Source organism: Eleutherodactylus coqui, chromosome 3 (assembly GCF_035609145.1).
Source record: "Eleutherodactylus coqui strain aEleCoq1 chromosome 3, aEleCoq1.hap1, whole genome shotgun sequence".
In the NCBI taxonomy this organism is placed as follows: Eukaryota; Metazoa; Chordata; class Amphibia; order Anura; family Eleutherodactylidae; genus Eleutherodactylus; species Eleutherodactylus coqui.
In genome coordinates this window covers 247,720,251-247,864,217 of record NC_089839.1, presented here as the reverse complement: position 1 = coordinate 247,864,217, position 143,967 = coordinate 247,720,251, and the positions used below count along the sequence as shown (strand labels likewise).

General features: G+C 43.8%; 1 protein-coding gene across 2 annotated transcripts; it reads left to right on the top strand.

The window, feature by feature from the left end:
* The first annotated feature begins 26,662 nt into the window (after positions 1-26,662).
* Positions 26,663-118,440, top strand: CDC14A (cell division cycle 14A). 2 transcript variants are annotated; one of them, XM_066597222.1, is made up of 16 exons: positions 26,663-26,820; positions 30,561-30,651; positions 41,362-41,437; positions 70,687-70,779; positions 74,977-75,056; positions 78,200-78,266; positions 80,899-80,961; positions 83,941-84,028; positions 88,232-88,462; positions 92,299-92,437; positions 94,114-94,273; positions 105,752-105,861; positions 106,110-106,157; positions 107,487-107,615; positions 111,186-111,465; positions 117,110-118,440. In XM_066597222.1, exons 1-16 carry the CDS (start codon positions 26,778-26,780, stop codon positions 117,137-117,139), a joined length of 1,728 nt encoding a protein of 575 aa, XP_066453319.1. In that variant the 5' UTR covers positions 26,663-26,777; the 3' UTR covers positions 117,140-118,440. The 2 variants fall into 2 exon arrangements, with proteins under 2 accessions (XP_066453319.1, XP_066453320.1); XM_066597223.1 differs by lacking the exon at positions 111,186-111,465.
* Positions 118,441-143,967: the final 25,527 nt, after the last annotated feature.

Genomic DNA, 143,967 nt, shown 5'->3' with positions numbered 1-143,967 from the left:
ATTTCCCTTTTGGGATAGACAGATGCTTATCCCAGGCAGCTTGAATTAATTTATTGTTGATTTTCCAATTACGTCAGCTGGAAGTTTGTTCCAAGCCTCTACTACACTTTCAGTTCCTGACATTACTTCTGATCTTCAGATTGTGCTCCTTTTGTTCTAGTATTTAGCTTCCTAATAAGAGCACTTCCTTATTGAACCTTATTCATACCTTTAACATATTTACAAATTTATATTCTCTCCCCCCCCCCCCCCCCCCCTCCCCTCACCACTCCCTTCTCTCCTCCAGGTTATACAAAATAAGTTATTTAAGTCTTTCTTGCTCTTGAGAACTTCCACTGTTTACGTAGCTCATCTTTGGTCGTGTTCTATTTTATCAATGTCTTTCTAAGGTCTCCAGAACTGGAAACCAGATTCCAGATGTGGTCTCACCAGAGCTCTATAGTGTGGGATCACAATCCCTCTCTTTCTACTAGTTATACCTCCGTGCTATGCAGCTGAGCATCCTACTTGCTTTCTTTGCTGCCTGACTGCATTGTGGACTTATTTTGAAGCTGGCAGAAATAAGAACCTCTAAAGATCGTTCACTTCTGAAGTCCAGGCTAAAACAGAACAGTCGATACGATGCTCGGTCCAAGTGCGTTATTTTACATTTGGGAACCTCTAACTGCAGTTTCCATTATTTGACCATTTATCCAGTAAGACTAAATCATTTTCCATTTTCAAGACCCCACCAGGAGTATCAATCCTATTGCAGAGCTGAGGGTCATCCGTAAACAGACAGACCTTACCTGTTAAACCTTCTCCTGTCTCACATACAAACATAGAAAAAACATTTCTTGTGGTCACCATTTATAAGTCATCTCTGTTCAGAATACACTTGATTATCTGTCTTTTAACCCCTTAAGCACATGGCTTATTTTGGGCTTAAGGACGCAACAATTTTTGGCGGATTTTCAGCTCCATTTTTCAAAAGCCATAACTTTTTTCATTTTTTTGTCGACACAGCTGTATGAGGGCTTGATTTTTGCGTGGCGAACTGTAGTTTTTATTTGTGCCATTTTTGCGTACATAGACTATATTGTAAAACTTTTTTTTTTCTTTTATAATGCATAAATTAATTCTGCCATAGATTTTTTTTTTTCACAGCATTAACTATGCAGCATAAATGACCCAATACATTTTTTTCAGTGGGTCAGTATGATTACGATGATGCCAATTTTTTTTTATTTACGTTTTTCACTTTTCTGCAATAAAAACACTTTTTTGAATGCAGCCATTTTTCGAAAAAAAAAATAAAATTCCAAAGTCCTATAACTTTTTTTACTTGTATGGAGCTCTGTGAGGGCTTATTTTTTGCAAGACACGCTGTAGTTTTTATTGGTACCATTTTGGGGTACATCCGGCTTCTTTGATCACTTTTATTGTGGGTTTTTTTTTGGGATGTAAAATGCTAAAAATTAGAATTTTGCCCCAGTTTTTTTTCGTGTTTTTTACGCTTTTTGCCATGCAGGATAAAAAGCATATTCACCTTATTGTACACGTCGTTTTGGACATGATGATGCCAAATGTGGGATTTTATTTTCTTTTAAATTTTTTTATGCTAATATGAGAAGCACAAAAAAGGGTGCTTGTTTTTTGACATTTTTTTTTCTGCACATTATTTATTTTATTTTTTTTTGACGCAATTTGTGTCCCTGTGGGGCAATTGCATTATAGCGCTGATGATCGCTATGATAAGGCATTGCAGGACTTCTCTCCTGCAATGCCTTATTGCTTGTTACAGCGATCATAGGCACCAGCAATGCAGGACGCCGGTATCTGGCTTTACTGTTGCCATGGCAACCGCTCGGGCTCTCCGCAATTATATCGCAAAAGTCCGATAACATCAGAGGGAGCGCTCTCCCTCTGTGAGCCCTTCACACGCCGAGATCTACATAGATCACGGCAGGGAAGGAGTTAACAGCTGGGGTCGCTGCTCTGATGCACCCTCGCTATTGCAGCAGGAGGCTGGCTATCAGTGACAGCTGACAGCTGGATGTAAGTGTACACCCTGTTGCGGGAAGTACCCCGCTGCTGTAAACTTACGCCCTGGAGTGGGAAGCCCAATTTTCAAAAATGTATGTATAAGCGGTTTATAGGGGAATTGTATCAAAGGCTTTGCTTAAATCCAGGTGAAATCCACTGCACCCCCCCACCCCCCCCTTCATCCAACACCCTTGCACACAATGCAGTTTTTTAAGCTAAAACCTTCAGTGAATTCGAAAGGAAAGGAATATAGAGGACGGACTTGGGGCCTGCTCTCATCACATCCGGCCACCCGTTTTTTTTTGTTTTTTTTTAAAGAGATCATTAATGGATCCATTGCTTTTCAATAGGGCTTCCATGACGCTTTACACGTTTTTGTCAGGATTCAGTTTTTCAACAGAACAGACAAAAGGGGACGGTTTATCTGTTCTGTTGAACAACAGGAACCTAACTGATCAGTTTTTCTTTATGCAAGTCAGGCAGTAGGATGATAAAGCATATCCTGTTGCACCATTCACTTTTAAGTCTATTTTACTTTCAAGGGTGCTTTCACAGACTGCAGGAACACTGTGCAGAGGAAAATGTTTTTATTTTATGCAGACTTTATTTGCAGAATTATATCTCCTGTATGTTAGAAGTGTTAAAGCAGCAGAAATGCAGTCCTAAGCTCTCGCTCATGACCTGAAGGTTGCAAGTTTAATTCCCGCATGGTTCAGGTAGCCGGCTCAAGGTTGACTCAGTCTTCCATCCTTCCGAGGTCGGTAAAATGAGTACCCAGCTTGGAGGGGGGTAATAAATACTTTGGGGACGTACATCTTTTGATGTATTATAGTTATTGTGTGTGAGAAAACTTTAGATGCGCCCTGGCATGGATTAGGGAAAGTCCTGGCCATACCATGAATCAAATCTGTTCTCCATGTCAATAATACAGGTAATAGCTTCTAGAGAATGTATGTCACTTGCATGACTGTGACATCACACCCACACACCGAAGCTGAGCACACCCTGCAAGTAACCATCTTCTACTACATAAATATTTTGGGGGTTTTCTGAGTGTGCTGACACCCATGTGATGTTTTCTTTTGGTTTGTTGTTGGATGACACTAAATGCAGAGACAGACCGTACATATTTAGTTAGTCTATTCTGGAATTCGAAAACAACATTACAATGCTAGGGACTGACTTCACTGAACACAGCAGGGCTATTTTAACACTTCAGTGGACCCACTGCAAAGGTTTTGAGTCAGCCCCTCTCTTGAACATTGCTCATTTTTTCCAATGTCTCCAAAGTCAATTAAACATTCTAAAAACTTTCTTTTTTCTATTTAGAAGCAATTTTTATATACATTAATGGGAAAGTTTTGACTCACAGGCCATGTGTTCTCTTGTGCCACTTGTTCATTTTTCTTCTCTATATGACCCTGGCCACCATGCCAACTCTTTCCTGTCATAACTTGTCTCTTTACAGTTTGCTGCCTAGACATCTTTAGCTGCTTACTTTTACAGCACCCTCTCCATCTAGTACTCCTATCATCTACACACAGTGCTGCCCTAAATTCGATACCAGTTGCTACCGCATTACTTTACCTGCTATGATGCAAAGTGTCCATAAATACTGTACTTTAGATAAATAAATGAAATAAATGATAGGGCCACACAGATTGTAACCCAAAAACCATAGTGCCATATAAGTAATGTTCCAAACATAAGGTACGGCCCAAGACCATAATTGCACTCTAAATTGTGCCCCAACAGATATAGTACCCCACATGGTAATAGTGCCTAAGTGATGCTCTGTACAGAAAAAGTGCCCTACTTTGTGTTTAGGGGGCAAATGGGACACACTGACACTAAATGTTGCGGAGTTCCATTTACATGGATAGATATTACTACCAACAATAATGATTTTTATGTACACTAAGGCCGGCTTAACTTGGGCAAGAAAATCACGTGAGATTTGTGCGTTGCGAGATGCACAAATATGAACCTTAGTCTTTTGACTGGTGTCATACACCTAAATGATTTTTATTTTTTTTTATTCCCCGCTTGGCACAGCGATGCATGAATCAAATCGTGGCATGTCCTATCTAGTGTGTGCTCTGGCCTCGCACCACCCACTGTTTTCAATGGGACTAATGGCAGCATCGCACCATATAGTGCACATGATGCGATGTCTCCCATTGCTGGTTCCCTGCATCCCCAAAGAGATGTGAGACTGTTTTCACATGAAAACGCCTCGGGGATTTCACATGGATGGTGAGTGCAATATGGGGGTAGGGTTCACAGCCTGATATGGCGCTCACCGGTGTGAAGTTAGCTTATGGCTGTACTTTTGAACTTCAGGATCGGCCTCTAGATACACCTCAAGCATAGGCTATCTGCTCGAACCTAACTTTAACTGGTTCACCAACACAGTCTTGCGTTCCAGCCAATGGACGGGCAGAGCTTGTTGAGGACCATGATGGTGATTCTTCTGGGACAGCTGGGTGACAAGCTGCCTCTCCTCGTAAGCAGGACGTACCCACAAAGTGCACTCACAACGGACCTGTAGGGTGCTTCAGTCTTCTCTGTCGAGAGAGCATGAGACCACACTTCCCCTCTCAACAACATCATGCGCCACATTCACTCCTGCAAGGGGACACATATAGGACCAATGACATGACCGCGCTGTCCAGGCATTTGTTCCTGCTCATCCAATCGACTCGCTAAACACTCGAACAAAGAAATGTTACAGTAAAACAATAAAACTTATTTTTTAACATTTTCTCACTGGGTGGCACAACCTCCCTGCTAATACATCTCACCGGGGTCCCCAATATGATCACAACTATGTAGAGTGACTACTTCCCCCATGATATATAGCAAATAAGCCTTCAGTAATGCATGCTGCGTTCACATGCTACAGTTCGGGGGCACTTTGCTACAATTTTTATTTATCCAAAACCGGGACTGAATCTGGAAAGAACGCGGACGACACTTTTCTTTATAGTTTTCTTATATTTAAGATCCACTCCTGTTTTTTCTATTCCGCTGTGTGAACAAGACCGACTAATAGTTTGTTTGGGTGACAGACCTCAGCCGGTTTGACGGGAGACTTTTTTTCTCCCACTCACTAATGTCATGAGTCATGTACCATCTTCAGCTTCATTGGTTTCCTCCTACAGTCAAATAGTTTGTCCCAAGCTTTTCCACCTCAACCGTATCCAGGGAAGCTATCCGCCACTCCCTGCTTTGGTTTGTGGTCTGCATATCTTATACTTGGTGCTGGATAGCTGCAATGCAGCTAATTAACCCTTCAACAACCCAGATATCACCTGTAGCATAAATACACTCAAGTGCATTTGAGTTGACTGAAAAGCAGAATAAGGGTTAATGGTTCCAGGTCCTATTCTGGAGTGTCTTAGACTACCTTTAAGTACTCTTATAAGTGGGTAGAGTGGCATGTTTTATCTGTATATCACTATGGCAATGTACATAATGTCCTAACTACAAGCAAGGCACTATAGAATCCCTAGCCCAGTCCCTTGTGTTTGTATTTCCTGGTTGTCTACAAGGTTAGATTACAATATATGGCCAATTTTTTATACGGATCTGTGATGTTTGAGTAGTGATCACCAATACGCCTTGTTTTTTATATGATGAAAGTAGAATAGTAGGAGTCCAATTCAAATATCCTTATAGATAAAAAGGTATGTGTACCCTCCAAAAAGACTGTGCGCCCTCAAAAGTATGTATGTATGTATGTGCCACCCTGTAAGCATGCCCCCCCCCCTCCAGAACAGTGTGCACTCTCCTTGAAAAATATGTACCATGAACAAGTTTACACACACCCAAAAGTATGTCTCCCCCCTACCCAGAAAAGTGTTTACCCGCAATAAAAAAAAAAATGCGGGTATGTAAAAGTGCAAATTGACCATGGCCCAGAGTAAGGCAAAGTACTTCCAGGTTCTGACAAAGTCTTTACAGAAAACAGTAGGGCAGATTTTACAAATTTGGTGCAAATCCACAGCATGTATATGACGTATGAGCATAGCGTACACACGATCGGATTTCTATTGCGCAATCCGCGATGGTCACTCATGCGGACGATCTGCAGTATTCTGCATGCATTAAAAGAATAAAACATTCGTAAGGGCTTGTTTTTAAAGGAGTGAGCAAGCGTCTATTACTACTATTTTAGAGTGCATATGATTTTTTTTTATTTGGTCTTTTAAAAGATTTTGGCCCTATGTATTTTTTTCTGATGGCGTTCACCGTGTAGGATAAATAATGCAATATTTTAATCCCTTAATGAAGCAGCACTTTTTTCATTTTTGTTTTTTCCTCACCACTTTCAAAAATTTGTAACACTTTTATTTATTTATTGATGTTGCTGTCTGAGGGCTTGTTTTTTGCAGGCGAATTGTATTTTCAATGGTACTATTGAATCTACCGTATGATGTGCTGAAAAGCATTAAAAGTTTTCTAAGGCCCCCTGTCCACGAGCGTTGCGAAGTTCTGCAGCAAATCTCCGCCACGGGAGCCGCCACCCAAGAGCAGGAGACGGCAGACGATTCTTCGCGGTCAGCCTATCTGACAGATAGGCTGACCACGGAGAATCGCGGCAATTCGCAGTATGCTGCAAATTGCTGGCTGCGAGCGGAGAATCGCAATGATTCTCTGCTCGTGGACACGGGGCCGGCGCTTTCCATAGCAACGCTATGGAAAGCTTCAGACGCCGTGATTCGCCGGCGATTTACCGCCGGCGAAATCACGCCCATGGACAGGGGGCCTAAATTGAGTGAAATGAAAAAAGAAAAGCAATCCCATCATCTTTGGTACAGGTCTTGCTTTTATGGCATACACACTGCATCAAAGATGACATGATAGCGGTATTCTATGACTAAGTACGATTATGACAATACCAAATTTATCTAGTTCTTTTTAGTTCTACTACTTTTGAAAAATAACATATCTTTTTTTTTTCCATTAACATAGTTGTGTTGGGGCTCGGTTTTTGTGGGATGTCCTGTAGTTTCTATTGTTACAATTTTGCAGTATATACGACTTTTTGATCCCTTTTTTTTTCGATTTTTTTTTTTTTTTTTTTTTTTTTTTCTTGGAGATGGGGTGACTAAAAAGTGTAATTTTGGATTTGTGTCTTTTTTTTTTTTTCAAGACAATGCTCACCGTGCTGGATGAGTAATGCATTACTTAGATAGACCAGACTTTTATGGATGCAGCGATAAAAAATAAGTCTTTGTTATTTTTGTTTGACTTTTTTTATTATAAATACAGGGAAAGTTTTTTTGTTTTTTTTTCAAAACCTGTTATTACCTTTAATTTGTTTTCAAATTATCAATAAAACTTTTTTAAACCCAGTCCTCATAGGGGACTTGAACTTGCAATAGTTTGATCTCTCATACAGTATAATACAGTACCATAGTATTGCATTATACTGCATTTTGACAGGCAGTCTATCAAGCCATGCCGCAGGCAATCAGCCATGGCAGCCCTAGACGCTTTCGTAAGGCCCCAGGCTGCCATGAAAAGTGAACGACACCTCACAATCTCAACGTGGGGGGGACCATTTCGGAACCCCAAATACCGATTGGGTACTTGAAGGGTTAAAAGCTGCAATGAGTATTTTTTTTCATATGGATCACCGGTTTGTGTGTAAAACCGTCTGTGTGAGTAGTCTTATTGGCTATTACGAGGTTGTGTGTTGGAATACACAAATAACTTACGCCCCTGAATATGCAACTGTCTAAATGGGCGCTTATATGGCAGCTCATTAAAAAAATTTCTGTATGTATATATAAGACCTCAGATCCAATAGTTTGAGAGCGCGGTTCTTGGATGCGGCCCTTCCCATATCCCGCTATGTCATCTCTTGTTCTTGTCACTTGTTGAGGTCTCATTGATGTTAGCTGTGTTCTTCAAGATTCACTCAGCTTTGAAATTAGGACTGCAAGGCTTTGAAAGCTGCCAATACCTTCTAGACTGTTAGTAACATATATTAGATGGAACTACTATATAGCCCATCAGCTATGGATGACCTGAAAATACAAAATGTCTGTATTTACAGTAAAGGAACGTCCCAGTCACATGACTAATGATTTTGGAGATACAATACCGGCTTTAAATTTCCCTTCTGATGAACTTAGTAAATAATGTAATGTATTAAAAAATTTTGCTTCCATAAAGAAAAATGCAAATATTTTAATATAGGAGCAGGCCAAGTTCATGCTAATAACACAGGAACTGCTGCAGCCACACTTAGATATTGGGTATATATTGACGGCCTTGATTCTCCATTACGAGGCTCCATGCACATGCAGACTCTACATGTGTTGCCATATAATGCGTACAGCAACATATTACATTGGGGGAATATCATCTTCATACCTGATCACGCATGCCATGACTTGCTTTGTGGTGGATCAATATGGAATGCAACACAAATAACCCTGTATATGCCCCCATATGAAATCCTAGTCCTACTGAAGTACAGTAGGGGGCCGTAAAGTCCTATGAATGTCGTATTACAGATCCAACCAACTTATTGACCATTTAATACATGTGTTCAACATTAATTACCGGTTCATTAACATTCTTTATCACACATTTGTGGACATTCATAAAATAGCCTGGAAGACAACACGGCCATACGAAAGGCCAGAGAATCAGTGCATCCACGTTACATGTTTGATATTATGCATAAGAAGACTTATCGTGAGCAGGGGCATAACTATAGAGGGTGCAGGGGATGCTGTTGCATCCGGGCCCAGGAGCCTTAGGGGCCCCATAAGGCCTCTCTTCTCCATATAGGGAGCCCAGTACTATGAATAAAGCATTATCGTTGGGGGCCCTGTTACAGGTTTTGCATTGGGGCCCAGAAGCTTCAAGTTATGCCTCTGTGCAGCATGGTTTAGGTATGGGTACGGGTACAGATACAGATAGAGGCAGGGCCCGAGCTTACCTTTTGCATCAGGGCCCCTGAGCTTTTAGTTACGCCCCTGATCATGAGGTTTCATCCTTTGAATCCAAATGTGCTTAATTGTACTTGGTGGGGACCACTGACGCAATTACTGTGTCATGGCACAATGATGTCACTGCCAACAATCACATGACAAGTGAGTATGTCTCTTAATGGAAAGACCTGTAGGTAAGATTACACCTGTATAGGTATGATCACAGGTTCTAAATGGCTTCTTTATGTATGTATTCGCGGCTTGCTCGCAATTGAATTGCGGACGGGCCGTGGATACCACTGGAAAGCAGGTGTTTAAAACTCCACTACGCACGCGCAGCGGTCAGCACTTCCAAACACATACGCCTTGAAGAAAAAGAAGATTCGCACAGGAGCCGGACAGGTATCGCAGTGTCCTCGGCTGCGGGCAGGGTCAGGTCCGCCCGTGGCATGAGGCTCTACAGTACAAGCCATGTGGAGGAGATTTCAGAAATTGTCTTTACATGGGGCGGATTATTTCTGCACCGAATCTGCAGTGTTATTCTTGATTTGTAGCATGACTGCCATGGTTATATTGCAAATTTCAACCCTTGAAATACAGGGGTTAAAACCTGGAGCAGATCTGCCTCTAAAATCGGCACGATTTGGGTACGGATTTGGCCACTATGGATTTGCAGAACATTTGTTGCAGTTTTTCTGTTGCGGAATGCTCACAGCCAATACGCCACGTGTGAAGGTAGCCCAAGGCCAGTTTCACACTGGTGACAAAATCGCCCAATTTCCGGTGATGCAATAGCACAAGAAGACTCATGTTTGTGAAGCCCATGCTTTTCAATGGTTTCCTTCACATTGCCAATGTTTTAACTGATACGATGTTGTGAGAAAAAAAATTGCGACATGCTCCATCTTTCTGCAATGTGCTATTTTTTATTTCCCATGTTTCCCTATGGAGCCTCCTTTATTGCATTGCAAAGCATGAACTTGTGATTTCCGTACGATGCGATACCGAGCCGATACACGGTCGTCTGAATCCACCCTCAGGCTGCATTCAGACGAACGTATATCGGCTCGGTTTTCACGCCGAGCCGATATACGTTGTCCTCGTGTGCAGGGGGGGCAGGATGGAAGAGCCAGGAGCGGGAACTGAGCTCCTGCCCCCTCTCTGCCTCCTCTCCGCCCCTCTGCACTATTTGCAATGTGGAGAGGCGGGCCGGGGCGGGGCTAATTCTCTGAACTTAGCCCCGCCTCTCCCCATTGCAAATAGTACAGAGGGGCGGAGAGGGGGCGGGAGCTCAGTTCCTGCTCCTGGCTCTTCCATCCTCCCCCCCCCCCCCCCGCGCACACGAGGACAACGTATATCGGCTCGGCGTGAAAACCGAGCCGATATACGTTAGTCTGAATGCAGCCTCAGAGTGATGGGATCTTTTAACGTCTCTTATCAAATAGTGGAAAGAGCAATTCTTAAATCCTCAATTTTATCCTTTGTCATCTGATTGACATGTCAGGTGATCCTATTGTTGGGCTAGAACTATCAAAGTGATAACGACCACTTATCCGTGAGTATGTGTGTGAGTGCTTCTTATGCTCCGCGCCTGATCACATGATGGTGACGTCATCGCAGGTGCTAAAGCATAAAACATGCAAAGCCTGACAACAGCTCACAGGACCTTTGATGTCACTGCTATTTAATCAGTCACCTGGGCTCCGCCCCTGATCACAGGACGCTGACAATGTCTGTGACACGCGTATGCATCATAGCTGTGTGTGTGTGACATGCACATGTAACAGAGCTGTGTGTGTGACGCGTGCATGTAGCAGAGCTGTGCATTGTGCCACCAGAAGCGCTGGTGCTATAATTTCCAAATAATTACTAGTTGTATTACATCGGTTACTATGATTTCTATCAGTTTCATCGAATTAACACACAATTTGTAAACTAATACCGTAGCTGTGCTTGCCCATAGTCCCAAAAGAAATCCGATTTTGATTTATTATACTTTTTGAATCTATTTTAACTCCTGGTAGGTGCATTTACTTATGTCCCATGTGTTGCTAAATTACTCTTGGTGCATTGCATTTTATTAATTTCATTGGATTAAACATAATCCTTCACAAAGTAAAGTTGTACTTTAGGAACACATTTGTAGAGCGCATGGCCATTAATACCACTGGGCAGGAGGTGCAACCACCCAGGCTACCAACCAGCTAAGAAGGACAGGTGCACAGAAGCCTGATTTTACTGTCATTAGTTGTTCACACTCCTCCCCTGTCTCCTCCTCTCTAGTTCATCCTGCTTTGAAGTGCCCAAGAGCAGGAGATAGGAGAGAATGACTGAAGATACAGAGGCTGCCATGTGCTGGATTGGGGCACTGAGGAGATATAGTGGGGGCCCGGTGAAATGGAATACAGAGAAGGCATTATGCTGGGGGCACAAAGGGGTTATTATTGTGGGGGGGGGGGGCACAAAAGGGGCTTATCACTTAAGGAGCACAAAGGTTTATTACTGTGTTGAGGCACAATATGGAAACAATATAGGGGGATTATTACTGCATGGTAGCACTATTACTTTGTGAGGCACAAATACTGTATTGGAAGACACAAAAAGATGGAGTAACAGTAGGATGGGGAGTTTCTGTGCAGAGATGAGTCATGGCTGGAAGAAGTCTTTGGTATTAGTGTATCTTGACACCATCGGAAGCTAGAGGTTTGATAGGGAGAACGCCCCTCACACCCCCAGCTCTCGATTGGCAGAGCATTCCTAGGTCCTGGAAGGTGCACAGGTCTGTGATGCGCTCTCCCTGTGTGTTCCCCAGCGCAGTTGTTTAATGTACCCGGACATGCGCTGGTGTGTGATTTCCCTGTGCAGCAGGAGTGTGCTCCCTGCTGTCGGCCGCGCTGTAAAGGGGGGTTGTGCGTACGGCGTGCTGTAGGACCCACTGTCCTGCATGACAATGCGCTGCTGGTGTTTATTCAGCTGGCGCAGTGCGTGCCTCTGCTCCCGGCCAGGGTATGATCAGGGGCTATGGTTACGCCGCCTGCAATGTTTAACTCACATCCGGCCGCCAGGGCTGGGTGCCAGCCTTCTAGGGGACGCGCTGATAAAACTTCTTCATGCCGCTGCCGGCTCCCTGCTTCCCAGCACGCTGTGCCCTTCTCCACCGAGGGGGGTGCCGCTGACAGCACCCAACACACTTTCCGCTGGGGGACTGTGCCTGGGTGGCGGACGCTGTAGCCGACATCCATAGTGGGCTGCCAGGACCTGCACTCCTGCCACCTCTGCAGCCAATCACGCACAGGGGGCGTCACCTCCCTGTCAATCTTGACTCCACCAGAACTTGCTGGTGGCGTCAAGATACACTAATACCAAAGTCTTTGTCACAGTCTGGGCCAGATAGAGTAGAAAAGGGGAAGCATAAATCAGATGTTGTGAGTAACTGAGTGTAAGGGCAAGATCACAGCTTAAGAAAAATTGCATTAGCATTAGCAATTAATTGGTTGCTTTATAGTGGTTTCCGAGCACAGCAGTTCTGTTGCAGTTATTATGTGTTTTTTAAGTATTGGTACAGGTAAGAAAACATGGTGAAGACAGTGTGTAGTTTGTATTTGTTGTTGTTAGTGGCTTCTCCCAATAGTGTTCTTATGCATACAAACTTCAACCAATAGGGTATGTAACATTTTTGCAAACCACAAAAGCAAAAAAGCCACAAAAACAAGGAAACTGCCCATGTATAACAGGCCAGATACGTGTTGCATCTGAGTTTCTAGTAAAGTAAAGTAAGAATGCTTTCAAAAATAGAAGTGTTAATAGTTTAATTTTGTCAATTAACAAAATGCAAACTGAATGAGCAAAAGGGAAAGCTAAATCAACTTTCTATTTGGTGCAACCACCCTTTGCCTTTAAAACACCATCAATTGGGGGGCGTGGCCGGCTAATGCAGGAGTAAGTCGCACCTCAGACCGGCTCCCGCAACGGACCCCTACATAATTGAATGTGGATGACCCAGGCCAGATTGCTTACCGGAATGGCAAGAGGGAAGAGAAGAGGAACCCTGAGGACTTCTCCGGACGACTCGGGGAGAAGAATAACAGCCTTCCTGAGGAGAACGGAGGGAGAAGAGCCCCGCGCAGCCGCACCCAACATGGCGCCTACAGTGCATCCTGCAAGGCAGACGAGCTCCGATACGGAGCAGGAGCAGCCGGAAGAAGGGGATCCCCAGAACAAGGCAAGCAGGGACAGCGGGCACGCAACTCCACACACACACCCGACACCAGGCGCCGCGGAGGAGCCGCCGGAGCCAGCGGGGAGAAGCAGGAAGGAAGAGAGCCGCAGTCATCAGCAGCCAGCAGCGCAAGTAGAGGGAGAGGAGCAGCAGTCAGCCGGGAACAGACCTCAACACCCGCGGCGGCGGGAGCGGTGAGTGGGGCGGACGGAACAGCCATAATAGAGGGGGACGCCGCACACAATACAGAGGCCGAATATGCCGGAGGCCAGGCGGCCCCCCCGCATTCTCCCCCTCAGAGCCGCACAGTAGCAACTGATCCAGAGGACGGGGCACAGCAGGGCAGCGTCCTGACCCAGCCCCCCATGCTAGAGGGGTCCCCAAAACCCCAAGGGGCAGCAGGCTCAGACCCCACCACCAACAGAAGAAATGCAAGAGCCCATGCAAACCAGGGGCCCCTACACCCCATGGAGTTAGGGGAAGAACCCCCACAACATGTACCCCATCAGGGCAGCACATCCACAGCACACACAGGCTGCACCCCCCCGCTACATAGCCCCACAACGGCCCCCGGTTCTTCTCCCGGGAAGCTCTCTGGACCCAGAGACACCTCCAATGCACCCCCAAATGGCGGCCACCTGGTCCCAGGAACAGTCATAGGGACTTAGTCACATCACGGCACCCCACAGCCGCAAAGAAACACAACTCAGAGAAGAGTCAGGCAGCCCACTGCCCAAGGAGCAGTTGATTTCACGGACCCCAGCCCAGGGCCGCACAAACAGACCCCAAGACACAACAGCAGCGACGACCCCAGTAATAGAGAGGGCCAACCACCTGACCCCAGACGCGCATCACAGAGAGAACCCGGTAACCTCTCCCCCATGCCAGAAGCGGAAGACAGCTGGGATTGGAAACAACATCTCAGAGCAATGCCGACACAAAACCATATCGACACGCTATTCCAACAGCTGGAAACTGCCCGCAAGAAAGACGTGGAGTCGCTTCAATACGAGATTCGACAAATAGGGCAGAGAGTCGAAACAGTTGAGGAGGCCCAGGAGAAGATAACGGAGACCCTCGAGACACACAATCAAGAACTACACCTGCACTCCCAGCAGATCCTAGACCTATATACCCATCTAGACGACCTGGAGAATCGTCATCGACGAAACAATCTACGTATAAGAGGCCTCACAGAGGAAGTTGAACCATCACAACTTGAAGCATGGGCACAATCCTTCTTTAATAAAGTCTTGAAAAGACCAGAGTCCGCCACCTTGGAAATAGACAGGATCCACAGATCGCTAGGCCCGAAGTCCTCCGATCCCAGCAGACCCAGGGACGTGGTCTGTCGAATATATTTCTTCAAAGACAAGGACTTAATCCTACAAAAACTACGCCCGCTCAGAGACCTATCCTTCAAGGGAGCGCCGATTCAAATTCTCCCAGATCTTTCGCGGCGAACCTTACAGCTACGCAAAGCCCTGAAGCCTTTATTAACCCTCCTACAGGAAAGAGAGATCCCATACAGATGGGGATTCCCCTTCCAACTGCATGCCTCCAGGAATGGCAAGACAACAACCTTCAGAGGGCTGGGCGATCTACCGAACTTCTTGGGCACACTAGAACTCCCCCCGGTCCGACTCCCAGACTGGCCCTCTCCATGTACCCTCCCAGTGATGCCCCCGAGGAATACCTGGCAGCCATCGAACACAAGATCAAGACGTCGACGAAAAGAACCACGCCAGGAAGGGGGGAGCGACACCAGAAGCGAAGCGGCGGAATGACTGTGCTGAAATCATCTCTTCCATGCCAACTGCCTTTGACTTTCCGCTCTGTCGTTCTGACATACTTTTCCTCCCCCCCTACTCCCATCTTTAAGAGACGCCTCCCTAGAGGAAGGTAGCGTTAGGTTAGATTGACAGGGAGGGGGGGGGGGGGGGAAATTGGATCCGTTCCGGCCTGGGAACATCCACTCACACCACAAATATCCCCGGTCAGTCAAACCGGGAAACTTTCACTACAAGGGGTCGGGAAGCGGGAGGGAGCTCACCCATCTTTGGCCCCCACTCTCCCTGGTAGGGTTAACAGCTAACTAAAGCTGTTGTTTACTGCCTGATATAGGCAGGACGCTAACGCGAGGGGACCCTGAGTGTTCCCCCATTAGCTATAGTTTATCCCCATGTTGTATGTTCTCCCCCGCATATACCCTTCACCCACGGCCTTCCCCTATGTGTCTTTTCCTTTCCCCCCCTCCCTACCCCGATCCACACGAGGGGAGACAAGAGGCACGCTCCCACCCTTGAGCAAACTATAAATGGCGAACTTAACTTTTTGCTCGTTTAACAACAAAGGCCTTAACAGCCCCCAGAAGAGAAGGCAGCTTCTCTACCACCTCCATAAAAAAAAGGTGATGGTGGCCCTATTACAGGAGACTCACTTCAGGGAGGGGAGCGTGCCGAACTGCTCCTCTGTGTACTACCCCACATGGCTACACAGCCCCGACCCCTTGAGAAAGGCGGGAGGGGTCTCCATTGCCTTGCACAGGACTCTCCAGTACCAGCAAATCGATTTTCTGATAGATCCAGGCGGCAGGTATATATTTCTTAAAGCAGAGATATTGGGCATAATAATTACATTTGCGAACATTTATCTCCCTAACCAGCACCAAGTCTCCACCGCACTGAGAGCATTGAGTGCACTTGCCAACTTCGCAGATGGATCGAAAATTATTCTGGGTGGCGACCTTAACACGGTAATGGATCCTGTCATGGACTCATCATCGGGTAAGTCCTCCGTCTCCCGAACTGCAATTAGGACACTCAAAAAAAAGCTAGATACACTTCAACTAGTAGATCTCTGGAGAATATTACACCCAGAAGTTCGGGATTATACCTTCCACTCAGCGGCTCACAATTCCTATAGCAGGATAGACTACCTCATGATTTCGCACAGCCTTCTAGATAGCTCCCCCTCATGCTCGCATGGTGACCTGCTGTGGTCAGACCACTCCCCAGTCTTCGGAGGCCTGGCGGGGTGGGGATCTGTACCAAGACAACAGACATGGAGACTTAATGATAACTTGCTAAAGGACCCTTTGTGTGTCTCAGCAATTAAGAAAGAGATAGAAATTTTCAAAGAGACACATCAGTTAGACCAAACGTCTGCACCAATTAAATGGGAGACATTCAAATGCATAATAAGGGGCCTGCTGATCTCCCATGGGGTCAGAATCAAAAAAGAAAGATCGGAAGCCCTGACGCGCTTGATAGCTTCCCTGAGGACCAGGGAGTCAGCCAATAAAAGACAACAAAGTGAGGTTCTGAGAGCAGAGATCTCTTCAATACGACAGCAGATCCTAGAGATCTTGGATCGACGCTCCCTGGCCTTTAGGGACAAGCTTAGACAAGGGTCGTTCGAGTATGGGGATAGGTGCGGGAGTCACCTCGCCAGAACCCTCCACCCCAGGTCGCCCCTCACCTATATACCCAAAATCCAGTCAACCAAAGGGCACCTGGTGCACAATACCAAAGATATACTGGAGGAATTTAAATCCTATTACAATAAACTCTACAATATCCCGACAGAGTCCCATTCTTCCACCCTAACCCTAGGCAAGGAGATAGAAGCTTACCTGACCGAACACGCCCCAAAGGGCTTGACGCCAACAGAGGCGGAGACCCTAGAACAGGACTTTTCCCCACAAGAATTGCTGGACATAATCCAAAACTTAAAAATAAATAAAAGCCCAGGGCCAGACGGTTTTACGGCCAGATTTTATAAATTATTTGCAGAGGAACTCGCCCCACTTGCAATAGAGGCATTTAACACAGTAAACGGAGGTTATCCGTTCCCCAAACAAGCGTTACAAGCCCACATCACAGTCATCCTCAAACCAGGGAAGGACCCCTCGGCCTGCGGGAGCTATAGACCGATTTCGCTAATAAATATCGACATTAAGATGTTTGCAAAATTGCTAGCAAACAGGTTACAGAATCTTATCCCCGGACTGATACACTTGGAGCAAGTCGGCTTTGTCCCAGGCAGAGAGGCAAGGGACAACACCATTAAAACAATGTCCCTAATAGCTAGGGCCAAATCAACAAACACACCGTTATGTCTCTTGGCCATAGATGCCGAGAAGGCTTTTGACAGGGTGAGTTGGACCTTCCTCTCTGCCACATTAAGGAAAATTGGTCTGGGCCCACGGATGCTCCAGTGGATCATGGCGCTGTATTGAGACCCCACAGCTAGAATTAGAGTGAACGGGACCCTGTCCGACCCGTTTACAGTGTGTAACGGAACGAGACAGGGGTGCCCCCTCTCCCCCTTCCTATACATTCTGACCATGGAGTCCCTAGCCAACGCCATCCGAAGCAATGACTCAATAAAAGGCCTCAGGATAGGCCCTACAGAACACAAAATGGCCTTATTTGCTGACGACTTGCTATTATACTTAACTAATCCCCGAGTTGGCATGCCCGTGCTCCTAAAAGAATTCGAAAAATTTGGGAGAGTTAACAATTATAAAATCAACGCACAGAAATCGGAAGCCCTGAACGTCTCGCTCCCGCAGGCCGAGGCCTCCCATCTGGGGTCGGCGCTCCCCTTCCGCTGGGTTGATTCACACATAAAATATTTAGGGACAAACATTGCCGCAGACCCATCCCTAGCCTATAAAATGAACTTCATCCCCTTTGTCGAGAGACTTGAAAAAAGATCTAGGCAAATGGAATCCCCTCTATATTTCATGGAACGGGCGTATCAACGCACTGAAAATGGATATACTGCCCAGATTCCTTTACCTTAGCCAAACTATACTGATTGGGCTTCCAAGAGCATTCTTCACAAAAATCAGAGCACTAATCACAAACTTTGTATGGAAGGGGCACAAACCGAGATTACAATACTCCTTACTGACGAGGGAAAAGGAAAGGGGGGGGGGGTCTGGGTCTACCATACTTGTCCCTATACCACAAGGCCAGCATCGCAAATTGCGCGTTCGACATCTTTAAAAACATAGACTTAAAGCTCTGGGTGGAAATAGAGCACTCGGGCAGAATCGATGGCCTATACGGAGCCATGTGGATTCCCCCCAAGTGGGTCAAGCACATCCCCAACATCTCTCCCTTTAGCCTTCAATTATTTAATACTTGGGCAGGTTTTGCGCCGAGATTAGGATTAGCTACAGTCCCGGGCCCCCTAACGCCACTCATGGCAAACCCCTCATTCGAAATCCCCATAAGCCAGCCGGGGCTGTTATCCCTTCCAGCAGACCCAATCCCAAGATTGAGAGATGTGATGACCCCGGCGGGACTTAAACCCATGACCGAGATCTTGGGCCAGACCCCGCCGCAGCCAGGCTCCTGGCTCCAATATCTGCAGTTAAGGGGTTTTGTGAGCTCGCTGACGCCGAAGGTGAATCTGACGGCACCACTCACGGAGTTTGAGCAACTCTGCCTATCGAACATAACCCAGAGACACATGATCTCCAAGATTTACAAAATGCTATTAAGTCGGGAGACGGAGGACAAGATACCGAAATACAAAGAGTCCTGGGAACGGGAACTGGGGGAAAACTTCACCGAGGAGGAATGGAGCAAAATCTGGGTACTTACCCACAAGGTTTCCTCAGCAGGCCGAATCCAGGACCTTAATTATAAGATAGTTTCTAGATGGTATAGGACCCCGGACAAACTACAGAGAATTTTCCACCATTCCTCCCCGGTGCGCTGGAGATGCAGTGGGAGCAGAGGCACAATGGCTCACATCTGGTGGGAATGCCACTCAGTGGCTGACCTCTGGAGGGAGGTGACAATCCTGTACAATCGCATCAGTCGAGCAGACGTGACCATGACACCCAAACTAGCCCTGCTCTCACTGTTCCCGTGTGCTATAAGAGCAGCCAAAACGAGTCTTCTAAAACATTTTATAATTACAGTAAGAAGACTTATCCCAAGGTTCTGGCGTTCAGTAACCATCCCCACTAGGGGCATGTGGGTGGAGGAGCTCCACACCCTCATGAGATTCGACGAGTTAGGAGCGGACGAGCCTAAACTGTGGGAAGAATACCACAAGACATGGCAGCCATGGGTGGAGTTCAGGGGAACGGACAATTTTAAACGGTGGATAGACCGAGGCACACTCGACTGAGCTACCTCAGCAGGAGCGGGGACGACATTCTGCACAGCCTCACCCGTTCTCAACTATCTAGTCTCCACCCCTCCCCACCTACCCCCCCATCTTCCCTTCACCCCCATCACCATTTCCCCCGTGTGTGTCTTAGTCGAAGTAAAATATAAGTTAATAGGAAAGGAGGAGTTTTCAAGAGAGCTTAACACAGGTTCGAGATGGGTTATTCAATCTCGAATTTCAGATCTAAGATTAAAGACAGAGTGAGGGAATGCCACAGTGAGTAGGCACCCCACATCATACTAGACGTCCTCGCAAGAGGCAGTCACATCCCTATCTAAGCTTTCTCCTCCCCTCTTTTTTCAATTTTCAATTTTTGGTAGAAGCAGTTGCTTTTAGTGACGTTAAATAGACAACTACCTTTGAAATTATTTCTGTTGTGTATTTGTGTGAACTGATCATAAGCTGATGTCAAACAACAAACGTTATGTAATTAATAAAAATTTAATTGAAAAAAAAAACCAAAAAAAAAACACCATCAATTCATCTAAGTACACTTGCATACAGTTTTTGAAGGAACTCGACAGGGGAGTTGTTCCGAACATCTTTTAGAACTAACCACAGATCTGTGGATGTTGGCTTGCTGAAATCCTTCTGTCTCTTTACGAAATCCTAGACAGACTTGATGATGTTGAGATCAGGGCTCTGTGGGGGCCACATCATCACGATACTGGTGCAATATGTCTCCACCGAGACTAGGGGTGGAGACATGGGTTGGCCAGAATTAGTGACAGGGAACGAGCAGTTCACAGCCCTAGTTGCGGATTAGCTGGTGCGGTGGATTTGGTGCAGGAGCACCATTACCACCGTAAAGCTGATGGGGCCGGAGGAGCGGCTTCCCTACAAGCCGCTGGCTCTCCCACTGCCAATCAGCACGGAGGAGGCAGCATAGTGGTGCAAGCCGCTGGCACTCCCACACTATGGCAGGATGGAGGAGGCAGCTGAGCAGGGTCCAGAGGAGCGGCATTCTTAACGAGGAGGCAGCAGAGTGGTAGACCCTACTAACTGCTCCCACTGCTTGTTGGGAGGGAGAAGCTAGCACAGCGGTGCACGGAAGACCGGCTTCAAGTAGCCAGCTCAGGTGAGCAGGATGGGGGGGCCGCAGGTGCGGAGCATGGGCCAAAGGAGCAGTGGGCTGCAGGAGTGGAGGGCATTCACTACAAAGGCCACAACCACAGCTTGTCGAACCGGGGGTTGGAGAAGCGGCTTCACAAGGTCCGAAGCAGAACTAAGCGCCAGCAGCCAATCCACATCTGAGGGCGTTATGCAAGTATTCCCTGTCACTGATCCAGGCCAACCCACATCTCCATCCCTAGTTCCAGTGGAGACATATTGCACCAGTACCCATAATCACTTCTAGGACTCCTTGTTTTTCTTTGCCTTGAAGACAGTTCTTAATATCATTTACTTTATGTTTAAGGTCAACTTAAACGAGGTTGTTACTCATTGAATTCAATGAGAATTCAATGAAAGCTGCACCTGCATTACCAACCTGAGCCGCAGAGATATCTATGGTCAGTGCTTTCTGCTTCCTCCACTAACGATATTGACATCGGCAGCGGGAATCAATTGATTGGCAGGAATCAGAGCAGCGGGTCCCCATCGATCCTCTATTGATGACCTGCCAGCCATCAATAGCAAAAGTTAAAAATGTCCCAGAATACCTCTTCAATGTTGATGCCTTGAAGATCACAATAATTGAGTAAACAAGAAAGAACATATTTAGTTGCATAGATCTAATTATGCAGCATTATTATTAAAGTTTTCAGCATTATTTTATGTTGGTTGGTGCACTTTTCTTTAAGTTCGTCCTGTTGGCCAAATTCCATAGAAACTGTCCTGGTAGAGTAAGCAAAAATATGAGGGAGAAAAGTATAAATTAAGCTTCCTCCTGCTAATGGCCACTCCCTGAAAAATGAGCATTTCCTAGGGTTACAGGTACTATTTTGTGGCATCCTGTTATATATCAGGGGTGTAAAAAGAATTTATAATCTGAAGTCTGATATGAACATTATATTTTATTTGCAGTCACTTTGGGTTGAACCGTAATAAGACTGATGTAATGCCATATAATTTATCTTTATGACATAGTAGTGTTAAATGGCAGTAAGCCATGAAAAAGCAGGGACCTACTGTATATGCACACCATGTATGACTCATTGACTTACTGTATTCTAACACAGAAATGTCACACTCACTACTGAAAGAGGAAACAGCTTTATTTACAAAAAAATGCAAGAAAACACCTAGAAAAAAATCTCTCTCTTTTTGCAGCACTCAGATTGGGCATCACCGCCTTAGATTAGAACATAATAAGCTATATACTCTAGCCAAACTTTTTTAGATCATGACACACTTTTTGGGAACACTGCTGTAGCCAATCAGAGCATGCTGCAGTGTGTATGCTTGATCACTGCCCCATTCATATGGCGGGACCCTTGCTCTCCTGCTCAGCTAGGTTTCCAGCAGTCCGACCCCCACTAATCACTTATCCTTTATCCAGATCTCACGCTGCCAACATACATAAATCACAACAGAAAAAGAAACAATAGTAAATCACAAAACAAATGGCTGTTGATACCATGCTGAATGTTGGGGGCTTCTACAATGTTGTAATTTATGACATTGTGTATAGGTAAACTATTCATTGTTTATAAATACAGTTCTTGATAGGAAACACCAAGAGCAACTAGAAAAGGCTGGGCCCCAAACTTTGGAAAGCTCCCCCCTCCCGAGCATGAACATTAACCATTTATATTTGTGTGTGTTTTTTTTTTTGTTCCAATGATCTTTTTTATATTTGTGTGGTTTAACCCCTTGAGTGGCACGCCCGGAAATTTTCCGGGACGAGCTCTACTGCTCATAGCAACATAGCCCGGAAGATTTCCGGGCTATGTATCACTATGGGAGCTGCAGAGCACAATGCCACAAGTTGTGACATTGTGCTCTGCCTGCACAGACCCACATAGAGCAGTGCAAGGGCTTTGAAAAACCAGCAGAAGATATTGCCGATCTGCCGGCAATCTCCTGCACTGGTTTGTTTACAGGTTGCCATAGAGACCATCGGCTTGTCAGAAGCAAGCCGATGGTCTCTGTGGCAGGGAGAGCTTTGTGCTTGGCTGTCAGAGGACAGCTAGGTACCTGCTCTTACAGCAGAGATCAGAGAAAACCTCAGATCTCTGCTGTGTTAACCCTTTACATGCTGCAGTCTATGTGACTGCAGCATGTAAAGGGCTGTCACTGCAGCATGTAAAGGGCTGTCACCATCGGACCCCCGGAATGTGATCAGGGGTCCTGATGGGTCCCTGTGGAAGTCCCCTAAAGGGACAAAAAATTAAAATTAAAAAAAAAATTAAAAAAAAAAAAAGTTAAAAAATTATAAAAAAAATAATAAAAACACTTGTCTCCCTTTCCTTTGCAAAAATCAAAAATACAATCACACATGTGGTATCCATGCGTCGTAATGACCCAGAGAAGGAAGTTAATACATTATTTAACCCCTTAATGACATGGCCCCTTTTTTTCTTTTTTCCCCATTTCTTTTTTTCCTCCCCCGTTTAAAAAAATCACAACTTGTCCCGCAAAAAACAAGCCCTTATATGGCCATGTCAATGGAAAAATGAAAAAGTTATGGCTCTTGAGACGCAACTGCAAAATTAGTTGAAATACAATGATTAGACCATTTTAAAAAACCTGCCCTGGTGGGCACGACAGGGTGGTAGGAAACTCGCCACTCAAGGGGTTAAGTAGCATGTTACCTTAAATATATGGGTCATTGCAATAATACAGTATAAGTGTATTTTATGCACTTGGGACAAGGATACAGCGTGCCCCCGATCCTTCCTGATCAATTAAGAAATTAGTGCAAATTAACCTTTTTTGTTTATTTTGTATCTACTTTGTGCAGTCAGGATCTGGACATCTGAGGGTCAGACCCCACAGTGTGTCTTTTGGGCAACTGTGATACAGCTGAAGTATATGTTGAACAGAATGTTTGTAAATTGGTTGAGATTGGCTTCAGTGTTTTGTAGGTAAAGCCGCTGTTTACCAGCAAAATTGTGCAGCCATTTAACAATCAATTTAAAACCAGGCCGAGCAGTATCTGGGCACGGTTCCCGACTGTACTGCGGCCATGTCGCTCTGTGGCTCTGCTCTGAGCCCAGGGGTATAGCTAAAGGCCCCTCTGCACGACTTCTTTTTTGAGTCTAGGCTGTTCATAAGGGTAAATTTAAATGAAAACCCACACCAGAAATTCACAACACCCTGTGCCCCATCGGTGCAGCACTAGCAGCCAGGTGTGTTGCTATCGTCTTAAGAGATCAGGGCCACAAGCCCCAAGACGTATAGTCCCTCTCCTTCTTCCACACAGTAATAAATTCCTCTTTGTGCTCCTCACAGTGATAGTGCACTGCTATGTACCCCTCACAATGATAGTGTCCTCTTATGTGCTCCTCACAGTGATAGTGTTCTCCTATGTGCCCCCACAGAGTGATAGTGTTCTCCTATGTGCCCCCATACAGTGATAGTGCCCTCCTATATGTCCGTCACAGTGAGGGTGTCCTCTTATGTGCTCCTCACAATGATAGTGTTCTCCTATTCTCCCCTGAAAGTGATAGTCTTCTTATGTGCGCCCACACAGTGGTAGTGCCCTCCTATGTATTCCTCACAGTGATAGTGTCCTCCTATGTGCCCCCCACACAGTGATAGTGTTCTCCTATGTGCCGCCACACAGTGATAGTGCCCTCCTAAGTGTCCCTCACAATGATAATGTCCTCTTATGTGCCCCTCACAGTGATAGTGTTCTCTTATGTACTCCTCAGAATGATAGTGTCCTCCTATGTGCCCCTACACAGTGGTAGTGCCCTCCTATGTGTCCCTCACAGTGATAGTGTCCTCCTATGTGTCCCTCACAGTGATAGTGTCCTCCTATGTGTCCCTCACAGTGATAGTGTCCTCCTATGTGTTCCTCAAAGTCAGTGTTCTCCTATGTGCCCCCACATAGTGGTAGTGCCCTCCTATGTGTCCCTCAAAGTGATAGTGTTACCATGAGCCCTGTGAGGGACCCTGGGTGGCAGTGGCGCAGTTCGGCTCAGCGTCCTGGGATGACGTTGCGACCTCGTTCGGCATGGCGAGCAGCGGCGCCATGCTCCGCTGTGCGGGCACGGCATGTGGCATGTGAGCCTGCTGTGAGAGGCACGCGCGCTTTATTTTTGTGAGTTATAGTGGCTGGCTGGGAGCTCCGGTCAGCTGGCTTGATTGGTCTCCGCCCTAGGGGCGGAGACTCTTTAACATAGTCTGGCAGCTGCTGATAGCAGTTGCCAGTTATTGATTCCGTCCTTTGTGTGTTTGACCTTGGTCATGCTCCAGTGGAAGTTACCCGGTCCTAATCCAGCTCTGCCTTTGTTCTGTGGTTTTCTTTCCTGTTGGTTATTCCATCTGCCTAGCCTGTCAGTACTAGTGAGTAGTCCCCTGCATAGGTACAGTGGTTCCTTCCTGTCCTGCCACTAGGCAGCGTAGGTTCAAAGTTGGCGGCCTGGACGTGTCCACCTTCAGGGCTAGCTCCAGGAAGGGACGTTGGTGTGGGTGAGAGTCAGGGAGCCCCGCGCCGTATGTACCTATGCACCCCACTAGTACTGTAACAGATAGTGTCCTCCTATGTGCCCCTCACAGTGATAGTGTCCTCCTATTCCTAAGAAGGCATATATTCTGTATATAAAAGGGGGCAAGAGTTGTCTTATATATGTAAAAGGGGACAAGAGGTGATATATATATGTAAAGGGGGGCAAGAGAGGACATATATATATATATATATATGTAAAATGGGGGCAGAGGAGCCATATATATGTAATAGGGGGGCAAGAGGAGGCATATATATGTAATAGGGGGGCAGAAGGCAACATAGACATTTAAAAGGCAAGAAGAGGAGACAATTATTACAGTTTATGTAAAAGGGAGACAGGAGGCAACAGAGATATGTAAAAGGGGCAAGAGGTGGCATATATATGTAAAAGAGGGCAAGATGAGACAAATACCCCAATTTCCCCGAAAATAAGACAGGATCTTATATAATTTTTTTCTCTAAAAGATTTCACCTTTTTAAATGTATAGCTGCCAGACACTATTTAAATTGACTTTTTTTTATTAATTGTAACTAAGGCTTATTTTTGGAGTAGGGCTTAGAATTCAAGCACCCTCAAAAATCCTGAAAAATCATTTTGCATCATCAAAAATACTGAAAAATCATGCTAGGGCTGATTTTGGTGGTAGGTCTTATTTTAAGGGTATATGTAAAATTGGGGCAAGAGGCAGCATACATATGTTAAAAGAGTAAGAGGCTTCATATATATGTAAAAGGGGGCAAAAGGTGTCATACATATGTAAAAGGTGGTAAGAAGAGGCATATATATGTAAAAGGGGGCAAGAGGAGATATATATATATATATATATATATGTAAAATGGAGCAAGAGGCGTCATATATATGTAAAAGGGGGCAAGAGGCGTCATACATATATAAAAGGGTGCAAGAGGAGGCATATATATGTAAAAGGGAGCAAGAGGCGTCATATATATGTAAAAAGTGGCAAGAGGCGTCATATATATGTAAAAGGGAGCAAGAGGCGTCATATATATGTAAAAGGGGGGCAAGAGCCAACATAAATATGTAAAAGCGGGCAAGAGAAGATATTATTAATGACTGGGGCAAAAAGGAGTATTATTGCTACCTGGAACATAAGGAACATTGATAAAAGCAGGGTCTAACTGAGAGTCTATCGCCCGAGGACCACATGACCCTAGAGCCAGCCCTGACTTTAATGCCCATTTTTGTACCAATTTCCTCTCTTTTCAGGCTGTTTTCTGCGCCTCGGGGCGCCCCACTGCGGTGCAATGCGTTATTACAAACACTTCAGCTCAGTAACGGACCAGCACACATAACGCATATTATGAAGAAGCCGCCGCCTGATCCCGGTCGCATATTAACTTTTTCCACCGCACTTCTGCCCTAATCAGCAATTCCAGCAACCTCAACCCAAACAACCAATCAGGTTTCTGGAATTGCTAATGAGGGCAGAAGTGGGGTGGAAAAAGTTAATATGCATCCCGGTCCTGCCAGCAGCGCTCTGTCACACAAAGGGTTACACCTCACTGCTCCTTGCTCCTCCCTGATTGGCCGGGAGACACAAAGCCTTAGCAACGGGGGCCGGCCGGGGATTGGCTCCTGGTTACCAAGACGTGCGACTTTAAGAGAGCGGACACAGAGTAGAAGGGGCCGGGGAGAGGCTGGCACCACGGGGGTAAGACGGCGGGGGAGAGGCCGGGAGGGAGCGGGGCACAGAGGATTATCTGGGGGCAATGCCAGGAGAAGGAGCGCCCTCCCTGTGATCCGGGGATGGAGAACCAGGAGCTGATCAGCGCCGCGGAGATTATCAAGGGTAAGAGCCATGACGTGCTGGCCGGCGCCTCTGTGGTGTGCATGCATGTGGTGGGGGTCAGTATGTAGGGTCCTGGCTGGCAGTGTGCCCCTTGCCCATCACACAGACCAGAGCTGTGATTAATCACATTTATAGAACAACTCATTCATGTTCCTAAAAGTTAACCAACCACCATGCTGGTGAGCCATCATCCATCGGGTTACTGAGATTAGTTTATACGCATCAGTTGACTCTCCAAAGCCGCAGCGTGAATCACTCCATGTAATTACATGCCAAATCTTTTTATGGAGGGACAATCACATTAATTTCCTGTGCCGCAGATTACTGTAGGAAAGAGCGGCCAGGGAAATCCATCATTTGGAGACTTTCAATGAAAAGTTAGCTTGAAGTGGTGTGAACTGTAAGCAAGTCATTCGCACACATATATATGAAATCTTCAAGTCGTGTGTTCCTTCGGTCCACTTCCTGTATCGTGTGTTCTTGCTGTGATACATTCTTTGTCCCCATAGTAACGGAACACTCAAATGTTCCGCAGCCTCCTCGCCCCCGGTCACTCTAGGTGTTGTTACTTTGTGACGTGACGATTATATTGGTCTGCTGTAAATTATACAGACAGACAGTAATAGATACATAGTCATTTATAATACACAGTGTATTCTCTATATACAGGGCGTAGTCAGGAAGACCGATCCAGCGCTATATCTCAATACTGGTGGTCTATATTGAAATAACTATTGTGAACTTGAATAGTACCCCGTTTCCCTGAAAATAAGACGTACCCTGAAAATAAGACATAGCATGATTTTCCAGAATTTTTGAGGATGCAAAATGATTTTTCAGGCTTTTTTGAGGATGCTAGAAATATAAGCCCTACTCCAAAATTAAGCCCTGCTAACAGTTAATTAAAAAAGTCAATTTAAATAGTGTCCAGGCAACTATACATAAAAAAAATTTAAACCTTTTTGAACAAAAATTAATATAAGACATTTGTCTTATTTTCGGGGAAACACGGTAGCGACATGATGGTACGGAGCTGGGGGCTCCAGAACATGGATTTTAATTTTGTGTTGTGGCCCCTGTGAGAGAGAGTAAAACCAAAGTTGAAGAGTAGCACGTGAAAAGCAGAAATCCGTTTTCCGCATCTCTCTAAGTCCTGTGGACTGCTGCTATGACTGAAGTAGGGAAAGCATCTTGGAAGTGGCCTCCTTCTGCTACAATAGGGACAGATGATTCAGGAAGTCATCCACCGTCTGCAGATTCAAGTACCGATCCACATTGAGAGTCCCTGGAATGAGCACAGGTCCAACAAGGCGATTGCACCAAAATCCAACCCACACGTTTATGCTGAAATTTGCATTGTCTTCTGATTGAATCGAGCCTTTACTAGTAATCTGCATCGTCTGCACTGAATCAGCGCTTCGCCGTTCACTAACGTGGTTCCGCAATGTTGTCAGCGCTGCTCCATGCATGCATTATAGTAGAAGGAAGTCACTTTGGGCGTGCATTCCCTACTTCAGTCATAGCAGCGGTCCCACAGGACTTGGAGAGATGCGGAGAGTGGATTTCTGCTTCTCACATGCTACTTTGCAATTGGGTTTTACTCTCTTTTTCTTACAGGGGCCGCAATACACAATTGAAATCCATGTTCCAGGGGCCCCTAAGGACCCGTGTGCCATACCATTGTGTAGCACATCCATGCCTTCCTATTCAAGTACACTACTGTTATTTCACTAGAGGACACCAGTAGTGGGATATAGCGCTGGGTCAGTCAGTTTTGACTACATCCTATATTAGGAGTTGTGCAAGTGTAAGATGCTTCCATGTACTGCTAGCAAAAAAACCGGCTGCAGGTCCCAGATATTCTGCACCAAATCCACAGCATGTGAACCGACCCATTAGGTCGTCATGATCAAGTCTTCAAACTGTTGAAAATGGCCCAGACACGTTACATAAAGCAGGCACTTTACAGAACTCCCTGTATAGTCACCAAATATGCAACAGTTTCACTTCATTTACTGGAAAGTCTCCATCATGGAGTTACAATGTAACAAACAATAAGCAAGATGTTGGTGCAGAGATGTTTTTAAAATGTATCTCTTAACTTTGTTTCAACATTCAGTGAAATACCTTTAATCTAATAATCCTGGAAATCTGATAATCCAGCAGTTGTTTACAGCACAGGACTGCAGAATAATGCGCAAGAGCAGAAGCAGGATCCTGAGCAGAGAGAACCAGATCAGACATTCATCTGATTAAAACACAGTGATAGTAATTGATTTAATCATTTCCTTTTTCGAGGGAACACCAGGAAGTTTGGGTACCCATGCAAGGGATTGTGAGTGTTTTATGGACTTGTGTTTGTTGTTTTCCATCACTATTCTGCCTATAAAAATAAACAAAAACATAAATAAATAAATAAAGACATCATTAATAATCAGTTGGGGACAAAAATGCTTCATAATGGATCTGTCAGGCAGATCATCATCACATATGGTATGGATCATGTAAAAATGGGACCAGGATGACCGTGTGAGCAGAGCCTGTTCGATTTTTCAGTATCTGTATTTGTGAATATCTGATAATCCACCATGGATGCCAGATTAGAAGACTTTTGCTGTATAATAGCTGCTACAACTGCAGTTCCGGCTGAATTTATAATGCAGTATATATCTATCAGATGGCAATAAAACTTATTGTTTACAGCCTAGGAACACTAGCGATGCGACCTTACTGTGTTAACTAAATAAATAACTAATTAAAGGTACATTCACATGGGGCGATTAACTGCTGGAAACAGCGATTTGGGGTGATAGTCATCCCATGTATACACGGGCACTGACTGGGCATTGAGCGAGAAATCACTCACTTGTCACTTGGATTTTAGGCACCTTGATAAGGAATGACTCCTTTCACACAGGAGCAATAGTTGTTCAGAGAATGGAGGTGAAGAGTAAACAGGCAGTTGTTCATAGATGAATGACTGCCTGTTTACATGGGCTGATAGCCTCTTGACTCTCAGAAATGCATGGAGAACATTGATCCATGGAGTGACCGAGGATCGGATGCGACTGAACGGATAATCCTCATCATAGTCTTTTGGTTTTTAGGTGAGTCAAGAACCAAGTGACTCTGACAAGTGAGCGATTTCTCGCTCAGCGCCTTGTTGGTGGCTGTGTGTACACAGGATGTCTATCACTTGAATTCGCTATGTCCAATGATTATTTGGGTGATGCTCTACCCATGTAAAAGTACCTAAAAAATTAATCTCTGAATGATTGCATGATTGAAGTGAATGGAGGCGGCCAGTTGGTGTAAAAAGCAGAAGAGTGATAGTCTGCGTGTCTGTGAGCTGTCCCGTGTAAAGGTACCTTAAAGTGACAGAAGACCTAACCAAGGTTACCATACAACTCAAAGATGACTTATGTTCAGATTAATATACCCACATCTGGGTGTTGGGACCATAAAACGAGTACAGACCCTGGCAATGGATGTCTAGATATTGTGATCTGATTATTAAGCCGATTGCGAATGGTTATACAACATGTATTTACATAAAGGAACTCGTGGCTCAGATGCAATTGATTCCATTGTAATATGGATTGCAGTCAGATACTGTAAGGCTGGGCGTTATTATGTTCATGATTGAAAAAGCATCCAGCAGACTATGCTTGACAGGTCCTCATTCTGGGGGTGACTGCTTACTTAAACTTGACTGAGTGATGTCCCATTCTTTTTTGTAGATCGTTTGTACTTTGCAACCCTGAGGAACAAACCAAAAAGTACCATAAATACTCACTACTTCTGTACTGACGAGGAGTTGGTGTATGAGAAGTAAGTTTGGCTCATTTCCCTTTTTTCTTCAGCGGTTTTATACATGCTTACATGTTGTGAGATTTTGTGTAAAGTATAAATATGTTTTCTGTATCAAGTCTTGTCCAAAGGATTGAAGATGAGTGGAATTGGAATGAAAGGGTTTAATCTTCAGGTAAGGCTGCTTTCACACCTGCGTTAGGGCTCAGTTCTGGGTTTCCGTCTCTTTGCTCCATTATTGCAGGGGAGAAACTGAAATAAAACGGAATAAAATGAATCCCTGGGATTCCAAAAAACAGAAAGGCTTTAGTTTGCTTGCATTCTGTTTTTTTTTTGGATGGGAAGATGGTGTAGTCTGCAGCGTTATTTTTCCATCCGCTGACTAAATAGAAGCAAACTGAAGCCTTTCTATTTACTTTCCGTTTTTTTTGAACCCCCATAGAAATCAATAGGGAAAAAGCGGTTCAGCTTTTTCAGTTAGATTTCATTTTCTCTACTCCAAAAACAGGGTAGAGAGACGGAAACCTGAACTGAGCGCTAACACAGGTGTGGAAGCAGCTTTACATCTCTCACTTTTATGGCTTCTGTTTAAAATATACCCTGTAATTTATATGCCTCCGATGAATGTCATATAGTTGCATTCGTCAGTCATAGGCTGCAGTTGTAAAGAATGTTTCCAGGCAGAAAAGAGATGGACAGCAGAGGAGAAGAAGTGCAGGTAATATACACCCAAACCCTTTGGTCCCAGCAAACCAAATTTCAGTCTACTGGATGTTTGGAAGGAGCCACTGCTGCCTGACTGCTCTGCCATATGTTTTTAAGAGTTATGGACCAACCAAACTATTAATAAGAGGCGTGAGTGCCATGCTGTATTTTATCTCTTTCTGCCTGGATTCATTATACACCTCATTCTCCATGGTAACGTCACACACCTTGTACATATCCTATTGACACGTTTACGTTCTGCGCTGGGAGTTTTCCAGGTATGCCCGCCAAGCGTACTTTGCAAATGTAATGTGAGCATAGCCAAGAGTGGGAATAGACCAAAAATCTGTTATATTATACATTTCTTAGACCCCATTTACATTCACAGATGATCACTCAAAAGTCGCTCAAACAACAGTTTGAGTGACAGTTTTGACCGATCATCTTTGCATAGTCTATAGTAGCTAAGTAGCTACTAAAGAGCTGTGCAGGTGGAGCCGGACACAGCCGCTATCCCTTGGTGAACAATACAGCTGTTTTGCATAAGCAAACAGCTGCATTGTTTTCTCCGCTTACAGCTCGCATCCCACTGTGAACTACCAGCGGGAAACGAGCTGAAAGAATGTTATCAGCGCTGTCGACTGTGATAACAGCGTGCCCCGCTGATAAGAGTTCATTGCTCAATTCTAGAAAGCTAAAATTGAGCGAGGAACAAATCGTACATGATGGCCGTTTAGATGACTTTGAGCAAATTTTGAGTGATAAACATTGTCTAAATGGGCCTTTACAGTATTGAAGGGATTCCAAGTTTAAAGGGGACCTGTTTTGTCATCAGGTCAGCATGTCTGGCTGTATAGTGTGTATCATGACTCCACTGACTCTAATACAGTGTCTATCTCTACTTTCCCCCACCTCCCGTTCTCCTGGACCGACCTCTGTTAGAATTGACTCACGGCGCTTTGAGTTTGTTAAAGGGGTTGTCTCGCGAAAGCAAGTGGGGTTAAGCACTCCTGTATGGCCATATTAATGCACTTTGTAATATACATCGTGCATTAAATATGAGCCATACAGAAGTTATTCACTTACCTTCCCTGCGCTGGCGTCCCCGTCTCCATGGCTCCGTCTAACTTCAGCGTCTAATCGCCCGATTAGACGCGCTTGCGCAGAAGGGTCTTCTGCCTTCGGCTCGGTCCGGCAGCAGCGGCGTTCTGGCTCCGCCCCTTCTACGCGTCATCGCGTAGCTCCGCCCCATCACGTGTGCCGAGCTACGCGATGACGCGTAGAAGGGGGCGGAGCCAGAACGCCGCTCGTGCCAGACCGAGCCGAAGGCAGAAGACCCTTCTGCGCAAGCGCGTCTAATCGGGCGATTAGATGCTGAAGTTAGACAGAGCCATGGAGACGGGGACGCCAGCGCAGGGAAGGTAAGTGAATAACTTCTGTATGGCTCATATTTAATGCACGATGTATATTACAAAGTGCCTTAATATGGCCATACAGAAGTGCTTAACCCCACTTGCTTTCGCGAGACAACCCCTTTAAGCACTGTAGGTGGTCAAGGTGGTCTCTACTGCTCACTGCCAATCAAATATGACCTCATCAATTACAGACCACCCACTTGACAGATTCAAAGTGTCAGAAGCTGAATCTTACTGAGGTTGGTGTGGGTGTGGGGGAAACGCGAGGGGATGGAAGGGGGCTAATAGAGATAAAAACAGATGCACTAAAGTCCAGCTATGCAGCTAGCCCTGCTGACCAGAGGACATGACAGGCCCTCTTTAATGAGCAAGTGCAGTTCTGAGCACATTGTACATCAAATTTTACTTTTCATAAATACATTGTAGTGATTTTGAGTTACAGTTTGTAAGAGCTGCATTCACATTGTGCATGCTACAGAACTGAAATTTACCCGCATTCTCCACCATGAAATCTGTTAGCTAAACTTCCAACTTTGATTCTCTAAAATGTAATAGTTTTATTTTGAAGCTGGAGTTGGAGTTCATTTCTTCTGACTTCGACTTGATGAATATCAAGCTTGCTTTAGTAGTTTGCGTTCTGAAAAGCGCCATCTTTACCCTAGGCACTGTTCCATGATCTGAAAAACAGTCTCCTCCACTAACAAAAGCTTAGCTAAAGTGATGGAAAGGTGTCTGTTGACAAGCTTTAGAATTGTGATGCAGCTTTGGTCTAAAAACAAATGTTGCAACTTGGTTTAGTACAAGAAAGAACGTACCACTCAAAATGCTTTGAAAAGTGGTCTTCTAGGTGAGTGGCCTTCGATGGCTAGCATGCATAATATATGGGGAAACTGAAAATTGTTCCCACAAAATCTGGTCGGGATAGGGGGAAGGTCTTCTCAAAAAAGTGGCAATTTGGAGAGCTTTTGCTGTATTTACAGTTACATTTTTATGTACGTAGAATCCTTCCCAGCGAATCGAAAGTCGCACTCCCCACATGCCAGAAGTAAATGATTGAGCCACAAGTCACAATGAGTTGTATTCGCTAATGGCACCACTAAGGGGTACATAAAATGTACAAGTTTCATTACATTTTTTGGCAAGAGATTTAACCCCCCCCCCCCCTTAGAAATTCCACCCTTGTTTTATGGGTTTTGTTTTCAAGGTGTTCATCATTTGGTAAAAATATGATGATTTTCTTATCTGGATTACTGTAATACCATGTTTATTTAGTTTTTTTTTTTTTTTTTACTACTTTATCTCTAAAAAGAAACTTCTTGCTCAGTGTAATCAGTAGTTTGTACTGGGAATGGAGGCGGGCGGGCCGGAACAATCCACCTCCATTCATTTGAAAGCCTATAGCTCCTGTGTAAATCACAGGAGCGATAGTTGCTAGTCTTATGTGCCCGCCAGTCGTACCGTGTAAAGGTAGCGTAATTCTATAGTCTGTCCTCATTGGATGTCCAGTTGAAAACACTCTATTGTTTTCTGCTATCAGCCATTTCAGGCTGAAGAAGCTCTAATACTAGTGTTCTTAAGAAGTCCAAAAAAAATGTCTGCCCCATCATCACTACTTTAACTTTTTAACTCCCGTATCTCCAGTTCTGCAAAACGTTTAGCAGCCCTTCAGAGCCATTATCCTAGTGCCGACCATTCTAAGGCGAAATTTACACATTCAGTTCTCTTTGTTGCAGATTTTTTTTAAAAAAAGCTAGTTATTGATCCAAAGCAAAGAACAAGTATAAAGCGAAGACTTCGGTTATGTTCACATGGCGGAAAATGATATGGAAATTTCAGCGTGGATTCCGCCTCTAAAACAGCGGCAGAAATCTTTGTGTATTTTGCTGTAGATTCACATATGGATTTAGTCTTGTCATTGGGCAAAATCCATATACTGAATTTCCGACACTTTTCTAAGCAGATCCACATGAAATCGTGTTGGAAATTACACATGCAGATTTTGCCCAATGACAGGGATAAATGTGTGAATCCACGGCAGAAACACTGCGGCGGTTTTAGAGTCCAAATCTGCGCAGATATTTCCCCTTTGGCTTGCACCATAGGAACATTCCCTTATATATAAAGTCTAAGGAGGATTTCAGTTCCTTACATGTCTGAAGATAATTAGATGACGTCTTGGTAGTTGAAAAAGCGCAAAGATTTAGGAGTAATGGTTCAGAGAAAATATGACAATCTCTGGTCTAGTGAACAAGTTGTCCCACAGCATTGACCTACTTTTCTGAAAAGGGCCTCATCATTGTTAATTCAGGAGGTTTTTGTTATACTTCTATTGTTCACCCCGCAACAGAAGAAAAGGAAGTACAGTAGAGAATGTTACGCTGATAAATGGGGAGAAGGAAAAGGAATCAACAAGAATAGATAATGTTTTCGTGATACGGTAAGCCCCCCCCCCCACCCGCACACTAGCATTTTGGGGGCGGTGTGCTATCCGTGTTAATCCATGCACAGCACTTGGCCCCATTATATGGCTATGAGGACATGCACATGCACAATTTTTTTTTCTTTAAGAATTTCATCAGATGCTTAAATGGCATTTTACAAAGGAAAGGGGAGCATTGCTATATCTTTTGGCGGGCCATGGTGGGTGCAGCAGAGCCCCGCCAAGCTACCCAGCCCGTGGGGTTCCTAGCTATCCATCCGTCCACCAACCTCGCAAATCACGCCTATGTGGGGTTGGAGGTCATAATGTCTATCCATGGTGCCCATGAAGCCAGCCAGGAAGGATTCTCGATGTACCTGTGGGAGTAGATCTCCTCCAGGTGGAATGTTTGATTGACGGAGTTTATGACCTCTGAGGTTGAAGGAGCCCCAGTTGACTTCCAATGTCTGGCGATCGTGAACCGCAATGCCAGAATAATGTGAGAAGTCAGAACTGAGTAAAAAGAGGACAGCCTGTTAGTGTTTAGGAAACAGAGGGCCAGCGCAGGATCCAGGGACACAAACTGACGTGTCACAGACTGATTAAGGTTGAATATCGCATTCCAGAAGAAGCGGATAACCGGGCACGCCCACCACATGTGTAGGTGTCTGCCCTTCTCCCCGCACCCCTCCAGCACACCTCAGAGATACCTTCATTCATTCTAGCCAGCCTTGCTGGAGTCAGGTACCAGGTATTTTCTGTGAGGATTTCCAATGTGCGACCCCTTGCGAGAATTTCTTAGTCCAAGCGAGGGCTCACCTCATGGCTTTTATCCTGAATTGGCGCTTGAGGATCAGTTCCCACAACTTCATCTGTGGGGATTTGTTTTGAGAGTCCAAAGCAAAGGTGTCCTTGTAAAATGTTGCGATCCCTTTAGTGGTGCTAGTAGAGAGTGAGAGAAGATAAAAGATGCCTTGGGGAATGCTAGTTTCAGCACATCTAGAGACTGTAAGGCACATCTCAACATCAGGTGGGCAAAACCTAGTTCGCCTGGTAGCTGGAACGATTGGCTTAGTGTGGGGAAGTTCATCGGGGCGTTGCCTCTAAAGAGGTCTCCGATTATTTTTTTTTTTTCAGTCCGCAACTAAATAAGAGAGTTAGCGCAAGGGAAGGACTGAGGCCGGAACCAATTTGGGAGACTTGGAGACCAGTTGCTTTCAGATGTATGTCGAGCTTCGTAAGCTCGGGAGAGCATGTGGTGGTAGGGAGGGGTTCAACCCAGTAAGGGATATCAGGAGGGCACCTAGGGCCGCGGCCTCTATGGAGCACCATTTTTTCTGCGTTGGAGCCACCCACCACTGTTTCACATGCATGTTTTTAACACCGACTGATGGTCCGTGTGAAAAATCTAATTGCGTGTTGTATTCCTGTCCATTTTACAGATGAGAACTAATGATTCTATAGCACAGGAGGTGGTGAGTTCTCCTTCAATGGAAGTGTTCAGATAAAGGCAAATATCTGTCTGGGATGGCTTGGTGCCTTTACTGAGCAGGGGGTTGGACCAGATGACGCTGAACGTCCCTTCCAACTCTACCATTCTATGATTCTCTGAGAAATGGGGCATTCTAATGCATGTTGAAGTGCTGCCCGTGCTTAAATCGTGTTGTGTGCTATCCAATACAAGTTGCGGATGAGCCTCTTGGGCACAACTTGTACAAATGGGTAGTGTGTACCCAGCCAAATATGCAGTCAGGAAAAGGATAGGTAGGTAGGTAGGTAGGTAGATATAGATATGAGATGGACATGTGAGTTGTGAACTGGGGCATTGTCTTGCAGAAGGCGGACATCTTTGTTGAGCATGCTACGTCTCTTTGTTTTTATGGCCATTTCCGCAGCAGTGAATGCCCCAGTAATTGTAGTACCCATCGCTAGGAAATCCATCAAGACTACTCTGTGCTGGTCCCAAAAGACTGTGAGCATGACCTTGTCTGCAGAGGGTTGGGCAAGTGCCTTCTATGGAGACGGCGAGTACGGATGCTTCCATTGCATCGACTGGACTTTAGTCTCCGGATCGTAGTGATGGAGCCAGCTTTCATCCTGTGTGATCAGTCTGTTGAAAAGGTCCTCCTGGTTTCCATGGCACATCGTCAAAAGAGCCTGGGAGCATTAATTCCTGCTTCTGGAAAGGTGTGAGCAGCCGGAGAACCCAGCGAGTGGATACCTTATGTATATGAAGATGGTCTAGGATGATTTTTTTCACGGAGCCCACAATAATGTTGACATTTTGGGCTAAGTCACAAATGGTTATGCAGTGATTTTCCAAAATAGCAGCCTCCACTTACTGTATGGTGTGTTCATCGATAGCGGAGTGGAGTCGCCCACGAATTGGAGCCGTTTCCACCGAAGTCCCACCACATTTGAATTTACGATGCCAGTTCTTGACTACACCATATGATAGGGAATCCTCCACATAAACCTCTTTCGTCTCATCAAACGTCTCGCTTGATGTGCGGCTTTTCGATTTATGGAACTTGATGACTGCTCTGTATTCCACTGGGTCCATTCTCAGACCTCGCACCACTTCAGCACCTGTAAAAGAAGGACCGTTATCAGTTCAGAGTTGCAAATTGGCAGGTAAACTATAGAGACTTACATTATTACACGTGCAGTTTCAGCATCCTGTGATAAATAGAAGTGGGTTATGGGAAATCTTTAATGAACGCACCTCATAGATATTAGATAGATATAAGATGGATATGAGATATTAGATAGATAGATATGAGACAGGGGCGTAACTATAGGGGATGCGGTTGCACCCAGGCTCGGGAGCTTTAGGGGTCCGATAATGCATCTCTTCTCCATATAGGGAGCCCACTATGAATAAAGCATTATTTGAGGGCCCTATTACAGGTTTAGCACGGGGGTCCAGAAGCTTCAAGTTACGCCTCTGATATGACATGATAGATAGATAGATATTAGATAGATTTAAGATGGATATGAGATAATAGATAGATAGATAGATAGATAGATATGAGACAGGGGCGTAACTATAGGGGATGCGGTTGCACCCAGGCTCGGGAGCTTTAGGGGTCCGATAATGCATCTCTTCTCCATATAGGGAGCGCACTATGAATAAAGCCATTATTTGAGGGCCCTGTTACAGGTTTAGCATGGGGGTCCAGAAGCTTCAAGTTACGCCTCTGATATGACATGATAGATAGATATTAGATAGATTTAAGATGGATATGAGATAGATAGATATGAGACAGGGGCGTAACTATAGGGGGTGGGGTTGCACCCAGGGTCAGGAGCTTTAGGGATCCGATAATGCATCTCTTCTCCATATAGGGAGCCCACTATGAATAAAGCATTATATTTGGGGGCCCTGTTTCAGATTTAGCATGGGGGTCCAGAAGCTTCAAGTTACGCCTCTGATATGACATATTGGATAGATAGATATTAGATAGATTTAAGATAGATATGAGATATTAGATAGATAGTATATTGCATAATATGATTTGTTCCCACGGATCCCTTTAGCATTGATTTCACTTGGGAACACATTTACATTAAACAGTTTACACCTACATGTTCAAAGCAGCAAAATCCCGGACCATATAATTAAGTTGTCACTTATTGTTTGGCATCAAGAGGAAGAGTTACAGCAGGTTGATTTTCATTTTCTTCTCTTATTTATGATTTGATGACCTCAGTCATGTAGGTATTAGAATTAATGAAGAAGTCTAGAACATATAACCGATTCCTCCCAATGGGATCTCGGCTGCTTTTTTTCAACTTCATCCACGTCCTCAGGACACGGATAGATATGAAAGCGGAGCTCAATCTACTCTGGAATCATCAGCGATCAAGTTTAATCCTTTATGGGCATCTTCCAATTGACCTAGTATAAAGTGGCTCTGTCTGTGACTGTGCATCATAAATAAATGAGGAGCATTCCTGCTAGTAGGGATAAATCTGGGCCGATGGTAAACCCTTTTTCTGTGCTGTCATTGTTTACATGTCACTGGGCAGTAGATCTTCATTTTATCGTGATGCCTTGTGAATAGCACAACTGAGCTAACTGCTCTCATTACCATCAATTCATAAATTGCCATTTGTAAAGCTCCGTCTGCAGCTCTCCTGTCCAGACAATGTGATTGTGCCTCTATGTGACAAGTGTGTGGAAGGGGCCCCGGGGAATACATTGCTAGGCAGTAAGTAATGGAACAAAAGGGAGCTTACAAACACCACACAATAGGTTAGGCGCCCTCCCCATCTCTCATCTTGTCATATTTCCGCTTTTCCACTTCCTCTAATTCCTTATCATCACTCCCTTTTTTTCCACAACCCCTTTTACGCAGTATTTTTAGATCTTTCTCTATATGCAGTCAATTAGGAACTTTGCAATTTTTTGAAAATGTAACAAAATGCAATAAAGGAAATGATCAGAATTCTAAATAAAGTAATATAAATGTAATACTTCATTATCAATGATAAGAAATAGATTTTTTTTCCACTAATGACCATTACTAGTATAGTGGACCTTTGTATGGCCTTTAGTAAAGGGACACTGTCACCATCCATGTTATGGGGCTTTAAGGTGAGGAAACGGGGGGAGTCCGGGGAGCTGTGAATTTAAGTTTGTCAGATGTAGCAAAGTGGTGATTGACTATGACATCTAATATGTGGTTTTCCATTGGACTGCAGTTGATTACACAGCATTTAAACATTAATGGCCCATCCATAGGATAGCCTTCGATAACAGATTGGCATGGATCTGACTCTGGGCACCCATACCAATCAGCTGTTTGAAGGGTCTGCAGCATTATGGCGAGTGCTGTAGCCTCTTCCTTCTATGCCAGATATAGCACCATACATTCTGTAGCAGAAGTACTTAGTATTGCAGATTAACTTCACCAAAATGGGATTGACCTGCAAAAGACCACGTGACCATTAAATGTGTTTTCACAGGCTGAGGAAGCGGCCTTAGGCTTGTCCGAAGGCGTTGCCAAAAGTACAATCGCCACCGATCTGACACTGAGGTTAGGTCGTCAATATTTCAAGTCCCGATTAACTCCTTTAAAGGCTTTAACACTGTCAGATTTTCTGTGGATAATAAGCGTGGATAACAATATAGCGTGTAGATTAGTGTTTGTTTAGCTCCATTTACACAGAGCAACCATTAGTATTATGTGTGACTGAATGATCGGTAGTACGATTAGATTTTTCAGGGTCGTATGGTTACATCATGTTGTCAGCAGCATATTCCTGCATGATGCGATGGGCTGCCGATAACTGATGACTTCTATGTTGCTTTTTCATCTGGTCGTTGGCCATGTTAACATGGTGCAATGATCAGTAATAAGTGTTCGGAAGTGCAATCGTTCCGCTAGTTATCGGCTCGTGTAACTGCCTTAAGCATACTGCATTATCTTATCACATTGCACAAAAAGTGTACAAATCGTTTCCTAAATTACACCTTAGGATAACCGTAACACTTTGTTAGGTCTTCCCCCTGTGTCTGACGCCAGCTTGCTGTTTCGGGCAGACACGTGTGTCACGCTGCTCCTTCTATATGAATGTACGCTTTTCTTCCACTTTCTATCAGCACTGTACTAGTTAACCCTGCTCAGTTCTCACAGTCCAGCTGCAGCTTAATCGGTAATTACCTCCCTATTTAGCTGAGCTGGGAATTCTCCTTATTTGCCTCAGTATTGATGTGTGTTTGTCTTACACAGCACATATAGGTCGCCTGTTTTAGGACTGTTTAGTCTATTTGATCCTGTATCTGTATCGGTTTATTCTGTATGTTCTTTGCCTTGTGCTTAAGTCTGTGTGCGTTTGTCCATTTCCTTCCAGTCTGTGTACTGTTCCTGTCTCTGTGGTAAGTCAGTCCTGTTCTGTGTTCAGTACATCGTCCCTGTGTCCTATCAGGAATAGTTAACCCCGAGGTGAAGATAGTGGGTCCGTTCTTATAAGGATGTCTACCCTAATTTTACACAGGAGTCTTCTCATCTTCTGAGATTCCCCATCTGAGATTGCCTTGCAGCGGTACCTCTGACCACTGGGGTCAGCTGCCAGCCACAACAGGTCTGGTCCAAAAGCCAGGCTGGTTGGTTAGCACAGTGGGTCCACTTTCGCTATCCATAATACCCTTTTCCACCTCATTACCACTTTTTTCTTGTCTTTCAGCTTCTATGCAGATTTTGGACCCTTGAACCTTGCATTGCTCTACAGATACTGCTGCAAACTCAACAAAAAACTCAAGGTGAGTGAACATTAATGGCTACTGAGTACTTTTTTTTTTTTTATTTACACCCAGTAAAAGTTTATTTTCTGAGCTGAGATCTCAGGAGCAAGCATGAGCGCCCTCTATGGACACTATATGTATATTGAGGCAAAGAATATGCACATTTATGCAAACACAATTCCTGATTCTACTCACTCTGACATAGCTCCACCAGTGGTGATAGCATCAGACGCATTCAACTGGCAAGGGGAATAGTAACACCTAGTTCTCAGGTGTTTTTTTTTTAACATACAGGAGGAATTATAGAGGAACGGCAGAGTTTTAAGAAAATCTGCTTCAGAACTGTTTTGTGAGGAATACAATTAATTCTAGAAAACAGATGTCTCATGAGAGATGATAGTTCCTCAAACTTTTTGGGGTATGTTGTAACTTAGAGGGATTGTGCCATCAGACACAACCCTTTTCATAACGCGGCGACCAGCGTAAACGGCTGCATTCAGATGATGTTGTGTGGCAATACAAGGTTAGCTCAAAGTCCACTGGGATGGAAGCTACTCTTAAGATGGTTGTCCACAGGCGAGATGTCATAGCGAGATCTGCGGTCATAAATCGCACGGGGAGCTCACATGACATGCTTTCCATAGGGTAACTATGGAAAGCGCTGCCTATTGCACACGAGCGGAGAATCATAACGATTTTCCGGTCGTGTAATTAAAATAGCGGCATGCCGCGATTTTCTGCGATTAGCCTATCATTAATATAGGCTCATTGCAGAGACCTTTAGTGCTCACCCCTCCTCCCCCGTGGCGGAGTATCGCTAGCGATATTCTGTCGCGGCCATGGACAGGCGTCTTAAGCTGCTCATACACATACAACAAATGTTGGACGAACGATCGCTCATCTGACAGCTGTTTCACCTGACTGCATCACACACCTGAACGTTCGGATCAGCCGAGTGTTCCTGTGCATAAGGAGGTAAGCCTTGGCAAGAAAGCTCTGACACCGGCTTTGACAACAATGGAATCGGGTGTTCAAACTTCAACATCCATGATCCTTCTTTTACAGGCGTCCTCTATCAGAGAAAAGTTGAGCCGCCCCCATACACATCAGAGAGTCACCCAGCCCTGGTATTACCAGCGGGTCCAGATGACTAAAGTCTAATATGTATGAGGGCCCTTACAGAGTAGCTCTCCCTTCCGGCTTTTATAGGGCGGTCGAGACCTTGCTTTATGATGTTCATATGCCCAATTAGGTCTTATGAACTGGCTCCGAACAGTCACTATAGTGCACGAATGACCGTTGTTTGAAAGCTTACACACCGAATGAATGTTCTTCAGATCCACAGTCGCTGAATGAATTTACACAAGCCAAATTATGGTTCATGCACCAGGCAGGGGTGTTCCTTTTTTTTAAATTTATTTATTTATTATTAGTGGGTATGTATGTGCTATTTGTATGTGCCACACATGGTCATTGATTGCGGAGTTCACTGGCTGACCACTAAATAGTTAGTAAAACACATAAGCACATGCAGGAGATCCTCGAGTGAATACTTGCTACGTTCTCCGACTTGTTCATTGCTGCCGTCTCTTCAATGGATCACTTGACTCATAGTCAATGGGAGGGGAAATCGTTATGAAACATCAGGAGACAATCCCTATTTGGTGGAAGGTAGACGCCGAATAAGTGCTCACCTCCTGCAAAGTTGCAGTTGAAATAGTGTTTACACCAGATGATGATGATGTCGATTCATCTTCATCATCAACGGCTATTTTTTGGAGTTAGCAGAAATGGAATGACTAGCGAGTAGTGAGCGAATTCTCATAGTACGGCTATTGCTGAAAATCGCTCTTTCCGGCTATTATATCCAAGCACATTTATATAGATGATATACTGCAGAGAAATTGTTGATACGGTATGAAGAACAGACATTTAGCTGCTTGGGATTGTTGGGCAAGGTCAGTGAAGGCGTCTTTGCTAACTCTGCATTCACAATTCAATGACCTAACATTAACTTTTGTTGTACCTGATGAGGCTTGTCTTCCTGTACAGTGGATGCTTTTTCCTATTAATGAGTCTGTCAGGCAGTATCCCAGAGATGAACTGGCATTAAGGCCGCTGTCTCGGAATTAAATGAGCCAGTGTTAGTGCTCCCCTTCCCCCATTGTATAATCTACCCCTCCTTGTTCCATTCTGATTGTGCAAGGAATCCGAGATCCGTGTGCTCGGTACAAAAGACAAGTCTGTATCTCAGCGATGAAATCTGAGCGGAATCTTTTAACGAGCTTGCTTGAGCAGCATGTAAATTGCTGACTGTGCACCCTTCCTGCCCCTTCTCCTCCCAGGTGCTTCTTTCTCCTTGACCTACCACTACTGAAGCCATTTAACAGACTCGGCTATTACTTATTTATAAACTAAACTATGTTCTTTGTAGCCATCAGTTTTATAGTAATGCATAGCTATAGTCCACACCTGTGTTGTCTGCGGTGAAGACTTCGTTTCCAGTTCACTGAGAATCATCTTCTGTAGGTAACATAGTAACATAGTATGCTAGGCTGAAAAAAGACAAATGTCCATCCAGTTCAGCCTGTTTCCACCCCTTCCTTGTCAATCCAGAGGAACGCAAACAAAAAAACCCCAGTGAGGCAGGAGCCGATTTACCTTCATTCTGGGGGAAAAATTCCTTCCCGACTCCAGAATTGCAGTCAGAATAATCCTTGGATCAACATTTGAGATCAACAACCCTTCTGACTATTTAATATCTATATCCTGTAATATCATAGAGCTCTAGAAAGGCATCTAGTCCCCTCTTAAACACCTCTATGGATTTTGCCATCACCACGTACTCAGGCGGAGAGTTCCGCGGTCTCACTACTCTTACAGTAAAGAACCCCATTCTATGTTGGTGATGAAACCTGCTTTCTTCTAGACGGTGAGGATGCCCCCATGTTACTGTCACAGTCCTGGGTATAAACAGATCATGGGAGAGATCCTTGTATTGTCCCCTCATGTATTTATACATAGTTATTTGGTCACCCCTTACCCGTCTTTTTTCCAGGGTGAATAATCCCAATTTTGAAGCCTCTCTGGGTATTCCAGTCCTCCCATTCCGTTTATTAATTTAGTTGCCCTTCTTTGAACCCCCTCCAATACCGTAACATCTTTCCTGAGCACCGGTGACCAGAACTGTACGCAGTATTCCATGTGAGGCCTGACAAGTGCCTTATATAGTGGGAGGATAATGTTCTCGTCACTCGCCCCTATACCTCTTTTAATGCACCCCAGAATTTTATTTGCCATTTAGTGTATATTGGTGACATCCGTTTCTCCTGCCCATGTACAGAACCTTACATTTAGAATTTCATTTGCCATTTTTCTACCCAAACCCCCAGCTTATCTAGGTCCATCTGCAGCCATACATTGTCCTCCGTTGTATTAATTATCTTGTCTCCAGGGACATATTTTTTGCAGATAGATAGCAGGTTTAAAAAAAAAATTTAAAAAAATTGTGGACTTGAAGGAGTCGTCCTATTGTGGTCAATCATGATTGTGATGAGGATACACCTCTGTACAATGTAGCTGGGAGTAGGGAGACTACTGCTAAGCGGGGTGTGCTATGCAATTTCCATAACTCCCAGTCACCCCTGACCACCACATACAGCCAGGCCGAGGGCGATTGTCTCAGCTCTGGAGATAACTGCAGGTCCCAGAGGTGGGAGCCACATCTCTCAGACCTTTATGGCATTTCCTGTTGATCTGCCATAAAAGCCTGATATGGGAATACCTATTTAAAGGCAATGTGTCATCAGAAAATGATTTATGATAAAAATCACACTTTTGTGTTAAAAAAAAAAATCTCTATTTTCGGTCACAAATCAGGGGAGAGTTAGGAGACCTCCATACACATAAGGTAGTCAGATGGCCCTACCAAAATTGGCGAGTTCTGTCGACTTTTCTTTTCTTTATATTTGGGTCTTTAGGAGCTAATTAGCTCAATGCAGGTAGAACCATGCAAAGCATTACAGAGCACCCATTAAAATCCAATATGTATGGCTAAAGGTTTAGGACTGGAGTGGGAACCGAGGTCTTTAAGTCCTAGTCATTCCTTTTAGATCTTACAACAGTTGGTAACCCAAAACAAACAATTTACTTAATGTCAACAGAATAACTAATATCCGCAAAGAAATGCATAATTTATGTAGTCCAAATGTTAATTGGATGCAATGAATTTTTATGGAGCTCTATGGTAAAATATTAATATGCAGCTTGCAATAGTTAAAGGGGAGTTCTGGTTCCAGCAAATAAAATGTATCCATTCTATAATGAAAAGTCTCAGTTATCTAATATTCTCTGTATCAAGTCCTCGCACTTATTTAATGGGAACCTTCACACTGTTTACTTCCATAGGATTATAATCTATCGTGGTCATGAGATGATCACACGGGTGACACGGCTCATCAACACAAGGCTCTGATAAATGTACTGTAAATGTAACGAGTCGTGCTCCATCACCTGACCGGGACAGATATTTATTGCTTGCAAATGAGCTTTGAAGGTTCCCTTTGACTGAACTGCAAGCGGAGATCTTAAAAAAACATGAGAAATTGATACATAAAGTCTCTATGAAAGTTGCATACAGGGAAAAGGATCCAGCACAAAGTAATAAAAATAAATGCTTTATTGAATACGTATCATATAAAAGCTTAAAAACATGTAGCCTACCACCGAACCAGAATGGCAGCCTGGTTAAAGATGAAAATGATTTGGTCTACGCGTTTCAGGTTACTCGCCCTTACTCATGACCCAATAACGTGATCTTCAAATATTCATTTATGTTTCGAAAGAATTTATTGAGATTTAACTAGTAAGATGGCAACTCTGCCACAAAGACCCCACGCAGGGGGAGAAGACCGTTTACAATGGAGTACAGAGATCCATCAACATTTTAACATAAAAAAAGGGAGAAAACAATAGAAAAAGTATAAATTGTATGCAGGGAATATTAAAAATAACCCTATATATTATACGAGGAAGGGATTTATCAAAGTGTCTCCTTTGTCTGAGAAGTTGAAGTCGAGTAGGTCCAGTTCAGCTTGTATATTACCGGTTATCTCCGGGCGATTTATTAATCAATTCTCCCTATTAGAGTCTCACAAAATAATGGAGGTTTGGAACGTTACCATAAGCGATCCAAGGCCCCCCATGTCCTTTCACACTGAATGATTTTATCCTGACGTATAGCAGTAAGTTTTGTTCATGCGAGATATGAGCGGCTCAAATGGGAGTGTTGGTTTTCGCCACTGTTGTGCTATCAAGATATGTGCTGCCATTGCAATGTACTGCAGAGGTTAGAAGGGGGCATCGCACATACCCGCAGGTTTGTCTCCTAGTAATAAGACAAATAGGTTGAGTCCAGGACTCTTCCCAGTAACAGAGGCTATGAGGTGAGAGGCTCTTTTCCAGTAAGTCTGTGCAATTGGACAGGTCCACCAAATATGGTGGTGTGAGCCTTCATCATCACAGCCACGGAGACATAAACTAGAGACCTCCAGGTAAATAGCATGAAGCCTTGTGGGAACAAGATAAGCTCTAGGGAGGACCTTTAAGGATGCCTCGGTCAGGGAGACTTGCCAGCTGTTTTTGCTCATAGTCTCACAACAGTGGTGCCAATGCTCTAATGTCAGTGAGGAGTGTAAGTCTGACTCCCATTGAAGCATGAAGGAAAGCTTGGAATCCTGTAACATCTCATTTGGGATATTATAGAAGTGAGATAAGGTGCCTGGATGTATGGGGCAAAATTTACATATGGCTTCTATGTGGTTCATCTCTACTTTTGTCGATGATGGCATAATAGAGCACCAAAAATAGAAGACCTGCGTTGTTCTCCACCATTCTTCTGGAGGGGGTTTATATTGGCTATTAAAGGATGATCACGAAATTAATTTACCATGCGTGAGAAAATCCTATAAAGAAGTAAGCTTATTTGTTTGCTACCACACAGTGTGCAGCATCTAAGTCAGGTGAAAAGGCCGGGTTATATGGCAGTGGGGTGAGAGGGGATGGGATATTATTGGAGGATAATTTGAACCTAACCTGTCTCCACAACAAAATAGAGAAAAATGAAAATGGCGCTGTGCTTCTAAAGTTAGGCGGAAAGGGTAGCTTAGTCCAGAGTAGGGACGGACAGTTACAAGGAGAGTATTGCATTGCCTCAATGTAGGTCCATAGTGGGGCCTGGGAGCCAGCATAGATGGGTGGAATCTGTGCCAAGCAGGCTGCTTTATCTATATATATATAAAATTGAATGTATGTCTGCGTGCGTGTGTGTCTGTCTGTTTGTCCTTTATGCGCTACTACACCATTCATCCGATCGCCATGAACCTTGGGAAGTTGTTAAGTACACTCCTGGGAAGATTATAGGCATAGTACAAATATTCTATGATAAATGGCGCGTGTGCGAGCGTCGTCGACAGTTATGCCCCCCCACGTAGATCGTTCGATTTCCATCATTGCCACCAATTCTCTCACTTCCCGATGTTGTAGAAACATGAAATTTGGCACGGGCATTGACTATGTCATAAATAGGAAAAGCTAATGGGTCCCAACTCGATTATTCAATTCTAAGTGCCAAAGAATTAGCGTCCAAATTTTATGTACGGAATGTAATTTTCTCACATAGAAACGTGAAATTTGGCACGGGCATTGAATATGTCATAAATAGGAAAAGCTAATGGGTCCCAACTCGATTATTCAATTCTATGCGCAAAAGAATTAGCGTCAAAATTTTAGGTACAGAATCTAATTCTCTCACTTCTTGATATATATAGATGAATGTATGTCTGTCTGTCTGTCTGTCCTTTATGCATTACTACACCATACATCCAATTGCCATGAGACTTTGGGAAGTCGCTGAGTACACTCCTGGGAAGATTACTGGCATAGTACAACTATCCTACGATAGGTGGGGTGCGTGCGAGCGTCGTCGACAGTTATGTCCCCCAGACAAAGATCGTTTGATTTCCATCTCAAGCACAAAAGCAAAAGGCATTACGAGCAACGGGATGAGTGTTCAACCAGAAAATGATGCATCCGCCGAACGTATCGCAAGACAATTGCTGGATATTGAGAATGCTGAGGTAACATGAAAGCTGCGCTGTGATTGGTTGTTATCTAGATATATAAAAACGAATGAATGTCTGTCTGTCTTCGCAGCAACGCGCGACGGGTAAGCTAGTAATACTTAAAAATACATGGGGCGGAGAGACACCCAAATTTCTTATGCAGATACATTATGGATTTGGATATTCTGGGGCATTTATGTGCCATGATAAACATTTAATATTTTTCTTTAAAATAGTTGGAGATCCAATGCAGGTACAGGAATGGGAAGTGTTCTGAACAGGTAGAGCAGGTTTGGTAGTAAGGTCATTTTTACAATATGGATACGTCCCAACCATGAAAGGTATGGGCATTCCAATCTGGTTAGATTTTAGTTGACGGAAAAGTGGCTCATAATTCCATTTATAAAAGGTTCCTAATGTGTTTGTAAGTTTAATTCCCAGATAAGGCCGCCTGCGCACGAGCGGAAATCCCGCCACGGGATTTCCGCCGCTGAAAGTTTGCATAGGAGTGCATTAAAATACGCACTCCTATGCAGACGGCCGCGGTTTGGCCGCACGAAATCTCGCGCGGCAAATAAACCGCGGCATGTCCTAATTTTCTGCGGGGCACGCACTCACCCGGCCGCCGGCTCCGGTCTGCGCATGCGCCGGCTGCGCGGCAGCCGGCACATGAAAGAGCCGGGGCCGCCAGGCGCGGGTGAGTACACGCTCGTCCCTGCAGGCTCTCGGGTCGGATCGTGCGGCGAGAATTCTCGCTGCCGGATCCGACCCGCTCGTCTGCAGGCGGCCTAAGAAAGATAGTGGTGCCGAGGTTTAAACTGAAAATTAAGCTCAGTCAGCTTTTGCGTATGGGGGGGAGTGTTACAGAAGAGGATTTCCAATTTTGATAAATTTTAAGGCCTGAGATCAAACTAAATTTTCCAAGGAGTGTCAAAACATTGGGAAGGGAGGTTAATGGTTTGGTTAAAGTTTGAGTAGGTCGTCCGCAAATAAACTGAGTTTATGGTCTATATTGACGACCGATTATACCCATTATATTAGGACCATCGCAGATAGCAATAGCTAGTGGCTCTATTGCTAGTGCAAACAATACTGGAGAGAGCGGGCATCCTTGACGGGTGCCTCGGAGAATTCGGATTGGGTTTGGGTGGGTTGATGGGATTTTAAAATACGCTGAGGGATTAGAGTAAAGGGCGGATATTACATCTAAAAATGGACCATCAAATCCTAGTTTGCAGAGGACTAGGCGTAGGTAAGACCATGAAAGAAAATCAAAAACCTTTTCTCTATAATGCTATAACAGACATTGGGGTTTTGGCATTGTTTGCATTCGAATATTCATTTAAAATGCAAAAAATATGCAATTTAGTCATAAAAAAAAAATAAAGACATTTTGTATATAAATCTGAAATTTAGAAAACTACATTTCTAACAGTGCCGAATCAAACCATTACTATGGTTTAAGCCATTAGGTAAAAACGTATCCAGAACACCCCTGGACTAAGAAGCTCTCTTCTCCAATTGCCACCTTGAAAGGGTCTGTTAACCCATTGTGTACCATAAAAACTCAGCCCTGTGAGATTTCCTAGAATTAAAGTGTGGTGCGATATTAGAGGGATTACGCGCCGGACTATTATTAGCCTCATGAACGCAGTCATTAATTCTGGTATTAACTTTCTGGTTGTAGAATCTACATAAGCAATGGTACAGCTTGTACACCTCATGCGATCCATAATGCAAGTTCAGCTGCAGTTGATGAATTGTTTAATGACATGGGTTTCATTATTGATGGATTTTCAAGGCAAACTGACTAGAGGAACATCTGCTCTTTCTGCACTTGTAAAAACCTCTATAATTTCACCAATTCTGTCCTTGCTTTTTCTGCGTAATCAAAGTGAGAAATAAAATAGTCGCCAAAGTCTGAGGTTTGGAGAGGAAAATTTACATCCCTGTTTCAATTCATTAAGAATGTAATCTTTCCACAAAACTGACAAATATTTATAATATTTCATATGGATGACCATGCCTGACTGAGGCCGGGCGCTCACGGGCGGTTTGTATAGTGTTTAGTTGGGCGTTTGAAACAACCTCTAAGAACGCAGTATTGAGCCTCCATTCATTTCAATAGGGTTTCTCAGACGAGCGTTTTAGCGAAGTGTTTCTAACACGCACTAATATGAACGCTGTGTGTTCTATTTTTGTGCGTTCAGTGGGTTTTGGACGCACCACATTACCCATTGCAATAATTGGCTGTCAAACTCGGTCAAGAATGCTATAAAACGCCGCTTTTAAAATCGCTTAGAATTTACAAACGCCGTGTGAGAATCGGCTAAGGGAGCATTCACACAGCTGCAGAGGCGTAACTTGGAGCTCCCGGCCCCGATGCAAAACTTGTAACAGGGCCCCCAATTATAATGCTTTACTCATAGTACTGGGTTCCCTATATGGAGAAGAGAGGCCTTATGGCCCCCCTAAGGCTCCTGGGCCGGGGTGCAACCGCATCCCCTGCCTCCTCTATAGTTACGCTCCTGCACAGCTCTAAGCCTATTTCGGCCTGTGAATATGCAGTATATCATGGACTGAAATATGCGGTTGACTTGTGTTTTTTTGCCCATTTTCAGTCTTTTTATCTATGTAAATACGTAGCATAGTTACACGTGAAAAAAAACGCACAAAATCCTATGCAAAAAAAAAAAAATGCAGGTTTCCTGCGCATTTCCTGGGTATTTCTGCACACCCGTTTTTTTTTCCACACGTGAAATTACGTGGCTGTGAATGAGCCCTGTGTAATATGCTACATATTTACGCTCGTGTGAAAGAGCCCAAAGTAGTAACAAACACGGGTCTACAATCAAACCCAGTTCTGCACCTGTTCACATTAGGAGCTGAGATCAGGTTTTATAGGATGATGATCTATCGTGGTCATGAGATGATCACTCAGGTGACACGGCTCACAGAGCACTGATCAATGTACTGTAATTGTAACGAGCCGTGCACCGTCACGTGACCGGGACAGATAAGTCATCAGTTGGAAGTTAGCTTTGAAGGTTCCCTTCGACTGAACTGCCAGCAGAGATCTTCATAACTAGGAGGAATTGATACATCAAATCTCTATGAAAGTTGTATGCAGTGATGCCAAATGTATAAATAGGACTTCATATCATTTAGCAGATGGTCCAATTGGCTTTGGGCCTTTATCTCATCAAACGTGAAATGGATCTCATTGCTTGGGGAAGGCACTGAGTGATGTGACCCAACCTCAGTGTGACAAGTATCACTACATTAGCTTTACTGAGAATTACACCTCCACCCCTTGAGCGTTTTTGATATCTGAATCCCGTCTTCCAGCTTTAACCCTACAATTCAAACAGAAATAATCCAAATAATACTCTTCACTCTTATTCAGAAGTAAAGTCTGTGATATAGAGATATTGAGAGTGTCCCCCCAACTATCCATATCAATTTGCTGTTCAGGGCCCTGGAAAAGCTGAGTGGACTCAGTATTAATTTTGCCCTTCCTCCTTTGCATCTGCCCAGGTCTACTGAGGCCAGGAAATCCTTTGTTCCAATGGCATTAAAACTAGCTAGTGACAGGGGAATGCTAATTGACTCCCTGCTGGTATGGGTCCACACCTTAGACATCCTGGTTGCAAAATTCACATCAGATGGGAATCTTTAAATAAAGGATATTTGGTTAGTGTAGGTCCTAGCCCGATATTAAATATGTTTTCAGAATCTGATGGCCCAGCTGAATAAAATGCACCCACACGCGTTTCAGTGCGGGCTTCGATAAACCCTCAAACTGTGTATTCCCGTACCTGGTTATAATTTCCAGGACATGTTTGATATCAATGAACAGATAAAATCATGACTAGAAAATGACTAGAAAATAGAAATACTGTATTCCTGATCGGAGGGCCTCCCGCCAAGATATGGGGAATTATGATTTTTCAGAGCTCGTATGAATCCAACACACTTCCCTCCAATGACCTCAGAGGGGGCGGGGAGAAGGTGTGTTCTAGGACAGTGGTCCTCGATCTTCTTTGCACCAGGGACCGGCTTTAAGCAAGACCATTTTTCCATGGCCCGGTGGGGTGGGGGTGGGACAGGGGGGGCGGAGCTTTGATATGGGGCAGGGTTATGGAGGGGGTTGGAGTTTAGTGCATACTTATCATTTAATTATGACATTTATAATGTGACTATGACTCAACTAACCATAGGTTCAGAATGAGTGGGAGCACCAGGCTTGTTTCCCTGGATCAGTGGGAACACTGGGCTTGTTTACCTGCAACAAGATGCTCCCATCTAGGGGTGATGGGAGACAGTGACACCTGAAGTGTATTCCTTATGTAGATTTTGACTGCTTTTTAGATGTGGAAATGCTGCAGAATTTGACACCATTTCCGTTGAGGAAATTCAGCGGCATTTCCGCCACGTGTAAACCTACCCCAGCGGTAACCATGACAGCCCGCAGAGCGGCCCCAGTGGTAACAGTGACAGCCCACAGTGGCCCCTAGTAGTAAGTGATATTCCACAGTGGCTTCAGCACTAATGCTATTACTACTGGGGCCGATATAGGGGGCACTATTACTAATAGTATCCCCTATATCAGCCCCAGTAGTAATAGCGTCCCCCCCGAGACCCATATACTTACCCCCTCCTCCTCGTGGGTTCTCTTGCCCGCCATGCCACTTGCAGCGCTGATCCCGGTGCACACTATGATGTTGGTGTGCTGCCGGATGCCTCCTCCCCCTGCTCTCACCGAACCAAGTAGTAGGAGACATCAGGGGAGGGGGATCCCAGCTGCACACTGATGTCATAGTGTGGCCGGGATCAGTGCCGCTAGTAGCGCTGCTGAGTGAATACCAGCAGGGGAGCCGCGGCCCCTGACGGTATTCATTACAAACGTGGTGAGCGGCTGACGGCAGCGCTGCGGACTGGCTGAAAACCCCTAATGGCCCAGTCCCGCTCCACGGACCGGTGGTTGGGGACACCTGTTCTAGGAACCCTGAATAATTTTGGGCTCCACAGATCTAAATTGTCAGATCTTTCGAGATACACACAGCATAAGGACTGTCCCGTTTTTTCCCCAGAAACATATATATATAATCTGCACTGCTAGTCTTTTTCTAGAATAAATCTACAATTTGTTAGTCAGCCTTGTCTGTTTTAAAACGAATCATAACTCCAAAGATTGTGTTCATAATTCATAAATCTGGGTTCCAGTTTACCTGTAAGAAGCTAGTGGTGGCAGCGTGTATTTGTGTGGATATTGCAGGGCGCTGAGTCATTAGAACGGAGGGTGATCTGAGTTTCCGGTCTGCTTGCAAGCAGAAGCCTGGAAAAACTGAGTACAGATCCACCTGTATTCTAACGACTCCACACTTGGGATCCTACTAGAGCGATCAATCGAGGCTCTGCCATGAAAAGCAGTCATAGCGGTGACACAAAATCCATCTGGGCTATGTGGATATTTGTAAAATACCTGGTGGAAAACAAGAACTGAGCTATGAGAACATTGTCTCATTGAGGATAAATTTTGCGTACGTGTCTTCCCTTAGTAACCATCACATATTACAAAATGTAGATCCCCCTTTATTTCTCATTTTTGGCACTTATCATTCGAATAATCGTTAGATGGATTAGACTGCACAATAATTTTTAGGTGTAAATGCATGCAGTGAATGAACGATCAGCAATAATCGCTGTTTGGCTCATTCACATAGGCCTGAAAATCATTGTTCATCTGCCGTTGCATCGTTTGGTATAAGCAGGTATCATACGATTAGCCGAATAGTAAATGATGGCAGGAGGTTTGAAGAGAGGTGCGTTATGTTTCAATGAACAATCGAAACTTCCCAATTATAGTTCGGCGTACGATCATCACCGCTGGTTGCCTACTCATTCCAGTTTATCTTGCCGTGTAAAAGGGCCTTTACTAGAGCATTTTCACAAGGCCCTTTGTATAGGCTTCTAGTTCTCTGATCCTAATCTGATAATTACAATGCCCCTCCATAAGTCAGACAAGACAGAACACCACCAGCAATTAGCATGCATTACTAATTTGTTTGTTTGAGAAGCTGTGAACAAAGAAACGAATCTTAATACTGAGAGAACAATGCGTTACTATGGAAAGAGGCGGTGCAATGCTATACCACCCAAGCTGACCTGCAATCTGGTTTCATTAAACGCAGTGGATTGCATAATGGGTGTGTAGATGTAGCATTTTCTGATGAGGTTGGCTCTGACTTTCAGAGGCCATTCAGCCACTGCCAAATGCCCATTAGAAGAAAGGATCAGGCATCTTAAAGTCATTGGGTTGTTCCCATATACAAAAGATGGTACAGTTCAATGAAATCTGCAGAACCCACCAACATTAGAGTAGCAATAACCGAATGCTAAGTGTAAAGTACAAGTCCTTAAATGATGGTAATGACAAGTGTTTGGTATTATATTTTACCATGTTATATAATAACAGACCAGATCCTGGCAATCAGTAATCAGCTGGGGGTTCTGCCTTGGGAAAGAGCAGATGGACAACTCTTTAAAGTGATTCTCTGATTTTAAACATATCACATACAATTAAAAAAAAAAAAAATAAGATTTTGATTTGGTGTCCATGTATTGTTTTTCCTAGGGATTTGTACATGGACCTCACTACTTGTTGGTGCAAACATGCAGGTTCTTCATCCCTGGTAGACCCTGGGCTTCAGTAAATCCTACTTCTATAAGGTCCACAGTGGCCGGGCAGAGTTTCTCCTGAGAATAGTTATGGAGAGTCAAACACAACTCAACAACAATGTGTATCATCTTCACCGGACAGAGTCTTTAGGCCTGATTTGGCCCTTTCAAACAATAGTCTTTTAATATCTACAACACTTGACCTCAAGGGTACAGTCACTTTGTGCAAAGTTAAGTGCAATATAAGTATTGGGAGGCGCTAAAATTTGTTAGAGGCGACACAATGCAGTGGTCCTTATGGTGACAGCTTTTAATCACTGTTTGCTTCCTCTGTACTAAGCCCTGGTATTGGTGGCCTACATTGTCCCCACTGTTTCAGAGTCTTTCATGGTCATTGCCTCAACGCCTCTTAGCCCTTCCACCATCTCAGACCCGTACTCGGTCACAATCTGACCTTCTCCTCCACTCCAGCTATCTCGAAAGGAGGATGCACATAGCAAGAGTGTATGCCCACCATATCTCTAGCAGTCAGCTAACTCTTCGGAGTAACTGTCATCCGTTGTTTAGCGGCACACTCTCTCTTGTTAGCACAACACTCTTTATCACCTGGTTCTTTGCAGAAGACTACACCCTTACATAAACTAGCCACCAGTTCACAAGCTGTGTGGTTATGCACTTGCACACTCACATAGCCTGTGCCAGTCACTGTCTGATTTTCCACCAGTATGGTGACTGCGGCTGTCACCCTCCCCCCCCCCCCCCCATACCACCCCAGCACCACATTGGCTAGGGCATGGTCTACCTAATGTCCCCTTGAGAGCCACTGTACTTAACATTACCAGAAAACAGGTTCCTATCACACAAAAAAAGCACAATAGAGGAAAGACATCGGATGAAAGCAGATATTCTTCCTCTAACAAAGCGTAAAGCACACAAGTATGACAATCAAATATCCTAATACACTGTCAACTGCCGCTGGGCATCCTCCAATCCCCTATACCTCCATGCTTTTTAAGGGGGCAATGGTAGACCTAGTTTAGTATAGTCCAGATCATTATAATCTGTCAATTCTTACCACTATATTTGAAAGATGAGTTTATTTGCATAAGTCAACCAAGAAGCCCCTTTTATAAATTGGCTGACATTTTTGTTTCAGTTATTTAGGTATGGAGGCAAATGGCACACTGGCAGAGCCGTGCAACCATACACGAATGTTATTGTCATAGACAAGAAGCAGAAGGGACAGTGCAATTTAACCCTATGGTTAAAATGATCACATAGCGTTCTGGAAAGTTTAAAGAGTATAGGCATTATAGCTGAGATCGGCCCTGTGGCCACCTCTATGGAAAAACAATGGGGTTGGATGAGGGAGATCGTTAACTGTATCTAACCATGGATACTAATCAGCTCATTGTGAACTTACTCTGATTTAACAGCTTGAAGTTATTCTTTACATTAGGAAGCATTGTTCACCCATATAACATTTAAGCCGGGATCAGCACTTTTCTTGCCTACGTTGAGAGCTCCATTACCAGGGATGTATTGGGGGAGTCAACACCTAAGCAAGTGGTACACTCTACTATTTAAAGGGACTCTGTCACTAAGCTCATGGGCTAAAAGTAGACTAGAAGTAGAGTTCTCCATTTGCTTCAGTGCTGAGTCTGGAGATGTAAGTGTTATATTAGTTGTCAACACTGGAAGCCGACGTTCAATGCATTGAGTGGCAATGCTAAGTAGTCTACCCATTCTAATTTTATAATGGGTGGACTACTTAGCAGTGTCACTGAATGCATTGAACTGCAGCTTCCAGCTCTCACACCAGGGGAACCATGAGGAAGGTAAGTATAACACTTAAATACCCAGACTCAGCGCCTCACCTACTTTTAGCCCATAGGCTTAGCTTATGGGCTAAAAGTAGGTGACAGAGTCTCTTTAAAGGGGTTTTTCAGTACCGTAATATCAATGGCCTATGCTCCGGATAGGTCATCAATATCAGATCTGTGGGGATCTGCCGCTTGGAACCCACACAATCAGCTATTTGAAGTGACACCGGCATTCATGTTAGTGCTGCATCCCCTTCAGCACTTGTCAGGAACAACACCTTACATTATATAGCAGCTGAGCTTCGTACTGCAGCTCAGTCCCAATCACATGAATGGGACTGAGCTGCTTGTAGGCCATGCGACCAAGGAACGTGATGTTACAGACGTGAGAGAAGGCCGTGTGCTCACCTGAGCACCATTGCCTATTCAATCAGCTTATTGGTGGGAATCCCGAGCGACATACCCCCACCGATCAATAATTATTGGTGACTTATCCTGAGCATAGATTATCAATGATCGTCTCAGAAAAACCCATTATTTCTACATGTCCATAGATTACTTTAGTGTAGCTCGGTGAGTTGGAACAACTCCTGAATGAGGTTTTTTCTACATTAATAACTCTAAGTTTTGTATGCACCCTATGCTTTTGTCCTTCGTGGTAAAATATCCACACTGGTAAAGAGGTCATTGGCATTTTGAAGTTTTTACAAATGTTCCATACCTCTTAATGGGCGTCGCAGGAATCCTTATACTTGCGGCAGAAACAACCCCATCCAGATGGATTGTGCATCTGATGTTTCAGCAACAATTGTGAAGATATCTTGAGATGTCTTAGACATTCAGAAGATTGTATGAATAATGTCTTAAATAAAAGGGCCTCGGGCCATTGTTTTGTTTTTTATTTGGATGTAATCCCTTTTTAGTGATCTTGTTATATTGATCCCAGCACTGCTCAGACATGCTTCCTATAGTCTGAGCCAATATTTATGAGAATGGAAGATCTAAATTCACCCATGGTGGAGTACATCATTGCAACCTGTAGAAGCTTCCATTATTGCTTCAGTGACCACACTAGATGCCAGTGATTGCCCACCCTACAAATATACTTTAAGGCATCGCTGGTTAGAGAAAAATGAAAATGATAGTCCAAGATTTAGTGAAAACCCCTGATACAACCTAGGTCTATGGGTCATTTACACGGGGGTGATTTATGGTCTTGTGCTGTCCGTATATCCAGCGGATTTCATATAGACAGCACAAAAGCTTGTAGTATGCAATTAGGCGATTCCCATGTGTTTTTTGTTTGCTTTTTTCACATAAGTCATCAGTTATTGTGCAAAAAATTGTAGCATCTAGTATTCTGGTCAGATTTACAGACCGTGCAAAGTCAACAGATCCATGAAAATCCTGTTTGCTCTAGCACTGCCACTATTAGAGTAACATTGTATCTTAATACTTCTATGAACTTTGCTTGGGATTGTCTAGGCTGGATACATTGTAACTAGAGATGAGCGAGCACCAAAATGCTCGGGTGCTCGTTACTCGGGACAAAATTTTCGCGATGCTCGAGGGTTCGTTTCGAGTAACGAACCCCATTGAAGTCAATGGGCGACCCGAGCATTTTTGTATATCGCCGATGCTCGCTAAGGTTTTCATTTGTGAAAATCTGGGCAATTCAAGAAAGTGATAGGAACGACACAGCAACGGATAGGGCAGGCGAGGGGCTACATGTTGGGCTGCATCTCAAGTTCACAGGTCCCACTATTAAGCCACAATAGCGGCAAGAGTGGGCCCCCCCCCCACTGTCAGCATAAAGATCGTTCTCCTCTGCCATAGCTGTAACAGCTGTGGCAGAGAAGAACGATGTTTGCCCATTGAATTCAATGGAGCCAGCAATACAGCAGGTTCCACTGAAAGCAATGGGCTGCCGGCGATCGCGGGATGAATTGTCGGGAAGGGCTTAAATATATAAGCCCTTCCCTGCAATTCATCCAGAAATGTGTTACAATAAAAATATATACCGGCGTATAAGGCGACGGGGCGTATAAGATGACCCCACAACTGTCACCTTATACGCCGGGAATACAGCGGAGCAAAGAATAAAAATCATTACTCACTTCTCCTGGTGTTTTGCGGCGCTGCTGCAGGCTGTCGCTCCCTCCTGGTCCCAGGCAGAGCATTGCTTTCTGGACGCAGTGGTTGAAATCCCCGCCTCCAGAAACACACGTGCCTTCAGCCAATCACAGCCATTCAATGACATCATTGTCATTGGCTGTGATTGGCTGAAGGCACGTGTGTTTCTGGAGGCGGGGATTTAAAGCCCTTCGTAGAGAAAGCAATGCTCTGCCGGGAACCAGGAGGGAGCGACAGCCTGCAGCAGCGGCGCAAAACGCCAGGAGAAGTGAGTAATGATTTTTATATATTACTAATATTACACCTAACGCTCTCCCTATAGCAGCTCCGGCATCAACAACACTTTCCCTGAACTATGTCAGAACGCATCTGTGGCGAGCCGTGGGAGGGGCAGATTTTAATACTCGGGTGACACCTAATCTCGCCAGCCACTCACTGCAGGGAGGTGGTATAGGGCTTGAACGTTGCAGGGGGAAGTTGTAATGCCTTCCCTGTCTTTCTATTGGCCAGAAAAGCGCGCAAATTTCTCAGGGAAGAAAATGAAAGTAACCCGAACACCGCGTGGTACTCGTTACGAGTAACGAGCATCTCGAACACCCTAATACTCGGACGAGTATGCTCGCTCATCTCTAATTGTAACACATTGTCAGCTGTGAGGAGTATTAACTGTAAAGCCCAAGCAAGTATGCTTCAATTCATCGATAGCAAGTAGAGATCCTGAAATTGATGAAGAATTAAAACAACATGTAATCGAAAGCTGAAGAACCTTTCATTATAGAATAATTATGTATGGAAATAGAATCTTTCTTTAACCACTACATCTGCTGGAAGTAGGATCAAGGCATCTGCTGCTCTTCCCAGGGAATGATATAGAATGAATATTGGTATTTATTATCGGGATTTTGAACTAAAACTGAAAAGTTCTCTTAAAGTGCTGTGAAGAATCCGCGTGACTCTGTGTCTTATTGTGCAGAATGTTTGCCGATGCTGTTCATTAATCAGGATGTTGCAGGTAAAGTTTCTGCTTTTGGAAGCTGCTTGGCTTGTGTGTGTTGCCCAGGAATCACCAAGGAAATAGCCGGCATGGCCACAACCCTGGAAGGAAGCTTTAGCTGATAAGAAGCTTCTGCATGTTGTGCCGTCAAGGGAACCGTTTGGGATTTCATGTTTGCACCAGCCACCTCCTCAATGACGAGAGCCCTTAGAAGAGTTTGTGCTTGGCTGTGTGCAGAAATAAAACTCCAGTTTAAGCATGCCCAATGTGTGATCGCTCATCACAACCGAGAATGCTAGTGACAGTTAAAGGGGTTCATTAGACATATAAATAGCATTTCAATGCCTAAACCCTGCAGATGAGTGTCTAATATAATCACTACTGAAATTCAATATGAACGCATGACAATATCCGATGTCCATGGACAAGGCGATGTAACAAGCCCACGTCTCCCTCAACAGTTCAGCAGTCCATATATTACAAACTTAGATCATGCCAGTCTAATACAATTCATTTCACCCCTTTATGTCATCTACTCATGAATATTGGGCATCATTTTTTTTGTAGCTTTTTAAGTGGCCTAATTAACATTTTGTTTGCTGCCACAAATCTTCAAAGTGAATTAGAATGTAGGCTAATGTTAGTCATCAGTCCTTCTGCTGGCTGTGTGCCAGATGAGGCCCATTTCAGACAGACATACATTACGATGACTATATTTTACTATCCGTAGTATGGCTATAGCCCCCGGACCTTGCATGGTTCTAGTGAGCTGAACGTAGATCAAGATATTTCTGGCATATTACTGCCATCCAAAAAAGGCCAGAGAGTCCATACAGAACCAGTGCGATCTCTTTTCTGCATTCACATGAGCGTTTTTACGCGGCTATTGAGCCGCGATAAAACATTGTCCGAAAATCGTGACCATGTGAAGCATTTCATTCTAATGCATTCATTCACATGGGTGATTTCTTTTTTTTTTTTAAATTTTTTTTGGGTGTGTGAAAAACTTGCACCACCAAAATGTGGAATCGGCAATTTTTCACTCGGCGTCAAAAGATAGGTCTTGACTAGAGATGGGCGAGCACGTTCGTTTAAGGCTGATGCTTGAGGGAGCATCGGTCTTTTCAAAGTAACTGATTACTCGTCCGAGCACCATGCGGGGGGGAGAGTGAGAGAGATCTCTCTCTCTCCCCACCACTCCTGCCGCCCCCCCGCCCCCCCCGCATGGTGTTTGGACGAGTAATCAGTTACTCGAAAAGACCGATGCTCACTCGAGCATCAGCCTTAAACGAATGTGCTTGCTCATCTCTAGTCTTGACTTATCTTTTGACGAAAAACGGTGGAATCTCTCATAGACTCGTATGGGAGCTGAAAAAAAAAGGGAGGGCGAAGGAGTTTACCTGCGTCCAGCGCTCGGAAAAGAAGACAGATGGCTTTATTTAAGCATTAGAAGTCATTATGAAGGTTTCTTCCAACTGACGGAATTCCACACGGCATCGTGATTTTCAAGCAATTCGCCTGTGTGAATGGAAGAGAAAACCCTAATTAATCTCTGGACTCAATCGCGGCTATACTTCATTGATTCGATTTTCGGCCACGATGCAGCCAGCGTAAAAACACATTGCCCGTGTGCATGAGACCTAAATGGCATTAGACCTACTGGTGTAAATGATTCGGAGTCATTATTTTTAAAAAACCTATAAAATGCCACAGATAGAACAACTGCTAATATCTTGCCCAAACACTTATGTAAAAGTTTTTTTGAGGTTGTTAGAACTGGAGATACATTTCTGAAATTTGGCATTCGCAATGTGAGCAGTTTGTATCACTTTATTGCAATAAATTTAATATTTTTAATTATTGCAAAATGTATCCGTAAATACCGCGGCGAGATGTTAAATGATGTCATAAATCATTCAGACTGACTCCGTACTAACTTGCGTTTGCAACCTATGCAGACTGGCATGTGTTTGAGATCCTCTGTGTTCTGTCAAATGTTGTGTGGGTTTCGAAGCACTGGATACCATTATGTTATCACACTGGGGAGAATCTTTTGTAATGTAGCATTTCCTTAATCTGGCCATAAATCTAAATCATGATGGGTTATTCTTCCACCTACAGTTAAGATGTCTGATTCTTACATAACATGCTTATCTGGGCTAACGTGCTCCCTGAGTATTCACAGCAAGATATCAGTGCTGTAATTATATTGTAGTCCTGTATCTTCTGTTCTCTTCACAATATACTACTGCTTTTCCCTTTTGCAGGTACTCTATTGAAAGATACTCCGCCATTCTGCAGACACTCTTATTTTACTACTCTTTCCTTTTGCAGGAACTCTATATTACTGCACTTTTCTTATGCAGGTGCTTTATTTTACTGCTCCCCTTTTCTGCATGCACTCTATTCTATTGCTCCTCCTTTCTGCAGGCACTCTATTCTATTGCTCCTCCTTTCTGCAGGCACTCTATTCTATTGCTCCTCCTTTCTGCAGGCACTCTATTCTATTGCTCCTCCTTTCTGCAGGCACTCTATTCTATTGCTCCTCCTTTCTGCAGGCACTCTATTCTATTCCTCCTCCTTTCTGCATGCACTCTATTCTATTGCTCCTCCTTTCTGCAGACACTCTATTCTATTGCTCCTCCTTTCTGCAGGCACTCTATTCTATTGCTCCTCCTTTCTGCAGGCACTCTATTCTATTGCTCCTCCTTTCTGCAGGCACTCTATTCTATTGCTCCTCCTTTCTGCAGGCACTCTATTCTATTGCTCCTCCTTTCTGCATGCACTCTATTCTATTGCTCCTCCTTTCTGCGGGCACTCTATTCTATTGCTCCTCCTTTCTGCAGGCACTATATTCTATTGCTCCTCCTTTCTGCAGGCACTCTATTCTATTACTCCTCCTTTCTGCAGGCACTCTATTCTACTTGCTCCGCAGTTTGGCAGCCACTCTACTTTAGTGCTTTTTCCTTTTGCAGGCACTCTTTATTTCTGCACTTTTCTCATGCAAGCGCTTTATTTTACTGCTCCTCTCCTCTACAGGCACTCTATTCTACTGCTCCTCCCTTTTGCAGAAACTCTATTTAACTGATATTTCCTTTTGCAGGCACTTAATTACTGCAATTTCCATATGCAGTTACTTTATATTAATTCTCCTCCCTTCTGCATGCACTCTTTTCTACTGCTCCTTCTTTATGCAGGCATGCTGATTTAGTGCTCTTTCCTTTTGCTGACAATCTTTATTACTGCACTTTCCTTATGCAGAAACTTTATTTTACTACTCCTCCTTTCTGTAGGCACTCTATTTTTTTACTGCTCTTCCCTTATGCAGGTTCTCTATTCTACTGCCCCTCTATTCTGCAGGCACTTTTTTAATTGCTCATCTCTTCTGCAGACACTCTATTCTACTACTTCTTCATTTTTGCAGGCACTCTATTCTACTGCTTCACTTCTGCAGGCACTCTATTCTACTGCTTCTTCACTTCTGCAGGCACTCTATTCTACTGCTTCTTCACTTCTGCAGGCACTCTATTCTACTGCTTCTTCACTTCTGCAGGCACTCTATTCTTCTTCCATTCTGCAACTTCTTTTACCTACTAAGAAACTGTCAGGAATGCACCAGGTTCTTCAGTGGAATTCAAATAGTGCTAACATGCATATAGTCATAGGGCACTCACCTGGTGCCGTGCAGGGAGAATCAGCTGATAATCCCCGCTGACACCGATGTCCAGGAAGGCTTTGAATAGAAATCTTTATTCCCCCATCCGTAGCTCCACGGAGAGCAGCAAAAATCAGCAACAAAACACTTTTTATAGTGCTTGAGATAATATTCGTAACAGAAAGAAAAATAGCTATCTTTGCGCTCGTTGGGAAATGGATTTATTTAGAAATAAAGAGCGACGCATTTCGTCGAAATATTGTCACCTATTTCAAGCTTGAATAAGGTGACAATATTTCGCCGAAATGCGTCGCTCTTTATTTCTAAATAAATCCTTTTCCCAACGAGCGCAAAGATAGCTATTTTTCTTTCTGTTACGAATACTTTTACCTACCGTATATACCGTTGTATAAGACGACTTTTGAACCCTGAAAAATCTGCTCTGAAGTCGGGGGTCGTCTTATACACCTGTAATACAAAAAAAAGAAAGTGTCAAAAAAAAAAAAATCATTACTCACCTCCCCCGGCTTTCTGCGGCGCTGCTGCAGGCTGTCGCTCCCTCCTGGTCCCCGGCAGAGCATTGCTTTCTGGACGCAGGGCTTGAAATCCCCGCCTCCACAAAGCTAATACTGTGATTAGCTAACACACGCCGTCAGCCAATCACAGCCATTCAATGACATCATTGAATGGCTGTGATTGGCTGAAGGCACATGTGTTTTCTGGAGGCAGGGATTTCAAGCCCTGCGTCCAGAAAGCAATGCTCTGCCGGGGACCAGGAGGGAACGACATCCTGCAGCAGCGCCGCAGAACGTCAGAAGAAGTGAGTAATGATTTTTTTTTTTTTGCTCCGCTGTATTCCCGGCGTATAAGGTGACAGTTGGGGGGTCGTCTTATACGCCGGTATATACGGTACTGCTTCTTTTCTTTTGTAGGGATTCTATTCTATTGCTTCTTCCATTCTGCAGCTACTTTTTTTTCTGCTGCTTCTTTTCTTTTGCAGGCACTCTGTTCAGTTCATTCGATTCTTCTGCAGGCACTTCATTCTGCTCTTTCTTTTAATCTACAGGCACTCTATTCTGATCCTTCTTTTCTTCTACAGGCACTCTCTTCTGATCCTTCTTTTCTTCTACAGGCACTCTCTTCTGATCCTTCTTTTCTTCTACAGGCACTCTCTTCTGATCCTTCTTTTCTTCTACAGGCACTCTCTTCTGATCCTTCTTTTCTTCTACAGGCACTCTCTTCTGATCCTTCTTTTCTTCTACAGGCACTCTTTTCTGATCCTTCTTTTCTTCTACAGGCACTCTTTTCTGATCCTTCTTTTCTTCTACAGGCACTCTCTTCTGATCCTTCTTTTTTTCTACAGGCACTCTCTTCTGATCCTTCTTTTCTTCTACAGGCACTCTTTTCTGATCCTTCTTTTCTTCTACAGGCACTCTTTTCTGATCCTTCTTTTCTTCTACAGGCACTCTCTTCTGATCCTTCTTTTTTTCTACAGGCACTCTTTTCTGATCCTTCTTTTCTTCTACAGGCACTCTCTTCTGATCCTTCTTTTTTTCTACAGGCACTCTCTTCTGATCCTTCTTTTCTTCTACAGGCACTCTCTTCTGATCCTTCTTTTCTTCTACAGGCACTCTCTTCTGATCCTTCTTTTCTTCTACAGGCACTCTCTTCTGATCCTTCCCTTGCAGACCTATGGGAATAAATATGTAAAGATTGGTGTGGGAAAAGTAAAATACTTGCCCATAGCTATTTGTAGTGCTGCATTGTTTTTTAAAGGTCCTGTGAGAAACGAGAGACGTAATCTAGTTGGCAGCTTTTACACGTTTCCTTTCCACAAAACATATTTTTCTTCTTCCAACCTTGTCCACTCTTCTGCTCTGCTGCAGCCTCTTGTTCTGTTGCTCCCCCCTCCCCCCCAAACCAATTTCTCAAGAGCCACATGTACTTTCTGATCCCATGCTGTGTGGTTCTCCATTTGGGTCTTGGGTTTCAACCATAGACCATTTATATTATTAGAGACAAGTCGTTACCACCAAACCATGCAGACTGGTATGGTATTGGATGGTCTAATACCAGCGACAAATTGTGAGTAGCAAATGTTCGCAGACTCAAGAATTCCAGCTTTTCTACATTTAATATGTCTCTTCCATTTTTTTAAATTAAATGTCGTTCCCGACCATCATTCAAAGCCACATGTGGCTCCCATGGTGGAAAATGCTGGAGACCTTTGTCCTAAGGTCTGAAGCGGCTTTCATTCTTTATAAGCAAAGCCAAGTAATAATACAGTTCACAGTCCATGTTTTTTTTCCCTTTCATCTGCGTTCTGTCCAAGTTTGTAATTGGACAGAACTCAGACCCAATAAAATCAGTGGGGTAAATGCAAATGAGCACCTTGTTTTTTTCACAGACCAATGGTCCGTGTAAAAAGAGAAAAAAAATTGCAGCATGTCCTATTTTGGTCCAATTTACGGACAAGAGTAGGACATGTGATGTCCACTGCATTGGCCGCTCGGCACACACATGTATGTCCATGTGCTGTTCAATGCTAGTTGCACCCAAGAGTCTTGAGGGCAACTTGCACTTGGCTGTCTGGATGGGGTCTAAGGGATTATATTCATGGGCATGTCTCATTTTGATACATAAAAAACTTCCTGAAATTAGGCTTAAAGAAGAAAAATGCGAATAAGCCTTAAATTCTTTCAAGACGTAAACAGCTATAAAAATATAAGGACTTTGGATGAACGGTCACATGGAATAAATGAACAGACATGCTTATGGTAAAGTGGAGCTCTTCATACTTCTGGAAATACAAAATATGGCTTTTTACTTGGCAATTAGCTAGAATTGTCACTCAAGACTTGCCAAGAGTATTAGATGGAATGGTCACCTTATAAATAGATAACAGAACGCTGGGCGGATAGATGGAAAATCCATGTATGAAAAAACAGAAGCGAGTGACCCTTCTCTCTCAGGAAGTGGAGGAGGAACTGACACAACGTGAAGATTGAGAAACAAGCCATTTCTCATGGTGTCGTACAACTGCTGCTCTCTTCCTGTACATTTTTCATAAGTAAAGCTCTAGAAGATACATGGGCTTCCTGTGATTTAACATTTACATATATTTATTTAAGTGCACCTTGGATTGAACAGGATGGACAGATAATTTGAATTATTTGATTCTCATATATGCCCTGTCCAACTTTACTCCACTTTATAGTTTGCATATAATCTACGTAAATCTGTAACTCTGTAACCAGATTGCATTACAGGCTGTATTTTGCTCCAGAGCTGTATTCGTAGTTCTGCTGGTTGTCGCTGGAAACAAACTGCAGGCTTTTTGTTAGACAGATCTCCATTTAGCTTTTACACTGTACTTGGAAAGTTAGTTTTCATACATCACATTAGCTGTTAATGCTTGGTGTAAAGGCAACACTTTCCAGAATTCAGATCATCAGAGTAAACTCTAGACATTAAGGGCTTCTTCACACAAACGTGTATGTGCATGTTTATGCATAAAATATACGCCCGCAAAACACAGAGAATAGAACTCATTGATTTCAACGGGTTCGCTTGTGGAAAAAAGTAGGGCTTGTGGAAAAAAGTAGGACCTGCTCTATCTTTCTGCGTTTTTCTCAGCAAAGCCCCCCATAGAAGTCTATGGGAGGTGCGCAAATACACAAGGGGATGGAAAAACGTGGAAAAAAAACACATCCGGACCTCATTAGGCCAATCATCTGTTAGTCCATGGAAAGGGTGTGTTGCGCACCTGTGGACTGGCTCTGCGTGCACAAGAAGTACAGTACTATGTGTAGACATGCGTGCAAATGTACCTCATCCAGACTTGTTTATGTGCAAATATGCTGCGCCAAGTGTTTCTGCGCATATTCTTGTGTGAAAAAGCCCTAAGCCAGCAAGAAGTTCACGGAAATTTCAGCTCAGAGGCCTGTAGATATATGAATGCAGTTTTAGACTCTAAACAAGCTGTGAGGCCTCCTTCACACAGGCATATGCACAATTGCGCATGCCTCAGTGCAATGTATCGGAGCGCAAAATCACGTGAACGAAGAATAGCTGTAACCAAGTCATGGCTATTCTTCGTGAGTTTACATGACTGGCTACGCATCTTGCAGTGCACTACAACGTAGCCCCGAAATCCCTTGGCCACCAGAACAATGAAAGGCATCCTTGCAGGGAAGAAGAGTCCCTGCAGAGATAAAAGCAGTCCCCGCGGGGATGAAGGGAATCCCCGCTGTGGAGGACTTCCTACGTAGACCGGCTTGCATTGTTTCCGGCGTTGTGCCGTAAAAAGATAGGAAAAGTCTATCTTCTGATGAAGAGAGAAATCTCCGTGTCAAAAAATCTTTTGACATGTAATTTTTTTTAGGCACGACAAAAATAAATAAATATATCGTTATTTGTATAGCGCCAACTTATTCTGCAGCGCTTTCAGGTAATTTATTTATTACCCCAACCAAGCTGGTGGGGGTGATAAATAAATTACCCCCACCAGTAAATTTATTTATTACCCCCACCAGTATTTTACCGACCTCGGAAGGCTGGAGTCAACCTTGCTACCTGAACCAAGCAGGGATTGGACTCTCAACCTTCAGGTCATGAGCGAGAGCTTGGGACTGTATTTCTGCTGCCTTAACACTCTGCACCACACGGGGCGCATCATTATGTATAAAAATGGCCACCAACAGTCTGACGAGCGATAATTCGCTCAGCAGTCATTTAATTTTATCTCGCCTGAAAAATAATTGCCGGTTGATCAAAAGTCGTCTAGTGTAAAGTCAGTTGTTCATCCTTGAACGACTTGCAAACAAACTTGCATGGTGATCCCCCCCCCCTCTACGTACGATATATCCGCAAGCAACTAATGGATAATAAGTGCCCTGTGTAAAAGCGAACAAAGGATTGTTGTTCGTAGACTTCAGCCACTTTTCTGAGCGACTATGTGAATGATAGCAGCTCGGTATAAAGATACCCTAGGCCAACTGATGTCATCAAAAATCAATAAAAACAGTACATATACTTACACCAGAGGGGATAGAGCCCAATCTGTACAAAGTCAGCGAATATACATTTTGACCGCGATGCACGTAAATAGGTTTACAGCTTGCTCAGCACAGTGTGACTGCTGGCATGATAAGAATGGATTATATCTGGATTCTCCACCCTCATGAGCTGGAGGCACCTGGATGGGGAGGATTTCATTTTTGCTGTGTCCAGTGCCTTATCAGGTGCACAACATTACTTAAAATAGAGATCCGCAGACTGTACGATGTATGGTCATCAGCGGAAATTATGTGTCATGATAGATCAATTGGCAATTTGTGTAAGCGCATTCTGATTTTTTAAAATTTTTTTTATTTATTTCAATTTTTTAAAAAGTATTATGGGAAATCTATTTAGATTTCCAGTCCAAGTAAAATGTGCGCTGAAGTGAAGTGTGCCAAATTTCTTAAGAGGTTGCCCTGCCAGATCATGGACTAGAATTGGAAATCTAGGCTAGTTAGGAGGTAAACTATAGTAATTCATTAAGCAAATTCATTAGTTTGTCCCTAATTTGCCAGTTCAATTTGATACAAATGATTCAATGTACAATTGATTAGCTGAATTATGACGGATCCTAATAGTGTACGGTCAGCTTTGGGGTGAATACAGAGCTCCAGATTTGCCCTAAGTCAGCTGAACTATCTAAAGTTTTAATTTAATGCCATTTATATAAATACCCTGTAACAAAATATTTTACTGGGATGGGAAGAATTACTGCATGGGAAATGTAATTATCGTACTTTTCGCTCTATAAGATGCCCAATGTGGGGGGAAAAAGTCAGTGCGTCTTAAAGAGCAAAGATGCTGAAATTCAAGCTAACCGGCGCCATTGCAGGATCACACATCCCATCAGGTCCGCTCTATAGCAGGAGAGGTGAGCAGTTCTCTGTCCTCTGCACTGCTGCCCGTACGTACCACTGATTGGTGGTGAGCGCCGGCGGGAACTGTTGCTGCTCCCCCGCCTCCACCAATCAGCTTACTCCCTTCCTCCTGTCGTAGCATGGCCGCCGCCGCAGTTACAGAGTTCTGCTGCTCCTGCTGTGGAAGAAAAAGAGTTAGGCTGGGTTCACACGGGACAGATCTGAAGCGGAATTTCCATGCAGATTGTCTTCACGGAAATTCCGCATACGGCTCCTAAACCCGGGATTAGCCAGCAAAGTTTTTCCACACACTGCGGCCAATCCATATGGAAATGGCCATGCAGTGCGGAAATTAAAGACGCAGCATGTCAATCCTTTTTTTCTTTCCCGCAGCGGCCTCTCTCCTATCTACGGGGAGAGATGGTCGCAGCGGAAATGCAGCTGGCGAAGCGCTCCAAAACCCGCAACTGCGGTTTTCCAGCGGAATTCTTGCGGATTTTCAGTACTGCCAATCCACGAGAATTCGGCTGGAAATCCGTCCCGTGTGAACCCAGCCTTATAGTGGCCTTCTGGCACCCAATGCTATCCCCTGCACTGTCCATGGGTGAGTTCAAAATATTCTTTTTCTATTTTCCTCCTCGAAAACCTCGGTGTGTCTTATCATCCAGTGCATCTTATAGAGCGAGAAATACGGCACTTCTTGCATTCCTGATTGACCATTGGCAGCAGAGATTTATTTTGAACTGGGACAATATACTTTCGGACTGGAAGAACCATTTACATTGTCCCAGTTCAGTGCGCAAGTGCTGCACTTGAAGTCGTCTCCAAGTGTTGATCAGCAGAAAAACATTCCTCATCTTAGTGAAGTTTTATTTACTAACACTGCATGCTTGTAAATATGGGATCTGCTCAGTTTTAGCTTCTTAGTTGACTTTTTTTCAGTCTTTCAGTTTGTCAAGAAAGAAGATTGTCCACTACACAAGCTATGATCAGAGGAAACGCGCCAATGCTGCTTTCGTGATCGGAGCGTATGCGGTAAGTGTTTATAGATGAACCCCAGAACCCTGTCCATCACAGAGGGGGGCTGTCACCTACCCCTTATATGTGTGTGAGGACCGGCAAGTTCCTGACCTGCTGGGGTTACTTTTGTGAGCCAATCTTCCCTTTGTCTGAGGGATTCTCATTCTGCCTTGTTAATATTTTACAACAGGACAGAAATAAATAGAGCAGGTCTCATATGTCGGGGTCCAGTTCAGTCTTTGTGAACTTGACATAGACATCAAGCTGTGTGCAACAAACCAAGCAGTGCAGAAATGTGACAGATTTAAAAGGACTTCATTTTCAGACTGACTGGTATTAAAGGACTACTTCTGGTGCTGGGAGATAATTCCATTTACTCATAGTCTATATTGAGATGCAAAGTTAAATGTACTGAGAGAAAATAGTTATTGGCAAAGCTGTGATTCTACTTGTGGTATTACTTAGAATGTACCTGCAAGTCCCATTATACCCTGTTTCCCTGAAAATAAGACATAGCATGATTTTTCAGAATTTTTTTAGGATGCAAAATGGTTTTTCAGGCTTTTTGAGGATGCTTGAAATATAAGCCCTACTCCAAAATTAAGCCCTGCTAACAGTTAATTAAAAAAGTCAATTTAAATAGTGTCCAGGCAGCTATACATGTAAAAAAGTTAAACCTTTTTGAACAAAAATTAATATAAGACACTGTCTTATTTCGCGGTAGAAATATTTTAATCTTACATTTATACAGAGTGAAGACCAATTATTAATTTCAATTTGCAGAATTGTGCCTTGATTTCCAGCTCTGCTGATTGGAGACTTTAGTGAATGTAGAGCCTCTACAACAATCTAGATTGGGTGCATCTGGTAGACACTCTGTGCAGCTGACTTCGCTCTAGTTATAAAGTTAGGGTAGGTTCAGGGCAGGAGACCCAACTCTATAGTGATTGTGGGCATAATGTAAATGTGAAGTGAAAGAGGTCTGGGAGAACTAGGGTGCAATCTGTAGATGGATGATGACTCAAAGAAGAATTAAAGCCAATGTATAGTTTTTCTTTCTGTTAATATGTACTGTATTCAGAATCAGCCTGTGTAACACGTTTCGAGGTATGCAGACCTCTTCATCAGTCAGCTGGATTACACATATCTCAGCATATGAAAAATGTTCCTTCGGGCGTGATATGCATAAGTATCATGACTACTAGAGGCTAGCGGTTAGGCAAGGATGGCCAAGGGCAGACTGTTTCTGATGAGGAGGTCTGCATTTCTTGAAACACATTACACCTACTGCTTCTGAATAAAGTATATTTTAACCCTTTCCAATCCACTGTCTAACGTGTAAAGACATTCTGATTGAAGTCTGTACAGCTCCGATGTCGGAAGACGTCCGGCAGGGTATTATTACTGTATTACTGGCCGCTCTGTTGTCGGGGGCCTCTCCAGTATGTCCCATACTGCAGTACTGTCTCTAGCTAGTAGGTGGCGCCATTGTATAATGGCAGAGCGAGAAAACCCGCTAGGAAACCCAGAATCCAAAATTGGATTGCAAAGGGTTAAAAGAAAGAAAACCTATTGCTTAGCGTCACCTGCAGAGCCCTAGTTCATCCAGACCTCTTTTACTTCATCTTACAGTGCTAATCTTACCTCTGGTTGACCAGCGAACTAGGCCATCAGTAAAGCCCCATTTACACGCAACAATTATCACTCAAAATTCGTTCAAGCGCTGGCTTTTGAGGGATCATTGTGTGTAAACGCTTCCATCTTTCACTCCTTGGCTGAATGATGATTTTTAGGTGAGCATATAATCTATCATTCAGCCAGAGAGCGATAGCAGGGACCGCACGCTGTGTTCTCCAACGGAGCAGCTGATTACATTGTGTCCAGCGCACAGCCCATGTGAAGACAATGCAGCTGAGTACAAAGTCCAGACCACATACTTGGATTTGCAAACAGCTGCTGGAGGCTCATTTACACGCAAATGAAGCGAATAAAGCGCTAATGGGCATTAGTGCCCATTAATACTTTATGCAAAATGATCGCTAGAACTGGCAATCTTCCAATCATTTGAAAGATTGTCTGTGCGTGTAAATGAGCCTTAACTTTTCACTGCTGATTTTCTTGGTCACATCACAATTATACACTTCCTCAGCTTTAGCGTTGCTCCGCCCGACTTGTGCATTGTGAGCCACACATATCTTGCTCAAATATGAACCCCATGCTTTTGAATGGGTTCATATACATGAGTGATTTTTCGCCGGATGGCGGAACGGAAAAAGATTACGGCATCTCTTATCATTGGGCGGTCCCTTGGAACGCCTCCCCCATTGTTTTCAATTGGTCTGGAAAAAAAACAGTACACAGTGTGCAAGGTGCACGCAAGTGAGATGACATGCCATGTGAGGTTTCCCATTGAAAGCAATGGGAAACACTTGCTGATCCTTTCAGCCACTCAAGAGGATCTCTACTTCCCCCAAGTGATGCAAGGCGTTTCACAGCCGATATGTCGCTCGCCCATGTGAAATTAGTCTGAATGTGCTAACTCAGTGTTCCCCAACTCCAACTCCTCAGGGACCACCAACAGGTCAGGTTTTCAGGATTTCCTCAGTGTTGTACAGGTGATGTAATTATTGTTGGTGCCTCAGACATTGCCACAGGTGTTCTTACCATAGGATATCCTGAAAACATGACCTGTTGGTGGTCCCTGAGGACTGGAGTTGGGGACCCCTGTGCTAACTGATCCATGTTGCCACTGACCTACTCTGCAGGGCAGTTATTCCAGCAGCAACTGCATATTGATAGTATTAATTACACTATAATATCTCTATAGAATTACTCTGTCACCTCATTGACTTGGCAATTGATGATGGAGGCTCCCAGGTTAGTACTGTGGTCTTCCAGCACTAGATTCTTGGGCTCTAATAGGATTATAGAACCACCTGCAGGGCATTCTTATGTTCTCTTTAAACTCGCATAACTTTTTGCTTCTAACCAAGTGGTTTACTACACTCTAAAAAGTATATGGCTCAGACGCGCTTCATGGCTTATAGTCCTGGTGGGGGATTTAGTCAAGGTTAAATATAACTAAGTTGCTGTGGACTTCGTTATATTTGCCTTCTGTAAAACAGAAAGTGGAGAGATTACTAAAGAGAAACTACTAACACATGTGAACAAAGTTGTAGTCGGCGTCCTGTAAAGTGTGCCCAGATGTGTTCTCAGATTGTGAGCCCCATGATCAGGCAGAACATACAGCGCTGTACACCATAGGTCAATGTTAGAGATGAGCGAGTATACTCGCTAAGGCACATTACTCGAGCGAGTAGTGCCTTAGCCGAGTAACTCCCCGCTCGTCTCTAAAGATTCGGGGGCCAGCGCGGGTGACAGGTGAGTTGCGGCAGGTGGGAGAGAGGGACAGAGAGATCTCCCCTCCCCGCTCTCCCCCGCCGCTCCCCGCCCCCCGAATCTTTAGAGGCGAGCGGGGAGATACTCGGCTAAGGCACTACTCGCTCGAGTAATGGGCCTTAGCGAGTATATTCGCTCATCTCTAGTCAATGTCTAATCATTGCTATCTTTAACATTCCCATACTCGCAGAATAGTACATCAACTCCTGTACCCTACAGTATCTCCTGCAGAGCGTTCTTCCCTTTGACCTCCGTGCCGCGACGTTCACCTTTCCCAGTGATATAAGTAGAGTGGATTACCTAGTATGCGTGAGGATGAAACAATCCCATGAATGCATTCTCTCCAACCTCTTAATCTCACTCTACAACCGCACACTTGATGCCATCGTGGCTTGGTGATCAGTGTGTTTCCCCACTAGGCACAACATGCAGTCCCAGAGTATTATACCTTTATTATGTTATCTATTGATGTGTTTTTATACACTATTTAGTTGTTCTCATTATTAGTATACCACTTGGATACCTTGTTTTTATTTTTGCTTTTGTGTTTTGTTTCATCTGGATTAGATTTTAGAGAGGTTTACAGGGGATTTAGAGATTTTCCTCATTATGTAATAAAGGACTGTTGTTCAAAAAACATGATGACCTGTTCACTTATTTGCTGGCTGGTCGGCTCTGACATTTAGTTCAGTGCATTATGCTAGAGGGTCAGTCATGATGTTAGAAAGTCCACAAAATACTAGGAGTCACTCCTTTTGTATTCTTAATTTTGGCCAATACTAATGTTATTTCTTGTATTTTTCTTGAATCTAGGTTATCTATTTAAAGAAGTCTCCAGAAGAAGTCTATAGAGCGCTATTAAGTGGTTCCAGCCCCCAGTATCTCCCTTTCAGGTAAGAAGTTTATAGGATTTTCATATATTGGTTTCCAGTCATTGAACACACTGAAGACAATGACATGAACACCTTTTTGATATAGGTGGTAAGCGATGTTTGGTGAGTTGTAATAGATAGGATCACATTTGCCTTTACTACCTGAAACTTGCCCCAGATGCAGTATAGAGGGACTTTCCATTGTAAAATAACTTAAAGATGTAGCAAACGCTAACTGGACAGGGGTTGGGCAAAAATATGGAAACGCCATACGAAATGCATGCCTTAAGTTACGTGGGATTTTAAATCATATTTCAGTAAGACATATAGAGACCGATTTTAAGTGGAGGTGATATGATACAGATGTTGCTGGGCAGAAGTGAACATCTGCCCGAGCAATAAGGTACCATCTGTCAGGGGTTTGAGCCACTCAGCCGGCTCCAAAAACCAACCAGAGCAGGGCAAGAGGTGAAGTAAACACAAATTTACTGGGTAAACTCTCAGCCAAGCAGGGGGTCAAAAGGGCAGCTCAGTGCTAATGATTAAAATCCAATGCATTTTGTATGGTGTTTCCATATTTTTGTCCACCCCCTGTATGTGGTATGATAACTTAACGTCAATGTACTACAATACTGTAAATCCAGTTATCATGATTTGTCAGTCATGTTAACAATTGCTACATCTGTGCACCACCAAGTAACACTCATTGGTACATCTTCTGTTGGGCCTTATTTGGTGACCAAAGTTGAACCTTTTGCACTAGCGGTACCGCAGTTTTTCTTTGCGCTGTAGGGTTATTAATGTCTATAGCTTTTTTTTAATTGCGACTAAAACCATAGAGCACAAATATAGATGTGTTAAAGAGTTCTACAAACTTTTTTCATTTGTCATGGAGTTGAAAGGGAATATATTTTTTCCTGCAATGATGTAACTTGAACCCCCTGAGCCTTGATGCAAAATCAGAAAGTGGGCCCCCAACCGTCACGCATCTTTAAAAGTCCTGGTCCCTTCAGGTAGGGGTGAGGAAACTTTTGGGTCCTAGTAAGGCTGGATGCACACGACCAGGTCGGATTCTGCATGTGCGTGCCCGCAGTGGAATCCGACCCTGTGCGCAGCCGGTATCCGCGCATACCTGCCTCTTCTTTATCTTCCCTGTACTGCGGATGGTCCGTATGGCGAGCCGATGGACATGCGCAGTACAATTTTTTTTTTTCCCAAACCTGCTTTTCCCGCATCGTTGCCTAGCGTTGACACGGAATCCGCGCTCTTTCCGCATTGTCATTGCTGCGATTTTTTTTTTTTTCCTCCGCAAGTGGAAAATCACAGAAGAAGCTTTTTCAATGACATATTATGGGCGGTATTTGCTGCGGAATCCGGAGGCGGACGCCCACTATGGATTCTGCAGTGCAAATATGCCCTGTGCAGGCGGCCTAATGCTCAACTAAAAAAAACTAAAATGACATCAAGGGAATCTTCCCTCTTCTCTTTTAGCAAGTTTCTCAAAGCCAAATTTGTATTGGGGGATGACTTATCCCCATCACATATCTCCCTCTGTTATCACACTACCCTGTGATACTAAAGTCACCTCATTCAAGTAACATATTACTTACTAGCCTTGATCGAATATATCAGTAATGTGAAATAAGGCTGTCCTTGGACAGGAAATAAATCCAGCATCCTGCATGTGGCATAAAAACTTCAAGGTCTATTGAAAAGCTCAGATACAATCATCTGACAGAGAACATGGCTTACGCTTGTCAGACCCCTACAGGTCCTTAGTCATAGCAGATGGATCTTATCAGAGTTGATTACATCAACAGTAGGTGAATAGAGTACAGATAATGTAAAACCTGTACTATCTCTACCCTCTTACTGCTTATGTAAGTACTTGCTGTAGTGGAGCTTAACATAGAGACTATACAGGGGTGGACAAAAATATGGAAACACCGTTTGAAATGCGTGCCTTAAGTTACATGGGATTCTAAACCCTATTTTAATAAGACATGAAGACAGTGATTTTAAGTGGAAGTTATATGACACAGATGCTGCCAGGGAGAAGGGAACATCTGCTCAAGCAACAAGGTTCCATTGGTCAGGGGTTGGAGCTGCTCAGCTGATGTTACCAGCTGGCTCCCAAAACCACCCAGAGTAGGGCAAGAGGTGAAGTAATTACAAATTTGTTGGGAAAGCTCTCAAAAGGGCAGCTCAGTGTTTGATTCCCATTCATTTCGTATGGTCTTTCCATATTTTTGAGGAGCTCTCCCCCCCCCCACTCCCCTCTGCAACCCCCCCGGCACCCCCCGAATCTTTTCACCCGAGTAGTCAGGTACTCGAAAATAGCGATGCTGGATTGCGAAATCGCCCTTAACGAGTACGTTCGCTCATCTCTAGACCTGATTCATCCATCCTATATGTACACAGGGACTCTGCCAATTACCAACAAGTACCTTATTTGCAGACTCTTCTGGCTGCACACCTTGTCCCAGCCTGTTTACCTGTCATTGCGGAGTCTTTCTGGCTTTCGGCTTGTGTTACTCTATATCTTGCACTGAAGCCTCTCTGATCTATGTTGCGCAGTGGAATGTTATAGTTTCCTGGTAGCTATTGTTCCTGTGTTTACAGAGTGGGATATAATGAATAATCTATATTGGTTGGGTATTTGTCACAACACACCTACGCTGCATGCTGCATTGTATTCTATACTGTGATTACGCATACACAGCAGTATTGCGATGTCTCTTAGGTGCTTTTAGACAGAATGATTATCGATCAAAAACCGTTCAAACGCGTAAAGTGAACTATCTAATTGTTGGATCTCAATGCAGGCCAACAATTATATCAGGGGAGGAGAGAGATCCCCACCGCCCCCTGCTCCCCGTCGCCCCCCGAGCATGCTCGGACAAGAATGCAGTTACTCGACAAGAGCGAGGCTCGCTCGAGTAACCGGCTTATCCGAGCGTGCTCGCTCATCTCTAGTAATTTTCCATTTTAGGGAAACAGAATAATGACAGCCATATTGTCGTCTAGTTTTTACAGAACTTTGTGGCTAAATGTATTTTTTAAAAACTTTACAAAAACTCCAGCACTAAGAATAGACTTGATTCATTGCCACCACATAGGCACATTGTGATATTTAACATACATAACCTCTCTCTATCTTGCAGAGATGCTTCTTTTGGAAACTGCACTTATAACCTTACCATCCTGGACTGTTTGCAGGGCATCCGCAAGGTAAATACAGTTGCCTATCAACTTCATTCATTTATTATTACATATCTTTCAGGTAACCAGACGGAAAATATTTGCCACTGTAGCTAATTGTACATAACGATGCTGTGTAACAGTGATTGTGGCACCCGTCTGATTGCCTAGCAGGCCTCCTTCTGATTTCTCATCTGTTGTGGCTTTCCGTTCCATCTCCCATGACCTTGCAGGCTACTACTTGCCATGACCATATTGTTGTATTTGTACACGGATGCTGATTTAAATCATTTCGGAATACGTTACAAATGGAAACTCTGTTTAATCATCACCGCTAAAACAGTATTGTAGTTTTAGGTGAATATTGCCACCCAGTGGATATGAGTGTTACTACAGCACCTTCAGAAAGTACAAACTTTTAAATTATGTAACACCTCAAAGTAGAGTGTTTTTTTTAAAACTTTGTTATTTACATTAAAGCACAGTTATTTCCAGAACGCTGTACATATGAGAACAGGGGTTCACATACATTACAGAAGATGGAACAAGTACAATAAACATGAACTGAGTTACAAACAGGGAGAGAGGGCTCAGCCTTCCAGTGCCTCCAATCTACAAGGAAGGGGGAAGGAGACAGTAGATAACGGTAGTAGGTACTCATGTTGTGGCGGCAGCAGGGTCACTGTAGGTTTTAGGCTTTTCTGAAGAGATGGGTTTTTAGGTTCCTCTTGAAGCTTTTCAAGGTGGTAGAGAGTCTGTGTCGAGGTAGCAAGTTCCAGAGTATGGGCGACACATGGGAGAGGTGGATTGGTCAGGCAGAAAACTTGAGGATGGATTGGAGGGGCACAAGAGTGTTGGATGGGAGGCCAGAGAGAAGGATGTTGAAGTAGTCTAGATGGGACATGGGACCAAGTGTTAGCATTTTTGTTGACTCTGAGTTGAGAAAGATTGTATCTGGGAGACGCTTTGGAGTTTGAGGCAGCCGGAGGTGTTGGGGGCTTGATGTATAGTTTGAAGAACAGGACAGAATCAAATGTTTTACCAAGATAGTGGACTTTTGGGGATTGGAGAGGTTGTAAAGCCATAGGTCGTGATGGATAGGTCTAGTGGGGGTGTTAGTGAGATAAAGGAAGGATGAGATAAAGGAAGGATGATAAGTTCTATTTTCTTCATGTAGAGTTTTAAAAAGCTGGGAGAGAAGGAGGAGAATCTAGCTCATAGACACCCTGGGATTCTGGATAGTAAAGCCATAGCTTCTGGGCCAGAGAGGTGGATTTTGGTGCCCTCTGCATAAAGGTGGTACTGGAAGCCATGGGATTCTATAAACTGTCCTAGGCTAAAGGTGTAGATGGGGAAGAGTAGGGGTCTTAGGGAACACCAGGGAAAGGGCAAGATGGGGAACACTAAATGTTCGGTCAGTGAGGTATGAGGAGATGCAGGAGAAGGTCAAGTTTATGACGACAAGAGAGGCGGGGGGGAGGAATGGTCAACTATGTTAAAGCCAGATAACAGGTCCACAAGGAGGAGTATGGAGTAATATTTAGAGTCATCCGCTACCCATAAAAATAGACTAGGCCTGGCCCTGCGTGATACACAGTGAAATAGAGCATGCTGCAATCTTTTTCATGCACGTATCTACATTCAATGTTTACATGCTAATGTGAATGGATCAAGAAAAATCCATGTATATCATTGACTCCATTCACCGCATATTACACGGCCATGCATCATGTGCGTAATGCGCGATGAAAACACGGTCGTGTGAATGAGCCATAAAGAAATTGGCCCACGGCTAGCTGTTTGGCTGCAGGAAGCAGACAGCTCTGTACATTGTGCAGTGACCCAGGTTGGTACTGCAGGCTTTGGGCTCCCGCACAGTCGTATTTGCGCAGGCAACTTTTGTGCACACAATACTCAGCAAATAGAACCCATTAATTTCAATGGGTTCATTCTCACAGTTCTGTGACCAGCTCTCTTTTTGTGTGCATTTGCGCATCAAAGGTCCTCATAGGAGTCTATGGGGGGGTGAGCAAATGCCTACATATGCTAGTAACCTTATTATTTTTTTATTATGAAAATTATATATTGTGTAAGCAAAAGTGGAAAGAGCTATGTAAGAATCTAATGTCTTAAGTAAAACACATATAGTGAGGCAGAATTTCTCCTACGAGTGCCCGTCAGAACTTAGAGGTCCTGGACCCAAATTAAGAGAACCCCACCTCACCTACCATGTACATTTAATAATACAGGGGTTTCCTCAAGAATCAGGGCTCGGGTGAAACAACTGCCTCTGCCAATTGTAAAACCTTTAATTTCCGTTCAGGAAACCAGTAACCAGCTTATTTTAATAAGTCCAGTAGGGAGTTCTGTTGGTGGGTCATTCATACAGTATCATCCAGCGGCACTTGTAGTGGGCAGTGGGTGCCAACTAGGGATACCAAGGAGCAAAGTGCTCCAATATTGTTACAGTGAAGAATGGTGACCAGGCACATTGCTAGATGTATTCCAACTTGGATCTGCTGAACGGTTGGTAAGAAATTAAATGTACTTCAGTAAGAAACAATGAAGTGTTATCAATATATGATGGGATCTGGATGGAGTCCTCCATATAAAGTCAGAATGTAGCTGTCTGATAATGCTGTTTGTGTTTGTCTCCTTGTAGGCTCTGCATCTTGGGTTTTTCAACTTTGAAAACTTTGATGTGGATGAATATGAACATTACGAGGTGGGTTTCTTGCATTATTATTGCTCAGGGCTAATTCACGCAAGGGAATTTGCGCAGCTAACTTACATGTGCAACCCCCCCACCCCACCCCAACCTGCGATTATTAGAACCAATGGTTTAGCTTCACAAAAAAAAAATTTAAAAAATCGCACCTGAAATGATAGGACATCGGCGGCTGAAATTGAGCAACTCAAATTCCCTGCTGCGTGAGAATATAGGTCTTGATCTATCTGTGGTGTGTAAAACGCAGGAGTATCCATAAACGCCTATGGGAGCTTGGAAAAAAGGAAGGGGGAGAGAGTTTAGCTACACCGCTAAACCCAGAAGCACTGTGCCCCTGCAGGGGGATGAAGGGCAGCCCAGCTGTGGGGAAACCTTTTTATCCCCGGGGGAATCCCTTTATCCCAGCTGTCCTAGGTGGTGATGATTGGGGCTTCCCTTCACTGAAGAGAGAGAGATGAAGGAAAGCCCCTGGGGACTCCCCTTCATTTCTCCGGGGGTCCCTTCATTGTTGGGACTCCCTTCATCTCAGAGGGGCTGGAGGGATTCCCCAGTTGTAGGGGCCGGAGGGATTCATTAGCAGCTAGGGAATCCCTCCAGCCTCTCTGCTGGGGAATCCCTTCATCTCCCCTGCAGGTGAACCCCTCCAGCCTCGTTGAGATAAAGGGAGTCCCTGGTGATGATGAGAATGGTGTCTCTTTTCATGTTTTATCACTTTTGTGGGGAGTTTTAATTTTTTTCTTCTTTAGGATATATTCACACTGTTGACATATAGCAGATATTGTGTGGATCTTCCTCAAAATCTGCATGTATAACCCAGGTTTCACACGGGCGTAAATGTATATACACACACATCAGCGCAATGGGCGTTGTATTTCTGCGCTCGTGTGTACGTATTTTACTGTATGCAGAGCATGCTTGCGCTACAAGTGCCGTAAAATACACACACGCATGCAACAACCTAATGCCCATCGTGCCAATGTGTGCGAAGATACGCTTACGCCCGTGTGAAGCTGGCCTTAGGGTGGCTTCACATGGGCGTATGCACAAAAAGCGCACACAATAGCGCAAATTTTTGCGCGGTGAAGGTCACACTATCTCATGTGTTTTTAGTACATTTTTGCTGTACTTTTTGTTCTGCCGGGAACAGTTCACATCGATGCAGCAAACACCCACGACGTGGTTTAAAAGGTTGTGCAACCTAAATAGTCTCCGGTGTTTACGACTTCCCAGTAAAATTGTGCCGTTCATTGCACAATTACGTTGGGATCGGGTGCGCATTTGCGCGCCCTTATAGAATCCTATGGTGCCTTAGGTGGGCAGATACGCACCAAAATACAACATGTAGTGTTTTTTTTTGTTTTTTTTAATTAAATGCAAGCGTGCAAGTGAGAATGAACTCTTTGAAAGCAATGGGCTTTATTCTCTGCGCAAAGCGCGTGCATACACGCCCGTGTGAAGCCGCCATTACATGTAGATTTTGACACAGAATTTGCTACAGATGGTTTACACCCCCTCAATTGAAGATGTGAAATTCATAGTATGCAGTACAAATTTCAATATCAATTCTGCCTCAGATTCCAAGAGGATTTCTTTCCACCCCATATGGATTCGATTAGCCCTCATTCATATTGGCAAAATTCACGTTGGAAAAATGTGACTCGGATTTATTATATCATCTGTGGCAGAAATATAAGGCTGCCATGTTTTTTTGTATTTATTACAAATGTTGATAAAGTAGTGAAGGCAGCAGATCAAGGTGCAAAACAATGAAGTTTTCTTCATTGTTTTGCACCTTGATCTGCTGCCTTCACTACTTTATCAACATTTGTAATAAGGAACGGTTTGGTTTGGATCCCAAGCCCAGTGGGCGTGCAGGACACCTGTTCAACCTTATGGTATTTATATTGTGCTGCTGACAACCTTTTGTTTTTGGATGTTCTTTTATTTGAAATGCCACGGACCCGCGATAAAGCCACGCTAAATTGATGTGGAGTGGATTTTGAAAGCCACACACATAAAAACCCATGTGAATGGGGATCTAAAATCTCATCCACATGACTTGCATTGGAGCATTTACATTACGTGTCAATAGACGCCCACCTTTAACTTCACCTACTTTTTAGGACCCTCATTATGTGCCGCTGGGGGATCTGTTTTTGGGATAAAAAAAAAAATAACTGCAAAAGAACTTTCGGATACTTCTACATGGGCCGATAGTTGAGTAACCACTCAAAATAGTGATTATAGCGACTGTTTGCCCAACAGGGTAAGTGAGTGAGAGTTGAGGTCGCCTAATACCAAGTGTCTGTCAGTTTGTGTAAACAGGCAGTGCTTCATCTATGAACTGCCTCTTCACTCTGAATGGAGGAGGACGGCTGGAAGAGATCTCTGGTGTGCTCCACCTCCACTCAACAAGAATTGCCCGAAAGTGCAGGAGCAATAACTGTTGGGACAAGAGTCATTCTGCGTAAAAGTACCATTAGGGAAAAAATGGGAAAGACAGAAAAGTGAAACCTCAAGTGTAAACTGAGACTTATTGGATAGATTAGGAGAACAAAACACATGAAAATGTTCATATCCTGATTAGAGATGAGCGAGCATACTCGCTAAGGCAAACTACTCGAGCGAGTAGTGCCTTAGCCGAGTATCTCCCCACTCGTCTCTAAAGATTCAGGTGCCGGCGGGGGAGAGTGGTGAGTTGTGGGAGTGAGCAGGGGGGAATGGGGGGGGAGAGTGAGAGAGAGATTCCTTCCTGCTCTCCCCCTCTGCTCCCCGCCCCTCGCCGGCACCCGAATCTTTTGAGACGAGCGGGCAGGTACTGGCATAAGGCACTACTCACTCGAGTAGTGTGCCTTAGCGAGTATGCTCGCTCATATCTAATCCTGATGCTTTTTGTAGGACTTTGTAGGGAGGGAGACAGAGCTGCAAGCACTTTGAACACTAGTTGGTGCACTCTGACTCTTCTTGTCTTCACAGAGAGTAGAAAATGGGGATTTCAACTGGATTGTCCCTGGAAAATTTCTGGCATTCAGTGGCCCTCACCCAAAAAGCAAAATTGAAAACGGTAAGTCTAGCAAATATTCCTAAAAAACATTGCGTCCCCTACACACCGGGTACTCAGTGTTCAAACATGTGAAATGTGGGCTTTTCAGTTGTACGTAGCTAAAGCGTATTCATATCACACCGAAGTAGTGTGATGCACCTGACTAATGTTTGTGTTTCTATTCCTCCTCATTTTCAAGATGTCTTTCTAGCAGTGAAGGAAAACACCAATTTTTGGACATTCACAGGCTAAAAACACATCATGGCCCAGTCCTACCTAAAAGCTGAGGTTTTTGTTAGGCTACGTAAACGCACAGATTTTTAAAGTTGAGCCTGAGCATCCCAGATGCAACAATTCAGGTGCTGAACACGGCACATTGACATGTGCTATTATCGGCCAAGAATTGGTCTAAAAATAGGACACGCTGCGACTTTTTTGTCTTTTTTTTTTTAACTCAAGACTATTCATCTAAAGCGCATGTAAACATCTCTCTTGGTGAATGGGCGCTTTTTCTGTTGTGTGCAAGTATCTTATTTGTGTAACCTTTAGGGGGTCTTCACGCTGGCAATAAAATCGCGCACATTTCGTGTGATACGAGAGTGAGTGAAAATGCAGAATTATGAAACTAATGATTTTCAGTGATTTTTCCTTCACATTTGCAATGTTTACACTCATGTGGTGTTGCGACAAAAAAAAAATCACGCCATATCTTTCAGCGATGTGCGTTTTTTTCTGGCCCATGTTTTTTCTTGCCCATGATTACCCATGTTTCCCTATCGAGCCTCCTTTTTATCACATCGCCGAGCACAAACTTGAAATTTTTGTGCAATGCATTTTTAACATTAGAAAGACTTTTGCGTTAAAAAATCACGACAAACTCACGTGAAAAAAAACCACGTGATAAAATCGTAAGTGTTGGTGAAGTTCTTGCTATAAAAAGCAGCGCTGATGCTCAAAAATTGCGAGAAAAAAAGTCACGATTTCACTGTGACTTTCTTGTGGCGATACCGCGATCGCCAGTGTGAATCCCCACGTAGAATTGGCCTCAAAATGATAACTCATTTGTAGCAAACTTACCTGAGCGAACCCATGGGCGTTAGGCCTGTTTTCATTCACTGACAGCAATAATATATATTATGAATGCAAGGAGTTGAAAGTTCCTCTACTTAATACTTAAAGGGGTTTCCCCGTGAAAACAAGTTATCCCTTACCCTAGGATAAGCTGATTAGTGGAGGCATGACTGCTGGGACCCCCAGCGATCCGTAGAGCAGACGCCCCAAATTTCCTTGAATGAAAAGCGCACAGTGCTACTCTAATCATTCGGGGATAGCTAAGTTCAAGCATCCAGCTAACAATGGCTGTCCCACTGAATTGAATGGAGTGGTGGTGCTCATGTTTGATTGCTTCTTCATTCATTCAGGGACATTGGGATCCACGTTCTCAGGATCACTGGGGATTCCAGTGGTTGGATCCCCACCAATCAGCTAGGTAGAAGCGGTAACATTTGTTTTGTGATGCAATCTCTGTAATGCTTTCACCATGTGGCATTCTAAGTAGTGCTTTTTTTGTATTTTACCTTTTGCTGCAGAGAATGGATATTTGGACTCCCTTGACATAACGGGTTTTCACGCTGCCCCCCCCCCCTCACCTGTCCTCTGCTTCTCTCCTCCCCTCAGAGCGGTTTGCAAGGGGAGTGGGCGGGATGGGGCGGAGCTAAGCCCCCGCCTGCTCCCCGCCTCTTGTCCATAGCCAGCAATGTGAGTGGGCGGGATGGAGCAGAGCTTAGCTCCGCCCCTCCCATTGCAAACGCAGGAGTGGAGGAGAGGCAGAGAGCAGGTGATTAGGAGGGAAGGGGGAAACTGCTTAGATGGAAGCGTATATTGGCTGGCCGTGAAAACTCCGGCCTATATACGCTCGTGGGAATAAGCCCTAAAGACGCAGAAAATTCTGCACTAAAATCAGCATATATAGATGCAGCAGATTAAACTGCGTCTTTAGCTGCATCTTGCGGAATAATACCGCGCTGTGTGAAAGCACCTTAATGAAGTTTGTGCTAGAGTATAACAAAGTAGTTGCAAGTAGTCAGGCAGGCCATGGTCGGAATATCTGAATGGGATGGTCAACCAGGATGGGGTTAAAATGTTAGATTTACCATAATGACGAAGAATGGAGTTGCCATCTTTCTAAGACTAGATTCAAAATAGCGCTATGAGTTTCCTTTGTTCAGGTCTGTCCTAGGAGCCAAAAAAGGCAAAACCCGGAAAGGCCATTCACATATGAGAACTGACTGCTCATTCGGCTAACATTTCTCTGCTCCATTGTAAAATTCCACACTTGACTTAGGATGTTTATTTCCAATAAGAGAAGGAAATAAGCTTTAACTCCAGCGGGAACAGAAGATTTGAAATGAGATGTTAACCCTTTACAATTTAGTATCGGACCTCGTCCAACATTCAGGTTTCCCTACCTAGCTTTGATGTCTGGATGAGGTCTGATACATGTTTCTAACACTAGGCAGGACAGCTCTCCGATGTTGGAGGCTGTCCTGCATATGTATATTACACTATGCAGGACAGTGCAGCTGCTCATTTTTCCCTCACATGGGCTAAATTGGCTTCTGCCTCATTGTTTTTTGTTCCTTTTGTGCCTTTTTCTGGAACAACAAGGGGAGGTGGAAACGGGCTGAATTAGATGGACATTGTCACCTTTTGGCCTAACATACAATGTTATTGTGTTACTATGCACAGCGCTGTCCTGCATAGTGTATTATACATATGCAGAACAGCCTCCAACATCAGAGCTGCGCTGTCCTGCATACTCTATTCATTTCTAATTGATAGAGAGAGGGATATGAGAGAGAGAGAGGGATATGAGAGAGAGAGAGGGATATGAGAGAGAGAGAGGGATATGAGAGAGAGAGAGGGATATGAGAGAGAGAGAGGGATATGAGAGAGAGAGAGGGATATGAGAGAGAGAGAGGGATATGAGAGAGAGAGAGGGAGAGAGGGATAAGAGAGAGAGAGAGGGATAAGAGAGAGAGAGAGGGATAAGAGAGAGAGAGAGGGATAAGAGAGAGAGAGAGAGGGATAAGAGAGAGAGAGAGGGATAAGAGAGAGAGAGAGGGATAAGAGAGAGAGAGAGGGATAAGAGAGAGAGAGAGAGGGATAAGAGAGAGAGAGAGAGGGATAAGAGAGAGAGAGGGATAAGAGAGAGAGAGGGATAAGAGAGAGAGGGATAAGAGAGAGAGGGATATGAGAGAGAGGGGGATATGAGAGAGAGGGGGATATGAGAGAGAGGGGGATATGAGAGAGAGAGAGAGGGGGATATGAGAGAGAGAGAGGGGGATATGAGAGAGAGAGAGGGATATGAGAGAGAGAGAGAGAGAGGGGGGATATGAGAGAGAGAGAGGGGATATGAGAGAGAGGGGGGATATGAGAGAGGGGGATATGAGAGAGAGAGGGGGGGATATGAGAGAGAGAGGGGGGATATGAGAGAGAGAGGGGGGGATATGAGAGAGAGAGGGGGGGATATGAGAGAGAGAGGGGGGGATATGAGAGAGAGAGGGGGGATATGAGAGAGGGGGGATATGAGAGGGGGGGATATGAGAGAGAGAGGGGGGATATGAGAGAGAGAGGGGGGATATGAGAGAGAGAGGGGGGATATGAGAGAGAGAGAGAGGGGGATATGAGAGAGAGAGGGAGAGGGATATGAGAGAGGGAGAGGGATATGAGAGAGGGAGAGGGATATGAGAGAGGGAGAGGGATATGAGAGGGGGAGAGGGATATGAGAGAGGGAGAGGGATATGAGAGAGGGAGAGGGATGTGAGAGGGAGAGGGATGTGAGAGGGAGAGGGATGTGAGAGGGAGAGGGAGAGGGATATGTGAGGGAGAGGGAGAGGGATATGTGAGAGAGAGGGAGAGGGATATGTGAGAGAGAGGGAGAGGGATGTGAGAGAGAGGGAGAGGGATATGTGAGAGAGAGGGAGAGGGATATGTGAGAGAGAGGGATATGAGATATATATATATGAGATAGAGAGATAGATAGATATGAATAGTCTTATTATATCTATCGATCATTAGAGAAATTAGAAATAATAGTCTAACTATATGAGTGTATGATATATAAATATACATATATTTACAGGATGATCTTCCCGATGTGAAACACTCATAACTCACGTTTAATTTTCAAAGCTTCTAATTCCCGTAGTTCTCATTTTGCAGGTTACCCCCTCCATGCACCAGAAGCTTACTTCCCATATTTCAGGAAACACAACATCACCGCCATCATCCGGCTCAACAAGAAGATCTACGATGCTAAGCGGTTCACAGATGCTGGGTTTGATCACTACGACCTGTTCTTTGTGGATGGGAGCACCCCTAGCGATGGGATAGTACGGAGATTCCTCAACCTCGCCGAGAACACAGAAGGGGCTGTTGCTGTTCACTGCAAAGGTAGGGTAACATCTGCTGATTGAAGAATGTTTCTTTGTACCCATTTATGTGGATTCTGCAAATGCTACTAAACATTCTATCTAATTTGGCAGTGCAGCCTTTCATCTGTTATACTGGACCCGTCGTATAGGGACAGTGTTTGCTTTACAGGTTCTGGATAAGCATGAGATAGCCATTAGGTGAACGAGTGATGGTGACGAGATTTGTCCAGCCTTTGTCTGAACGCTTCCATTGAAGAACTTGTTGGGTTGTGCCAGTTCAGGACTAGCCAACCTGGTTCTCTTCACTCTACTAACTGTCACGCAGCTAGCTGCCTGCTCCCCCTGCTCTTCCATTCTACCCTCCGCCCCCGCCTCTACCCCAGTGAGTGCCTGCTCAGTGATATATACGCTGCAGCCCGGAATTCCGTCAGCCGGGCAGAGTTTAGCCATGCAAAACTCTGCCCCTCACTCCCCCTCGCTTTGCTAGCTGATTGCGGCAATCTCAGTTTGCTGCCAGCAAAGGGAGGTGGGAGGGAGTTTAGCAGCACGAGCCGCTCCTATAGTCCCTCCCCTTGCCGGCAGCACCCATAGGCTTCTATGGGAGCGGCCGGCTGATGGCAGCCCAAAGGTAGGCAAGACCTATCTTTTCCGGCCACGCGTAAAAGCAGATGGCATATGTGCTTTCTTTTCTGGCTGGTCGATTTTACAAGCCAGACAATCGCCCCTCTGAACGGATGCATTGGAAGCCAAGGCTTGAGATGGTCACGATTTTTGGCCAACGCAAAATAGCCACAATAAAATGATTGTGTGAATAAGACCTGAAGAAGAACAAGTAGTCCTGGAAGTGATGATATGGCCCCACAGACCCCCAATCTCAGCATCAAGTCCATCTGGGATTACATGAAGAGACCGAAACATTTGAGCAGGCTGACATCCACAGAAAATCTGTGGTTAGTTCTCCAAGATATTTGAAACAGCCTCCCTGCTGAGTGCCTTAAAAAACTGTGTGCAAGTGTACCAAGAAGAATCCGTATATAGTTATTAGTTAAAACCGAAAAACCCTCTCAGATACTGCTCTACCACCTTTGTCCAGCAGGTGGTGCCGTTTACCCTTGTTACATTAATGTAATCTTTTGCTAGTATCCGCTGCCCCAAGAGGCCGTTCTTGTAAATATTTCTATTTATAAAGTAATTAATGAGCACTTAACACGCTGCTTGGCTCGGAGTCCTATAATTATAACTATTGGAGAGTAAATGTGTACGGCTTTCTAGAACCCGCGGATCGCAGGCGCTGCGCTGTTATCTAGAATTCTCTAGCTGCCTAACAATAGATTTCTGGTCTCCAGTAATTAAAACAAAGTAGGTTTTCTACAGCTGCCAATGCCAAACTCGTTACGTATTGTATTATATAGTTATTGGGTTGAATGGGCGTATTTAGGTGGGTCAGTAGCTGCGTACATACGCTTGTGTGAGTAAAGCCTATGGGCTCTTTTACATGGGCACTGCGATTTGAAGCCACTCGCATCGAGCTTGAAAAGCGCACAAACGAGAGGCAGCTGCGACCACGTCCGAAAAGGGGAGGAACACAAACCACTGATAAACTCCTTCCACCTTCCCTTTACTAACGCCTCTCAAAGGACTCTATGGGAACGGCCGGCGTATTCCCGCAAAAAATAAGACAGGTCCTATACTTTCCAGCCGGCCGGAATGCGCACCGTATGCGCTATCTTTTCTGGCCGCCAAATTTTATGTGCCGGGAAATCGCCCATCTGAACAGATGCTTTGGAATCCAACGCTTCAGATGGTTGCCATTTTTGGACAGCGTTGTATTGTGGCAATATCACTGTGATGAAAAGATCTTGTGAAACTAGACTTGGAGGGATTCTACTCCTTGGAGTGTCTCTCTGCTATGATCAGCTGCAACCTTTAGGGTATAATCACATGCAGAGCTTCAGTTTTGCTGCACTGCACCCAAAGTAACACACGCCAAAGTTACCCTCGCAAAAAAATTTGCAAAAATAGCGTAATCAAGCCTAGAGCTTAATTAGCGGTGATATTGTCCGATCACACGATCGGAAGCTGCGTGTTATCCAACTCCTGCGGAGCTCGCATCAAGATAAGTCCGCTCCTGTCTTTTCACTCAGCAAGAAATTTCAGTTGCGGGATTTCAGTCGCTCCTGTCCTATTATTTTAGGTGCAATTCACACAATCATATATCAGCCGTGTTTTCACGCCAGCCGATATACAGCGTCTCTCTCTGCAGGGGGAGGAGGCTGGAAGAGTCGGGAGCAGTGCACTGAGCTTCCGCCCCCTCTCTGCCTCCTCTCCGCCCCTCTGCATTATTTGCAATGAGAGGAGGCAGGGCGGGGCTAAGTTACAGGAATTAGCTCCGCCCCCATCTCGCCTCTCCTCATTGAAAGAGAGGGCGTGAGCTCAGAGCACTGCTCCCGGCTCTTCCAGCCTCCTCCCCCTGCAGAGAGAGATGCCGTATATCGGCTGGGCGTGAAAACCCAGCCGATATACGATCGTCAGAATGCACCCTAAGGTTGCGGCCATCTTTTTTTTTTTTTATTACGATTTCTCTCTTGCCGCTTTCAAAAAATCATAACTTTATTTTTCTATCAACATAGATGTCTGATGGCTTCTTGTTTTTTGCAGGACGAGTTGTATTCTTCATTGGTACTATTTAATTTACCATATAATGTACTGAAAGACGTTTTTGTGGAGTGAAATGGGAAAAAAAAATTTCGCCAACTTTGCGAGGGTACTGTTTTTACGATGCACATACTGTGTTGAAAATGACATCATTTTATTCTGTGTCAGTACTATGATACCAAATTTATTTAGTCTTTGCTGCACTACTTTTAAAATATGGAATATCGCTAGGAAAAAAAATAAAAAAAAATATATATATATATAAAAATAAATGAAGCCGCCATGGCTTTTTTTATCTTGTTATCAACATAGTTGTTTGAGTGTTTGGTTTTTGTGAGACGACATCCTGTAGTTTCTATTGGTACCATTTCGGAATACATGTGTCTTTCTTTTTGATAGTTTTTTTTCATTTCTTTTTTTTTTTTCTGGGAAACTGTGTGATCAAAAAAGTGCAATTCTGGCATTGTGTATTTTTTTCAGATGACGTTCACCATGAAGGATAAATAATACATTACTTTGATAGATCAGACTTTTACAGACGCGGTGAAACTAAATATGCTTTTTGGTTTCTTTGTTTGGATTTTTCTTTATAAACATTTTTTAAACTTCTAGTACCTTTTTTTTTTTTTTCTAATAACCATACAATTTTTTTTTGTCAACTTATTTAGAATTTTTTGAAATTCTTTTTCCCCATACGGGACTTAAACTTGTGATCATTTGATCGCTCATACAGTTTAATGTAATACCATAGTATTACAGCATACCTCATTTTGACAGGCAATCTATCAGAAAGCCCTGGGCTGTCATGCCAATTAAATGGTACCTCGCAATCTCATCAGAGGGGTGGTGGTGGTGGGGTTATGGGCCATTTAAATGCCTCTATCAGAATTAACAGCGGCATTTAAAGGGTTAACAGCTGGCATCCGCTTTATATAATCCACAACTCTGGAGGGCATGCATGTACGCCCAAAAGCATGAACAGGTTAAAAGCACAAGTGCTCACTGAAATCAGTGGGCAGTGCAGGTAAGGCACGGACATGCTAGGTCCTCCCGAGGGACTACTTTAATAGGGCATTGGATTTCTACCTGTGAGACATCACGTTAGAGGCTGATGCCCACATGAGTTGTTCTTGTGGTTTGTATCCAGTCTGTCTTTATTCCTCCCCTGCTCATTGTGTGTCTTCTTCCATTCTCCCCCAGCTGGTCTAGGCAGGACAGGCACCCTGATAGCTTGTTACATCATGAAGCACTACAGGTTCACACATGCTGAAGCAATAGCATGGATTAGAATATGCCGACCTGGCTCCATCATCGGGCCCCAGCAGCACTTCCTGGAAGAGTAAGTTTCTTGCCTTTGACCCGTTACAACTGCAGATTCAATTACAGGAAATCTCATTCATGACAGCGTGCTTAAATGATCGTTAGCTTTGTAAACCACTTGTGTTTATATGCCTGTTGGCAAGTGTGCTGGAGAGGACATGTTGACAGAGCAGGACGTGGAGGAGAGGGCTGAGTCATCGTGCTCATTGAAGTCTATGAAAGCTGAGGGGGAGGAGGGAGAGACAGTCACACACAGAACACAGTTACTTATTTACTGCTGTTTATTCACATCTCCACTGCTCAGTACTGCTGTGCACTGTGCTACATGACATGTCTCCCTGTGTGAGCTACAGACAGAGAGTAGAACTTACAGTTCTCTGCACGCTCTAAAGAACAATGTACAAACAGCGTAGCAGCCAGACGCCTCCAACCAGTCCTGAAAGAACTGAGAATTAGTTGTATACCCTACAATGGGGAAGATGTAGGGTTCAAGTCATATAATGGCTACAAATACTGTAGTTCCTAATGCACACATGCGGCAGTTTATTCTGACAAGTCATTGGAAAAGCGAAGTGTGCTTTAAAGGGGTTGTCTCGCGGCAGCAAGTGGGGTTATACACTTCTGTATGGCCATATTAATGCACTTTGTAATATACATCGTGCATTAAATATGAGCCATACAGAAGTTATTCACTTACGTTCCCTGCGCTGGCGTCCCCGTCTCCATGGCTCCGTCTAATTTCAGCGTCTAATCTCCCGATTAGACGCGCTTGCGCAGAAGGGTCTTCTCCCATCTGTTCGGTCCGGCACGAGCGGCATTATGGCTCCGCCCCCTTCTACGCATCATCGCGTAGCTCCGCCTCCATCACGTGTGCCGATTCCAGCCAATCAGGAGGCTGGAATCTGCACGTGTGACGGGGGCGGAGCTACGCATTAATATGGCCATACAGAAGTACTTAACCCCACTTGCTTTCGCGAGACAACCCCTTTAAGATAACGCAATTAAGAAATTCCAGAAGTGACGTAGTTTGGCAAATTAGACACCTGATACAGGTTAGAACGCTAATGACTTGCCAGTGCCTGTGATCACTATTGGAAGCCATAAGGCATTGCAGTACAGAATTACTGCAGTGCATTAGCATAATGATCGTAGATTTTATGGTTCAAGCCCCCTACAGAGACATAAACTTTTTTTTTTCAAATAGTCCAAAAAAAACCATGAAAAAATTCTTGTGCACTTTCCCCTATTTGTTTATATATCTATATCTATATATATATTTATATAGATATATATATAGATATTTATATAGATATATATAAAAAAAGTAGTAACATCCCACATATTTGGTTTCATTGTATGTGTAACAACCTGTACAATAAATTGAACATACTATTAGTTACATATAAGTTTTACAATACATTAAATGTACACAAAAATGGCACCAATAAAAGCTACAGTTCGCCACACAAAAAACAAGCCCTCATACGGCCAACTAAAAAACGTTATGACTTTTGAAAAGTGCAGATCAGAATCCCCCAAAAATTGCTGTATCCTCTGAGCCAATATAGGCCGTGTCCTTAAGGGGTTAAGTAGCATTTTCTCCAGTGCAAATAGAACAATTTCAGTGTTTTACATCTATGTAAACACACTTAATTGAAAGGATTAGAATAATCTCTTGCTTGTCCTTGTTTCCAGGAGGCAGGCTTGGCTGTGGTTGCAGGGAGATCTCCACCGGAGTAAACAGAAGCAGATCCAACTGGAAGATGGGACCGTCAACCGGATCTTATCGGAATTTGAGGATCTGTCTGTGAGCACCCGGCTCAGCCGTCATCACAGTATGGAGAGAGCAGGCGAGGTTAGTATGTTCTGGGATCATGGAAGTGTCTACATGTTCCATCTAAGTCAGCGTTAGGGCTCACACCCACTTGCGTTTTTATTTCTTGCGCTGCGAGAGCGAATGAAAACACTCGCCTCGCATCCACAAAAAAAAACCTGCTCCAATATCGCTAGTGCTTTCAATTGGGCCAGAGGCAGCGGCGCTAGCCCCATTTAAAACATGGAAAATATCGCAGACTTCTGTGGCAGAAGTCCAGGATGCTATCCTATTGCTTTCAATGGGCTCGGCACTGCTGATTCATTGATGAACAGCTAAGCGCTGGCTGTAATTGGCTGAGCGCTCAGCCAATCAGCACAGCCCTTTCAGGAGGCGGGGATTTTTAAATCCCCGCCTGCTGGAAGTGCTGGACAGCAGTACAGGGGAGCCAGCCGGAGGACGAGTCTGAGCGGCAGAGAGGTGAGTAAAGTCTTTTTGTTTGTTTTTTTTAACCAGCTAGGGAGGATTTTCAGGGAAGGGCTTATATTTCAAACCCTTCCCTGAAAATCATGCTGTGGGGGCTGCCTAAAAACCACTGCTTTCAATGGGACCAGCAGCAGCTCCAACCCCATTGAAAGCAATGAGATAGCACCCTAGACTTTTTCCACAGCTGTCACAGCTGTGGCAGAGGATTCCTTCGCCCCCGCGGGGATTAAGGAAACGCCTGCCACAGCTGTGGCAGAAGTTTGCGATATTCTCTCTATGTTCCCAATGGGGCTAGCGCTGCTGCCGCTGGCCCCATTGAAAACACTGAGCGATATCGCAGATTTCTTCTCTGCAATGTGAAGCTCTGCTTAAACATCGCAGATGAGTATGAAACCATTGAAAATCATTGGTTTCATAATCATTGCTGTCGCATCGCAGGGAAAAAAATCGCAAATGGTGTCCACCTTTAGACATGTACATATATTCTGTGCACTTACTGCATCCCATTTATGATTGTGGCTCGTTTGCCTCAAGTCAATGTCAGATCAAGGTTGATAGAGGACTGTGGGGAAAAAATTGTAGGGTTGGCCTCCATCCAGTACAAATATCATATGAAACAGCTAACTTCAAGGGGTTTTCCTACTAACAAAACCCCCGGAACCACATTTACTATACATATTAATACTAATTATTGCATAATCTTGTATATTATCTTGCAAATCTCCTTATTTTTGTCCATCTTAAGTATTCCCATGGTCTCTCTTTACTTCTCTCTTGGTTCTCCCATGTGAAAGAGGGTGGTGTTTGTGACTGCTCTGACATCATAAAGCTCCCACAATCCACCACTGCAACCTCTTTCCACGGCTGCCATAAATCCGTTCACAGTGCCCATGCAGTCCGTTCCTCCCATATAAGAAATTCGCACACAGCTCTGCTACATGGTACATCCATTATGATCCCTACACATCACACACAGCTCTACATCCATCCTGAGCCCACACATTACACACACAGCTCTACTAAATGCATGCTGACCCCACACATTACACACACAGCTCCACTACATCCATCCTGACCCCACACATCACACACACAGGTCTACTACATGCATCCTGATTCACACACATTACATACCCAGCTCTACTACATTCATCCTGATTCCTACACATGACACACACAGCTGTACTACATCCATCCTGACCCCACACATTACACACATACCTCTACTACATGCATCCTGATTCACATACATCACACAAACAGCACATTAAACACACAGTTCTGCTAAACGCACCCTATTCACACATATTACACACAGCACATTACACACACAGCTCTACCATATCCATCCTGATTCATACACATGACACACACAGCTATACTACATACATCCTTACCCCACACATTACACACACAGCTCTACTACATCCATCCTGACCCCACACATTCCACACACAGCTGTACTACATATGTGCTGACCCGACACATTACACACAAAGCCCTACTACATGCATGCTGGCCCCACACCTCACATGCACAGCTCTACTACATCCACCCTGACCTCACACATTACGCACACAGCTCTACTACATCCATCCTGATTCCCACACATGACACACACAGCTGTACTACATCCATCCAGACCCCACACATTACACACACAGCACATTACACACACAACTCTACTACATCCATCCTGATTCCCACAAATGACACACACAGCTGTACTACATCCATCCAGACCCCACACATTACAAACACAGCTCTACTACATCCATCCTGATTCCCACATATTACACACACCGCTCTACTGTGCATCCTGATTCACACACACACAGCTGTGGTACATCCATGCTGATTTCCAGACATCACCAGCTCAGCAGACACTGGGATACAGTAATCAGCCCCTGATCATGTGATCCCTGATTCCACCCATACAGGTGATCACATGACAGTGACATCATCACAGGTCCTGGTGGCTGCTGTCGGCTTATCCAGTAAACAGTACTTTCTACCAAACTGCACAATGTCTCCTCCCACAGCAGTGATGTCACAGCAGGTCCTTCAGCCCACTGGATCTCTGTGGTGGTGGTAGGTCAGTGTGTTCTGTCAGGACCGCTATGTTGTGTGACATAACAGCTTAGTTGTATTCTCATTTTGTTATTTTTGTCCTCCCCTTCCAAGAGCCCTAACTGTGTTGTTGTTCTGTCGTTCAGGCTCTGTGTTTTATATATGTTGTAGGACCTGTGATGTCACCAGGGCTGGAGCATGAGAAGCACCCACACACATACTGTACATACCTACTCACGGTCAAGTGGTTGTTAGTAGTTTGATATGGGCACATTCACAAATGTGGATTTTGGTGCAAATCTGCAGCATAGGTTTCACTGCAGATTTCACACTTTCCATTGCAGAGTGCTGTGGTTCTGCATCAAAGTCTATACCAAATAGTGCAAAATTTGCTGTGGACTTGATGACTATTTTGGTGCAGATTTTGCTGTAATTAAATACTCCCTTTATCCATCCATCCATCCATCCATATATATATAAGTTTACGCACCCAAGACCCGACGGCTGTCCTGGTGATCACAAGTTTTTTACACCAGCTGCACACTCTTCTGTGAGCCCCACTGATTTCAATGGTTCCCACAGAAGTATATGGACGCGGACACACATACTCTGTAAGTGAAAACAATCAGGATTCCAACATACAAAGCCGAGAGCTGAGCATGCGCCAAACTGCAGGAGTGCGCTGTTGAGACAGGAAAAAAGCGTCCCAGTGCACATACTCGACCTTTGAACATGACTGCAGCAGGACGAAAACTTGATGAGCGTTCTACTTACTGCTTTTGACACATGGGGCGAAGGTAATTTTATAGTTCAAGAATGGCGCAGTGTTTTTAAAAGGCGTACATTACAAAGTTGTTTAGTCTGTACATTGCAGTTTTATTAAGGACTTTTATGCTAATGGGAAGATGCCTTTAAGCTTGCATGAATATTATATAATTGTCATCTGATCTTAATGATGCTCACCGGACTCGGGGCAGCTCCTGTGTACTCTGGTGTCTGCTGTTAGGGGAAGCAAGGGTCATCATGTTAGATTTTGGTATACTGAAACCTGGGCTGCATAGAAAATACACAGCATTTACAATAGCAGTAATGTGCATCAGATTGGCAATTTCCCATCCACAGGTTGCAGAAGAAAAATCCCCACTATGTCAGTGTCAAAATTGACCGGACTTTAAATCCATGTTAGTTTTAGCAGTGGATTTGGTGCAGATCCAAAATTTGGATTTTTTTCATGCAAAATAGGCAGATAATCCACAGCAAAATCCACAGCTGTAGCCACAAATATTTCCATCCATGGAAGCGCTGTCGATTTTTCGCACAGAAAAGCTGCAGCAATCCGACTCGTGAACATACTATAACTCTTAAAATTGGTGGAGGCACACTTCAGGGCGACTTTAGTCACGTGTAGCTGATTTTTCACAGCAGAAAATCTGCTGTGGATTTCGGTGCAGATCCACATCAGAATCTCCACTAAAATCTGTGTCAAAATTCGCAGGAAGCGCGCAGATTTTGAAGTGCATTTTGATGCAAATTCCCACTTCTCATTTGAAAATGTGAAATCTGTGCAGAAAATCTGCTGCATGAATTGACATGCTGAGGATTTCTAATCCCCACCCCATATTTACTCTGCTGCGGATATCACGTGCATTTTCTTCCGCACTCTGTCGGCAAGATTAGTTAATATTTCATCCACCAGACTTGTAGTAGAAATGCTTTTGATGGCACAACATCGGCGGCTCCATAGTCTCCTGTGGGAGTCTATGGAGCCGGCCAGTAAATGGAGGGGGAGTGAGTTTAACCTTCCCGCGGGGATGAAAGGAGTCCCCATGTGTAAACTCGTGGAGAATAGCTGCGACTTGGTCGCGTCTATTCTTCATTCACGCGCTTTAGCACTCCGATAGCCATGTTTTTGTTTTTTGTTTTTTTTTAGCACGGCTATTGGAGCGCTAAAATGATCAGGTGAAAGAGCCCTAAGGCCCCCTTCACACGGGCGTAATATAGTGAAAATTTGTGCGCACAGTAAACTGAGAATAAGGGCTATTTCAGACAACCGTATATCGGCTCGGTTTTCACACTGAGCCGATATATGGTGTCCTTGCCTGCAGGGGGGGGGGGGGGAGGATGGAAAAGCCAGGAGCAAGAACTGAGCTCCCGCCCCCTCTCCGCCCCTCTCCACTATTTGCAATAGGAGGGGGCGAGATGGGGGCAGAGCTAAGTACTGGCACTTAGCTCCACCCCCACCCCTCCCATTGCAAATAGTGGCAAGGGGCGGGAGCTCAGTTCCTGCTCCTGGCTCTTCCATCCTCCCCCCCCCTCCCTGCAGACAAGGACACCGTATATAGGCTCGGCGTGAAAACCGAGCCAATATATGGTCGTCTAAATAAGCCCTAAAGCCCATTAATCTTAATGGGTTTGTTCACATGCATGTATTTTTCTTGCACATTTGTGCATCCAAAGTCCCCATAGAGGTCAATGGGGGTGCGATAATGCGTGTGTTCTGTCGATATACATGGACTCTGCACATTGATATACATTTGCATGTCCTATTCCTCGTCCATGAAACAAACAGGAATAGGACATGCTATGAACTTTTTCATGTGGACCATGGGTCTGCATAAAAAAATGGCCACATGTATAGCCTCATCGACTATAACGGGGCTGCGTGCTGTCCGTGGATTAACATGGACATTATAAGATCTAAGTCATGCTGCTGGGAGTGTCTTGAAAGGGATAGGGGCAAGTAGGTTGTGGAGGTACAGGTCATTTGACCCTATACTCTGCCTATAAAGCAGCCCTGCCACAAACAGTTGAAATTGGGTGCTGAAGGAACACTATAGAGTTACAGTTTATGTCTGTAGGACATAAAGAAGGCAATAATAACACATGTGATGCATTTGTTCACACTAGCGTGTTATCTATAGGTTTTAGTTTAAAAGTCCAGGAGTTCTGCTTAACTTTCCATCTGCCTTTAATGAATGCATTTTGGATTAATGCATGAGAGTCTTTAATAATTTCCCAGTTTCAAACTGGAGCGAACGACCTTGAACTCAGCAAGAGATCTGTGACTGATAATGAATGTACAATGAAGTTCTGGTACTGCAGTGCTACACAGAGCGCATAAAAGGGTTTCTGAGATTCTTTTTTTTTTACAAAAATAGCTTCCCTGTGCCCCAAAACAGCGCGGGGTCTTCTTGCTGACGTAATGTTTACAGGCTGCAGGTAGCCTGCGCCGTCCCGTTAACCTGCTGCCACCACCAATAGCAGAGGTCAGGGATGATCACTTTACAAGGCTGCTTCATACAAAACCCACACATCTGTGATCTATATGTACACCGCTGGGAACAGATGGGTTAGTAAGCCTGTCAAGCAGATTGTTACCCGAAACATATACTAAATTACACCTGCCGGCCAGTTCTTATCTTTTTTTGCCAGACCTTGTCTTCGTCTGCACCTTTGCTAAAAAAAATATCTGTACTAGGATTATTTATCATTAACACATACACTTAAAATATTTTTTTTTCCAAAAAGAGATACAAAATTAATTCACTGCAGTTTTAAATCATAAGAAAGCCTCATGTGCCCCACAACAAAAAGAAACAAAACCTTTTTGGGGTGGGCAAAGAAACAAAAAATTCTTTGAGGCCTTAGTCAGACGGGCGTTTTTCCGCGCGATTTGCGCATGCGCATGCGTCCGGCAATTTTTTAAAACCATTGCTTTGCAATGGTATCAGACACATGAGCGCTTTTTATGCGCTCGTCCGATAAATTATAGAACAGAAATCGCAGATCGCACCTATCTGCGATCTGCGATTCCTGTTCTCTTCTCTATATGCGCTCAATGGGGCCGGCGGCAGCAGCGCCGACCCCATTGAGAACATATAGAAGACAAATCATTCTTCTCTGCCACAGCTGTAACAGCTGTGGCAGAAAAGAACGATGTTTGCCCATTGAATTCAATGGAGCGGCAATACAGCCGCTCCATTGAAAGCAATGGGCTGCCGGCGTGCGCGGGGTGAATTGTCAGGAAGGGGTTAAATATATAAGCCCTTCCCTGCAATTCATCCTAAAATGTGTTAAAATAAAAAAAAATTGTATACTCACCTTTCCGCTGCAGCCGGAGTCCAGCCGCGGCCGCTGTCAGTTCTCCTGAACTGCTTCTCGGCACTATTCAGCTGGCGGGGCTTTAAAATCCCCGCCTGCTGAATGATCTGCCTCTGATTGGTCACAGCCCTGACCAATCAGAGGCTGAAAACACTCACACACCCATTCATGAATTGCCGTCTCCATTGAATGCAATGCGCTGGACAGCTCCGGCCCGTTTCTAATGAAACGCGGCTAGGAGCAGATTTTCGGGCGTTTTGCGGGCGACTTGCGCGCACCGGTCACACGATTTGCGGATGCGCATCCGTCATGCGATCCGCAAATCGCGCGAAAAAACGCCTGTCTGACTAGGGCATGAGAATGTAACACTCCAAAAGGTGAATGAATGGATGACTCTTGTCTAATCAAGTCAATGGGGTCACACACAGAAAAAAACAAACCGCACATGGACGCCGTCCAGTTGCTGTCAGTGTTTCACAGCTTCTTTGCTAAGAGATGCAAAAAATTAATTTGAGCCCGTTTCAGTTAAGTTTGGTGGGTTTTTTTTGAGGACGTTAAAAATGGATGGTACACAAAAGTAAAAAGATGGACATACGGACCACGTATGGACGTCATATAGAACTGCATAGGAATTCTAAAAAGTCTATTTTTTGGCGCATGCAACACGGACACGTTTTTAAAAGGCTCAGGTAAATTTGTCCTAAATGGAGAACTAAAAGTCCGGTTTCACACAGCGTATTTGCATGATGGTCGCTGCATTTTGCGCACGCTTGTGTGTTACTGTAATTTTTTCACAGGCATGTTGAGTGTATTCGCCTGTACATAAACACACGCAAGCGTGCGTCAATTGATTTCAACGGGCAATGAAATTAAATAAATTTTGTATGTGCCATGTTTGTGCGCCGTACGCATAAAAATTGAACATGCTGCATATTTTTTTGCGTGAATCAAAATGTCTACGCAAAATACACTTGCGTAAACGAACCTATTGAAGTCCAATGGCTCTATTCATTGCCTATTGCGTGCACAAATTTTTCATGTGCGCTGCGCAAATGCGTTTTGTGTGAATAGGTCCTACATGAGTACAGCTATGATTTGCGATAGGTTTGACCTCCGTATTTTGGTGATACACACATGCGCTCCACGTGAAGCTATAAGCCTTGTAAGAAGAGCTTCAGCATCTGCAGCCGCATGGAAGTTGCTGCGTGACTGAGTTATTTCAGTGTGTTGGGTGTGCCGGTGGTCCGCACATCTATGTAAGTGTAGTGCGGGGGCACAGAGTGCCTTATGTAAAAGCTCTGCTTGTCTCATACTAATTACTCCAATTTTATCCTGATAAGAAGCATTTTCTTTAACAGAGGGAACATAATAGAGCCATTATTCCTTTTAATGACAGAGCCGCGCTGACTGATCTTCTGACGTCCGTCTTGCACATTTACATTTCTTCGGCCCTCTTGGTGATCTTTCCTCATGATTTCAGCTGGTTTTATCCTTATCACAACTTAAATAACCTCTAGTGGAAGTAGTCGTCATATCTACTCTTCTTGATATCTCCTCCTCGTCGGATCCGGCTCATCTTCTGATTACTCTTGAGATATAGATTTTTTATAATTTGCTAAAACAAGGTCAAACTTTTCTTCTACACTTTTACTGCAGGTAATATAAGTATTCGTAGACTTTTATACTTCCATCTTGCTACATAAGGGTCATTGTGGGTCATTGTAGCTCATTCCTAAACATGAGTCTACTTGTGTTACAGGCTGCTTCAAGATGTGCTAAAAAGACATTATTTTGTGGTAGCCAAACAGGATCTTCAAGGGCGACTGTTGATTGAGATTGCTTTTATTTAGAAATGAGCAAACCTACTCGTTTAGGGCTATTTCGCAATTGAGCATCGCTTTTTTTCGAGTAACTGCCTACTCGGGCGAAAAGATGCTGCTTCGTACACACGACCATAAAAAATGTAGTATTCAGACACTCGTGTACATGTATGCACATGTTTTATGAAAATCATGAGTTACAAATGCTTATTTCTGTATACGAGTGTTCCCTCAGCACAAGGCTGTGCCATAAGTGCTCTGCTTTAAAACTACAGGTCCAACCAATTCAACTTTTTATAACACCAATTCCAAAACAAAAGTTGGACACTGTGTAAAATGCATTCTTTATCATTTTTTATTTACATTATTTTACAATGTGGAAATCTCCTATACCCATGTGTTACTCATAATAGAACATCTGTCAGAAGGTAAAAGTAAGACATTTTTGCATTTCATTAAAACAAAATCATTTTAGAAATGAATGGCGGCAACACATCTCAAAAAAGTTTAGACAGGGTTAACAAAAAGCTGGAAAAGTTCATGGTACTAATGAAAAACAGCGGGAGGGTCAATTTCCTACTAAGTCACGTGACTATGTATAAAAAGAGCATGTTAGAGAGGCAGGGTCTCTCAGAAACAGAGATGGTCAGGGGTTCACTACTCTGTGAAAAACTATGTCTAAAAATTGTAGAACAATTTCAGAAAAATAGTCCTCAACATTAAATTGTGAAGACTGTGAATATCTCACCATCTACAGTAAATATCATCAAAAGATCCAGAGAATTTGGAGAAATTCAAGAGACAAAGCTGATTGTCAATATTGGATGCTGGAGATCTGCAGGTCCTCAGGCGTCACTGCATTAAAAACAGGCATGATTCTGTAATGCAAATCACTGCATGGGCTCAGGAATACTTCCAGAAATCATTGTCTGTGAACACAGTTCATCGTCTAATCCAAAAGTGCAAGCTTAAGCTGCATTGTGTAAAGACGAAGCCATGTAACAACACAATACAGAAACACCAACATTTTCTCAGAACCAAAGCTTATATAAAATGGACTGAGGCAAAATGAAAAACTTTTCTGTGTCAGATGAATAAAAATCTAAAATTCTTTTTGAAAACCACAAACCCTGTGTGCTGCGGGCTCCAGAGGAAAGGGACCATCCAGCTTGTTATCAGTGCACAGTTCAGAAGTCTGCATCTCTGATGGTGTGGGGTTACATTAGTGCCTATGGCATGGACGGCTTACACATCTTGGAAGGCACTATCAATGCTGAGTAGTATATATAGAGGTCTTAGAACAACATATTCTCCCATCCAGACAACGCCTCTTTCAGGGAAGCTTTTGCATATTTCAGTAAGACAGTGCTAAACCACTCACTGCATTCATGACAGAAGAAGAGTCGAGTGATGAACCGGACGCCTGCAGTCCAGATCTTTCCGCAATAGAAAATGCTTGGCACCTTATGAAATGAAAAATCCAGCAAAGACCTCCCAGGACTGTTGAGCAGCTAGAATCCACATCAGACAAGAGTGGGACAACATTCCTCTCTCAAAACTCCAGTAACTGCTCTCCTCACTTCCCAGACATTTACAGACTGCTGTAAAAAGACAAGGGGATGCTACTAGAGATGAGCGAGCCCCCAAATGCTCGGGTCCACGTTATTCGAGTTGAGCTTTTCGTAAAATTCCAGAGCTCTACTCGAGTAACGAACCCCATTTTTGTAACGAGCATTTTTGTATGTGGAATGCAGGGTCCCAAGCTTTTTTTTTTTTTTCTTTCTTGGTTCGTGTCTCTCTCTCTCTCTCCCTCTCCCTCATCCTCCCTCCCTTCCAGAACAAAACTTTTCGAATGGCGCGGGGAGGAGCCAAAAACTGGGGCGGGGTTAAACACGATTTGATGCTCGTTCGAGTAACGAGCACCATCGAGAACGCTAATACTCAAATGAGCATCAAGCTCGCCAGAGTACATTTGCTCAACTCTAAATGCTACACATTGGTAAATATGGTTCTGGCCCAACTTTTGTGAGCTGTGTTGCTGCCATCAGTTACTAAATGAGTTAATATTTGAAAGTGAAATGGAAAAATGTCTCCCTTTCACCTTCTGATATGTGTTCTATGTGCTATTGTGAATAACATATAGTTATATGAGATTTCCAAATCATTGCATTCTTTTTATCTTTACATTTCTTTACATTTTGCAGTGTCCCAACCTTTTTGGTATTGGAGTTGTAAGGTGCATGTCCTGTTCACACTATGTCATGGCTTCCATTCTTACGCAGGCATGACAGCCATGATAGATTTATCTTTGAACAGTTCAGTTCTCAGTGAATCCTGACTAGAGATGAGCGAACCTACTCGGCCACGCCCCTTTTTCGCCCGAGCACCTCGATTTTCGAGTACTTCTGTACTCGGGCGAAAAGATTCGGGGGGCGCTGTGGGTGAGTGGGGGGTTGCAGCGGGGAGTGGGGGGAGAGGGAGAGAGAGAGGGCTCCCCCTGTTCCCCGCTGCTACCCCCCCACTCCGCCATGCCTCCCCCGGCGCCCCCCGACTCTTTTCACCCGAGTACGGAAGTAATCGCAGTGCTCGATCGAGTAATTACTCGAAACGAGTATATTCGCTCACCTCCAATCCTGACCGATGCCATTGACTCTACATATACTTGGATTATTTTGCTTTCCCCAATCTTTGTGTTGTACCCATCCGCTCTCTATTTCTACTTTCCGTGTTGTTTTTCAGTGTTTTACCTCCCTTAACCTCACGACTTTCATCTTTTATTGACCCATCCCTTAATCTCTGTATATTACTTTCTCACTCTTGCACTCCTCCTGTTTTTTTTCATAAAACTCCCGCAGATATAAGAATATTGGCGAACTGGAAACTATTTTGTCATTTTCAAGTGACCACCTCCCCGCCATTACTGCGCACTGGTTTCTCGCTTTTATTTCCTCATTAGCGCCCCTTCTGTACACTATCTGCTATACTATTGATTTGATAATTCTCTTTTCCAATATCCTTTAATTAGCTTACGTTTTCCCTGCAGATTGATTCCGAGGATGAATTTGAACAAAAAAATGGATTAACACAGGGAGACAAATTACGTGCCTTAAAGAGCAGAAGACAGCCAAGGTCGGCGACCACGGGAGCTCTACGGTAAGTGAGCTTGTATCACTCTATTATGTAGTAATGGTTTTTGTATTAGATCTTCTCCGCTGCATGTTCCACTCATCTCAACCTCTTCATTATTATCTAGTTTCTTTGTTCCACCCAACTGTGTTTCCGTCTCTTCTCTATATTTTTAGCTTGTGTAATCAAGATGTTAAAAGTGTGATTGCTCCCACTACTATATGTGCTTGAGGGTCACAATCCTAATATCTGAAGAAATGTATCTTTGATTGCAGACTAGAGGAAATGAAACCGCACACGAGATCTACGTCACAGCCTTTTAGGTGATTGTCTTAGACCTTTAATTATTATTTTTTATTCTGCTGTATTACCTTTGGTTGTCTAAGGAGCTTTATCAACTTGGCCAGTCTCAGTTTTGATCATTAGTGACCACCTTACCATATGTAGCAACTTTAAAGCTGCCTATAACCAAAGACTGCAACCCAACCAGCTGCAAGGCGAACCTTATTTGCTTTGTAGTTCTCCATTTATTTCCATAGACAGAAGGATAGGTATTACCTGCTGGACCCCTTGCAGCACCCTAGAAATTCAACATGGCCAGTATACAACACCTAGTAGTGTCTGACCGCAGAGACAGATATCAGTTCATTTGCAAATCCCAAAGGGGTTTGTATGTAACGTTCAGAGCGGCTTTCCAATGAGTTAGGAGCAATTTTTTAACTGTTTTTATAAGGGTATCTGATTCCTTAAGTTGAAGGGGTCTCTTAAGGTTTAACCCCTTAAGGACCAAGCGCGGTAAATATACAGCGCTTGGTCCTCAGCTTTAACCCCCGCCGACAGCAAAAATACAGCGCGGGACTAAAGCTTCTGCTCCTGCAATCAGGAAGGAGCAGGTTGGGTTCTCAGCTGTTAGTCACAGCTGAGGACCTGGAGGAGAAGGGGGGAAGCAGTTTTTGACTGCTTTTGCCTTTTCCTTTCCTGGGTACATAGTGCTTAATGAGCACTATGTAATAAAGAGTGAAGTGGAAGTATTCCTTCCACTATGCAATGCAGTAATTATGTGACCAGCGGGCTGGGTGCCTCCTGTTAGAGCAGAACTGCAGGGTCCTAGCAGACCCTGATAAGCTCATTCACAATAAAAATTGTGAATGACCCCCAGAGGTCTTATATGACAGCATGGGGGTAATAGATGTCCAAAAAAATATTTACAAAAATAAGTAAAAAAATAAATAAATTGCAGAATAAAAAAAAACCAACCAAATCGGTCGTCGTATGCACCCTGTAATCCAAAACTATACATATGATTTATCAAAAACAAACTGTGCAACCCATTCCCATACTTTATTTTAAAGTAAATATACTCAATAAAACTAGAAAACAGAAAAAAGTCAATGAAAAAAAAGATATATTAAAAAAATAGCCCTATATGTCACGGAAAAATAAACACAGCAAAAATAATTTTGATAGCTGAAGGAGAAAAAAAAATAGGACAAAAAAACCACAAGTGGGTATAAACCCTAAAAAGTGTCTGGTCCTTTAGGACCAAAACACTGGTCCTTAAGGGGTTAACAGCCTACTGCATAGTAAACAATGATTTTGTTACCCTCTTATGGTTACCATTTCATAAGAAACTATCTTGTGGTCTTTCTTAGAATAATCGCCTCTAACAGCACGCAGGGCACAATGTCCCCATTGAAGTCTTCTAGGATCTCTGCATCCACATCAGCAGTTGCCAGAAGAGTTGGGCAGAGTTCAGCATCCTCACCTAGCAAAGTCAAAAGGTGAGTTCCAGAAAGTATTAGTTACTGACAAAATTATCTGATTGTAATCCCCAAAACCCCAGAGAAGAAATCAGTGGTTAAAGTATCTAATATCTGTTTCCCTGACTCTGAAACCATTCCTATAATTACCATTTGTGACATAAGGCTTTGTTCACATCGGTGTTATTCGAGGCGCTGTGCAGACTTCTGCAGGTGCTGTCAGAACAGGGAGAATTGTTCCTTAATGGGGTCTGTCAGCCGCTGCTGGGATCTCTCATATGACAGCTCTGGCAGTATGACATGAGTTCCATATATAACCTCGAAACATATGTAAACATGGCCTTAGCTGAAATGTTACAATATATGAAATGCATTGTTATTGTGGGACATAGTTGTCTTGATTAAGAGATGGATGGATGGATGGATCTCTGCACTTGAGTTATTACAAAGTTGTAGGTGTGATAGGGGTAGGAATAATATCAGGCCTAATTAGCAGAGGAGTATTACATCTCCATACAACCTGGGACTTGTACAGAACCATAATATGGCACCCATAGAAGTCTATGTCCAACTGTATACATGTGCATGAGGCCTCTGTCTAAGGGCCCTTTTACAAGGGGCGATTGTCAGGAGCTTGCGGCTGGGCTCACACGAACAGGTTGGCTTTCCAGAAGACCTGCGATCCTTTGCGGAAAATAATTGCGAATGATCGCGGATGTACGTGTATGCACAGTGTATTGTCTGCGTGGAAGAAAGATCTCTCCTCTCCAGCCAGCATTCTGGCTTTCCTATCCATTCTCCTATCAAGTTTAGAGAGTTTCCGCCGCTCATACGCAACGTTGATTGCATATGGGGCTGTAGATCGCTCGCATCCATAGAGGCCATCCACTCGCAATCCGCGTTAAAATAGAGCATGCTGCGATTTGTTTTCCACTCGCAATTCGCACCCGCGAGTGTGAAGGAAAATTATAAAAAGCATGTCTTGCAATGCCCGTGTTTTACCGCGGATCTTCCGCGCGGACGGCGATCACAGAATCCGCAATTCAGATTCGTTCATGTGAGCCCGGCCTAAGTGTCTGACAGTTATCCCAATGATCATTGCTCCTATGCTTTCACACAGGGAGCGGTGATCGCGCCCGCTCGCCTGCCTCTGCTTGCTTACACAGGAGGGTCGTTGTTTGACTTTTATGCCTACAGAAAATGAACGCCGAGCGATACGCAATGATTATTCGCGATTTGTTTTTTAGTCGCTGGCAACATTTACACGGAACGATTATCGTTTGTGTTCCCAGCAGGAATCTGAACGATATAGTCATTCCATGTAAATGAGCCCTTAGGAAGGAGAAGTACGAGACAGAGTTACAGCTAGAGTTACGACTGGCGTTGAAGAAGTTAACACCTTTTGTCACTTTCGGATTCTGCCTTTAGAATGTCTGCGTGGGATAATGTACTCTCATTACATGTGACAGTACTATTATGGCATTGTACTAATGACTCTCAGCGGTATGATCTGCCACATAACTGCATTAAAGATATATGCGGAATATCAAGCTTGCCATCACGCATTAGCAGAAGCAGAATTTTGACACCTGAGTCTTCAGAGCAGACCAGTAATTATACGAACTAAACACTGCAGAGTAAAACGAATCCTATTAAAAGTTTTATTCGCTTAGGCCAGATTCACACGACCATATCTGCACATGTAATATTGTGTGCACAATACCCGCCGAGTAGAGCCCATTGATTTCAATGGCTTTGTTCACAAGCGCTTATTTTGTGTGTGCAGTTTTGTCACTACCCCAAAAATAAAAATACACAGAATGTTCTATATTTCTGTTTATTTGTGCAGGAAAATAAAAGATATGGAACTAATTATACTAATTGGCCATCTCAATGGCTGGGACTGGGGTTGCATGCTTTTTTGTGCTTGACAATGCGGGCAATTTGTGTGTACAAAAAGTATAGAGGAAGGCAAAAAAAAAACAAATGGGGAAAATTCGCTTCTATCTCATTGTTTTGGGTTTTTTTTGGCTTCCTCTGGATCAACAGTGGGGAAGGGGGTAATAGGCTGAACTGGATGGACATATGTCGTTTTTTGGCCTTACATACTATGTTACAGTAAATCAGAAAGATGGAGCAATACCTCTACAGCGCCACCTATTGGAGGTCAGCATTCCTGAAAATTAATGTCCAGCCCTTTATACAGGTCTTTAGAACAATGATTGGGAATTAAAAACCAAAACAGAATCCATACACAGACCGCTGTTTCTGTGTTTCTTGGCTAGTGAGAGGCCTAAGACATGAGTGGGGAGGGGTTAGGTATCATCACTCCTTAAGGAGAGCACCTAGAAGGTGGGTGAGGAGACTTAAAGGGCCATGCATGCTCCTCTGGGTAGTATGCAAATAAGGGAGGTGGAACAATACCTCTACAGCGCCACCTATTGGATGGCAGCATTCCTTCAATGCCCAATCATTGCTCTAAAGACCTGTAAAAAGGGTTGGACATTGATTTGCAGGAATGCTGCCATCCAATAGGTGGCGCTGTAGAGATTTTGTTCCATCTTCCTTATTTGCATATATTTCCCAGAGGAGCATGCATTGCCTTAGAAGTCTCCTTACTCACCTTCTAGGTGCTCTCCTTAAGGAATAATGATACCCCTCCCGACTTATCTTACACTAAAGCGCATGCAAAAATACAACACCCAATGCACAAAGGTGCACATAAATGCGCATACGCCCATGTAAATTTAGCCTTAGAATTGGAAAAAAAAACAGACTGCCATTGTTGGCATTGCCTTTAATTACAGCCGAGTCGTATCACATTCTGCAATAGTTTGCTGCATACAAATGTCAGCTAATAAATAAATGCAGTAGTTCAATGCAGTAAAGAATTAAAGTATACACATCATCTATTATATAAGTGATACATCCGTACGTCAGGGCTTTGTAGAGATCCGGCAGTGAACAGAGCCGTGGGGTCTTTGGATGAGAAGAACTTGAGCCTGTGCCATGTCTGGAGAACGAATGCTTCCTGCAGCCAGAACTTCTCTCCGGCTCCCTGCTTCTGGAAATTCCCATTATACTCCTGAAATTCATCAGAGTATTTTCATACCGGAGGGAAATTTTATTACAACATCTTTAATTCTGGTTTATAGAAAATCTCATCCCACTGAGGACCAGTCATAAAAAAACCCCAATCAGTTGTGCACTTTTACACCCCCGCTATGAGTAGAATATTTCCTGCTGACACAACAGATTCAGTGCAGATGGGCATTTAGGAGAAATCAGGTTATTTTGACAACGGACCTCCTCGGAGTTGATAGAATTGTCCGTTTTGCAATAAACTGCGTAAATATGTGTGCGGTATACGCAGTGGAAACAGAGAAGCGCTTGCGCTTTTTTAACAGTTGTGCATGCTGGTGATACACTTTCTATATGTGATGCCTAAATATTTGTGTCATGTTTGCATTGTATTTGCTTTATTAATCGCTCCAGCATGAGCTATAAGAGCATGTCTTCAGTTCATGTCATTGTCCTGCATGTTCATTAGTGCACCAGGGTCTGTGATCCCCTCATGTTTTCTCCTCTCAGTTATTCTGTAAGTTCACGGTTTGCTGGCTCGCTTGGGAATCTGAACTCTGCTCTGGAAGACATAGACAGCTCCCGCAGTTCCTCTCCCTCCCGCCCCAGCTACACCCCGGCTCACCCTTCCAGCTTGTACCCCTCCAGTCCTCATGGGCGAAGCCAAGGCGAGCTCAACAACAACCGTAACTGGAATGTGTCTACTGCGGGCAATGAGTCCTACGGATCCTCTCGAGCCTCCTACACAGGTCTCACTTCCACTGCACGTTATCTGAGCCGCTCTATTCCTGTAAGTGTCCTCATATTGCACCCTGCCTACCATCAGGCAATCAGCAGCCTGCTAACATATGATGATGGTATACATTTCTGCCTATGCTTAACGCTCTCCCTGCTTCGGGCTTCTTCTAAGCTAACCTAGCCATGCTGCATTGCTTACCTAATGACATGTATTGTGCATCTATACTCATGTGGAAATGCAGAGATAGGAGAAGATATGAACCAATCAAAGCAGGAAAGGCAACCGATTGGTTATTTTCGCACTGAACATTAAAGAATAAAATCTTTAAACTTTTACATTGCTAAGATAAACTTTAGTCGTTGGCATACTTTGCCAAACAATGTGCTGTATGCTTCGATTTATAGAATAGCCGTACAATGTGATTTATAAGAAAGCATTATTTAATGGATCAAGTCTTATTTCTATGAGGTCACATGACATGGAGATATCAGACAGGCTTCCTCCAGACTAACACAACCAAACAAAGGAGGCTGTAGAGAAAAAACGGAGCTATCGCCTCATGGGACCTCAAGGAAGAAAGATTTAGTGAAGTAGGAAACTGACTCATCAAATAGTTGACACACAGTTACTTTTCAGAGTTCTGTAACAATAATGTGTTCAGGAGATAAAGTTGGCAAAGGAAAGCCACTTTATACATGGAAAGTGAAATGTAGATTTTCCATTGAAAGCTTAAGGGGTTGTCCGACTTCAATTTTTCTTTTACAATCATGTTTCCCATGCTGAAAAGTAAACTGGTGCATACTCGCCTTTCCCCACTCCCTCCGTGTCCATCGCCAGCTTCCCCGGGTCTCCTGGCTGATTTATAGTTTACTGGCTGCAGCAGCCTGTGGCGTCCCGTAAACAGGCTGCTGCAGCTGATGACAGAGCTTAGCGATTGATACGAGTTCTGGCATGGACTGCAGCAGTGTGTGATGTCCCGTAAATGAGGCCGGAGCGGCAGCAGGGACAGGGGAGTGTGGGCCAGTTTATTTTTTAGCTTGGGGAAGAAGAAACATTTAAGTGGGAGAAAGTAAGGTAAATTAGAGTCCAAATTCAATAATGAAACCACCTGATGTTGGTGTGAAAGTCTTTGTAGTACTAAAGGCCAAGCTAAAAATGAGCATTTACTTCTAGCATCCGCTTTTCATATTCATCCTATCATGCACCCTCCTGTTTAATATTTGGGGTAACAAACAATGCACTTATGTAGAAGAGAAATCCTTATCTTTAGCAGGATTCCGTAAATTTTGGATTAGACATGATCTACCTTTCTAATAGTCTTAGGCCTGATTCACATGGGCGTATATGCCCACCATATAACATGCATATTTTGTATCTGCATGAGGGGTCTTTCACACGAGTGTATACGCTTTTGCACTCTTTCGGCCGTGCCGTAAATTTGCATGAATGGACGATTTTTTGCGTTCTAGTCCTGTGCTTAATTAGCGTTTTCTCGTCCATTCACCTGACCGGGAGCGACGTTTTTAGTGAAAAAATACGTTGCACCTCGGAAACTCCTCACTCAGCAAAAATCCTCGGAATGACTTCCAATGCCTATACAGAGGCACCTGTAAGCTTTTCGCAGAGTTGCACATTGCTAAACTGCCTCCCCCTCACTTTTTTTCCCCCCACCTCCCATAGGAGTTTATGGGAGCTGCCACTAAATCAGTCAAAAGATACAACCAGAACTATCTTTTTGCCCACCTTATAATTGCCGGTGCGCATTTCGGTTGTGTACATTCCGATTTTTTTTTTTTGCACATGCTTCTGTAGGGCTTTTGTTGTTACCCATGGACTCTTTCTCACCTCGTTTAGGCTTGCTTGTTGCAATCTGAGCAGAACAACTATTCCTAGGGAAAGAAGCAACAGTCATGATTTTTTTTTCCTTTCATAGATAGTTTGTTTAACCTTGGATTAATGTACACTCAGGTCTTTAGCAATGCTTTTGTAGCATTTTCTAGCTTTACTTGTCTCTATGACACATCTTTGAAGGTCTTCTGAAAGTTGTTTGCATCCAGACATGGTACACACCAACCAGTGTTTATTAAGAAGAACACATTTGTCAATAATCAGTCCTTGTGTGCCCTTATTTAATGGACAGAACCCACACTTCCAATCTCATTTCCTTAAACAAAACACCTTTTTCCAGTTTACTGTCGAAGAAGTCGCTCACACAGAAGTGGATGTTCACTCAATGTGCTTAGTAAAAGACGTGAACAGTACAACTATTGGTGTGTTATTAGTTTAGATTAGATAATTTTAGACAAATACAATCTAAATATTATGACCTAGATAATGATCAAACTACATTTTATTAGTAATCCATGTACACATTAGTGTAATTCCAAAGGTTTCAAGTACTTTTTCTTTCACCTGTGAGTTCCCCTGGCCCACAGTCCATGAGATCAACTCTGGGCCTACAAGGCTTGGTCCTGGATCTAGTGTTGTTCAACACTTTTAAAAAAAAATGTTCTAGGTAAGAGAATTGAGGGGAAACTGATCAAATTTCCAAATCACCCAAAACTAGAAGGGATAGCTAACGCTAGAGAAGAGAGAGGATTTAAAAAGATCTAGCCGAGCTTGAACAGTGGGCGGTGACTAACAGAATGTATTTAATAGGGAAGAATGTAAAGAAAAAGCGCATACAGAATGGGAGGAATTGGGCTAAGCAGCAGCACATGTGAAATAGATAGGTATACTAATAGATCATAGACTGAACATGAGTCAACAGTGTGGTGCAGCAGAAAAAAGGCAAATGCAATTCTGGGATGTATTAAGAAAAGCATAGAGTCTAGATCACGTGAGGTGATTACCCCCCTCTACTCTTCCTTAGTCAGACCTCATCAGGAATACTGTGTCCAGTTCTGGGCATCCCACTTTAAAAAAGACATAGATAAACTCAAGTTCAGAGAAGAGTTACCAAGATGGTGAGCGGTCTGCAAATCATATCCTATGAAGAATGGTTAAAGGATCTCGGAATGTTTAGCTTGCTGGAGACCTAATAGCTGTCTACAAATATCTGAAGGGCTGTCACAGTGCAGAGGGATCAGCCCAATTCTCATTTGTACAAGGAAAGACTAGAAGCAATGGGATAAAAATGAAAGAGAGGAGACACAGATTAGATACTAGACAGTGAGGGTGATCAATGAGTGGAACAGGTTGCCACGGAAGGTGATGAGTTCTCCTTTAATGGAAGTGTTCAAACAAAGGCTGGACAAATATATGTCTGGGATGATTTAGTGATCCTGCACTGAGCAGGGGTTGGACCAGATGACCCTGGGGGTCCCTTCCAACTCGATCATTCTATGGTTCATTATAATAGTGTGCATATTACAAAGTTAGAAAATACGTAGTGCTTAGCAATAAGTATATACATTCTCAGGGAACCCCTTGAACACTCTGGGAAGCCTCTTTCATTTAAATGCATGTATTGTAGGATGACAATCATTTTTGCAGTAGGGCTTAATAAAAATGTTGCAAATTGTGGCCACAGCCACCATCTTGCCTTAATTGTTATTGGCTGGTGCTGTGCTCTGGCCCTATTGCAGTGCTGCCCAAAGGAGGTGCATGCACACCTACACTCTTAAAGGGCCAGCACACATCCTGCAAATCTGTCCCCCTCTAATCCCTGACCACCTCTGCCTATATCATGCACCTTTCCCTAAGAAAATTGCCTAAGCTTTTGGTCTTTTGGATACAGCTACAGGTACTTGTTGTTTGAGTTGTATGACTTCGTGATTCTTATTCTGGCTATACCCTGACTGCTCTGCATTCTCCACTCTTGAACTCTGCTGAGCCTAGTCTGTGTGCCCTGACCTCAGGATTGTCCCACATGTTGAAGTATAAATTGCCTGCCCTGATTCCAGACTCGGCCTCTGTTCATATGCTGAGGTGCCGCACCTTGGCCTATTGTAGCGTCAGCTGCCACATAACCAGTGTGCAGCAAGGCAGATCTACAGGCACTTGCTGACAAAAAGTTTTGCACAGTTTGTCTTCTGCAGCTTCTACATACCACTGTATATAGACACTGCAGTGTAAGTCTCAATAGCAGATCTATCTGTGATGCCAGACTGATGGCTTGGTTTATCCATGCTCTCTTCTCCCCTGCATGCAAGAGCCCAGAGCGGAATCCGTCCCCTGACCACAGCTGGCGTCTGCGCGTACCTGTCACTTTTTTTCATAGTCTTTACTGCAGCAAACCACCGTCGGACAGGAACAGTACAGATTTTTTAAAAAATGTTTATTTTTCCCGCGCCGTCTCTAGGCTGTGACGCAGAATTCACGACCTTTCCGCAAGGTTAATAGAACATGCTGCGATTTTTCCCTCCGCTCACAGAAATCGCAATTCGATTCCACGAGTGTGCAGGAAGAAGCAATGCTCAATAGCATGTGGCGAATGGCATTTTCTGCAGATCCACGGCGCGGACACCGACTGCGGATTTTGCAATGCAAATCCGTTCATGTGCAGGCGGCCTAAAGGACTGAAAAACAAGCTGTCAGTATCACTGGCTGCTTTCCTACAGAGACTTAGACTGCAGTTTCTATATACAGTGACATGTAGAATCTGCAGAAGACAAACAGCGCAGAATTTTTAAGGAAACCCCACAGCAAAAATGATTGACAGCCCAAAATACATTCATTTAAGTGAAAACAAAATTGTCTCCAAAGGTGTCCAAAGCCTTTAAGTGTGATTGTTCTCAGTAAGAGAAACCAAGTAACCTTGTAGATATGATAGCTTTTAATAGCTAACAAAAATACATGATGTTAATGGGAACTTTCGAACCTTGCAGGGTTCTTCCTCAGGCATAATGGACCAGATCTAAAGACGCATTTATATAAAAGCATATATACACATGATCCTTTAAGCATAATGACAGCACATAAAATATGGCAGCCTGCATTGGATTAACACACTTATTCCATAGTTAGTCAGTAGAGATGAGTGAGCATACTCGCTAAGGACAATTACTCGATCGAGCATTGTCCTTAGCGGGTATCTCCCCGCTCGGAAGAAAAGGTTCGGCTGCTGGCGCGGGTGACAGGTGAGTTGCGGCCATGAGCAGGGGAGAGCGGGGGGGGGGGGGAAGAGAGGGAGAGAGAGATCTCCCCTCCGTTCCTCCCGCTCTCCCCCGCCGCCCGCCGCCGGCAGACGAATCTTTGCTCCCGAGCGGGCAGGTACTCGCTAAGGGCAATGCTCGATCGAGTAATTGCCCTTAGCGAGTATGCTCGCTCATCTCCATTAGTCAGCACTAAGGAGATACCTCTAGAAATGTCCAATTTTGTCAGTGTAAATATTTTAGGGACTTTTTACACAGGCGATATATTCCGCATCGCAAGTCGCAATAAATGCCGCACCAAAGTCCACACGGCTCCCTGCGGATTTTAATGCGGAAAAAAAATAGTTTAAATCTGCCTGCAATTCTGCATCAAAATGAGTTAGCCCTGCGGATTTTGGTGCGGAATTCCGTTGCGTCTCGTCGCGTCCCGTCGGAATGAGTTTCCCACATGTAAAAACTCTCATACTAGACCAAAAGTATCCAAGTAGTCTGCCATTGTTTTCTCTGCTTCCCTCCAAATCCCCCCCCCTCCCCCTCTGTTCACTTCTGTATTGATTGTGGTTCTGCTAGATAATGACTCTACCTCTCTTTTCTTCCAGTCCCTTCAGTCTGAATCTGTTCAGTTCTAGAGGTGCCCACGCAGCTATTAACCCTTTCTCCGAAATGAATCCTTTGCCGTGGAAAAATGGAAGTGACACAAAAAAAAGGAATCCATTGTCCAGATAGCATTTGAAGCTTGATGAAAGCCAATGAAAGCATGACATGTACCCACTACTGACGTATGTCGCTCTGCTACTGACTGTTGGGTTTTTTTTTTGTGCTTTCATCTCTGATTAATTTTTATTTTATGAACTGGATTTTTATATTGAATATATTTTTTGTAGAATTCAGTACTGATTTGTATATATTTGGTTTGAAAATGCGAATGTACTAATAAGAGAATGTTTAGGTGTATGTACATTTATAGGAAATTCTGATAATCTGGCAGTCATAGGACCATATAGCTAGAATGCTGGATTATCAGAATGGCCAGTCCATTCATCTGCCGTGGGAATGCCAGACCTCAACTGCGTAGTGTGAAGACAAGTGCCGGAAAATACTTACACGGGTTCTTTCTGCTTTTGTCTTCAGACTCCTGTGCTTGGAGTCTATACTTCCTTGGGAGATGTAGTAAAGAAGGACTCCTCAGTATAGGAAAGAACTCCGCTTTCCCACAGACTCTGCTTTACGGGACTTTTTAGGGATTTTTACTGGGGAGGAACTAGCCTGCAGTCTGCACCGCAACATGCAGTAGATTCCACACCAACATCCACAGGGCCGCCAGTGGATTTTGATGCAGAATTAAGAAAGGGTTAAAGGAACCCTTCAGTTTCAAGACAAAATTCTGTCCCAAGACCAGAGGATTGTATATTGCAGTTCTTCTCTGCCGTCCCTCCAGTCCACCGTTTCTAGGGTCCTATTTTGGCCAACACAATGTTCAGACTACCTAATTCCCCACAGTGCATTGGTAGTGTTAGACTACTAGTGCACTATACCTACTCTCTCATTGGCCAGAGCTGCTCATGTCATCGGCACTGGCCAATCAAAGAACAGTGTGCATCGGGTAGTTAGAAAATTGCTGTAGATGGTCAAGAAAAGGTCTCGAAACTGTTCCCCGGGACTTTTCAGCCAGATCCTTTTCATAGAACCATTACACAGGCACATTCACTATTCCAACCACAATATCCGGTCCTCTTGCAGTTCAGCGTAACAAAATTTAGGGCTTCTTTGCACTAGTGATAAAAATCGCATGATTTTCGCTCAATGCGAGAGTGAGTGAAAACGCAGAATTACGAAACCAATGATTTTCAATGGCTTCCTTCACATTTGCAATGTTTTCACTTTTGTGAATAGCCATAATAAAATAGCGGCATGTCCCATTTTTCTGTGTTTTTTTTTTTTTTTTTTAATCTCCCATGTTTCCCTATGGAGCCTCCTTTTTATCGCATCACGTTTTTGTGAAATGCGATGCGTTTTTAACATTAGAAAGTCCTGTTGACTTTTGCGCTAAAAAAAAATCATGGCAAAGAAAAAGTGCAAGAAAAAAATGCAAGTGGCAGCCATGTTTTTGTGAGAAAAAACAACGCTGGCGCTCAAAAATCGCGGGTAAAAAGTTGCAATTTTGCCACGATTTTCTTGCGGCGATATTGCAATCGCCAGTGTAAAGGAGCCCGTAGATCACAAGATTATTTATGTCTGGATCACCTAAACCAGAGGTCCCCAACTCCAGTCCACAGGGACCACCAACAGGTCATGTTTTCAGTGTATCCTATAGTAAAAACACCTGTGGCAATGTCTGAGGCACCGACAATAATTGCATCACCTGTGCAATACTGAGGAAATCCAGAAAACATGACCTGTTGGGGGCCCTGAGGACTGGAGTTGGGAAACACTGACCTAAACCAAGGAAGGTCTGGGCATATGGCTGTCATAGTAGGCGCTATTGTGGCGGTGTGAATGTCCACTACTGAAATGCTAGAAAGTAACAATCCGGCATTGGGGCTATTTTTCATTGCGTTTGCGTATGAATATATCTATATATATTGTATATTTATATATATTGTATGTTTATATAGTATATATTTATACTCACACACATATATGTTTATATACACATTATATAGATGATGCTTATCTAGTGAAATATCTGATTAAATATATTTTCAATTTTAGGAATTCTTTGTAACCAAAAAAAAAACAAAACTCAAATGATATATTTTTCTGTCTAGAATGATATTTTTATAATGTTTGCTGTGGATTTTTCGTTACCTGCACTGTTGGTGCGGATACATTTTCTATAAATGCAATATTAGGATAACCTGATAATTATGGCTGTTTTTATAAGGGTTTTGGAAAAAGGAAATGAATGGCCGTAGGAGAGGCGGGAGGATTAGAATAACCTCTTTTTAATAGCATTTTTTAATATATTTAGTAAACCTAAATGAGCATCCTGGGACATGTAGTTCGGCTGTAGGGTAGAATATCTGTTTCTGTTTTTTTTTTTTACTAGGCAACTGCATTGCTTGCTAAGGTTCTGTATAACAAAGGCAAAACACAGTATCCATTTTTCAAATGAGCCGTAATTCATAGCAAGCAGTTCGATGAAAGCTAAATTATTGTAGGTTACTGCACACTTGCTCCGTTCAGATCATGTTATTAAGTATACAGCTTATTTAAGATGCAATTTATTGCACGGTGGGTATGGGACTTTTGAGTTTTGATCATTTGCTGTCACATTTCATATGTTTTTTTTATCTGTATCATTCAATAATGGGCAAAATATAAATGTATTGGGTTGTATAAGATTAGAAAAGCTACATTCTAGCAGAAATACCCTGAAAATAAGCCCTAGCTTGACTTTTCTGGATTTTTGAGGATGCAGCATGGTAGTGCCTCACTTCTCCATGGGCTGGGTCTGTTATGGGGCTGTAGTGCAATGCCAAACTCAGTCTGAGAATAAAGTAGGGGCTGTTTTGGAAGAAAGCAGATTTTTTTTCTGATCTCATACAACCCCTTTAATGCACATCTATTCAAAATGTGTTTTTATGCCCTACTACAGTGGTCGACAACCTGCCTGTCTTAACAACAGGACGGCCGTAAACGCCACGTTTTGCTGACCGCTGTCTATTTTGTAAAAGTATTTCTGTTTTACGCATTGTTTCTTGCAGATAAGTGGAAGTGCGCTGTATGTAAGATTTCTTTCTTTTAAGAGGGTAGGGTTCATTTCTGAAAACTAATCTAAATGGGAAGTAGCGTGTCAACCACTGAAAACAATCTGACCACTGCTATTTTGCTACCTGCTGTAAAAAGGGATGACTGCTAGAATCTGATTAGTTGCCAGTTGCAAAATCTCTACTTTGCTCTAGTTTTCCCAAAAAAGCTTCACTGTAATGAATCTGTTTCATCCTCCTTAAAGGTGGATTCACAGGTGGTATAGTTTAACCCTTTGCAATCCAGTTTTGGTTTCAGGGTTTCCTAGGGGGTTTTCTTTTTCTGTCATCTTACAATGGCACCATATGCTGGCTAGAGCCAGTGCTGCAGTATGTGACATGCCGGAGAGGCCCCTTACAACAGAGCAGCCAGTAATATACAGTAAGAATACCCTGCTGGACATCTTCTGACATCGGAGCTCTACAGGCTTCAATCACAATGTTGGAAGATGTCAGTCAGTGGATTGGAAAGGGTTAACCCCACAGACAAATGCACCACAAAACCCACATATCTAAAATACAGATTTTGATGCAGGTATAGATGCAGATTTAAAATACGCCACATGTGGATCCATCATGTTTCAGTTGGATTTTTCTTTTTATTGACTTTGTTTTTATGTATACAGTTTTGATTGTTCTATATACTGTACGTTCCATTTACCTGATAACTTTATTGACTCTGACTCCATTCACATGCGAGTTCATACCCCTTCATTCACGTAATAGAATGTTCTCTTTAATAAACCCACTTCTATTACTGTTTGCTGCACACATACATTTTATATACTGTACATTGATTTGGTTCAAAGCTAACTATTGTCTTGTATGGCAAGTGTAAGGGATGCAATTCAGAAGATGGAAGAATGTCTCTACAGTGCCATATATGACAAGGTAGCTTTCCTTGCAGTAATGCTACCTTCTAATAGGTGGGGCTGTAGAGGTATTTTTCCATCTTCCTATTTGCATACATTTCCTAGAGGAGCATGCATGTCTTCAAAAGTCTCCTCTCACCTACTTAGGAGCACCATCTAGGGAGGAACTTTACCACACTCCATCCAAATGTAAAGGGACTTCCTACTTTGTTGAAGATCTTGGTCAAGTTGAAGAAAAATCCCACTGATTCCCACCCCCGGTATTCACACTACCGCCACATTGCATGCACTGTCACTAGTTGGCACAGTTCACCTCTATACATTGCAGTGGAGTTGTAAATGGAGTTGCTTAGAATTTAAACCATTTCGAAAGAAATCTTCATAAAGTTAAAGACTTCCTTAAAGGGGTGATCTCATGAGGAAAATCCCTATTTAAATAGTCTAGGACATTTGCACATCATAGAGGGTAAACCCCTGCTTGGTATTCCCAACATGGGCTGGAATGGTGAGCTGTCATATAATGCAGTGGTATGTTTTTAGGCTCAACGCAACTTTCACCTCGATAATAGCTGAAGGTTAGAGAAGCTGCACCCAGATTCCATTTAAAAAGGGGGTTACCTTTGTGATATATAACCCATTTAAGGTAACCAACTTTATTATCTGATGTGTCCGTTTTATTATATGACACCATGTTATTTTATACAGCAGAAGTGTTTGGTGGATACCCTTGGGCTAGAACTACATTGTAACTTCGCCCCGACAGAGGTGGTGCGACCAAAGATTGCTGTGTAGCCCTGCGACCTCGCACTCTCATTGAGATCAATGGAGATATGGTGTGACTTGCAAGTTGTCACAACCGCAAAAGATCCATCATGGTTGGATTTTTTTTTGCAGTCTGCGGGAACTCCATTGACCTCAAAGGGAGTGTGGGGTTGTAGGGCTACACTACGACTTTTGGTTGCGGGGAGTTCCCAGTGACAGTCTCATTTATTCTTGGGGACTCATGCCAGTTAACCCTTTGACAGTACATGGCTTCATTTATAAATTGGGCCCCAAAACTGACGCCACCAATTGTTTGGGAATGTGAAGGGGGAACAATAAAAAAATAGAAATCCGGCAGAATCAGTGGAGCGATGGCTATAAATGAATAGAAAGCTGCAACAGTCATTTCTCCGAATGACTTTGATATGATTGTCAATCTTAGAACTTCTCAGCAACATTATATATGGTATCCATATGAAAATCATGGAAGACATTGTACAGTTATTTACTTAATAGCCTGAGAGTGCCAGGACATGTTGTGGCAGAGCTGCGGTAATCTAACTTGGATTCTCCCTTGCTTCATCTCTACTTGCTGTGGTTTCAGGTTGCAAGTAAATGTGAAGCATGGTAGATAGCAGTAATCCACGTGCATTTATTGTGGCTCGGCCACTATATGTACGGGCACTTTAATGCAGATGCCTGACTATTCACTTGGAATATTTATCCGTTAATTTAGCCAAATTTGGTTTTCACAGTATTTGCACTAAATGGTGGGTTATTTTAAAGCAATATTACACTGCAATGGAAACTGTTATTTTCAAAGCTGTAAAATGAGTTCTTGGTTTCATCTCTTGGTTCAGATATAATCATGTGAAGCGAACCATATCATCAATGTGTCACAGCAGTAAATGTACCTTAAAGCCTAACTAAACTCCTTTGAAATGTTGGATGTGACTGCAGTTAACCCCAATATCCTACTTCCCCCTCTTAGCACTCCCAGGGGTCCAGGAACCCATGATGTGGTTTCCTCCTTACACTTAAGAGCTGTTTTAGCCCTTGTACCTACCTATGACATATAGAGAAAACGATAGGTACTAGTTTTTTAGTCAAGTACAAAAAACATAGATAGATCAGTGGTCATCTATCCATCTATCTATCATGGGCAGCTGAAGCAACTCTCCAGCCTGAGAACCAGGCCAGGCAACAATTCATGACTAAGCCCCAGGACCTCCCTGGCATTCGGGGAAGAAGGCATTGAAGTTTGCTGCAGACAAATGTCTAAATTTTGAATGGGACTAGGCTTTACAAAATTAATACTGGACCAACTCTAAGCAATAAACATTTTGTTAGTCTGCTATGATATTGGGTTTATGTTTTCATTCTACAGTAGATTATAGCTAAAGGTTTGCATCTCCGACCAAGTGTCATAGTCAACAATAGCTTGGCCATTGACCTTTCTCTTCACAATTCCCTCCAATATTGATGTGCAGGAAGCAGTTTAGATCTTACAAAGTGTTAATAGACTTCAAATACAGCTATTTAATTCAGCTCTGCACGAACAACAAAGCCAGTCATTATGTGGATTAGTCGAAGGATCTTGTACATTGGTGAAATGTGAATATGGTAATCACAGCCACAATAATCTTGTTTCCCTGGGAGACTTTGGAAGCACTCAAGAAGTGCTTGGACTAAGAAAGTGGTGAAAAGAAAAGGTTTATGAAGAAACTGGGACAGTTTGTGTAGATTAAAGTAATAAATGTATTTCTACCTCCCCTTCGAATGAAAAAATAAAAAACTTTTTATCGATTTTAACTATTTTATTTAATAAAGAGAAACTGTATTACTTAAGTGTGTCCATGTGTGTTCATACAGAAGCAGCTTGAGAAAAGGAATACAGTATTAATCCAGTCTAGTGCTTCACGTGATGATGGATCCGTCATATGACAACACCACCGATGCCAGATGAAGCCCATTCATTATAATGGGTTTGGTTAGGTTTCCATCATGGTGTCCATCATTTTACTGTAAAAAATAGTGCTGCATGCTGCACTATGTTTTTTGGCATTTATGATGAAAAATCCTGGACTGAAACATTGAAATTTACATATCAAAACTTAAGTGAGTGTTCGAGCTGTATTCTGCCTGTACTGTCTTCTAAAGGGTACTGTACTTTAAGTGTGTGATTTGGGATTCGAGGATCCAGTGGCTTCCTGCGCCGAACCAACCACCACCCCCAAGACTGCTCCAGATTGTCGACTACCTCCGGTAACCGACAGCATGGAGCTGTCACGTCCACAGCCCGCATGGCTTGCTCCGGGGGGGGGGGGGGGGGGGGGGGGGGGAGAGCAAGCGTGTTTTTACGGCCCTCGGCATTAAAACCTAGCAAGCCAGGACATAAAAAGTCTTATGGGGTGGTCACTGAAGGGTTAAAAACAATTTCAAGAAACTGGAATGTAAGTTTAGGGCAAGGACCTCCAAAGTAGTATTTTCTGAAATACTACCTGTACCACGTGCCACAAAAAAAGGCATAAGATTAGAGAGGTAAACAAGTGGTTCAAGAGTTGGTGTAGGAAGGAGGGGTTTGGGTTCCTGGAGAACTGGGTTGATTTTGCGATCAGCTACAGGTTCTACCATAGGGACGGGCTGCATCTCAATGGGGAGGGTTGAGCTGTGCTGGGGTAGAAGATGGCTAGAATGTTGGAGGAATATTTAAACTGGGCGGGAGGGGCAATCAGAAAAATAGAGGGGGAGACAGTGTAGATAGTGATCTGGGACTAAGTAATGGAAATAAGGGTGGGTTAGTACAGTTAGAACTGGCAGAACAGTTAATAACAAAGATAACCCAAACCTTCTAAACTGTATGGTGACTAATACTAGAAGCCTGACCAATAAAGTTGACGAACTGGAAGTAATGTCTGAGGTAAACTACGATTTAGCGGGAATAACAGAGACTTGCTTAGATGAAAGCTGGGACTGAACAGTCTGGTTAAAAGGGATCTTAAGAATGAGAAACGGGGAGGAGTTTGTCTTTATGTAAAATCCTGTTTAAAGGCCACACTACAGCAAGATATATGTAAGGGAGATTAACATGAGTGTATAGTTAGAGATACATGGAGGGAAAAGCAATAATACAATCCTTGTAGGGGTTCTGTACCTTCTCATAAACCTAAGAAGTTTCTGTCAATAACTAAAGATAATTACCTTACCCAGCTTATACATGGCCCAACTAGAGGATGGCCAGTTTGGACTGAATATTAACCAACAGACCTGACAGAATAATAGGGGTGCAAGTCAGGGAAACCAGTGGTCTTACTATAATAAATATTAAGTTGTCTTTCAAGAGAGTTTTATAGGGGGACCTACAAAAATACTAAAACTTCAACCAGCTTAGAGGTGCCCTTAACCCTATTGACCGAGACAATGTTTAAAAACTTACGGTGAGAGGTTCATACCTTTTACAAGAATAAAAAGGTTTGGAATAGGAGTAAACCAATGTGGCTCAATAAACATGTAAAGGGGCAATAAACTGCAAAATGAAAGTGTTTGAACTACTAAAGCAAGAAGGTAGCAAAGAATTAGTAAAAAAAAAAAAACCTATAATGAAAAAAAATATGTAAAAACAGCAAAAATGGAGACAGAGACTGATTGTCAAGGAAAATAAAACTAACTAAACTATTCTTCAATTATACAAATAATATGTATATATAGTAAAAAGATTACTACTAAAAGTGTTGGTCCTTTAATAAATAATGTAGGTTAAACTGTAGAGGGTGATGAGGAGAAAGCAAATCTATTAAATAGTTTTCTCCAGTGTATTTACAGAAGAAAAAGAAATATCAGATAAGATGCAGAGTGATGAAGTAAACTCTTCACTAAATGTCACCAGCCTAGCCTAGGAGGAAGTGCAGAGCTGCCTTAAAAATATTGAAATAGACAGCCCTATCGTAAAACTACGTCCTGCTGTTGCAGGACGTGTATGGAGGGAGGTAGCGGCGCTATCTCCCTCCATACAGCGCGGGCATCAGCTGTTTATTACAGCTGACACCCGCGGGCAATAGCTGCGCTCGGCCGTTCGCGGCTATTAACCCTTTAAATGTCGCTGTCAATTCTGACAGCGGCATTTAAATCACCCGAACGCTGTTCGGGGGTCCCGCACGGCCCCCCCGCGGTGAGATCGGGGGATCCGTGCAGGTGTCATGGCAGCCGGGGGCCTAATGAATGGCCCCAGGGCTGCCTTAGCAGACTGCCTATCAAGCCATCCACACAGGGTGGCTTGAAAGACTGCCTGTAAAAAAGCAGTATGACGTAATGCTATAGCATTACGTCATACTGCAGGAGCGATCAAAGCATCGCATGTTAAAGTCCCCCAGGGGGACTTCAAAGTAATGTAAAAAAAATAATCAATAAAGTTTTTTTAATTGTTACAAAAAAAAAAAAGTTATAAAAGTTTAAATCACCCCCCTTTTGCCATATCCATTATTAAAAAATCAAAATCATAAAATAAAAATATGTATTTGATATCGCCGCGTCCGAAAAAGTCCGATCTATCAAAGTAGTGCATTATTTTTCCCGCACGGTGAACGTCGTCTGAAAAAAAAAAATAAACGCCAGAAATACACTTTTTTAGTTACCCTGTCTCCCAGAAAAAACGCAATAAAAAGCGATCAAAAAGTCGTATGTTGATACTAATCGGAAACTTCAGGACATCCCGCAAAAAATGAGCCCTTGCTCAACTACGTCGACGAAAAAATTAAAAAGTTATTGCGCGCACAAAATGACCGCAGAAAATAATTGAAAAAAATTAAATATCTTAAAAAAAATAAAATAAAAGTACTACAGCAAAAAAATACTATACAAGTTTGGTATCGTAGCAATCGTACTGACCCATAGAATAAAAATATCAGGTCATTTTTGTTGCAATTTGTGTGCTGTAGAAACAGGACGCACCGAAAGATGGTGGAATGTGGTTTTTTTTCCATTTCTCTCCGCTAAGAATTTTTTAAAAAGTTTTTCAGTAAATTATATGGTACAATAAATAGTACCATTGAAAAATACAACTCTTCCCGCAAAAAACAAGCCCTCATACAGTGACGTCGATGGATAAATTAAGGAGCTACGATTTTTTAACCCCTTGAGTGGCACGCCCGGAAATTTTCCAGGACGAGCTCCACTGCTCATAGTGACATAGCCCGGAAGATTTCCGGGCTATGTATCACTATGGGAGCTGCAGAGCACAATGCCACAAGCTGTGACATTGTGCTCTGCCTGCACAGACCCACAGAGAACAAAGCAAGGGCTTTGAAAAACCAGCAGAAGATATTGCCGATATGTCGGCAACCTCCTGCTTTGTTTACAGGTTGCCATAGAGACCATCGGCTTGTCAGAAGCAAGCCGATGGTCTCTGTGGCAGGGAGAGCTTGGTGCTTGGCTGTCAGAGGACAGATAGGTACTAGCTCTTACAGCAGAGATCAGAGAAAACCTCCGATCTCTGCTGTGTTAACCCTTTACATGCTGCAGTCTATGTGACTGCAGCATGTAAAGGGCTGTCACCATCGGACCCCTGGAATGTGATCAGGGGTCCTGATGGGTCCCTGTGGAAGTCCCCTAAAGGGACAAAAAAAAAAAAAAATTTAACAAAAAAAAAAAAGTAAAAAATTATTTAAAAAAATAATAAAAACACTTGTCTCCCTTTACTTTGTAAAAAATCAAAAATACAATCACACATGTGGTATCCATGCGTCATAATGACCCAGAGAAGGAAGTTAATACATTATTTAACCCCTTAATGACATGGCCCCTTTTTTTCTTTTTTCCCCAATTCTTTTTTTCCTCCCCCCTGTTTAAAAAAATCACAACTTGTCCCGCAAAAAACAAGCCCTCATATGGCCATGTCAATGGAAAAATGAAAAAGTTATGGCTCTTGAGACGCAACTGCAAAATTAGTTGAAATTCAATGATTAGACCATTTTAACCCCTTAACGACCAGCCCATAGTGTTTTTACGTCCTCCCGAAGTGGGCTCTATTCTCTGAGGACGTAAAAACATGCTTCCTGCAGAGAATAGTGCCCCTCGGGCTGTGGACGTGACAGCTCCATGCTGTCGGTGTCCGCAGGTAGCTGACAGCATGGAGCTGTCATCCCGGGCTGTTCGGGCACCCCCCCGGCATTGCGATCGGCGCTATGCAATGGATAGCGCCGATCGCAAAAAAAGTAAACAAAAGTACACAAAAGTTAAAGATTCAGCTGCTCTGATGGATCGGATCCATCGGAGCAGCTGAAATTACTCACCCAGGTCCAGCACGCTGCTCCCCGCTCTCCTGCCGCTCCGGGGCCCGAAGCCGGTCTTCTGCGCATGCGCGCCAGGCGGCATTACGTCAGCCGCATGCGCAGAAGGCCCGGCGGCGCGGGAGATTTAAAATCTCCTGGCTCCTGTAGGTAGCCGGGAGGCAGGAGATGTCAGCGGGGACTGCGGTGAGCGGTCCCCGGTACCGCGATCGCCGTTATCCAATGGTTAGCGGCGATCGCGAAAAAGTAAAAAAAAAGTTTTTAAAAAGTCAGTTTCACCTCCCCTCATGGATCGGATCCATGAGGGGAGGTGAAAATACTCACCCCCAGTCCTCAGCGGTGTCCCGATGTCCCGGGACCCGAATCCCCGTCTGCGCATGCGCGCCCGATGATTGACATCGGGCGCGTGCACAGACGGGCTCGAGCCCCGGGGAATTTAAAATTCCTCTGCTCCTGGCTGCCATGTGTAGCTAGGAGCAGAGATTATACCGGGGACATGATCACTGTCATCCAATGGATGACAGTGATCATGTAGAGTGAAAAAAAAGTGTAAAAAAGTTAAAAAAAAAAAAAAAGTAAAAAAAAGTTTTGAAAAGTTTAAAAAGCGTACGTTTCATCTCCCCTCATGGATCATATCCGTGAGGGAGGATGAAAGTACGTACCTAAGGCCCCCAGATTTATCCGCGGACCTTACCACAGCTTTTGCACACGCGCCCGTCGCCAAAATGGCGGGCGCATGCGCAAAAGCTGTGGATTGCCAGGATAATTTAAATTCTCCCTGCTCCTGGCTACAAAACGTAGCCAAGAGCATGGAGATTTAATGGGGGTCCGCAGTGAGCGGTTCCTGGTCACGTGTTCGCCATTATCCAATAATGGCGATCACGTAAAAGTAAAAAAAAAAATTAGAAGTTTCATCTCCCCTCACTGATGCGATCGGTGAGAGGAGATGAAACTTTTTACCGGAGGCCTGCGTATTTGAATCCCGACGCGATCTTCCTCCGTGGACCTTCCCGAATTCTGCACATGCGATTGCCGGCAAAAAGCCGGACACATGCGCAGCAGTCGGGGAGCCCAGGAAATTTAAAATCTCCTTGCTCCCAGCGACCAACGGTCACAGAGAGCCTGGAGCAGTGACGGGTGGCCTCGTTGAGCGGTCCCCGGTCACGTGATAAAAAGGTAGCGATCTACCTTAGGCCGGTCTCACATGACCGGATAGGAATTACGGATTCTGCATGCTTCTGATCCGCGGTAATACGCAGATCAATCGCATTGGATTACACAATTCCGCTCACATTAGCGGGTCGGAATTGCGTAATCCACTCGCAGAAAAGAGAACGCAGCATGTTCTATTTTACTGCGGATATCGGCAACATAGAGCCCATTGTGCTCCATGGTCGCGGATATACCCGCAGCCCATACGCAACTACATTGTGTACGGGCTGCCTGTACCCGCGTCATCGCTAAGCGATGGTGCGGGAAATACAAACAAAGGTGTACTGTGCATGACCGCCTGTGTGAGTAGGCAGTTATGCGCAGTACATTACGCAGCCGTACGCAGGGTCACAGCCGGGCTCACAGATGGGATCCGCTGTGGGCCTCCGCAAGCGGATTCTGCCTGCACCCGCGTGAGCCCGGCGTTATTCAGACCGCTACCTGTGATACGTATTTTACAAGAAGCCCCGGGAACGTTCGCCTTCCTGCAGTTCCAGGAGCACCTTGTTGAGCGCCTTCTGTGTGAGACCGCCGCACCTCATCAAGCTTACGGAGACTCACGGAACGCCACTTTTTACACCCCATACCCGCCACTGAGGTCATGAAATACCCCCAAAAAGCATGAGAGGAGGGGGGGGGGGATACCCGGTTTTATTGCCCCATGGGCCCATTCCAACCAGCCTCCGTAATTACCCCTGTCTTCGGAAATACTACACAGTTCACATTTTTACTTTTATCTAAGATTTGCGAACGCCAAAAAGGGCGCGGAGTGTGTGGGGGAGGGGGGGAATTTTTAGGGAGTCAATCTTTATTCTGTACAAATAAGCAATGGGGCCTGGAATTTATTCAGTTGTGCCCTAAAATCCAACAGGTGTTCCGTCCTTTATAGGCCTTGCCATGCGTTCTGTAAGTAGATTAGGGCCACAATGGGTATGTTTCTGAACTCGGGACAAACGGGGGTATCCATTTTTGGGGTGAACGTCTTCATTCCTATGTGCACTGTACAAAAAAACTGTTTTTAAATTGAAAAAATTGCCAAAAAAATTGAAAATCGTAACTTTTTCCTTCTGCTTTGCTTAGATTCATTCAAATACTGTGGGGTCAAAATACGCAGTACACCCCTAGATGAATTCGTTAAGGGGTCTAGTTTTCAAAATGGGGTCATTTGAGGGGGTTCTTTATAGTTTTGGCCGCTCAATGGCTCTATAAGTGGGCAATGGGGCCTGAAATTTATTCAGTGGTACCCTGAAATCCAACGGGTATTCCTTTCATTGTAGGCCTAGCCATGGGTCCTGTAAGTCTATTAGGGCCACAATGGGTATGTTTCTGAACATGGGACAAACAGGGGTATCCATTTTGGGGTGAAAGCCTTCATTTATATGTGTGCTGTACAAAAAAAACTGTTTTTAAATTGACACAATAGCCCAAAAAATGAAAATCCTATTTTTTTCCTTTTGCTTTGCTTGAATTTATTCAAAAACTGTGGGGTCAAAATATGCAGTACATCCCTAGATAAATTCGTTAAGGGGTCTAGTTTTCAAAATGGGGTCATTTGTGGGGGTTCTATATGGTTTTGGGCGCTCAAGAACTCTACAAGTGGGCAATGGGGCCTAAAAGGACTTCAAGCAAAATCTATGTTCTGAAAGCCACCGATTACTCCTTTTATTTTGGGCCCCGTTGTGCATGCAGACATAAGATTAGGGCTACAATGGGTATATTTCTGAAAACAGTACAAACAGGGGTATCCATTTTGGGGTGTAAGTCTTCCTTCATATGTGTGCTGTACAAAAAAAGCTGTTTTTAAAATGACAGAATTGCCAAAAAAACAAAAATCCAAATTTTTTCCTTTTGCTTTGCTTGAATTTATTCAAAAACTGTGGGGTCAAAATACGCAGTACACCCCTAGATAAATTCGTTAAGGAGTCTAGTTTTCAAAATGGGGTCATTTGTGGGGGTTCTCTATGGTTTTGGGCGCTCAAGAACTCTACAAGTGGGCAATGGGGCCTAAAAGGACTTCAAGCAAAATTTGTGTTCCGAAAGCCACTGGTCGCTCCTTTCATTTTGGGCTCCGTTGTGTATCCAGACATAAGATTAGGGCCACAATGGGTATGTCTCTGAACACGGGACAAACAGGGGTATCCATTTTTGGGTGCAAGTCTTCCTTCATATGTGTGCTGTACAAAAAAAGCTGTTTTTAAAATTACAGAATTGCCGAAAAAACGAAAATCACAATTTTTTCCTTTTGCTTGGTTTGAATTCATTCAAAAACTGTGGGGTCAAAATATGCAGTACACCCCTAGATAAATTCCTTAAGGGGTCTAGTTTTCAAAATGGGGTCATTTGTGGGGGTTTTCTATGGTTTTGGGCGCTCAAGAACTCTACATGTGTGCTATGGGGCCTAAAAGGACTTCAAGCAAAATTTCTGTTTTGAAAGACACTGACTACTCCTTTCATTTTGGGCCCCGTTGTGGACTCAGATATAACAATAGGGCCACAATGGGTATATTTCTGAACACGGGAGAAATAGGGGTATCCATTTTGGGGTGTAAATCCTGATTTTCATGTAAACTATAGGAAAAAAATATGTCTTTAAAATGACAGATTTGCAAAAATATGAAATTTTACTTTTTCTCCTCTAAATTGAATTAATTCCTGAAAAAAAACTGTGGGGTCAAAATACTCATGACACCCCTCAGTGAATATATTAAGGGGTGTAGTTTTTAAAATGAGGTCATTTGGGGGGGTATCTATTATTCTGACACTCATGAGCCTTTCCAATCTCGGCTTGGTATAGGAAAACAAAGTGTTCCTCAAAATGCTAAAAAGTAATGTTAAATTTGTACGTCTCCTAAATAGTTAAAAAAAAAAAGAAAAGTTTTTCCAATGTGCGCCCAAAATAAAGTAAACGGGTGGAAATATAAATCTTAGCAAAAATTTCTATATTATGTTTGCACATATTTAAGATATTGCAGTTGGAAATGTGAAAAAATGACGATTTTTTCAAAATTTTCCCAATTTTGGCGCTTTTAATAAATAAACACAATTTCTATCGGTCTTTTTTTTCCGCCTAAATGAAGTACAACATGTGGCGAAAAAACAATGTCAGAATCGCTTGGATATGCAAAACCTTTCTGGTGTTTTTCCATGTTAAAGTGACACATGTCAGATTTGCAAAATTTGGCCTGGTCATTAAGGCGTAAACAGGCTTGGTCACTAAGGGGTTAAAAAACCTGCCCTGGTGGGTCTGACAGGGTGGTAGGAAACCCACCACTCAAGGGGTTAAAGGGGAGTAGGAAAAAACAAAAATGGAAAAAAGCAAAAAAGCTCCGTCACTAAGGGGTTAAGCAATGTAATAGGCAGACTCTTGTGTCTTGTATTTAAGGACTGTATAGTAACAGGATCTATTCCACTAGTTGGCATGTAGCACATATGGTGCCGATATTCAAAATGGGGTCCAACAGTGAACCTGGAAACTACAGGCTGGTAAATCTTCTATTGTGGGTAAAATGTTTGAGGGGTTTCTAAGAGATCCTATCCTGGAGTACCTCAAAGAAAATAGCTGTATAACTGCATATCAGCATGGGTTTATGAGAGATCGCTCCTGTCACACCAACCTGATCAGCTTCTATGAGGAGGTAAGCTCTAGACTGGACTGGGAAGAGTCGCTGTCTCTTGTGTATCTGGACTTTTCCAAAGCATTTGATACTGTGTCACATAAAAGGTTGCTATATAGAATGAGAATGCTTGGTCTGGGCGAAAATGTGTGTAAGTGGGTAAGTAACTGGTAAGTGATAGAGAGCAGAGGGTGGTTATTAATGGTACTTAATCTGATTGGGTCAACATTACTAATGAGGTACCACCAGGGGTCAGTATTGGGCCCTATTCTTTTTAATGTATTTATTATTGATCTGATAGAAGGATTGTGCAGTAAAATATCCATATTTGCAGATGATACAAAACTGTGTAAAATAATTAACACAAGAGAGGATGCAAGGAGATTGCAAGAGGAGGATCTGTACAAGTTGGGGGCTTGGGCAGAAAAGTAACAAATGAGGTTTAAGACTGATAAATGTAAAGTTATGCACATGGGCAGAGAAAATACATGTCATCATTACATGCTAAATCGGAAACCACTGGGGAACACTGACATGGAAAAGGACTTGGGGATTTTAGTTAATTGTAAGCTTGGAGCAACCAGTGTCCGGCAGCTGCTGCCAAGGCAAATAGGATTATGGGGTGCATCAAAAGAGGTCTAGAGGCACATGGCAAGAACATTGCTCTTCCTCTTTACAAGTCACTGGTCAGATCAAACATGGAATATTGTGTACAGTTTTGGCCACCAATGCTCAAGAAGAACATACCAGAGCTTGAGCGGGTGCAATGGCAGGCAACTAAAGTAATAAATGGAATGGGTGGACTACAATACCCAGAGAGGCTATCAAAATTGGGGTTATTTACTTATAAACCTAATAACTATGTATAAATATATTGGGAGACAATAGAGACCTCTCATCCATGATCTATTTATACCCAAGACTGTGACGGTAACAAGAGGGCGCCCTCTACGTCTAGAGGAAAGTAGGTTTTATCACTAACATAGAAGGGGGTTCCTTACTGTAAGAGCAGTGAGACTATGGAACTCTCTGACTGAGGATGTGGTGATGGGTAACTCAATAATAGAGCTTAAGAGGGCCTGGATGCCTTTCTTAGGTGTAACAATATTACATGTTAGTCACTGATTACTTCAGAAGGGTTGGTGATTCGTGGATTATTCTGATTGCCAGATTGGAGTCGGGAAGGAATCTTTTCCCCTTAATAGGGAATATTGCCTTAATTCATTGTTTTGTTTAGTTTTTTTGCCTACCTCTGGATCAATATGGGGGTGGGGGGTAATAGGCTGAACTGGATGGAAAAGTAGGACCAGCTCTATCCTTCTGCGTTTTGTGCAGTTAAGACCCCTTTAGAAATCTATGGGAGATGCACAAATACGCAAGGGGAAGCGTGAAACACCGCGCAAAACTGCAAGAAAAAAATAACACATCTGAACCTCATTAGGCTAAATAGCTGTTTAATCCATGGAGGAGGTGTTGTGCGTTCGTGCAAACTGGCTCTGTATGCGTAAAAAGTACAATAACGTGCAGCCACACGCACAAAATGGATGCCAATGTTCTATTTTTGATGGCGCAATTTTTTTAAGTGACTAAAAATCGCTTATCTGAATGAATATATTGAAATCCAATGCCCAATTTTTGGATGCAGCTAAATAACCGCATATATACGGTCATGTGAAGAAGGCCTAAAGGTGTGTTCTCTTTCCCGCAGTGTTGTGCTCTATTTTGCGCATTCATGCGCAAACCCGTATGTTGCGCTGAAGTAAGCATTTTTGAGCGTACGCTCGTGTGAAGCAGTCCTTGCTGTCATCAGTTTATTTTCTACTGAGCTGATACTGATCAGTATTTGCCTTATTGCTCCATCACACAAACTTATGCACAATTGTGCACACTTCAGTGCAAAGTATTTGCGTTTTGAACTAGGCAGATTTGCTTGCCTATTGGCACATTTTAATGTACCTTTTGCACGTGCAGGACATGTTTTTGTGCACATGACACAATAGGCTGACTAACCTACATTTGCGTGTTCGTTGGCTGACCTTTGCCCTCTTTACATAGGTGAATGATCAGGCGTACTAATGAACAGTTCCCTCAAGATTATTCTCCCGTGTAATTGGCGTCAATGCATGCAAGTTTTCCACTTTTCCAAGGCTACTCGGGACCACAGCCTTTACCTAAAAGTTGCTATAACTACTGGCACTTTACAAAAAGCTTGTGAAATACCATACAGTATACCACCTACATATACCGTATATTAGTAGCGGTGTGTCAGTAATTAATTTCTAAATAGACAATGGCAGCAAGTCTATGTACCGCGCTCAGTATGAATACAGGGTTTACCGAGACAAGGCTTTCTCATAGATGAGGGATAGAATATGTAAAGTACGGTTCCCAGGCTGAACTGACTCCAGGTAAGGGCATGGCACATTCGGTGTTACGCTTGTATTATTTGTATTGAAGAATGGAAAGTGTTGACAAGCGGTAACAAACATTCAAGGCCGATGATGAACATGAATAATTTCCCTACACTTCCAGCGAGGCTATGATCATTTCCAAGGACAACTGGTGACAGAAAACATCACAACACAAATGTGACGCCGCTGAAATAAAGCTCATTCATTCTGTGAAGAAAAGTTCATCCGCTTTCCAATATACTTTTGGAATTACTTACCAATACTGGCTTCTGGTTTCATAAAGTAACGGTACATTTACATGGGTGCGTGCGGTATTGGTGCAAGAAACTCAGACCGATATTGTACTAGAGACAGCCCGGTCACGCAATCTTTCTCAGGATGACAGCAGCGTGGTTTACACGTTGCTTAGCAGCGTGTAAACCACGCTTGTCTGACCTTAGGCTGGATTCACACTGGCGTCTGCGTTTTTACGTTCGCCTGCTGGAGATATAAAAACGCGCAAACAGACGCACAAATCTAACGTTTGTGCGTCTATTCAGACGACCCTGGCCTGGAACATATACTGTTTCCCCCTTCCCTCCCCCTCACCGTCTCTCGGCAAGGGGAGGAGGCAGAACAGGGCAGGAGCTAGTGTGCTATGCTCCCGCCCCCGGTCTGCACCTGGTCACAGCCAGAAATGGCAGCTTTACCCCCTCCCATTGCAAACAGCCGGCATGGGGCACAGAGATGCAGGGAAGGGGGTGGGAGTTTAGCAATCACCCTGCTTAACTCCCTCCCACCTCCCTTCTCCGGCAGCTGTCATAGGCTCCCATAGAGATGCCCTATCTTGGCCAGGCGGGCGCTTTTACGCCATGGAAATACGCCCATATGCACTGATGCATTGTAAACCAATGCATCAGAGGGACAGCGTATATCTGCTGGGCGTGAAAACCTGGCCAATATACGCCCGTGTGAATTGAGCCTTAAGCAGTGATTTCTGCTGCAAGTGCGATGTGTTTTGCTAAAAAAAAATGAATCGAATATCTGCAACATGCAATTTTCACATAGGAAAAATAGAAATATTGCATTGCACCGATGAAGATCGCATCTATACGTAAGTGAAGCGTGATACGATTTTTTTGCTGTCAGAAGACATAATGGACAATTCTGGACCTCCGTGAGCATAGTTGTAGATTTGCGCTATTATTTAAGCCAGTGTAAATTATAGTAAAATTCTCAGTCTGCTTAGAGCTTGTCCCTCCCATGACACGTGCACGTAAATGCATCCAGTCTAGGAAAGCCTCTGAATTGGGGCTCTTACCCACTTGCATTTTTTTAAAGCTGCGATATCGCTACGTTTTTTAAACGCGATTGTCAATGGGACTTTCTACTGTTGAAAACGATTTTTGTGCAATGCGTTTTTAATATTAGAAAGTCCTATTGATATTTGTGTTAAAAAAAAAAAGCAGCGATATTGTGATCACAAGTGTGAAGGCACCCTAAATGATGGTACTGTTCGGCGAGGTAACAGGGAACTGTGTGATGTATTTTTCGTACTCACCCACTTCCTGATTCCTGCGTTGCCCTTTCGTAAAGTCTGCTCGCTGTTCGGAAACCTGACTCTTTTCAGAATCCTGTGCGCTCGTTCTCCCATAGATTCTGTATGTATGGCGCTTAACTTGTGGGTATATACCAGAACAATTCATCTATTGACAGCAAACAGAAATTTTGAAAACGGCAATTAAAACAAAGTACAGTGGTGCCTTGGGTTGAGTTTAATTTGTTCTGTGATGGTGCTCTTAACCTAAAACACTCGTAAGTCAAATCAATTTTCCCCATTGAAATGAATGGAAAAGCCATTAATCCGTTCCAGGTCGCGAAGATCTCCCACTGATTTCAATGGGGATGGCGTTGCCCCATTGTAAGCAATAGAACGCCGGCTTCAAAAATAAGCCCTTCCCTAAAAAATCATCCCTAACTGTAGTAAAAAATATATACTCACCTGTCCGCTGCTGCCGGGGCTCAGGCGTGTCTAGCCGCCGCTTGTTCACCCTGCATTGCTCTAAAGCTTTTCAGTAGGCGGAGATTAAAAATGCAGGGAAAACAAGCAGCAGCTAGACACCCCTGACCCCGGCAGCGACGGCAGGTGAGTATATATTTTTTATTACAGCTAGGGATGATTTTCAAGGAAGGGCTTATATTTAAAGCCCTTTCCCGAAAATCACTGCAGGGGTTGCCATCAGGCCATTGCTTTCAATGGGGCCACCGGCAGCAGCGGCAGCTCCACTGAGAGCAAGGCTCTTAACCCAAGTGTTTGCTCTTAAATCAGAGCAAAAATTTGGGAGAGAGCCTGCTGTCAAGTCAAAAAGCTTGTAAGCTGAGGCACTCTTAACCCAAGGTATCACTGTATATTAAAAAGCTGCATCACATTTACAAGGATGTACTGTACATAAAACTACACGGTAATGAAATCAGGTTTACACTCCGGTGTTAAATAGAATGAGCTTTTAAAGAAAATCAGATGGATTTGTGGATCCAAATCCAGCATTTCCTACCACCAGCTGAATGCATTTGTTCAGATGGGCGATTTTCCAGCACGTAAAATCAGCCATCCATAAAAGATAGCACATACGCTGAGATTCCGTCCACCTGCTTTTACGTGCAGCCAAAAAAGATAGGTTTGGTCCTATCTTTTGGTTGCGATCAGCCTGCAGCTCCAATAGAAGCCTATAGGAGCTGCCAGAAAGGGAAGGGGTAAGAAGGGGAGGAGTTTAGCACAACTAGCTCTGCTTAACTCCCTCCCAGTGTCTAATCCTAACTCAGGGACTTGAATAATGAACTAATGGGCAGTCCAGCAATCTGAGCTAGGGACTGGGAACTTAGAAATATGTTCATATTTTGTGAGCCCAGCTGAGCTGAAATATGTTAGAGTTTTCATCCCAGCCTCAGACACAGGTACGTTAAGAACTTGCTGTAAGTTTAGGTTTTTGTATTTTTCTCCATTTTATTTTCAGAACTCTTTTGCATGCATTGTATGTCAATTTTACTTTGTGTTCTTACATTTTTGTAACCTTTGTAACAACTGCATTATTTATATTAAAATCCCAAACATTGATAAGCTCAGCCTTACTGCTTTTGAACCCTTAAAGCCTTTGATAGTATTGAGCCTTTTATTGCTGAAGAGCAGTGTGTGAGTGTATCTGGGGGACTTCTGTCGCTATGTTCCAGTAGTGATGGCAGCAAGATTCTGGGGTGTATGGACTATGGACTTAAAACGGCCGTACGGAAAAGATCTGGTGCGCATTCTGGTTGGCTGTTTTTACGCTGGCCCGAAAAGATAGTTCTTGAACTACCTTTCTGACAGAATATGGAGGCCAGTCCCATAGACTCCTATAAGAGCCTATGGGAGCTGCCAAAAAAGGGAGGTGGGAGGGAGTTTAGCAGAGACCCTGCTAAACTCCCTCCCGCTTCCTTTACCCTCTCCACCCCTGAGGGGTGGGACAGGGTGAGAGATTAGCCCGCCCTCTCCCATTGCAGACAGCTGGCAAGGGGTGGAGAGAGGGCGCGAGTTTAGAAAACTAGCTCCCACCCTGCCCCATCCCATTGCAGACAGCCAGCAAGGGGCGGCAAGAGGGTGGGAGTTTAGCAGAGCTAAACTCTCTTCCCCCGCCCGACGGTATCCCGGGCTCGGTGTACACTCGCCGGACCCGGCCCGTTTAATTAGGCGCATAAGCGGGAGATGCAGCCTTGACTTGGTCACAGCTGCCTCTCATTCATGTGATTTTCGGGCTGCACTGTGGCCATGACACAGCTGGTCGAAAATCACAGTGCCCGTGTGAAAGAGCCCTAAGATTGAGTCCGTATGATAGATCAACCTCTTACGGTCGCACCCAAGTCCCGTGTTGGGAGACTGTGCATGTGTTATAGGTTGTTCATGCTGGATAGGACATGCCTGCAGAGGAATTACTAAGGATGGTCTGTATGTAAACAGTAGAATACAGAAGAAGTCAGCGGGTGTTGCTTCAACACTTCCTATGAATCCCTTTGGTACATTTATTAAGGCCTCATTCATAGAAGCGTTTTGACGTGACTATTTTGCTGCGCTATAACCTCGGTCGATAATCATGACCATGTGAAGCATCGGATTCCAATGCGTTCGTTCAAATGGGTGATTTTCAGGTGCATGAAAAAGGCAAAAAAATAGTGGAGTCAAAACGTAAAATCAATGATAATTTTTCACGCTGTGACAAAAGATAGGTCTTGACCTTTTTATTGCCAAAAAACACTGTAGGCTCCCATAGACTCCTACAGGGAACTGAAAAAAGGTAAGGAGTTTACCTGCGTCCGGCGCTCCGAAAAGAAGACAGCTGGTGCTATTTAAGCTATTAGAAGGATATCTGCCGACCGACGGAATTCTGCGCTGCAGCATATTTCTCATGTGATAATCACGTGTGATTGGACAAGAAACCACTAATTAATCTCGGGACTCGATTGCAGCTATTCTTCATTGATGCAATTTTCTGCTGCGGTGTGGCCATCATAAAGACGCATTGCATATGTGAATGAGGCCTAAGGGCTTATTCACATGAGTGTATATCAGCCGGCATTTTCAAAACCGGCTGATATACGCTACCACTGATGCACGGGGCAGTGTATATACCGTCGGGTGAGGGGAGACAGCTTAGCACTGCTAAGCTGTCTCCCTCTTCCCTCCCCCTTGCTGGCTCTCTGCAAGGGGAGGAGGCGGGACGGGGCAGGAGCTAGTGTGCTGAGCTCCTGCTCTGCCCATTGCCACTGTTTGCAGTGAGACAGGACAGGATAGAGCTTAGCTCCACCCCACCCCCTCCCATTGCAAACAGCGGCAAAGGGTGAAGAGGAGAAGAGAAAATATAGCAGTCACGCTGCTAAACTCCCTCCCACCTCCCTTCTCCGGCTGCTGTCATTGGCTCTCATGGGAGTCTATGGCAGCAGCCGTAATCCGGCCTGGAAGATAGTTCCAGGACTGTCTTTCCTGCCCGGCGTGAAAGCGCACGGTCGGGCGCTTTTACGCCTCAGGAATACGCCTGTGTGATCTGATGCATTGGAATCCAATGCATTAGATGGTAGCGTATATCGGCCCGGCCGTGAAAACGACAGCCGATATAGACTCATGTGAATAAGCCCTAAGACTGGCATTTCATATGCTGGTCACAATAAACACAGTACTGGAGTAAAGGCCCATTTACACCAGCAGATGATCGCTCAAAGATCGCTCAAACGACAGTTTGAGTGACAGCTTTGCACGATCATTTTGCAATAACTATTAAGTGGCTACTCAGCTACCTAAGTACCAATTAAGTCTGCAAATGAAGCCTTCACTGAATGCAGTTATTACTCAGAGGCTATTATCTGCGCTCAGATTCTTTGTTGTCCACGGGGAAACAATACTATCAGCACTCCCCATGGAGAACTACTGATGAAAGTGAACTATGATTTTTAGGTTGGACTGAATTTAACAATCACCTAGCAGTGCCCAAAAAACGCACGATGGGCACACATTTACACGCACTGATTATTGCTAAAATGATCGCCGTTTAGCGATTTTTTTTTAGCGATCATTGGCTTGTGCAAATGGGCCTTAAGATGTACCTAATTAAGAGTCATATGCCTCTTAACGAATTAGGTGCATCTCTAGCCTTCATGTGCTTGAAATGGAAATCTATGCCAGCTAGCATAGATTTCCACTAGAAGTTATGCCAATTTCTGATGGTCTGTGGGACTCCATGCCCCTCCTACTAAGCCCTTCAGGTATTTTCAAAGTAGTGAGAAAAGGTGAGAGTTGCAAATATTGACACAAATATGGTGTTAGCCAAATTTTTTGTCTTTTGCTAGTAGTTATACTACGGTAGTAATTTTCGACTAGTTTACTAAAGTGGTTTCTTCAATGTCCCCAGATATATTTTAAATGGTAACATATCCTTCTAGACATGATGTTAATCTGACGGTCCATAGCACGGGGCCAAGTCTGTGTGAGTGGATATGACAGTCCATTAAACACATGAGGCGCATGATTGTTACACCTTCTACATGTGACGGCACAATTACCAGCAGCGCTTACAAAGGGGAATCATTTAGACTGTCCTTGACATAATGTACATGTTTAAGCCTTTTAGAATATCTGCTGTTGTGTATTTCCGTTTGCCTTGTGTGGGTGTAAAATTGTCCTGCGTTTCCCGTTTCTGTGGATTTGTCTAATGGATTATGATTGTCATACAATGAGATTAAAGAACAGTTTTCAGCTTCCAGCAGAACAATAGAGGGATCTGCCATAAACATCACTTGTAAAAGTACTATTTTTCTCATGCTGCTAAATACCCTATAATTTTACTGACTAGGTGAACAGCTGTTTGTGGTTCAGATATATATATATATATATCCTCCCAGATTCTGGTATAAAATATGCATAGGATATGGCTGATCATGATGGACCTAAGGCCTCCTTCACACGGGCAGCACGGCATCGCCATGAGAAAATCGTAGAGATATCGCATAGCTACGCCATGTGATATCACTGCGCCTTTTCGCGGAAATACTGTGATTTTGTAGCTCTACAGATTCGCATGTGATGCTACAAAGTCACTCGACTTTGTAGCATCACATGCAAGGATTTTCAGGGGGGCTGGGGGGGGGGGAGGCTGGAGTACAAGCTCATCCCGAAAATAATCTGTAACTGAAGAAGAAAAAAAAGGTATACATCACTTCTCCTGCCCTGCCAGGGGTGCCGCCGCAGCTTTTCACGGGGTCCCGGCACTGATCATCTGCTTCCTCTTCTGGCCGGGGATTGAAAAATCCCCGTCTGCTGGAAGCACTGGCTGTGGTTGGCTGGCGCTTAGCCAATCACAGCCAGTGCTCATTGAATGGCTGTGATTGGTTCAATCACTGCCATTCATCGAGCACTTACTGTGATTGGCTGACACTTAGCTAATCACAACCAGTGCTTTCAGAAGGCGGGGATTTTTCAATTCCCGGCCAGGAGATGAAGAAGATGATCAGTGCCGGGACCCGGGGAGAAGCTGCGTCGGAGAGCACTTCTAAGGTGATGTATGTCTTTTTTTAATTTTTTCCTGCAGCTAGGGCTTAGATTATAGCTTTGAAAGTAGGACTTCCTACTGTCAAAGTTGCATTGCACTTCGCGGGCATATCGCCGGACCTGCAAGGTTTTTGTGTCGGGTTGTTGCATGCTGCAAAACATCTCATGTGTGAAGTAACCCATAGGAATGCATGGGCTCCTCATACATGCGATTTCTAGCATTGTAACAACGCTACAAAGTCGCGCGACTTGTGAAGGAGGCCTAAATCATCGGAGGCAATGGTAGCTGTTAGATCATTAGCACACATCGACAGCTAGATCTTAATTGACAAATGACAGCTAAATAGACAACTCTTAGAAAAGCGGTATTATTTAGAACAGTCTACCTAGTAGAGCTGATATAGAAATAAGGTTACTTCCAACTTGCCTGCAATCACTGAGTGCGATATTATATGATTTTACAGACTATTTAATCTTTTATGACTATGTGCCCAAGTTTTTTCTGGTTGCCTTAGACCCGGTAACCACATTTCTGATACTTGGGGCTTAGGGCTCTTTCACACAAGCATAGCGATTTTCGGTCGGCCGTGTCACGGCCACAGTGTGACCGAAAATCGCATGAGTGGGTGCACAAATCTGCTGTTTGTGCGCCCATCGAGACGCCGAGCCCGGAATGCCGTTGGGCGGAGGGAGACAGTTTAGCTGGAATCTTTGGGGGGGCCACCGCCGTATTCCAGCCAGAAGATAGTTCCTGAACTATCTTCCCTGGCCGTCATAAAATTGCCCGGCCGAAATGCAATCGTATGGGCTATCTTGGCCGGCAGGGGGCTTTTACACCGCGGGAATACGCTCATCTGAACTGATGCATTGTAAACCAATGCATCAGATGGGCAGCGTATATCGGCCACGCTTGTGTGAAGGAAGCCTTAAACAGACGAACGTGTTTGCGCAGGTTTTTGCGCACATGAAACTCACGCCCATAAAACATGACGAAGCAAAGCCATTGATTCCAATGGGTTTGTTCTCATGATCGCGTTTCTCGTACATAAATCCTGCGCGTGAGAAAAGATAGGTTGTGCCATATCTTCCTGCATGTTATGCAGAAAGCTGCCATAGAAGTCTATGCAGGGTAAAAATATAAAGGGTGCGGCATTGTGTAAAACGGAGGGAAAAAAGACAGCTGGCCCTTATTAGGCTTTAAATTGGTGGAAAGGGAGTATAAAGCGTGCGTGTGAACTGGCATTTTGAGCGCAAAAATGACATTACTATTCACTGCCAGGTGCGTTCATGTGCAAATGTTGTTGTGAACGTATTTATGCATACGTTCATTTGTCGAAACCCTTAGGGGAGGGTCACACACAATGGATTTCTTCTGGAAGAATTCTGCAGCTTATGCTTTACGGCTTCGGCAGACAAGTATATGCGCAAATACATTTGCTGCAATGGAGAGTATTTGCAGATGAACAAGGCTTGGAGGTGGCAATCAGGCTGATATGTGCGTCAGC

Coding starts and splice junctions, on each gene's coding strand:
- CDC14A (XM_066597222.1), top strand. CDS start 26,778: ATGGAGAACCAGGAGCTGATCAGCGCCGCGGAGATTATCAAGG. Junction 75,057..78,199: donor CCCCAGTATCTCCCTTTCAG/GTAAGAAGTTTA, acceptor TCTATCTTGCAG/AGATGCTTCTTTTGGAAACT. Junction 94,274..105,751: donor GTATGGAGAGAGCAGGCGAG/GTTAGTATGTTC, acceptor TTTTCCCTGCAG/ATTGATTCCGAGGATGAATT.